The 115474-nt window shown below is 47.8% G+C and overlaps 6 protein-coding genes across 7 annotated transcripts in view; 4 read left to right on the top strand and 2 right to left on the bottom strand.

The window, feature by feature from the left end:
• Nucleotides 1-4968: 4968 nt before the first annotated feature.
• On the top strand, nucleotides 4969-31119 carry USP2 (ubiquitin specific peptidase 2). 2 transcript variants are annotated; one of them, XM_006895618.1, is made up of 13 exons: nucleotides 4969-5221; nucleotides 13742-14556; nucleotides 27371-27421; nucleotides 27909-28032; nucleotides 28615-28726; nucleotides 28819-28929; nucleotides 29088-29152; nucleotides 29344-29447; nucleotides 29532-29612; nucleotides 29765-29843; nucleotides 30350-30457; nucleotides 30642-30762; nucleotides 30976-31119. In XM_006895618.1, the coding sequence occupies exons 2-13, from the start codon at nucleotides 13783-13785 to the stop codon at nucleotides 31061-31063; spliced, it is 1818 nt and encodes a 605-aa protein (XP_006895680.1). In that variant the 5' UTR covers nucleotides 4969-5221; nucleotides 13742-13782; the 3' UTR covers nucleotides 31064-31119. The 2 variants fall into 2 exon arrangements, with proteins under 2 accessions (XP_006895680.1, XP_006895681.1); XM_006895619.1 differs by lacking the exons at nucleotides 4969-5221; nucleotides 13742-14556 and adding an exon at nucleotides 23766-24138 and having other exon boundaries at nucleotides 30976-31088.
• Nucleotides 31120-41165: 10046 nt separating this feature from the next.
• On the top strand, nucleotides 41166-46544 carry MFRP (membrane frizzled-related protein). The gene is made up of 13 exons (XM_006895620.1): nucleotides 41166-41219; nucleotides 41306-41408; nucleotides 41521-41634; nucleotides 41741-41902; nucleotides 42034-42247; nucleotides 42797-42927; nucleotides 43053-43178; nucleotides 43387-43451; nucleotides 44214-44374; nucleotides 44869-45002; nucleotides 45108-45236; nucleotides 46117-46244; nucleotides 46320-46544. Exons 1-13 carry the CDS (start codon nucleotides 41166-41168, stop codon nucleotides 46542-46544), a joined length of 1746 nt encoding a protein of 581 aa, XP_006895682.1.
• Nucleotides 46545-54100: 7556 nt separating this feature from the next.
• On the top strand, nucleotides 54101-55148 carry C1QTNF5 (C1q and tumor necrosis factor related protein 5). Its single transcript, XM_006895621.1, has 2 exons — nucleotides 54101-54314; nucleotides 54631-55148. The coding sequence occupies exons 1-2, from the start codon at nucleotides 54101-54103 to the stop codon at nucleotides 55146-55148; spliced, it is 732 nt and encodes a 243-aa protein (XP_006895683.1).
• A 3561-nt stretch (nucleotides 55149-58709) lies between these two features.
• RNF26 (ring finger protein 26) lies at nucleotides 58710-60005 on the bottom strand. Its single transcript, XM_006895622.1, has one exon. It carries the CDS (start codon nucleotides 60003-60005, stop codon nucleotides 58710-58712), a length of 1296 nt encoding a protein of 431 aa, XP_006895684.1.
• Nucleotides 60006-88026: 28021 nt separating this feature from the next.
• Nucleotides 88027-95054, top strand: MCAM (melanoma cell adhesion molecule). The gene is made up of 16 exons (XM_006895623.1): nucleotides 88027-88117; nucleotides 89848-89966; nucleotides 90050-90260; nucleotides 90345-90415; nucleotides 90501-90588; nucleotides 91943-92122; nucleotides 92229-92350; nucleotides 92446-92605; nucleotides 92717-92835; nucleotides 92942-93083; nucleotides 93262-93383; nucleotides 93492-93633; nucleotides 93726-93839; nucleotides 94036-94183; nucleotides 94456-94573; nucleotides 95025-95054. Exons 1-16 carry the CDS (start codon nucleotides 88051-88053, stop codon nucleotides 95052-95054), a joined length of 1953 nt encoding a protein of 650 aa, XP_006895685.1. The 5' UTR covers nucleotides 88027-88050.
• A 10203-nt stretch (nucleotides 95055-105257) lies between these two features.
• CBL (Cbl proto-oncogene, E3 ubiquitin protein ligase) overlaps nucleotides 105258-115474 on the bottom strand; it is a 152706-nt gene continuing 142489 nt past the window's right edge. The window contains exons 13-16 of the mRNA XM_006895624.1: nucleotides 109618-109758; nucleotides 109015-109112; nucleotides 107050-107229; nucleotides 105258-105553 (exon numbers count right to left, since the gene is read on the bottom strand). Of these exons, the coding sequence (XP_006895686.1) occupies nucleotides 105258-105553; nucleotides 107050-107229; nucleotides 109015-109112; nucleotides 109618-109758 (715 nt within the window). The remainder of the gene's footprint in view (nucleotides 105554-107049; nucleotides 107230-109014; nucleotides 109113-109617; nucleotides 109759-115474) is intronic.

The following is a 115474-nucleotide window of genomic DNA, read 5'->3' on the forward strand; positions in this document are numbered from 1 at the left end:
CATTAGCACGATTAAATGTTCTGGGATTCCCATTCTTCTCAGAGTCAGCCACAGTTTGTTATGATCCACGCAGTCAAATGCCTTTGCATAATTAATGAAACACAGATAGACACATCTTAGACTTCTCAAAAAATATTGATGGCAGTGTCCTTTTTAAAAAACTTTTTATTGCGGTTTGTAAGCTCCTTGGAAGCGAGGATAGCTAAACTTCATCTCCCATACTTTGGGCCTGTGGCCAAGAGGGGCCAATCTTTGGGAAAAATACAGTATGCTGGGGACAGCAGCAGGTCAGAGAAAGAGAGGCAGATCCTCAACAAGTTGGACTGGCCTAGGGGCTGTAGCAATGGGCATAAGCATGTTGCAGATCAGGAGGAAGGTGCAGGATAGGACTTGATACTGATCTGTTGTTCATAGGGTTGATATAAAACATAGTCAGCATGATGGCACCTGATGATAACAACAGCACTGTGATTAGAATAAATGCTTACAGAGAAGGCATTATTCCATCCAACCATTTTGTTTTATGACACTGATTGTAATCGTGGATTGTAACAGCATCCTTCTGCCCTCTTCCCTGTGATGTGTCACTGAGACACAGATATATCAAATGAATGTTGTTGTTGTTGTTGTTGTTGTTGTTGTGCACCATGGAGTCAGAACTGACCCATAGCTGACCTTCCAACGGGTTTTCAGAGGCAGTTAATCACATGAGAGAAGATTGTCCATCCTCCCACATCACACTAACAGTATGCAAGAACCTGAGCTCCCAATCTTCTCCCCAAAATCTATCCCTCCTAATCTTCCTCTCGAAGTTGATATGCAATGGAAAAAAGAAATTCTCTTTTCACACTCCACATGCAATATATGAAAATATCCTGGACATTCAAAATATGTCCAGAATCCAACCACTTCTCACCACCCCTCCTGCTACTATGCATTCTCTTACCAGATGATTTTGCAATGACCTGCTAAATGATCTGCATGTGCTCTGGCTCTGTTACAGCAGCCAAAGTAACTACAATTAAAGCAAAAAAACAGGCCCACACGCCTGACCTTCTCAAAGACTTCTTAGGTTTCCATCTTACTCAGAGTAAGGGCCAAAACCATGAGAACAACCTGAAGCACCTACACACTGTGGTCCCGTCACCTCCCTGGTCTCACCTCCTACTCTCTCTCCAGCTCTTTCTATACCACAGTCACACTGACCTTCAAAAGTGGCAAGGACATTTCCACCCCAGGACCTTTGCACTTACCCTTCATCTAAAATACTCTTATCCCAGATACCCATATGACCCCTGCCTTCTTCTGGTAAGTCAAACACTAGCTTCTCAGCGAAGCCTTCTATGACCAGATCTTATGAACTCTTCATTCACTTCCCTACTTTATTTTTCCCACGGCACTTACCACCACCAAATGTATTACATATTTTACTTGTTTGTTTTATTGTCATTTGCTTCTCCTAGAATGTAAGCCCCTTGAAATCAGGGATTTTGTCTATTTTGTTCACAAAACTCAGAGCCTAGAAGAATGCCTAATGCCTCCTTGTAATTTAAAAGCAAAATAAAACTCACTTTCCATGGTTCAACTTGCTGTGAAACAGTACACAGGCCTATAATGTAAAGAATAGTATCTAAAGAAGATGGGACCTAAAAAGATGGGATAATGGTGGGCATAGTTCAATGGTGACTAATTTTTCAAAACACAACGAATGAGAAGAATTGTAGGAAACACAATGTGAATCAAGGATAGTGTGCAACATAATGTATACAAACTTTGTATGCACACCAATACAAAAAAAAATGTTTAAAAACAAGAGACAGTGACTTTAAAAACACACACACACACACACACCAAGATAATATCAGGGAGGTACTCATTCTTTAGGACAATCAATCCTTTAAGACCATAAGGGCAGCATTTACCCAATGATAAAGTTCAGAAAGCTGGAAGGAAGAGGACAAATTGGTGAAGAGAAACAAGAATCACAGGAAGGGTTAGGGAAGAGTGCTGCTACAATGATGCAAGGATTACAATCAATATCATAAAAATAAAATTTATATGAATGATTGAAATAACCTGTTCTGTAAACTTTTACTCAAATAAAAATTAAAAGCTTAATTAAGATACAGCCATCAAGAATATTCTGACCCAGTAATCCAATAGATGGAATGTGGACCCTAAGCATAAAGTGTTGAGATCCAGAGGAATTGGTCTTGTCTCTGCCCAGAGCCTCTGGATCCTGGTGGGGCCTGGCCTGGCCTCCTCACTGCCTGTGGAACTCTGCTCCCATGCTCAGGACCCACTGTAGGGCCCAGCTAAAGTTGTCAGTGATTGCATCTTGCTTAGATCAATAATGAACACTCTTGGTACCAGCAGTCGGGAAATCAGGAAACATATTGCTTTGGGCAAGTCTACTGTGAGGGACTGCTCCAAAGTGCTGAAGAGAAATGATGTCAATTTAAAGATTAAAATGTCTCTGATTCAGGCCATGGTGTTCTCAATCACCTGCTACATGTCAGAGAGCAGGACAACGAATAAGAAGGACAGAAGAAGCACTGATGCCTCTGAGCTGTGGTGCTAGAGAAAAGTACTGAATATCACATGGATTGCCAAAAGAACAAACAGACATGCAGCCAGAGTGCTCCTTGAAGGCAAAGATGGACATGCAGCAAGACAAGGCTATTCTTTGAAAAGGGTACATGGTGAGATGGAGGGTCAGCAAAGGAGAGAAAGGCCTCCAACAAGATAGATTGATATGGTGACTTCAGCAATGGGCTCTCGTGTGTCAGAGCCGATAAGGATGGCACAGGATGGACAGGGATCAGGTCGGCTGTTCAGAGGGTTGCAATGAGTCATACTCAACTCACCAGCATACCTAACAACAGAGTAAAAATAAGAATAAGTGCAGATGCAGAACAAATAAACGGTGCCTGATTACCACTACTGAGCCTTCTAATCAGGGCCACAATAAATAGATTCTGATAGACCGGGTGAAGAGCACAGACTACAAACTTTAATTTCTCCAAAAGAAAAGAAAACAGACCTATTGGACAGTTGACACTGGAGGACTCTCTGAAACTGCCCTGAGATACCCTTCAAATCTTGAGGAAACTGAAATTGATCACTGGGATCACCTTGTAGCTAAACAACAAAATATAATGAGTACTCCACCTAAATACTGTACTCCTTAAAAAAAAAAATAATAACCTCAATGAAACCAAACAGTTAACAATTACTTTTAAAATAAATAGAATAGAAAGGGGCTGAGAAAATTAGGTTAATAGAAGCCTAACGAGGTCAAAACAATGAGAATATTCATGTCTGTGATGATTGTCACCAATATCACTGAGCAGCTTGTGTAGAAAATGGTGAATGGACATCTAAAAACCTTCACCAAAAAGAAATTTCTTTAAAAAATAAAAAAATTAATTAAATGCACATGCTTGCAGGCAGAAATATAAGGCTTTCTCTCCTGATTGACTATTTCCTCTGAGAAAATGAACAGAAATATCCATTGAGAGAAAAGGGCTATGTGCACACTGAAGGGCTGTGGATCCAAGGAAAGTTGGAAACTAGATTGGTCTTGACACCTGTCTACCTGGTTGTGTAATTTTCTGCAGGAGTATGAGGACAGATGGGTGTTACACACAAATGATAAGAGAGACAAAGTTGAAATTTTGTGTCTTTTTTTAATGGAAAGATCAATGAGAAATCCTTCCTTGGATTCAGTGCCTCCATTTTCCCACTAAAAAAGTCATCACTGGTCCCAAAGAAGTAAAATGAGACAAGAAAGACATGAAATGCTGAACAGCAGGATCTTCTAGACGAGTGGGATGGAGAGAGAACATTTGTACAGCCCTAAAACCTGAAACTGAAGAGGACCCTGAAGCGCCTGCTGCAGAGTGTCAAGGACTGCAGCCTACAATATGGATTGAGGCTCAATGTCAAGAAGACAAAGATTCTCACCACTGGACCAATTGGCAGCATCAGGATGGATGGTGAAGAGATTGAGATTGTACACAGCTTTAGTTTGCTTGGCTCCACAGTCAACACTCTTGGCACCAGCAGCCAGGAAATTAAAAGACATATTGCCATGAGAAAGTCTGCTGTTAGGGACCTCTCCAAAGTACTGAAGAGCAATGGTGTCTCTCTGGAGACTAAGGTGCGTCTGATACAGGCTATGGTCTTTGCAATCACTTGTTATGCATCAGAGAGTTGGACAATGACCAAGGAGGATAGAAGGAGAATTGATGCCTTTGAGCTGTGGTGCTGGAGAAGAGTATTGAGAATACCATGGACTGCTAGGAAAACAAACAGATTTGTCCTGGAAAGGGTTAAACCGGGTGGCTCCTTGGAGGCAAGGATTCTGAGGCTCCGTGTAACATACTTTGGACATGTTGTGAGGAGAGACCGGTCCTTGGAGAGGGACATCATGCTTGGGAGGGTGAAGGTACAGCCCAGGATGGGAAGGCCCTCTATGAGGTGGATTGATTCAGTGACTGGGATAATTGGGATGGGAGTGTCAGAGACAGTGCGATTGGCACAGGACAGAGCGGAGTTTAGGGCTGTTGTACATAGGGTCGCTATGAGTCGCAAGCGACTCGACGGCACATAACAACAACAACAACAAAACCTGAAATTGGCTCAGGACAGGGCAGGGTTCAGAGTTATTGTTCTTAGGGTCGCTATGAGTCATAGCCGACTGGACAGCCCATAACAGCAACAAAACCTGAAAGTTAACTCCCTGCGATTCAAATACTGGGTTTCTCCCAAGGTCCTATCCAGCACCTTCTGAGTGCCCGGTCGGGTTGTACTCCAGTCCGTTTCTTACCATGCGCCACCCAGTCCAAACCCGTCAGCGTTTTCTGCACATGGTTGTTTTGTATATATCGGTTGCTTAGGAGACCACATCCGGGCGGGCTCTCCTGACGCCACAATAGGAACAAGCCAATAGCGTCGACGCGTCTCAGTGACGCGAGGCGCGGGGTGTGGCTTTGCCGCCCGATCGCAATGAGGCTGCTGCCCGCTGGGTGGCGCCGATTTCCCGGGGAGGTTCTTTCTGGGCCCCCGGCGGAGGTGGAGGAGAGGCGGGCAAGAGCAGTGGCCAGAGAGCCCTCTGCGTCAGCTGCTGCTCACTTAGCCGCGCCAGTACCAGCCTGGACTCACCCTCAGCTCCATGCTTGTGCCCGGCTCGACTCGTCCATCCTCCTACAAGAGGCAGGTACGTGCCACCTGTCGGAGACCGGGGAATGGGGATGCGGAGGTCAGGTGCCGGTTGGAGCCTCTTGGAGAGTAAGCTGTCGACGACAGCCCGGCAGAAAGGGCACTGGAAATGTAGGGCGAGTGGCTGCTGTGCGGGGGAGCTCCAGCTGTGGGGGCTTGTGTGCCGGGGGCTGCCAGCTGCCAGCCCAGGGTGCCAGGAAGAGCCATCTGTGTGCGGATCAGGGTGTTCCAAAGAAATGCTACTTCGGGTCCAATTCAGTGTGGTATGTGGCCTCAGAGCGAAGCCTGGACGGTGACAACACCCTCCCACGTGTGTGTACTGCTCTTCACGCTCCCAGGGGCTGTCCTCAGTCAGTGTGTCCAGTTAGAGGGGAAGAGGCTAAGGAGGGCAAGCGCAGTTAAGCCACAAACGTGTTTTTCTCACTAATCCCAAACCAGAAAGAGGCATCTTTGAAATTCCCACCAGTCCCAAACCAGAATCAAGCATACTAGTGCTCCAAGACACACAATTTAAGTACAGCCCAGGGAAGCCCTGCCCCCCAACCCCATGCCAGCTCTCCTCGGGGACCACCCCAACTCCTGACCTGACCACTTTTCCAATGGGGCTGAGTCAGAAATTCTGGAAGGAGCCGCTCACCTGCCAAGCCTCAGGACACCTTCAGGTTTTAGTCAAACCCTGTGAAGCTGAGGCTGGGAGTGTTAGACCCAGCTTGGGTCATTTCCCACTCCTTTGATGCAGGTGCTGCATGCCAGCCCAGAGCCGGAATGAGGACTGGAATGAGGGCCAGGGTGAGGGCTTCCTCTGGAGTGCATCATCAGGACCTGTAGCTGAGTCAGTAACTTTGCAGGGACAGGGTGGAGACATCAGCCTTGGGTACTCCCAGACCTGGGGACAGCCGTCAAGAAACAGGAGGAACGTCCTGGGACCTGAGAGCCTAAGAGTCCTGCTCCTTCCTCTATGTCCCTAACCAGCCGGCTTTGTGGCCTTGGAATCTTGAACCTTCACCCAGGTAGAGTGGAACTAGCCCAGAGGGCTCTGGCATGCTCTTGCAACCTTGGGGGAATCCACACTTGCTGTATTTTTCTGGACAAAGAGGGAAGCAGCCTAAATGGGCTGGATGCTTCTCGGTGGTGGACTGGACATCCTGGGAATGTGGCAAGCCTAGTTTTCCCTTTGCAGTTAAGGGACACAAACCAGTTCTGAAAACCACGAGGCTGCAGAGCATTTCCCAAAGGGTAGTTAGAGGCCCTGTCTTCCTGGCAAGGTTCCTCAAATACAGTGCTAATACTACTAATACTATGGCATGTTAGAACAGCAAGACGTATGTTCAGTGTAATTATTATCATTTGATTATAATTTGATTATATGTAATAATTATTATTATATTGAACTCTGTGTGCCAGGAAATGTATCACTATAAATTTTTCTTTTTTTAAATATTTCTATATTTTTAATAACTATGAACTTGGAAAACAATAGTTATGGAAAGACATCAGGTCTTTTGTTCATAGGGTCGTTATGAGTCATGCTAGACTCGCAGGCAATCAACAACAATTATAAATGTATAAACATTCTCTCATCCTCACAATTCGGTGAGGCATCACATTTTCATTACTGTTATTATTCCTGTTTTACAGATTCAGTAACTGAAATTCAGAGACTTCATGTTGTCACAAAGTCAAAAAGAGAAAGAACTAGACTCCAAGCTCAGGTCTAGAAATGCACTGTACTTTAAGCGTATTGGACCGAAGCCCTGAGAGGAGGCTCCTTCTGCTTTTTATCAGCGCCAGATTGCTTTCTGTCTCCAGCACTATTCCAGCCCAAAATTTAAGGAATCAAACTAGCATTAAATCTTCTTCCTGTTCTCTAATTCTGCAACTAACACCTCTGGAGAATCCTTGTTCTCTATTTTTTTTTCCCCTGCTACTGTTACTCCTCTACCTTTCTGTCTCCCTTAAACCCTCTGCTTCCGTCCCACTTCAGAATGAATGCCCTTTTAGGGCTCCTACTAGGTCCTCCTTGCCTGGTACTGGCTTGTCCTGGCAGCTCTGAGGTGAGCATGCCACTGCCCCTTTAATTCTCCCCAGGCTTGGAATGTGAGTGAGTTGCACTAGCCATCTCTGTGAGGTCAGATAAGATACTATATATATCGGAGTCAGTAACCTGAGCTCCGGATTACCCAGCCCCGAGTCAGACTCCAGCCTCTGGGCTCTCTGCTGCGTCCCAGCCCTGCTGGGAAAGGAGAAGCCCCCAGTCCCACCGGCCACTGCCCTAGGACACAGGTCAGTAGCTTCCCCTTGATACCTGAGCTGCTTCTGGCATCTGGTGGACACATGTTAATGAATTTTGGGGACCATAGGAGAGGCTATCCCTGGGGCCTGGTTAGGGCTGTGAGTAAGGACAAGAATAGAAGAAACACCTGGGTGGAGGTAGTTAGAAAAGAGTTTAAGGGAATGAATATTGCCCGAAGGCCCATTACTTTGCCTTTTCTTGGAAGTATAGAGATTTCCAACATCTCCCAACCCCAAAGCAAGAAGCACCCTTTAGAAATAGAGACCTGGGCCCACCCATTTCTCTTCCGCCAGTCAGGATTCTTATTCTAATCTCCAATCTCTTTGCCTTACCTCTTCCCTCCTCCTCTGCTCTTTGGGAACTACTAGGAGCCAGCCAGATAGTGAAGAATCCAAATTTCCCTGAGAGACTCCTGTAAGGCAAGCAAGAGGTGCTCAAGTGGTGGGGTGCTGGAAGCTAGCCAAGTAGAGCTTTGAGGAATGCTTGGGGCAGGGGTCTGAGTCTTCTGAGCTGAGTACAGTGGACAGAACTTTTAAACTGTGTGAATCAACACATCCCCTTCCTCCACTCTGCAGTCCACCCACATCCTCCTAGGACAGCCCTCACCCACTTCTCCAGGACTTGACACTAGACTGTGTGCCAGGTGACCCAGCAGGTGACCTAGGCAGCCAGAGTGAGTGTAGGAAAGTGTAGATGGGAGGAAGCAGGGCCCCTCTGGGCCCACCCTACTCTTCAGCTCAGCATGTCAGCCCACAGCAGTGCTCATTCCAATGTCATTAGCAAGTGGCTTTAGGAAGCTCTGAGGTCACCACTGTGGAGGTTCCCAGGCACCTGGAGGGACTGGCGGAGACTCTCTACTCAACTGTCTCTGGCATCTGAGTAGGAGAGATGGGACTTAACCCTGTCTGGGCGTGTCTCTGATCTTGGCGTGAGCTTGAGGCTTGCCATCACTCCAGAAAGACCACTGAGGTGCTCTGTGAGGCGGAGCAGGTGGAGTGGAGAGGGACAGTCAGGGCTTCTGGGACATGGGGCATGACCTGCCCACTGCCCCTAGGGCCAGGAACACCTGAGATTCCTGGGGAGCAAGTCCCTCCCCCGGCTAGGCAGGTTGGAGAGCCCTTCACATGAGCAACAGGAAATGACAGTGGCTGATGCAAGGGAGTTGGCTGCCCCAGGGGGATGGGGCTTGTTTTAACCCCTGACTCACCTAGCATGGGTACCTTGGGGAGTGGGCCAAGCAGTGAGGCCTGGAGTCCAGGTGGACATGTCCAGATGCAGGCAGTGGACACAGGGCCTTGGGTGCAAGGAGCCACGCAGGAGTTTGGCACCATGGATGAAATAGAGGCCTGCTGGGCCATCTCGAGGGTGATTGGTATTGTTCTAGGGTTCATGTTGCACTTGGCTTCACTTTCATTCACCTGCAGTGGAAAATCTGGGAGGTTGCTCCTGCGAGAGTCTGGACCCCCTCAGTCCCTCTTGATACTTGGAGCCCTTAGCAGCAGATCCCCTAGACCAGCCCCAGCCGAAGCAGCAGCCAGGGAGGTAGGAAGTAGAGGAGACCAGGCACCAGCATCCCCACCCTGCCTTGAGGGTAGCTGAGGAAGAAAACACACAGCTCCCAGTGTGGCTGGGTCACTGCTGCCAGGTGACTTTAGACAGTCCACGCCATGTCCAGGAACCCTAGTTTTCTCGTCTGTAAATGTACCCCTTTATAATAGCACCACCACCTATGTGAGGGAGCTCTAAAGAGTGAGTTAATGTATAGCGCACCTTTTATGATATAAAGCTCTTTAGTGTGACTTTAAGCTTCAATAACTTCAGAAAAACATCCTGAGAAGTTTTAATTCTTTAAATGCCCTGCCAATTTCTTTAGTTTTGTATATTTTGGAGGATCTCTTCTTTTTATCTCTTCCATTTATAAAACCTAAGCTTAGTTTTTCATGATGAGCCTTCAAATAATAATTATAGATTTAAGGCATTTATCCTTCTGAAGTAATTAAGGCTTAAACCACACAATGACTTAGGGCACCGCAGATGACAGGCACCTGGAATAGGCCCAGGAGTCCTGGGTGCCACACGCAGTCACGTGCTATGCTGCTAACTGAGAAGCTGATGTTTTGAAACACCCCCACCCCCCAGGTACCTCAGAAGAAAAGCGTGGCACTCTGCTCCACAAAGATCACAACTTGGGAAAGATCACAGTTCTCCTCTGCAGCTCCTGCTGTTGTTTTCCATCTGACTCAGCTGACTGACCCTCCAGCAAGTTTTTAGAAGCAGTAAATCACAAAGGAGATTGCCTATCTTTCTCTCAGGGTTCAGCTGGTGAATTCAAACCACAAGCCTTTGGGTTGACAGCATAACTCCTTACCACTAAACCACCAGAGCTCCCTCTGCAAAGGGGGGTTACCAAGTGGTATCTAGGCAGCTGGTGGTTTGGGTTGGACTTTTTAAGCAAATGTCTGGCCATGGAAGGTTCTGAATGTGTGTATGAAGGCCACTGGGAAGACGAAATGAGCTTTTTTTTTTTTAAATGTAGAAGCACCCGGCACAGTGCCCGGTAGGTGTTCAGCACCTCCTGGACAGAGTGACAGGTGCTTGGCTCAGGTGTCCTGACAGGAAGCAGAGTGTTCCTGTGTTGCCCCTCCCAGGATGGGAAACTGAGCAATGCTGCAGGGACTTGTTAACAGAGCAGGGCAGAGCAGAGGGGCCCTGTGAAGACAGTGTGGGAGGAGCCTGGCAGGTGGACTGCCCCTGTTGTCCAAGGTGGCGGGCACCTAGGGAGGCGCTGCCTGGAGCTGCATGCCAGTACTTGTCGGCTGGGATAAACAGTGAAAGGAGCCGGGCAGCAGGGGCCCCACGCTGGACAGGGAGGGGGACAGGGATCCCAGCCAATCAGCTCCCCTCCCACTGCCCCATGAAAGGGCCATTCAGTCCAGCCTGTTCCTGTAGCAACGGGGAGACTCTCGGCCATGTGAGTGCCTGTCCTGTCCCAGTCTTGCGCAGCAAGGCTCCAGCCAGGGCCCCAGCCCGCTTTCCCGCCCATGGTTCTCTCTGCAGCCTCCAGAGATGGCCTGTGCCAGGTAATGCCAAGGAGTGCCAACAAACTGTCTTCTCCTGGAAGGTGTGGAATTGTTCTCAGGATGGAAGCTGTGGTTGAGGTAGAGATAGCTTTAGGCCTTAACCCCCATTGGGACCCTCTGCCCAGACAAGGAGACTGAGAGGCAGCTTCCAGGGGTGTTAATGATGGCATGACTGCCCCCCCCCACTTCTTCTGGGGGTGAGAGTGGTCTGCCTCCAGGAGAGTGGAATTTAGAGGTCCTCCTGGAATCTGGAGACCAGAAATGTGGCTCTGCCTCCAGCCTTGACGCTTCGCAGGGTGACTTCAGGTGATCCTAGTGTGGTCTGTCCCTCTTCTGTATACTTTGTTTGGCCCCAACCCTTTCATGCCATCAGCAGAGCCAGTGGAGGTCATCAGCTCAGCTGGGGGCAAAACAGGCTGAATACCAATTCCCTCAAAACCTTGATAGCGGTGAGGGAGGAGCCATGAGCTGGTGCCTGTGGGGAAGGTAGTATCTGATTGGGTGCCTGTTGTCCCAGAGCCCAGCTCCTGAGACCTGGAGTCTCTTTGACTTTGAATTATTGATGGAGTTGTCCATAATGAAACAGAGCAGGACTCAGATCTCTAGCCTCCACCCCTAAGTCTGTCTGGTCTCCCCACTCTCTACCCTCAAAAACTGAATAATATGGGAACTCACGGTGTCCCTCCCTTCCCTGATAGGGTCTGAAAGTTGTGCTGAAAATTGAAGTCTTGTGATCAAGGAGAATATATTTTGGAGGGCAGGGGTCCCTAGGCCAGACAGGAAAGTGGACATAGTGAGCCTGGGTGCTCCTGCTGTAGCCTGAACTGGAGAACACTGGGGTGATTCTGGCAGGGCCCACAAGTGCTATTATGGGGTCGATATGGAAATTGCCACCTGCTGGTCTCCCACCCCAACATATCCCAAGCACTGAGTGGACTGGGTTTCCAGAGCTCTCTGCCAAGCATTTGGAGCTTGGCACCAGCTCCTCTCTGCCCTAAAGGGATGGGCTGCCAGCGAGGGCAGGCCGTGGGCTGCCACAGCCAGTGTCTGCCCACTGTCCACTGACCTCAGTGGGGACTGCGGGGGGGTGGGGAGGCCTGGCGCCCGAGGCTGAGGTCAGAGGCTGGCCGGCCCTGACATTATTACAGACCTGCCAAGGGAGGAGCGGCTGCCTGGCGGGGGCACGAGGGAAAATAATAACCATTGTCATCGCAGAGTGCTTTCACGTGTTATTATCACGTTTATTTTTCACAACACCCCTGGGAGGCAGGAACCACGATGATGGTGATTATACTCACTTTACAGGTGAGGAGATAGAGGCTCTGAGAGGTGAAATGACTAGTGAGGAATCACTTGGCTAGTGGACCACAGGGCTGGGTCGAGACCATGCTTGTACCTAGAGTGCTGGGAATATGGGGGTCTCCCTGATAGCTCAGCCCCCCCCTCATTGCCCACCACAAGCCTTTTAAGGAGAGAGGCTGTCCTGCCTGTAACCCTCCCTGTGCTTCTGCATCCCAAGCCCCTCCATTTCCCTTGGGAGCTGCACTTTCTCTAGGGTTCTTGTTGTAATTGTTGTGTGCTGTCAAGTCAGAATCAATGCAGAGCTGACCCTCTGCAAGAGCAAACCGGAAGCCAGGCTTTACTACTGTGTGACGTTGAGCGAACAAAGTGACATCAGTTTTCCAGTCTGTACAACAAAGGTGAAAACGATGGCCTCATTAGGGCTCCCTATGGGCCATTGCTGTAAGGTGCAATCAATCACCAGGCCCCGCCAGCTCCAAGAATGAAGAGTCCGGGAGTGTGGCCTGCAATGCAGTATTTTGGCCTCTAGGGGGCGCCCTTTACACAAACCAAGTGCCTCGGGGATTGAAGGACTGGTGACCCTTGGGAGGCCATGGGATCCTAACTTTATTTAAAGCAGATGTCTTAGCTCCGAGGAAAGCACACTGCATCCCCCCACTTCAGGACCAAGCAGCAGGCGACTCACATCCAAAAAATAACCCTGGGATGGAATCTGGAGATGGTGTTCAAGTACCCTCTTTATAACACATTGCACTTCCCCCACTTTTTTTTTTTTAATTTTTGTGTAAATGTACTGTCAAATCAGATCTGACTGGTACAGAAGGAGATTGTCCCTCCTTTCCTGGCAGAGCATCTGGTGGATTCGAACCGTGTGCCTCTGGGATTGTAGTTGCAGCTCCTTGCCACTAGGCCACCAGAGCTCCCCTATTTCCCCCACTTTTATCCTCAAGAGAAATTATTCCAAAGCCACTCTAGCTCAATCTGTGATTCAAAAAAAACTCCTGCTAAAAAAAAAAAACTCCTGCTTTCCATTGACATGAATCAGAAGGGAAGGCCACAGAAGGGAGATTAGTCTTGACTCTTACAGTGTCCATTGTTTTCAATGCAGGGATAAGGGTGGTGGTAACTGAGGAGCCGCATTAGATGCAATTTGTATCTGAACATTATGGTGACTCTGAGGGCTACAGAGACGGGCAGGTTCCTGCTTGCAAGATGGGAAATATGAGGGCTGTATTTGGCTGAGGGAGCTCTAGTGGCTTAGTGGTTAGAAGTTGCACTGTCAATGCAAAGGTATGCAGTTCGAATCCACCAGCTGTTCTGAGAGACAAAGATGGACAGTCTCCTCCTGTGTGATTCACTGCTTCTGAAAAGCAACTGGAGGGTCAGCTATGGGTCAGTTCTGACTCTACAGTACACAACAACATTTGGTGGCAGCAGGGTGTACTGAGTGGTATGTTTATATGATCCAGATTCATCTCTTTTTTTAAAAAATTTATTTTAAGTGTGATTTTAATGAAAGTTTACAAGAGTTAGATTTTCATTCATTGATTGTTGCAGATTTTTACCCCCTCTCCCTCCCTTCCCCAGTTCACTTAAATTTTGGTTTTTCAAATATTAATTTATTGTTGCACAGATTCATCTCTTATGCATACCTGGGGGTGAGGACAAACTTGTTGGCATGGGCACACATGCCCACCTGAGTTTCTCAGCTGCATGCCACCCCCGCAGAACAGAAATGTGTGGTCCCTGGCTGAGATCTAAGGTTCCGGACCAGCTGGGAATGGAATGCAAACACAAGAGGAGTCGAGTGGACCCCTTTGACAACTGCTTTCTTGTCTTTCAGCCCATGAGGCTCCCGGTCCCCTCTGAGTGCAGTCCTAAAGGATGTCCCAGCTCTCCTCCACCCTGAAGCGCTACACAGAATCGGCCCGCTACACAGATGCCTCTTACGCCAAATCGGGCTATGGCACCTACACCCCGTCCTCATATGGGGCCAACCTCACTGCCTCCTTCCTGGAGAAGGAAAAACTTGGTTTCAAGCCAGTGCCCCCCTGTAATTTCCTCCCACGACCCCGGACCTATGGGCCCTCCTCCATCCCGGACTATGACAGGGGCCGCACCCTGCTGAGACCAGACATTGGGACTAGTAAGCGGTCGGAGAGCCAGGCCCGGGGCATGGACCGGCCTTCAGGGAGTGGACTGAGTGGGGGCAGTGGATTACCTTATGGAGTGACCAGCAGCTCTCTCAATTACCTGCCTATGAACACCCGAGACCAAGGGATGACCTTGACCCAGAAGAAATCCAACAGCCACTCAGACCTGGTCCGGGATTTCTCCAGCCTCCGGACCTCGGATAGCTACCGGATAGACCCAGGGAACTTGGGCCGGAGTCCCATGCTGGCCCGAACACGCAAGGAGCTGTGTGCCCTGCAGGGCTTGTACCAGGCGGCCAGCCGCCCTGAGTACCTGACTGACTACCTGGAGAGCTATGGCCGCAAGGGCAGCGCACCTCAGATGCCCACCCAGCCCCCTCCTACCCGAGTCCCTGAAGTCCTCAGCCCCACCTACCGACCCAGTGGCCGCTACACTTTGTGGGAAAAGGGCAAGAACCCGACCCCTGGACCCAGCCGTTCCAGTTCTCCAGGGCGAGATAACATGGTGAGTTTACCCCTGGGGAGCCCCGGCTCCAGAGGGAGCTACTGAGAGAGAATAGCCAGGATGAGGTGCCCAGGAGTAGGGCAGAGATTTACTTCCCAGAAAGTGGGCGGGAGTCCGCTCAGTAGATCTGGTACCCTCATGGGACAGTGCCTGGGGCAGGCTTCTAGGAAGCCAGCTTCAGGACCTGTGTGCTCAGTTAGCCCAGTAGTGTTGTCTGCAGTGCTGACTGCTCACCCACACTGCATCCTTCCTGTCGCCTTATCTACCTGGGTCCCCAGCCAGTGCAGCCAGCCCCCTCTTGGGTACAGATCATCACTCCTCCATGTGGCAAGAGGCACCTCTCTGCTTTGTCTCTCCCGACTCCACCTCATCTCTCTAGCTTGGAGACCAGCATTATCATTTGGGCAAAGGGATTTTTCCCTGGCCAATGCTACCTGGCTCAGGCCTCAGGTTTAGAGTGTCTAGACAGCAGTACTTAGCATGTGTCTTTGGAGAAAATAGTGGAGAGAGATTTTTTTTATTATTTAGATAAACCGATGTTTCTTTATTTCAGCCCTGTTGGGGCTAGAACAAGGGAATAGGTTTCAGTGGAGCCTGAGCAAGGGATGGCACAGCCTCATTGGCACATTGGCTTTTCTGTAGTTCTCATTGTGCCTTTTATGTGGAGCACTTGAGAGAATGAGACAAAACAGTATGTTACCTCTTGACCCCCTCACCTGGGCTTATGGCAGTACAGAGCTCCTCATATCTGCTGACTGTGTGAATGGAGGGAGAGAAGAATGGATGGGTGGATGGACAAGCACACAGGCAGAAGGGTTGGTTGGTGTGTCTGCCTCAACTTGCTGTACTCCCTCCTATTCCTAGGACATGTGCTTTTTGGAAATAGCCATTGTGCCACAGCGGGAAATGCTGCTTAGAGGGCTTGTCTAGACATACGGAGTAGGAGTTCAGGAACAAAAGGCGAAGTCACAGACCATGAAGCTTGTTATAATTAAAGGTCCTGGGAGGGCAACTTTGCTCGCCTTACTTGAGAGAGTCTTGTCCTTGCTGGGCCACTGGTGAATTGTCATGGGACGTACAAAGGCTGGGACCTCCCAGAGCTCTTAGACTCTGATAAGGCAGGGCTGGCTACACAGGAGCATGCATGCAGAAGAGGAGTAGGAGAGATGTGTCACGTCGTAGCTGGCATGGGAGAGGACTCCGCTCTTAGAGGGGCATGTGCTGCGCTCGGGTATGGGGATGATGTGTCTGGTGTTACTCATGCCTCGGGCAGTTAGAAAACAACCCTCAGTGGAGAGCCTTGGGTCCTAGGAGTTTCTGAGGGGCTTCCTGTCCCTCTCTTTGCCCAGAGGATAAGGCTGCAGATGGTAAGCAGTGTTTCTCAAAGTGGGGTCTGCAAACTACCTGCATCAGAATCACCTGCACAATTTAACACTCCAGCAGCTGTGGTCCCACAGACCCCTGAATGAGACTCCAGGGATAGAGCCTGCAAATCTGCTCTTTGAACAAGTTCTTCAGGTGATCTAAGGTTTGAGAATCTCTGCTCTATAGAATAAGCTGAAGACCTACCCTCAGTCTCAATTGTGGGGGCCAGGGTTGGGGGGCCTCCACCTTTAGTGCTGGTCAGATTCCACTGTGATGCCTTCCACTGCTCAAGCATATCCCACCCTCCTTAGAGTCTTACCCGGGGGTACCCCAGGTTCACCTCTACCTTGTTCTGGGTCAGATGAGGGCAGCTTTGCCATATTGAAAAAGCTCTAAGAGAAGTCTCAGCTTGCCCTAGAGCAAACTCAGCCACCTTCGCATCCAGTGGGAATGTGCAGCTCCCGTAAGTGGCCAGTCATGCCCTTACCGAGGAGCCCTGGTCACACAGGGCATAAAGCATCAGACCGCTCACTGAGGGTTTACTTGGAGGGAGTAGGATGGACAGTTTCCTCCCATGGAGGGTCAGGTTGAGTCAGGACTGACTCCACACAATGGTAACACCCCCACCATTGATCTGGCTTTTACTCTGAGCTCTTCAAGAAAAGGAGCAGTCCCTCTGGTCTCTCTGGGGTCAGCTTGAGAGGCCCTTCTCTAATCGCCTTGCCACTCTCACTCCATGAATTCATTTTGCCCAGGCACTGACAAGCCTTCCCAGAGGCCTGGGTCACTTCTTTCTAAAACAGGGTCCGCGTCTTTTCACAGCTCCATGTGCCATTTTCTTTCACATTAACTCATTTATATCCTGAGCTCACTAGAAGTGTGACCTCAGATACACTCCACAGCTTCTCAACATATTTCCTCCTCTGTCAGGAGAGCAAGTACTCCTGATGGCACATGGTTGAAGGGTTTAACTGTGAGCCAAAAGGTTACTGGTTCAAGCCCACCGGTAGCTCTGCAGAAGAAAGAAGTGCTAACCTGCTTCCACATAGAGTCCAGCCTTAGAAACTCTATGTGGCACTTCTACTCTGTCCTCCAAAGTCACCATCAGTCCCAATCAACTCTAAGCATCGAATTTGTTTGGTTATTTTTTTAATGAGAGCAATAACAGAGCCCACTTTATCATGAGAAAGCAAAAGACAATGTATGTAATGGTCAGCACACAGCCAGCACTCCATAAATATTAGCTCTTGAACCCTCCCAGGTACCGTGGGAGAGGCCAGCGATGTGAGAGGTATGCCCCAGCACTCCACTCTTGACATTCACTATCAATTTGGGGAAATAAGATGTTAAATAGCTGCAGGAGGCAGGCTGCTGTGTTGTTAAGTGTCCTGGGTGTAGGTGAGAGGAGAGGTCATCTAAGGCTGGGATTGGCCACCTGTGTTGGAACAGTTGGCCTCTTTAACCCTGCACGCCTATCATCTGAGCTGTACTTCCTCATCTATAAAAGGGAGTGGTAAAAAAAAACACCGCCCTTGGGGGCGCGGGGAATTATGGTGCAGTGATGTTGTGAGGCTCAAAGCAAGTAATAGATGTGGGTGAACAATAGAGGTGAAAACTATGGAAATGTTAATTTTGATGTAAGGGGCAAAAGAAAATGCTAGATAAGAGCATTTGGGGCACCCTATGAAAGGAAGAGAGGAGACTGAGCATGGTGGGGTCCAATGGCATCTGAAAGGGCGCTCTGGTGGCTTAGTGGTAAGGTATTGCACTGCCAAACCAAAATCCCATGGTTCAAATCTACCAGCTATTCCTTGGGAGAAAGATGGGCACTCTCCTCCTGTGTGCTTTACTGTCTCAGAAGACTTGTGCCCCTGAATGATCCGTTATGGGTCAGTTCCAGCTAAACAGTAACAGCCACAATAGGGTCTGATTCCTCTGTGGTTCCTTGGGGCTGCCTGGCTCGGAGGACTCTCTGGGTACTGACTTGAACGGCAGCTGACCTCTTCATGAAGGGAGGTCCAAAGTAGAAGCAGACTGACCAGGAACTAGAACAGTTTGAATCAGACTGTTCACCTCATTGTGTTCTTCCATTCCAACCCTACATACAATGAGTGAAGCACTGCTGAGTCCTGCACCATCCCTACAACCGTTGCTATGTTTAAGACCCACATTCATGCTAACAGCCAGCATGAGCTTGGAATAACGCAGACTCAGCAGAGCATGCACAGAGAACAGGAGAGGAATTCTGAATACTTCACCCCCTTCCCCATCCTAAATGCCCAAACCCACTTCTATGAGGTGGGTTCTGACTCAGGAACCCCCTAGGACAGAGGAAAACTGAATCTCCATGTCCACCGGTCATTAAGGACGTGGACTGCCACATCTTTCTCCTGAAGGTGGATTCGAAGAACACCAACCTTTGGGTTAGCAGCTAAGCCATTGTGCCACCAGGGCTCCTCCACACATGCATAAGCACCAAAAAATGGCTCATCTCTGAGAGCTGGGCTTGCCCTGAGCCCCCACCGCCCATTTACAGAGAAGAGGGATGAGATGATCCAGAACTGGCAGCAAATGCTTTCACTCCCCCCATGGACTCCAATCTAGCCCAGGTGGCTTGGCCCTGCCAAGAGCCAGCAGCCCGAGTACCCAGCCCCCGTCATCTATCTCACCCCCTCCACCCCACCTCCCCTGTTCCCGGGGCCTATGGAAGGACAAGCTGTTCCCTCTGAGCCCTGCCAGGCCTGTGCTTTAACCCCTGCAATCCTCCTAATCCTCCAGGGCTCCACCCCCTCCAGCTGCTCCCTTCAGGGCCCTGGCAGTCTGTCTGCAGACCTGAGCCCTGCCCCACTCACCCTGTCACTTCTCCTCTCCCCAGGAAGAGCCAGAGTTGACCCCAGGCCCTCCAGAGCATTGGCACCAGGCTGGGCACTTGCTCCCTGAATGAGAGGCTGTGGCTCAGCACTTGTCCCCGTCTCTTCTCCCCTACACCATCTCTTCCACTCCCCTGCCCTCTGCTGTGGGGTCTGTTTTCAGGACCAAAGTGTCTGGGAGCCCAGAGTACCTGAGTCCCATGTGTCACTGGGGCTGCTGACTCATCTCCCTCGGCCGTGGGTTCCAGCTGTTCAGTGACAGGAAAATTATATAATCTGAGGTCATGTGACATTTTTTGTGAGGTGGGACTTTGGACTTGAAAGCTGCCCTGCAGGGGGGCGGGGGGTAATATTCCAAAGGGCCTGAGCTGAGGACAGCAGAGGCAGCCTTAAAGCTCCTGGGTGAGAGTTGTGACATTCCTCTCTTGTCCTGGGCCTTCTCACTATTTGTACAACCTCATTGAATTGTATGTGTCTTCCTTATCCAGCCTGGCATTGTGAGACCCCTGGGGCCTGCCCTCCCTTCACTCAGATATCCTGAGAAAGCAGAGCTTCCTAAGGGTTTGAACCTGTGTTGACATCATGGGACGGTCCCTCAGAGGAGATCTCAGCCAGAAGGGTCCTGTGGCCTGGCCAGTTCCCACTGCTAAGAAGAAAAGAGTAGTCATTTGTGGTTTATGGTTAAAGCCAGGACAACGCTGATGCCTCTATTCCTTGAAGACCGGCTGTGGGCTGTGACCTGGCTGGCTGCCTTGGTGCTGCCTGATCCAGACTCAGTTTCTCAGTAGATATTCTGCTCCCTCCTCCCTGCTGACGCTCACCCAGGAAGTCTCAGTGAGTTAATGTGGCGGGATTCGGCAAGGCAGAAGTTAATCCAAGCCTAGCAGAATGTTCCCTGCCCCTGGGGGAGCCGCTCCACTGACCATAGGCTTCAGAAATGAACATCATGTTCGGAACTCACAGCCACACACGTGGCCCCTCATACTCTCTTACCTCAGTGGAGGCATAAAAGTGGCACCTCGGGAAGGAGGGAAGCATGTGGGCCTCTGAAGTCCAGCTGGTTCAGACCAGACTGCCCTGGGGCTCAAAGAAGTATGAGCTTTCCACCTCTTAGAGTCCAAGGAATAAGGAATGCATGGGAGCAGAGTTCCTGGCAGCAGCCAGGGCAGACTGACCCTCCTCAAGGTGTGCTTTGGCTGAAAACCAGGAACCCACAAACCTAGGCCCTGACAAGGACGCTGAACTCCTCCTATACTTTATTCCCAGAGTCCTGCCATCAGAATCAGTCCTCCAGTCTGTCCATTTGAAGTGGGAGCAGCATGCTGGGAGCAGGACTGCCGGCGTAGAGCCATCAACAAACCTCAGGCAAAACTGCCCACTGAAATCTGAGGAAAGTGGGATGCTCTCAGTTCCAGCCCTCATGGAGCCAAACCTGAGTTTAATTTATTTATGCTCCATCTTGTGAAGAAAATCACTTAACCAGCTGGGGAGACAGGCCAAGCCCAGGCTCTGAGAAATGACTGTTTCCAGCTGCAAGAATCAGCTCAGCTCAGATTTGCTCCATGTATTTGAAGCACTTAGTAGTAAGCAACTGTTACCAGTGCAAAGAAACATGGTTTGAATCCTGCAGCTGCTTTGCAAGAGAAAGATGGGCAATCCCTTCTTGTGTGATTAACTGCCTCGACTTGATGATAATTGTTGGTTTTGATTGCCATCGAGTTGAGCACGACTCATAGCAACCTACAAACAAAAAGACTGAAGCCTTTCTATAACTATCACCATATATCAAAGTTCATAGAGTTTCCAGAGGTATGTTGTTTAGGAAGTGGATGCCACTCCTGCTTCCAAGCCTGTCTTAAACTGGGAGCTCCACCAAACACTGTCCCCCATGGGTAACCGTTAAGGCATTTGACACCCAACAAGAACAAATTTGAGGCATAGTAGTTTCAGAGGCAGATTCAGATCAGAAGCCTCTGTCCACAGCCTGCAACTAGAAATGGCATTGAGTAAAACAGGGTTGTGAGGGGCTGTGTAGTGGAAAAAATGAGCCCTGGGTTCTTTGTTGGCATGTTTTGAAGCAGTCAGACCTGCCTGACCAGACTGGACCCTGTGTGATTTTTTTTTCCTTTTTTTTCTGTGTGATTTTTTTCCCCCTTTGCACCAGACTTCTCAAAGAACTACAGGGCAAGCCATTGTCCAGCTCGGCCTCCTTGCTTCCATCTATCCCCCTAACCTTCCGCATCCCCGGGAGGGCTAGAAAGTGCTGGTGCAATGTCAAGCTTTCCTAGTGTAGGTGTGCTTGGATCACTGGGCCACCAAATGCTACAGTGGGTGAGCGGCTGTCCCTGAAGTGTGCATGCTCACACCCCACCCTCTGAGATGCAGAGGGGCTGCCAAGAATCTGGCAGAACCTGGCCCTCTGAAGACCAGATTTAAAAAAAAAAACAACCAAACCCTCAAAATTCCCTGTGCATCAAGATGGAACCAATTCCTAGCTAACTCTCCACTGGGTTTCCGAGGCTGCACATCACACGGAAAACTGTCCCTCTCTCTCCCACAAAGCCATTAGTGGATTCAGACTTCCAGAGTGGCACTGCCTTTTGGTTAACAATGCAACTCTTTAAGGACGTGTTGTTGTATACCATTGAATCTGAAACAACTCATGACTGACCCTCCAGTGGGTTTTCAGAGTCAAGAAACCTTACAGAGGAGACTGCCCATCTTTCTTCCATGGAGCAGCTGGCAGATTGGAACCTCTGTACCTTCCACCAGAGCTCCCTGTAGGTAGAATCAGCATTATTGAATACACACTGAAGGAACTCACAACCCTGGCCCTGAGGAGGTTTCCATGCCATAGCACAATTAAGAGAAGCCACACACAATCTAAGAACATTTACAAATGTCTCAGAAACACTTATAAAACAAAGATAAACACATTACAATAAATTAACACAGTGTAAACTGAAAGCTCGCAGATCAAGACAGTGTCATCATGGGGTGGTTACAGCTGGGTGGGGTTAGTCAGGGAAGGCTTTGTGGTAGAGGTGAGTTCCAAGCAGAATTTACAAGGCCATTGGCAGAGAGCAGGATGAGCATTCCAGAATGTCCTAACAGTTACTGAAAGCATGAATTTTGTTATATGACAATGGTGGGTTCAAAGCTCCAGGTGATAATTTATTAGCTTTGCAGTCTTGGCAAGTTATTTGACCTCTCTTGAGCTTAAGGATCTTCATCTATAAAACAGAGGTAAGAGTACGTCATGGTATTATTAGGAAAATTAACCAAGATAATGCATATCAAGCACTTAGCCCAGTGCCCTGCATTTAATAAGTGGTTAATCACTAGTAGTTTCGTTTTTTATGTGAGCACTGTCATGCTGAAGTGGAGGGCAAGAAGAGGTTGGTTGGGAGCAGGGATTACTACTCCAGAAGAGTGAAGGTGGTGAGACTGAAGAAGCCTGTGAACAACCTCACAGGCAGGGCCACCTGCAGCTTTTGGACTCGATTCAAGAAGCATGTGTTCTAGTTGTTCCAGGGCAAAAGAGTGATGTGCTTAAAACAGCACAAAAGAGCAAATATTGCCACAGTGTAGAATGGGTGTGGCTGGTCAGAAGAAAACCTGGAGAAAAAGGCTGTTAGAGTTTAGCAAGGATCCAGGTTTGGAAGTCTGGGCACCAGGGCAGTGACTGTGAGATGACCCCTCCTAACACTGATGCCTAGCAGAACGCCCTGCACCTCCTACCCAAGTCCCTCCTCCCACTACCCTTGCTGCCACACTTAGGGCAAAAGCCAGGCTCCCCTCTTAGCAACACAGGCTGCTGTTCTGTGGGTGGCCCAGGATGCAGCCTCTCAGACCATTCCCACGTGGCTGTGGTCGTGTGTGCAGGGCGCGTGTGCCTGTGGGGATGAGCATGCCAGGAGGAACAGAAGGAGCCCACAGATGAGTAACAGCACACACTGCAGCCTCTCTGAGTATTTTTAAATGCTAAAAATACTGGCTAAAAATAGCCAGCAAGCTCCAAACAAGATACTTTCTCTAGGCAGATTCCTGCGAGCTGGGGGGGGGGGTTGGCGCGCGTGAGGGGGTGACATCAGAAATAAAGCTCTAAGACTACCCCCACCCCCACCTCTAATGTTGCCGAGTGAAGGCCAGAGTAGTACACGCACCCCTGGGGTACTGAGCACCTGTTTCCTCACCTTTCTGTTACTTTCTCCCACCTCTCAAAAGCAAGTCAAAATTTGAGATTCCATGAGAAATGGAGTTGCATAATTGGCTAGAAAAGTCCAGATCATTTTCTTTCCTATGGCCAAAAAGGACTAGTCCCTTATAAAATATGAGGGTTATAAAATAGATTAAGTACGTACGTTGGCCAAACGAGGCTAGAGAGAGGAGGCAGCTTAGTTACAGAGCCGTTCAAATGATCTTAAATCTGCGCAGGTCAAGCCCCTTGGACCTTATGGATACTTGCTTCAAAAGGGTCTGAGGATCCTCTGTTTCACAAAAGCTGCACATATATGCTTTTTAAATTTCCCTTAAGAGAGTACAGCAGTACTTTTTCACCTGGTTCTCTAAATTACCTGCAGCCCTCCAAAGTTAGGTGTGCCTGCTGCCCGCGAGAACGCTCACCCAGTTGACACTTGGTCTTAGGGGATGTGTCCTCTGGGGACCCCGAAAGGTAATTTCTCCAGCGTCCCAACCCCGGGTCGCTTCCGGTCCCCGCGCGCCCGCCTTGCGGTCCAAAGCCTTCGCCTTGGGCTGTTGGAGCCGAGCAGCAGGGCTGGGGTCCCGGGACAGGGGCCCCCGGGTATCGCTGGTGGGCGTTGGGGGCGGGACAGACCCGGCAGCCCGGTCGCCGTCCGCCAATCAGCGCTCTGGGTGGGCGGGGACTGAAGTGGGCCCCGCCCCCGGCGCTGACGTCTCGCGGCTGGATCCTCTCTCAGGACCGCCAGTCGGCTGGAGCGCGAGAGCCAGGTGCCGGGGCCGTTGGCGGCGTGCGTCCCAGAGGTTGAGGCGAGTGGGTCTCGCGAGCCTGGAGGAGCGCGCGCTCGGGCCCCTTGTAGCGGTTACCGTCGACCACCATAGACTATCCTGTGTGGGCTGGCTGGCCTTGGCGGCCGGGCTGTGGAACCGCACGGGGACACCCCCGTGCCCCTTTAGCCACCGTTAGGTGTGGGGCCGAGCCCGCCGCCCGCTCCCCAGCATGCGCACCTCGTACACCGTGACCCTGCCCGAGGAGCCCCCCGCCGCTCCCTTTCCCGCCCTCGCCAAGGAGCTGCGGCCGCGCTCCCCTCTCTCCCCCTCCCTGCTGCTTTCCACCTTCGTGGGGCTCCTGCTCAACAAAGCCAAGGTATGCGGGACCCTTTCCGGGACCCCCACGCCAGGGACCAGCCTCCTCCCTGGACGCTTCCCTACCCGCCCTCCACGCGCCTCTCGACTCGGGGACGGATCCTTCCCAGCCCCCACCCCTCCTTCCCCAGGGTCCCCCCCGGCAAGGAATGCCCCCTCCCCAGGTGATCCCACGCTTACGCGCGGCCCCCGCCCGGGTTGAGGTCCCAGCCCCTGAAGCCCTGGGGTACCCCTTCCCTCCGCCTCCCCCGTCCCCAGGTGGCTCTTAATTTCTGGCACCTATCAGGACAGGTGCGAGAAAGCGTAACCTTGGCTAGTTCGCGGTGTGTGAGAGGACAGGCGGCACGCTGGACTCTGCGAGTGTGACACCTTCAAGACCAAACCCAGCGAGAAAGGCTGGTCAGAAAGGGGCCGCCTTCCCTCTCACTCTCCCCAAAGGGCTCAGGGAGTAGGTACCCAGGGTCCCCTGACCCTGTGAAGGGCACGAGTTGCAGACAGGTGAAAGGGGGGAACTTCCTTTCTCTTTGCCCCCTCTGTGGTTCTGCTAAGTGGTCAGTGGATCCCTTAAATGAAGTAGCCACCCCTGAGTAATAGGGCTACAGCCTAGGCACTGCCCCCTTGGGGAAGGGAGAAGGGGCCAGAGCCTGACAGGTCTTATGTAACAGGCACCAGTCCCCGTGTTGGCAGTGCATGCACTGCCCCGTGCCAGGGCCACGCCAGGCTCATTGGCTGCAGCCAGAACTCATGGCTGACCCTCCTGGCTCAGGTGAAGTAAGCAAGGAAGCCCTTTCCTGGGGTCTTGAGCACAAAAATATATCCCTCAGCTGCCCAATTCTTAGAACCCCTATGCCCAGATGTTGCTTCCCAGTTAACCCGTAGAGGGCTCTTTGCACACCACTGCTCTTCGAATAAAAGGTGAATGCTGTCTGTTTACTGACAAGGAGGTGCCATCAAAGTCAAATTGGTTTGCTGGTAGCCAATTTGAAAGAAGTTCTTGGTCAAAACTTTCTCAGCTCTTTGCACAGGAGCTGCAGCCTGACAGCTTGAGTCCTTCCTGTCTCTCCCCTGGGAGCCTAGAGGAGTAGGGTCTCACTAGGCTTCTGCAGCTCAGGCCTTTCCCTGTCAGCCCTGAGGTAGGATTGTTTTCCCTGACTCTGTAAGAAAGGTCACTCCTGGGACATTTTGTTCCTCTCCGGAATGGAAAGTGCTGACTTTCCCTGGAGCTCCTGATTTCCTATTCATGGCAGGAGAATATCTGGCTGGGCAGAAAGCAGCCCTGCTCTCAGCCTTTTATACCGAGTGCTTTAAAACTGGCAAGTACTTTGGAGCTCAGGAAATTTGAGACCAAGGCAAAGACCCCCTTCCACACCCACCCTAAACAGAAACTGACAAAGAGTCCTAGCATCCACTATCCCCTAAAGGAGCTCCCACTCCCAAGCCAAGAGAAGGGTTAGATTTTTCAGAATAGTAGCCATGGGTGATGAGCACAAGTTCTTGCCCCTCACTCTGCTCATGTCGACATCTTTTATTAAAACACCCAAGAGTGCCTTAGTAGAACCCTGACACCAGCTTCTATTCCCCCACTTAGTGCTGTTATCTCAGCTGAGTGTCCACTTTGGTGTGCCCTGACCTGGTCATCAGTAGTAGAATGCTTTGCTTCTCCAGCCTGCTTAGACAAATGTTGTGTCAAGCACAGGGGATAAGAACTAATAAAAGAACTGCCTAAAATAGGTCTGAGTGGATATTCTTTGTGAGCAAGCTTTACTTAACCTTTGCCTTTGAATGGGCAGCATGGATGTATCTGCAGTGTTTAGCTGGACCTGATGAGGGTCCTTCACCAGCCAGGCCCACCTGGAAGTGCTCATGCGTCTTTGTACCATGGAATTTTCTCTGTTGTGCTTCTCTTACTGGAACATTGGGATTAGATGGTCAGGACTGGTTTCAGTTTGGTGTTTGGAACTGTGGATTGTAGCCCTGGCAGAACTCTTCATGGATGTGTGCACGCCATCTGCTGCTGATAGACTTTCTCTAAAGCTGCAGGTGTAAACCAGTGTTGAGTTCCGAGTCTGTTTTCTTCCCCACCTTTTAGTATTAGGCCTGGTAACTGGTCAGGAACCGCATCCTCTTACCTGTGGGGTCAGTGAGGGAATTCTCAAGGAAAACCCTCCATCAACCTGCTTCTCCCCCCTACCTTCCCTTGAGCTGACAACCTCATGGGCTCTGAGATGCTGACAGGCTCATAGGCTGTCAGCACACGGCATGAGTAATTTTAGCTGAGTTATTTCAGGCTCCTGTTCTGATCAGGGCTGAGCTGGCCCCACGCATGCCCCAGCCAGTGTTGCTCCAGAGTTGCCTACTCCCAGGTCCCCTCCCTGAGAGAGAGAGGGGGTGGCAGATTCATCTGCAAACTGCTTTTTTAACCCTTTAAATCCCAAGGTTATCTGACTCCTTGGAGGTATGCCCGGGATTAGCCAAGAGACCTTGACAAAGAGTGCTCAGAGTCCTCGAACTAGCACCTGCTCTCTTTCCAGCTCCCTCCTCAGCCTCCACAATAGAGTCAGGAGCAGAAGTGGCACCTTCGCCAGGCTCTTACCTCTGCCTGGCCACAGTCTGTCATCATGGGATTGCCAGCCAGTGGCCAGTCAGGATGTTGAAACTTGACCAGGCAGGGAGGATTCTCTTAGCCTATAATCAACCATTGAGCTGAGCTCAGCTGGAAGGAATTCCACCTGTTCCTGGCAGTTTGGAATGACAGACAGACATGGATTTTTCCCAGCTGAGCATCAACACTCAGTTAAAGGTGTTTGTCATTTAGCTTTTCACGAGAAGTTTGAGATGCCTTTCATGACAGATGCTGCTTATATTGGACACCTCAGGGTCATTGGAGCTAACACCTGAATTTGGCACTTGAAATTCCATATAACCCAGAGTCAGATATGTACCCATATATATGAATTCCTGATTGCCAAATTTAAGCCTCCACTATACAGAGAGTGAAGAGTTGTGGGAAATATATAGTTGATAAAAGGAAGTAACACCCTAAAGATTTCTGTTGAAAATGATAGGCATTTCTGACTTCTCTTTTTACAAGGTACATAGACTAAATTTGAAGAAAGAGTAATACTGTGGTTAGATGCTGATGTTTCCAGGAAAGTTGCATTAAGAGAGCCTAGCACTGGGCCAGTCTCTTTGGCTTCACTCAGCCTTATATGCTCTATGGTTTTTGCTTACAGAATTCTAAGAGTGCCCAGGGTCTGGCTGGTCTTCGTAACCTTGGGAACACGGTGAGTTCTTCCCAGCCCTCTTCTTTCCTGCAGCCACCTCCAGGAGGTCTAACCTGAGTCCCCTCCTGCTTCAGCTGAGTCCTCTACCCCACAGACAGTTGGTCCTGCAGTTCCTGTCTGATATTTCAGAGTTGCTGAGCTCTGTCTCATCTCTGCCCCCCAAAAGAAAATGCTTAGAGAGAGTCACCCCTTTAACTATCACCTATTTTTCTGAGCTCTCTCAAGGACATCTGTCCCGTCCCGCTTTTGTCCAACTCACACATGCCGTTTTGATTAGTAAATAAACAGCTTAGCCACCTGTGTAGTAGTGGGAATTTGCCTCACTGCACTCTTTTTACTTATGAAAAGAGGAACTTGAGGCTGTGGGAGGTCTTGGTTCTGATGCGCGAGCAAACTGGAGAGTCTCTGGTATCTCTGGTACTACAGAAGCAGAGATGCCAGGCAGGACTCTTTCCCCACCACTGATGGTCTGGGTGATCATTTGCAGTGCTTCATGAATTCGATTCTGCAGTGCCTGAGCAACACCCGGGAGTTGAGAGATTATTGCCTCCAGAGGCTCTACATGCGGGACCTCAGCCACAGCAGCAATGCACACACAGCCCTCATGGAAGGTGAGGCGGTCTTGGTCCTCTTTCCCCAGTGACATTTTTTCACTTGACCCTGGTACTGTCATTGATTGGTCCTGTTAAGTTGATTCCAACTCATAGTAACCCCATATGTCAGAGAAGAACTGGCCCCCCTCCATAGTTTTCTTGGCTGTAATCTTTGTGTTGTATCATTGCCGCATGCCACTGACTCAGAACCAATTCATAGCTGAGCCTCCAGCAGGTTTTCAGAGGGTGTAGATCACTCATTGGGGAAATTGCCCATATCTCTCCCACAGAGCAGAGTGAGTTCAAACTGCCTGCCTTTGGATTGGCAGCACAGCTTTTTACCACTGGGCCACCAGAGTTCCCCGTAATCTTTTTATTCAAGGTGATAAATGGGTCTTTCTTCCCTGGAACTGCTAGGTGGGTTCAAGCCACCAACCTTTCAGTTAGCCAAACGCTTGCCACCAGGGCTCTTCTGTTAGTCATCTTTCCAGGTTTTGTTTGTTTGCTATTTTGGGGTTCAAGTGCCAGTTTCCTATAGATAGAAATAACTTGCCTGTCCTCCATACTCTCACACCCTCCTCTGCCCTCTCTTCTTACTAGAGTTTGCAAAACTAATCCAGACCATCTGGACTTCATCCCCCAATGATGTGGTGAGCCCATCTGAGTTCAAGACCCAGATCCAGAGATATGCACCACGCTTCGTTGGGTATAAGTAAGGGCCTTGCAGACATGTCCTCCCTGGGGTGGGTGGCCCCAGCAGCATGTTTCGGGGATAGATTTCTCACCCTTTTCCTTTGGGCTCAGTCAGCAGGATGCTCAGGAGTTCCTTCGCTTCCTCCTGGACGGACTCCACAATGAGGTGAACAGAGTCACAGTGAGGCCCAAGTCCAACCCTGAAAACCTCGATCACCTTCCGTAAGTCGAGTGGGTTTCTTGCCTTCCTTTTATGGAGGTAATGATTTGGGGAAGAATCAGACCTCTTTTGAATGGTGGGGTTCTTGATTGATAAATCAAGGGTTCAATTGTCTTGATCTGTGCTCTGACCCAGCTATTTTCCTTTCTGTGGTCCCCAGTGATGACGAGAAAGGGAGACAAATGTGGAGAAAATACCTCGAGCGGGAAGACAGTCGGATTGGGGGTGAGTACACCAGTGAGGGCCTGTGTTCCCTGTTAGCTGTTTCTGCCTCAGAAAAACATGAGAAGCTCCACACATTTCTTCCCCAGGGAGCACTGTTTTTGCTCAGTGTCCAGCAGACCCAGAAAGAAGACATTGAAGAGGACCAGGGACTTGCCAGGTGCTTAAGTGCCTCTTGTTTCTCTCTCCCCCAGATCTCTTTGTTGGACAGCTGAAGAGCTCTCTGACATGCACTGATTGTGGTTACTGTTCAACAGTCTTTGATCCCTTCTGGGACCTCTCATTGCCCATTGCTAAGGTATGTGCCCCCATCACCTCTGAGACTCACACCCCTACCCTTTCAAGTGTGTGCCCTCTGACCCTGACTCTTTCCTCCCCACAGCGAGGTTACCCTGAGGTGACACTGATGGACTGCATGCGGCTCTTCACAAAGGAGGACATGCTTGATGGGGATGAAAAGCCAGTAAGTAGCCCTGCCCTGCTGTCACAGAGCAGGTTTCCTTGGGCCCTTCTGCAGAAAGAGCTGACAGTGCAGCTCAGGCCAGGTGTTGCTGCCATTGGGCACCTATCACCTCTGCCCAGGTCACTTCTAGCTCCATTTGTCTTGTCTTTCAGACATGCTGTCGCTGCCGAGCCAGAAAACGATGTATAAAGAAGTTCTCCATCCAGAGGTTCCCAAAGATCTTGGTGCTCCGTATCCTTATGCTGCACTGTGGTGGGGACCTTGACTTTAGAGAGTAACTAATGACAGAAGTGTTTATGGTGAGGATGGCACAGGATAGAGCAGAGTTCACGTCGGCTGTTCATAGAGTCGCTGAGTTGTACTCAATCTGGTGTCATCTAACAACACGACAAAGGGCACTGGAGCTCTAGTAGCCTGTGGTAAGGAGATGCACTGCCAAGCTAAAGGCATACAGTTCAAAACTGCCAGCTAATCCTCAGGAGAAAGACGGGCTGTCTCCTTCTATGTGACTTATTGCCTCTAAAAACCTCTACAGGATTAGCTGTGGGTTGATTCTGACTTGACACATAATAAAAATGACAAAAGGCATTAAAAGGTGAGCTTAGGGGAAATGGAACCCGATAGTCTCCTTTCTCATGTTTGCTTCTGCGCATTTGCCCATCTGGGACTCCCAGCTTACCTAGTTTGGTTGACTGTTCTTGATACCCTGTTTGGTCCTTACCTCATATCATTACCAGATCTGAAGCGGTTCTCTGAGTCCAGGATACGAACCAGCAAACTCACAACATTCGTGAATTTCCCACTAAGAGACCTGGACTTGAGAGAATTTGCCTCCGAAAATACCAGTGAGCATTTTCAGCAGAGTTGTGGGAGGGAAAGACACAAGGCACAGATGTCTGAGATAGAAGTAGGGGCCAAAGAGGTAGAGGGAGGCTGGGAAAGAGCAAGCTAGGAAAAGCCTGGGAATGAGGTCAGAGGGGGGTTAGAACATAGGGGAAAGGCACCTAAAACCTGCCGTTTGCTCCACAGACCACGCTGTTTACAACCTATATGCTGTGTCCAATCACTCCGGTACCACCATGGGTGGCCATTACACAGCCTACTGCCGGAGCCCTGTGACCGGCGAATGGCACACTTTCAATGACTCCAGGTGAGAAGTGTTGAGTCTCTGGGCTTCCACCTTGACCTTACCAGAAAGGCAGACCCCAAAAGGCTGTGTCACATCTGTGTCTACTTCCCACTTGAAGAATCTCTGAAAGAGAACCAGTGAGGTTGGCTTTGGGGGTGGAGTAGAGGTGTTAAAGGGCCTGGCCCAGCCCACCAGCCTGCCTCCTCAGGGTCTGACTGCCCTCTCTCTCCACAGCGTCACGCCTATGTCCTCTAGCCAAGTGCGCACCAGCGACGCCTATTTGCTCTTCTATGAACTGGCCAGTCCACCATCCCGTATGTAGCAGCAACGCCACTTTCTCCCTCCCCATGGTGACCCACACCCTAAGTTTTTTAAAAAGACCAAAAAAAAAAAAGTCTGGCAAATGAGAGAGAAATAAACTAAAATAAAGCTGCCGAGCCAGAGTGGATGCCGCCTGGTCTGGTTGGAGCCAGGGGCCAGGTGCCCCTGAGCAAGGCCTGGCAGGAAGATCGCCTGACATGGAGACAGAGTCAGCACAGGGCTCCCTCGGCTTCTCTTGTTGTCATTTCTTAAGCTTGTGGGGGTTTTTCCTGTGTGTAAAAACAACAGCAGCCTGTGGGGAGAAGATCCTTGACCACGCACTGTGGGCTCCAGGCCCTGCGCCACCTGAGAAGACAGCGCCCCCTGGAGCCCAATGCGAGGATTGCTGCAGGAACAGCCCAGCTCCCTTCCTCCTCCTGGTGGGTGCTCCCTGGCCCTGAAGCAAGAAGCACTTGAGCCAAGAGCCCTCTTAACGCTGCTAACTCCAGAGGGACAGACTAGGGGATATCGTTGAAACAAGCGCTTTTTGGTTTTTAAAAGTCCAACCTTTTTTATTATTATTGTTATTATCATCCTAACTTAAGTTCCCAGACTGGAGATGCTCTCCCTCACACCTCTGCACAGGTGGGACATTGTGCTGGTCTTTTTTTTTTTTTTTTTAATCTTCAGATCCAGTTTTTGTAACACTAGCCCCAGTCCCCACAGTGCTGGGTGAATGTCGGCCAGGCCCCAACACAGCCACAGTAGACCTGGGATCTTAAAGGTTTTTTGGTTTTGCTGTTTTTTGTTTTTTTTTAAAACCTGTTTTGGATGGAGTCTAGTTGCCTCCAAAGAATTGTGCCTTATAGTGTTTGGGGACCAGGGGGTAACTGCCCCCCCTGATATATCCCTCCACCTCCTGCCTTTGCCCCAGTGCCATGTTCAGACTGCTGGGTGAGATGCGGTCATGGCCCTTAGACCCCTGGCTTGGTCTGCATTGCAGTGAGGTAAAGAGGAGCATAGGTAAACGGAGATTTCTGTCAACAGTATATCAAGTTCTTCCAGCCCACTTTGTTTAACCCACCCCTGGTCTGCTCCCCAGCTGTTTGAAGGCTAGCACAACCCCTGTTCCTAGAACTACTCTCACCTTTAATTTATTCCCTTAATGTCCTTTCCCTCCCTGACCCTCCTGTACTTTGCCTTCCCTCACCTTCTCAGAGCCTCCTAGACATAGGCCCTTTGGACCGAGTTTCTCAGGGATGCCCTTGCCGCCCTCGCACTTCCTGGCATCGGTCTTCAGTCCAGCCCTGGGAATTGGAGCCTGGGTGTCTGGGGACATCTTGCCTCAGTCAGAACTCTCCCATGAGCTTGATTTCACTCTAAGTAGTTGGACAAAACTCTGCTGTCCCAAAGAATAAAGCTCTTCGGCTCTGGGCTTCTCTGCACACAGCTGGGCCTGGCTTGAGCCCCTCAGATTGAGAACATCCCAGGACTCTCAGCAGGAGGCATCAGAGAAAGACACCCCAATTTTAACTGGCCGGACACCCTTCTCCAGGGAAGACCTGTGGACCTGAGCCAAAGGGCTGGTGCACACTTGTTTACTGTGTAAGCAGGAGTAGAATGTCTGATGTACAGCAGAACTTTGTACAGAATAAATAATAGCTTTGAGAAATACATTAATGAGTGATGGAATCTTGACTGGGGGTGGGTTTGATTCCAGGAAAGGCTCCTACCATATTTTACTACATCAACCAAGCTAAATTCCCAGTTCTAGAAAAAGTCAACTACCCACTTTTTAACAAAAAACTAGTAGTGTACATTTTCAACTCTACTAATCTGGATTCTCCAGTTGTTGCTGTTCTGCTGCATTTGTTTACATGTCAACTTAATTCTTTTGGCCCAAACATTTAGAGGGTGTCACTATCTCCACTCTAACGTAACATGCATCTCCTTATAATAAGGGCATTCCATAAGACCGCAACACTTCTCATATCTAAGAGAATTAACATACCTAATATTTAAATCAACTGTCTGCTACCTGTCATTTTGTATAGTTTTTAAAATTGTGAATATGTATAATTAAAACTTTGGCATTTTAGCATTTCTCGACATGCACAATTCAGTGACATTACTTTCATCTGATCGTTCAACCATTACCATCCATTCCTGAATTTTCCATCAGTCACCAAAGCCCCCACACTATGATTGCCACCTTGCCTCCTATTGTTATGCATTTGCCCATTCTAGACGTGAAGGTAGGCTCATGCACTGATTGCCCTTTTGCAACTGATTTAACTCAGTATGTTCTCAAGGTATGTCATGTAGAATATACCAGAACACTCCATTGTGTGGATGTGTGTACAATTTATCTGTTAAGATATATAGTTTCCACATCTTGACTGCTTGTGCAGCAAATGAGCGTTGGTGTGCAAGTCTCTATTTCTAAAAGTGGTTTGGGGTCTCTACCTACGAGTGGAATTACTGGGTCATAGGATAGTTATGTTTAACTCTGAGGACCCTCACAAATGTTTTCCACATTGACCATACAAACCTACTTTTTAACCTCTGAGGTGAGGAAGCTTAAGGGTCTTTGTTAAAACACTTAGGCACTTAATCAGGCCTCTGATGAGCTAAAACAGGTCAACAAATTTTGAATACAACGGAACTTTGTAAAGACCTCGGTTTCCACACTACCTAGTAACAGCTACGTCTCTGTTAAATTTCTGTTCTCTAAGATACTTTTTTGAGGACTCAATGCCAATTTACTCCCTTAAGGAGTCTGCCTCTTTGGGGTACTCAGGGACATGATCTTCCTGGGGTTTAATCCTTGTGACTCCAGTTTCTCTGGAGAAATTGCCCTGATCTTAGATCTCAGAGAGCAGAAGTCTCCACCAGTTGGATGCCCCCTCACCTCCACTGTGGACCCTGAAAGGTTAAGGCCAATCTGTCCTATAAGTGTAAAGGCAAATGCAGCTGCCCCTGGACTGCTGTGCAGCCCACCTTGAGGGGAGCAATACAAGCATGCACATTTTTATGAGCATTTAAGAGTGAAGGAGGTTGAAAAAGAGCAACTCAAACCCTCAAGTCTCTCCTTGGGGACCTCAGAAGCTTCGCTGCCCTACCCTGATGGTGGCCCAGTCCAGGATAAGATTTCAATGCAGAGGATCTCCCCCAGTCTACCAGTGAACAAATCCCCTGCACGATGGAACCGACAAGTTGACATCAGTGCAGCCAGCCCAGCTGCAAATGTATGCTGTTCTACCTCAAACGAAACATTTGGTTAGTTGTTTTCACTGAAGGTACAGACCATCCCATACAATTTGGGCAACAGATAGCATATAGGTAAGTAACCTCCATGGCCAGACTCAAAGCCTCTCTCACCCCCAGCTCTCCCTTGACTATTCACCTGCCGTGCTTTCATCCCTGTGGCAACCAGTCCTAGTCCTCAGATCCTAAACAGGTCTGTCCCTGTGTTGTTGTGGCTATCAAGCTGTGCCTCCTAGCAACTTGGATTTCATCCCTGATTTGCTGCTGTTCCTGTCCCAAAAGGCCTTCCCTAGAGGAGACGCCCCCCCCCCAATCCCTACAACTGTTCTTCAGTGACCTTGAACAAGAGCCTCCTCCCTCCTCTCTGGGTGCCAGTACCTGTCTCTCTATCCAGGGCTGCTGTAGCAAAAACACCACAAGTGGATGGCTTTGCTTTTCTATTTAGGATGTTATAAGTCTGGACTCAAGGTGCTACCTCTACGGGAAGTATTTTTCTGTCTGTTGGCTCTGGAGGAAGGAAGGGCCTTATCTCTTTAAATTCTGCTTCTTGGCTCCTTAGAGATCTCCATGTGTCATGGATTTTATCCCATCTCTCTTGCCAGTTTTTTATCTCTTTTATATCTCAAAAGAGTTTGGCCCAAAGCACACCCTTCATTAATTCTGCTTTGTTAACAAAGACAACCCATTCCCAAATGGGTTTGTAATCACAGACAGAGGTTGGGACTTGCTACGCATATTTTCAGGGTCCATAATTAAATCCAAAAGAGTGCCTCATCTGTGAATTAAGGACATTTTGCTCATGAAACTCAAAGGTGTTATAATTCTCAATTACATTGTAATTCTGAGTCACTTTTCCTCAAAATACATACACCACGCTTCATGGGAGGGAATTTAGATATTTCTGGCTCTCTTGTTCCATTTTATAGACCTTTTTTTTTTAAGGTAACCAGTGCTTAAGAGGATTGACTACAACAATGGGCTTGAGTATATCAGAGATTGTGAGACTAGGACAGGGCAAGGTTCAGATCTATTGTTCAGAAGGTCACTATGAGTCGAAGCTGACTGGACAGCACCTAACAATAGTGCTGAGAGTCAGAATCGTCTTGATAATAAAGGGTTGAATTTTCATTGCTTCTTAAATAAAGGTTTTAAGTTGGAACCATATAGGTCACCTTACCCACACTCATTTTGTCAGTAGGGACGTTGAGGCCTGGAGAAGGCCTGCAAAGGACCATGTAGCTTGTCAACAGGAGAGCCAGGGTGGAACCCAGAAATCTCACATCCCCATCTGGTTCTCTTTCCACTTGAGTGCTCTTTCAGTGGAATGATTGATGGATTTCTTGCAAGACTCCGATGGTCAAGAACGGAGTTGAGCTGCAAAGTTCAAAGTTAAGGGCACCCTTGGGCTTACACACACATACAAAACCAAAGCCAGCACTATCCACTTTCCCTGGTCCTGACCTGGGCTGGCCCCTTGGGGACGCCATCCTGCTCCCATCATAGTACGGGCAGAAACAAGCCCCTGGGCAACGTGCGTGGCAGCAGAAAGAGACTAGCACTTGTCTCTCAACACAGCTCTGATAAACCCACAACCAAAGCCATTGTAATGAGTCAATCCCCACGTGCTATCAAGTAGAACTACTCCACTAGGTTTTGTTGGCAATAATTTTATAAAAGCAAGTTGTCAGGCCTTTCTTCCACAGAGCTGCTGAATGTGTTTAAATAGCCAAACAAGTTAACAGCCAACTGCAGAAGAGCCAAGCAAATGACTTCTCTCTGAGCCTCACTTCCTTGCCTGCACTGTGGGGAGTGCAACATCGACTCAGCGTCACGAGTGCCAATTAAGTAGAGTCTGGCACATATCAGATACTCAAGAAATGTCCATGCCTCCCCACACCCAGCCCACTTCCAGAACTGATCTTCTGCAGATACTGAATTCCTCTAGCCCCTCCAGAAGGCTCTGCCCAACAATGTATCTGAGAATGACTTAAGACTGATACCACATTTGTGAGGTAGACTAAAGGGATGTTCCAAAATCCAAGGACAAGCTTTTCTGACTCACGGATATTGGAGTGATCTGCCTCTTAGAGATGGTGGTGAGTTGCTGGAACTGAAGCTGCAGACTGTGGGAAAATCAAGGAGCCAGGAGATAAGGATCGGGGGGGGGGGGGAGCAGAGAAGAGTGCTTTAGAAGAATTCATCCAAAAGATAGTCTCCTCATGCCTTTAACGGTGGGCCTGGAAGGAAGGAAAGGAAGGACACTGGAAATAAGAGAAGACTGGCAGAAAGTGGTGGTGTACACAGCATGCTCCGGGAAAATGAAGAAGCTGGAATAGACGGTTTGAGATAGATAACCAGCAGGAGGGAAAGCAGGAACGGAATCCTAGAATATCACAGCTGGCCTCAAGCTGCCCTCTACCCGTCCTTAATCAGAAACTCATGCCTACGTGGCAGAAGGACTGCGAGGAGTGGGCCACTGTGGATGGAGTGAGCCCAACCAGGGTGGACAAGGACTTAAGAAAGAAAAGCCAGAGGAGCCTCCAGGTGGGTAGAGCACACCTGGGCAAGAGCTGAGTGAGCAGGAACTCCCCTCTGCTGGTGATCCACAATCTGCAGGATCGGTGGAAATGCTCTGCAGCAGCAAGGACACAGGAAGGGAGGGCTGGGGTGACCGTGTCCAGTGCCGAGCCACACCTACGGGAGAGATGCTGGGTCTCTGGCCTCATTATCCAGTAGTCCTCATGTCAGCCCGCCAAACCAGCAGTTCTTAAAGGACCCTGGACACTCATTGTGATTGAGATCTGCCCCAAAGAACATTTGTTTATCCAGTTATGCCTATTAGTATTCACATTAAAAATTAAAGAGGGGAAAATGTAAATGTTCATTTATTTTACAATAGCAATAATAAATCCTTTTGATGTTAACATCAATAATATTTGTTTTAAAAATTCTTACATAATCCAGAATAACAACAAAAGATAATAGATAAGGTAGCACTGTTTCCCATTTTTTTTAATTTCTTTACTGCTGTTATGTGAATTCTCTAGAAAAACAGAACCAATAAGTCCTGTGTGCACACAGAAGAGAGATTCATCCCAAGCAAATGGCTCAGGAGCTCGTAGAGGCTGGCAAGTCCCCAGTCTGTGGATCAGGTCTCAGGAGAAGGTCCCTATATCTTCCGCATAGGCCACAATCTGGCGAAACACCCTTTCAATTGCTCACAGAAGATTATGGAGGTGATTGTATTATGTGAGCTCTCAAGAAACCCCTACATTACATCAGTTCATCAAGTTAATGACATCAAACTACCAAATCAGAGAACCACAGGCAGCCAAGCTGGCACTCAACCTTAACCATCACCCACTGGTTTAATTGCAGACAGCTGCATCTCCATCTCCTGCATTCAATCTGCTTCAATATCATGCATCAAGGACTGTCTGAAAAAACACCGAATGCTCATAAACAAAAGCGAGAAAGGCAAATTAATGTATTAGTTATGAAAATGGAATTTTTCTAGGTTTTTTAACATTATTTTATTTTAGTTTGCATCCAAAATTTATATACATTGTGTTTCATTCAAATACATTGTGTTTCACACAATCATTCACAATATGTTTCATACATCTGCAGAGGTAATAGTAAGCATAGATCAATGGTGATCGGATTTCTAAAACACAATGTATGTAAATGATCATATGAAGATAATTTTGACCTCATCAACCAACCAATCAGTTCCTGCCAAATTGATTGTGATCCTAAACCTGAGAAATTATCTTTGCCCTAGTGCTCTACCCCGGAAGGTTTGTTACTTTTATCCAGGTAGATGTGTCCTAGGTAAATTGTAAACAACTTGGTTTTGATACACTTTATCTGATCAGTTTGCCTGGGATTGTTAATCACTTTGCAGGGGTTGGCCAATATATTATTCAAATTAGGTGAGTTGTAACCTACTATGCAAATTAAGTGTCTGACCTACCAAGAAAAGATTTGTCTTTTCAGTCCTGGTGGAAGTGCCAGTGCCTTGAAATTGATAAGGAGTTTTACATTTAAGCCACCAGCCCTACAATATGCCGTTTGGAGACCAAAATAAACAAGGAGAAAAGCAACGGGGTGGAGGGGGAAGTAAAATGAGCAATCTAAAGAGGAGCACCTGTTAAAAGAACTGTGAAATGGTTAAGTGCTGGAAAATGAAAGGACAACACTGGCCCTGGAGGGGCTCAGCAGCAGGGCTGGAGGTGGCAGACTACAGGGCTAAGGAGAGTCTGTCCCAGAGGAATCTGTCCTTGGCTGAGAGAAGGTCTGCACAGCAGAAAGAAGGTCCTTAATTCCATGATCAAGAGGTGGCCTGCCATCCAAGAGAAGCTAAGAGAGCTGTCCCACAGTGAAGGGACAGCTTTGCATCCTGATCCTGATCCCATTTGTAGCCTGTTGATCCAATCTCAAGTTATACCCTGCTATTTCCTTAACAACCCACTTAAATGGAAGTACTATCTCTAAGATCTGTGTGGCCTTTGCAACAAATTATTAAATGAAAAGTAGAGAGTGCCCAGAAAGGATGACTAAAAAATTGGTAAAAGTGGAGATAAATGTCTGACTTCCACCTTGTGGAGAGCAGCTATGCTACTCTGATGAGCCGTATATTTGAAGTTATTCATACAATGCTTTAGCATCATCATCTGTAAAATGGGTATTGGCTCCACAGTCAACACTCTTGGCACCAGTAGCCAGGAAATTAAAAGACATATTGCCATGGGAAAGTCTGCTGTTAGGGACCTCTCCAAAGTACTGAAGAGCAATGGTGTCTCTCTGGAGACTAAGGTGCGTCTGATACAGGCCATGGTCTTTGCAGTCACTTGTTATGCATCAGAGAGTTGGACAATGACCAGGGAGGATAGAAGGAGAATTTATGCCTTTGAGCTGTAGTGCTGGAGAAGAGTACTGAGGGAACCATGGACTGCTAGGAAAACAAATAGATTTGTCCTGGAAAGGATTAAACTGGGCGGCTCCTTGGAGGCAAGGATTCTGAGGCTCTTTATAACATACTTTGGACATGTTGTAAGGAGGGACAGGTCCTTGGAGAGGGACATCATGCTTAGTAGGGTGGAGGGACAGCGCAGGAGGGGAAGGCCTTCTATGAGGTGGATTGATTCAGTGACTAGGGTAATTGGGATGGGTGTATGGGAGACAGTGCAACTGATACAGGACAGAGTAGAGTTTAGGGCTGTTGTACATAGGGTCACTATGAGTCACAAGCGACTCGACGGCACATAACAACAACAACCCCACAGTCATTACAGAAGAGAATCTGCATATGAGGCCTCAAGCCCAGAGCCTAATACATAACAGATTTCCTACAAGTGACAGCCAGAAGCCCTGTGCTTACCACACCACTTACCCTGCCCACTCGTGAACCTGAGCATAGCTAACACGAAACAGATTAACATTCTCTTTCCTTCCTGCCTTCAGAAAGCTGGGCAAAGCTGGGTTTTCCAAGAGAACTTTGCTAACAGACCAAGAAAAGATTTGAAATTAGCTTTGCAGAGTTCAGGTTCTTCCTACAACAGTAAACCTCATCAACAACCAGACTCCTACCCAACAGAAAGGCCCTGCCGGGGGACCCTGTCTCAGTCGGAGACCTTCTCCCTATTTGTCCTCTCTCCAGTGGGCTTATAGTGTGCCATTGGGTCAATTCTCTCATAGTCACTACAGGTGACAGAGGGCTTCTCAGTAGGGTTTTCAAGGCAGTAATTGACCTGGTGGTAAAGAGCCACATTACAATCCCAAAAGCATGCAGTTCAAATCCAACAGCTACTCTGTGGGAAGAAGGATGGGCAAGCTCCTCCCATGCTATTAATTGTCTCTGAAAACTTGTTGGAGAGTCAGTCCCAACTCAACAGCAAATAACAAAAATCTTTACCAAAGCAAATAATCAACTCTCTTCTCCCATGGAGGAACTGGTGGGTTTGAACTGCCAACTTTTCAGTTAGCAGCCAAGTAAGTACTTAAACATTGTGCCAAGGTTCAGAAAGAAACAGGGCCTGCCTCTGTCAAGATCTGCAGTAATGAATGTCAGCATAGACACAAGCAGCCCATTCTCCCACCCTGCTGCCTTTAGTAGGGATTCTCCTTGTCCCGGGTACACACAGTGCCCTATCAGTGACCCTCCAAAGACAGTGCTCCACTCCCTCTGAGAGGTGTGGTGGGAGCTGGCCTTGTCCAAGGACTCTTGGGCCTCAGAAGTTCCAGTCCACATATGCTCAGCTTCTCTGCAAAGCAGCCTTGTGGTTCTCTCCACTCCTAGCACCCACCATCCCTCAGGTGCAGAAGGAAAAAGGCAGTGGTGAGCTCTGCAGGTGGGCCTCTGGGTGGCACAAATGGTTAAGCATGCTGGTTTGCACTCACCCAGAAGTGCCTCAGGTGCCTGGTGCTCTGATCCAAAAGGTCACAGTGTTGAAAACACTGAGGAGCACACGATTAATCCGAAATGTATGGGATCACCATGAGTGAGAAGCAAGTGGCAGCAACTGCTCTGGGTCTCCTCTGCTCCCAGCAACTGACTGTGCCTTTAAGAACTGCCACCCTGTGCCAGGGGCTTGACCTCAGCATCCTCAGCTGAGTTGGATTAAGAGACTCTAGTGCCTTTGCAAATTCCTTCTGGTTGCTGTGTCTTTCCCCCCACAACACCCCAGGAGCCTGGAGCCTGAACTGCGAGGGCAGCCACAGAGCTCATCTAGCCTGGAAGCCTTTCCCTCAAGGGTAGAAGCTGGGCCTTGGACAAGAGCTTGGGGTCAGGAAGGGAGCCCTAGGGGTCTTGGGCTGTCAAAGGATCTCTAGAGAGTTCTGTAGAGCCTTTGACCATGAAGGACTACTCAGAGGTCATCCTGTGTGTGGACGCGACAGAGCTGAGTAAGGTAAGGGGCACCCAGGGCTGCTTTCCCAAGGGCCCAGGTACCTGCCTGCTGCTGAGCGCACCATGGACAGTACCCTTCCCTTCCAGACAGAGTTCTGCAATCCTGCTTTCGAACCTGAATCAGGGCCACCATGTCCTCCACTAGCCTTCCAGAAAGATGCCAGCTGCAGCCTCCAAATCCCCTGGCATGGTAACCACCATGAGGTGACCTGGGCAGTAGGGTGGAGAGGCCCAGAGCTAAGGACAGGGTAAGGGCTGTCCACAGAAGGGGTTCTCACGGCCCCTACCCTGCCCGCATACAGGTCGGCGTCCCCAGAGGCTGCAGCCCGACTGCCGCTTCTCCTGGTTCTGCATCCTCCTGCTGGCCGGCCTGCTGCTACTGCTGCTCGGGCTGCTGGTGGCCATCATCCTGGCCCGTAAGTGCTCAGAGCTTGCTGCAAGGGTGAGGGGGAGGTTGCAAAACCCCTCTGTCCCAACCCCTGTCAGATGCCTCTCCACTCCTCTCCATCCTTCTGCCTTCAGAACTGCAGAAAACGCCGCCATCCAAGGCCATTCATAGTCCTCTGCCCACACAAGGCCTCAAGACCACCACTAGGACTCCCCTCACCACCACGACCACCTCTCATGCAACTGGGACCCCTCACCGGAAGCAGGAGGCAGACATGAGCCCTACCTCCCAATCCAGTGAGTACTGTAGGCAAACTATCCTGAGACGGCCCAAGATGGCAGGAGGGAAATGGGGTACCCGGGAAAAGACCCTTTAAAGAAAAGGAGCTCTTTCTGTGACTTCTGAACTCTAACTTCCATTCTTACAGCCTGCGGGGGATTCCTCCCTAGCCCCATGGGCTTCTTCAGCAGTCCTAACTACCCAGACCCTTACCCACCCAACATGCACTGCGTGTGGCACATCCAGGTAGAAGCAGGCCACACGGTACAGCTCAAGATCGACACTCTAAACATGGAGAGTGTGGCTTCCTGTTTTTTCGATCGCTTGGAGATCTCCCCTGAGTCCGAAGGGCCCCTCCTCAGGTGGGTCTCTGCTCCCAGGGCCTCCACCCTCAGCCTCTCTGAAGAGCCAGCATCCTGACGACAGGACCAGGGCAGGCTAGAGAGGAAACCAAAAGCCCCAGGCTCAGCTCTTCCACCACATTCCTGTGTGACCTTGGGAAGGTCATGTCCTCTCCCTGACCTCAGTTTCCTAGTGGCTTAGAGGTAAGGAGTTAGGCACTCACTCAAAGGCAAGCAGTTTGAATCTGCCAAATGCTCCTCAGGAGAAAGATATGCAATCTCCTCCTGAGTGATGTACTGCCTCTGAAAACCCACCGAAGGGTTATGGGTCCATTCTGACTCAATGATACATAACAATAATCTGTAAAATGGCCTTCTACCTGTCTTTCCCATGACTGAAATATAGCATGCACAGCTGTGCAGGGGTCAGAGGTCAATGCTGTCTAGAAAGTCAGTGAGGCCCTTTGATCACATGGTCCCCAGTTCAGGGCTTGAGGAGACAGCACCCAGTGTGCTGACAGGCTCCCCACGGCAGCCCACCCCCATCACACGAAGCCTGGCTTCCTGCAGGGTCTGTGGGAAGGTGCCTCCCCCGACATTCAACACCAATGCCAGCCGCCTGCGTATAGCCTTCGTCTCCGACAGCAGCGTGGAAGGACACGGTTTCCATGCCTGGTACCAGGCTGTGGCCCTGGGACAGTGTGAGTGCTCTCCCACTGCACTGTCACCTCGGTGGCACTATCTTCCCCAGCCCCGTTGGCCCCCACCCCCGGCAGTGGCAAAGGAGTGGAGAATTGGGGTTTCTGAATCCAAATGTCTACCCCAGGGAGCTGTGCCCCTGATGAGTTCACCTGCGACCAGCTCCTCTGCCTACTCCCCAGCTCAGTGTGCGATGGCTTTACCAACTGTGCCGACGGCAGCGACGAAGCCAACTGCAGCATCAGGCTCCCAGGTACGGGCCCTGTCACTAGCAGGCAGGCCGGCACTGCCCTCAGCGCCACATCTCCGCCCCCCAACCTGCATTCCCTGCCTGGTCATCCTCCTGTCCCAGAACCTGTTTCCCCAGGGGCACAGCCAACATTGTCACTCCACAGCCACAGCCAGCCCCAGAGGAGTGGAGGCACAGGCCCTGCAAACACGTGCCCCTCCTCCTCCCACAGGGTGTGGGGGGAATTTGACTGGGCTCTGGGGCACCTTCTCGACTCCCAGTCACCTGCAGCTGTACCTTCCTCCACAGGTAAGTGCAGCGCTCCACGGGGTGGGCTGAGGGCATATATGGCACCTGTCAGACGCCACAGGACAGGACAGGGTTCAGATCTGTTGTTCATAGGGTCGCTGTGAGTCGTACTCAACTCAATGGCACCTCACCACAACAGTGTGACCGGGGAACAGCATGGCAGACACTGCCTTGATCACGTGGATGGGAAGGAAAGATCACGGGTTCTGGTGGCTCAGTGATAAAACTCCCTCCCATGCAAAAGAGCTGGGTCCCGCCTCCAGGCAAAGCCCCTCGGGCACACCTGTCCCCACAGGCTCCAGTGTCACTACAATGCTAAACAGCTTTCAGCAGAGCTGTCACACTAACGTGCACTAGAGAGAAAAACCTGGATGTCTCATTGTGAAAATCAGCCAATGGCAGTAATGATCTGATCTGAAACCAATCCCGGGGCTGGCCTGGGACCCAGCAGCCTTTCATTCCACTGTGCGCAGGGCTGCCACGAGCCGGTGTGCCCACTGTGCTGAAGGCAGTGCCAAGGCGCCCTGCAATGCCAAGTCCCGAGGTGCACAGATGTCTGTGTGGAGCAGCCCTACCCCTGAGACTAGACAAGTTAAAAAAAAAGTCCTTCTGACCTTAAGAGGCACGGATGATGAGCTGGGTGGGCAGCATCCACCCACTCGCTGCCTGGTCTGCCGAGGGAGAGGGCCTCCTCTAGACCTCAGCCCAGGTGCACACCCAAGATTGTGCCCACAAATTCTTCCACCTGTGCCCCACCCCCAGCTTTGCACGTGGCATGTCTCTGTGCCTACTGGACACGGCATACAACTGCAGTTCCACAACTTCAGCCTAGAGGCGCAGGACGAGTGCAAGCTTGACTACGTGGAAGTGTACGAGGCCAGAAACTCCAGGACCCTCAGCCTCCTGGGCAGGTACAGACGGAGACAGGGAGAGGAGCCCACATGTCACAGGCTTGAGAGTGTGGCCCCAAGGCTCTGCATGCACGGACCCCAGCATCTTCATTTTCTTCTGTTGCTCCAAACCTGAAATGTGTCCACTGTTGCTCTCAAAAGGGCTTTCACTCTCCCACCTCAAAACTCTGGCTCTTGCAATTCCTCCATCCTCAGTCCTCCCCTAACCCAGTTCTTCCCACCCTGCAGGGTCCACTTTCACCTCCCTATGAACCCTCACTGACCGTTCCCATCTTCAAGTGGCCAAGTTCAAGTTGTTTAACACTTTGCTGACTATGTGTGTCTTCCTAACCAGACCCTAAGTTTCATGAATCAGCAACTGTTTCTCCACACAGCTGGCACCCCCAGAGCACTCAGCCCAGAACCTCACAGGAGGCATGGGCCTACAGTAGGCTCGAGTGTACCCTCATTGCCCAGGAGGCCCTGTACCCAGGACCATTCTCTGCTTTGCACAGGTTCTGTGGAGCAGAGACGCCCCCTCGTCTCATTTCCTCTCACCATGCACTGGCTGTGCTCTTCAGGACAGATCATGGTGGCATCAACAGCGGCAGCTTCTCAGCCACCTTCCAGGCTCTTAATACCACAGAGAGTAGGTGGCCCTGGGCAAGAGGGAGTGGACAGCACCAGGGGATTGGGAAGGACTCTGATGGGGGGGGGGGGCTGGGGGCTTACCTTCACACTCCCTGTACTGCAGACCACTGTGGGCCCAGAGAGTTCTCTTGCCAGGATGGAAGGTGTAAGGATCTACAGTGGCTGTGTGACATGTGGAGAGACTGTGCAGAGGGCAGCGACAACTGCAGTCACCCCTGGTTCCCACGCCTAGGTGAGAAATCTGCCCTGCGTACCCTGGGCAGGGCCTGGCTGGGCTGAGAATCCTGGTCTGCCTGTCTTATAGAAACTTGCTGGCACATATCATCCCATCCATCCACCCAGATTTCAGGGAAGTGGGTGGCTGGTTGGGCTCGCTACCCTGCTCCTGGGCCACACGACAGAATCCTAGAGGGACTCTCACCTGAGGCCTATGTGATAGTGGCAGTGGTCTTGGTGTCACTAAGGAATCTAGAAGTAGATGTTTAGGGATTAAAAATGCCACCCTGCTCAGTCACACCTCAATACTGCTGCTCCTACAATCCTCCATCCTCAATCCTCCCCTAACCCAGTTTTTCCCACCCCACAGGGCCCACTTCCACCTCCCCGTGAACCCTCACTGACCATTCCCATCTTCAAGTGGCCAAGTTCAAGTTGTTTAACACTTTGCTGACTATGTGTGCCTTCCTAACCAGACCTTGAGTTTCATAAATCAGCAACTGTGTCTCTCCACACAGCTGGCACCCCCAGAGCACTCAGCCCAGCACCTCACAGGAGGCATGGGCCTACAGTAGGCTCGAGTGCACCCTCGTTGCCCAGTTGTTGTTTTTTCTCATCTCAAAAGATGAAGGCAAGAGCTTACAGAAGGAATAGGGATGTTTCTTTCAGATGCTGGAGCAATCCCGGCAAATGATGATGCTCCAATACTAAGACCAAGGAGGTACCCTCACGATGCTCTGAGGTGAAGGACAGTAGGACTTTCCCTGTTGTCTCCTTTGATTCTCACAATTTCCTCCTGACCCCTACAGAAATGGCTCAGAAGGGTGAGGTGAGTTGCATTGCCTCACTCAGGTCAGAAAATGTGTATCCTCTAGTGACCCAATCCTCCCCCACAGAGCTGGCCTGCGAGCCTGTCCAGGTGGAAATGTGCATCGGCCTGAGCTACAACACCACGGCCTTCCCTAACATCTGGGTGGGCATGGCCACTCAGGAGGAGGTAGTGGAGGTCCTCAGAGGCTACAAGGTACTCTAGACAGAGGAGGGACCTGGGAGGGACAAGGAGCCCATGGAATAGGAACTGAGTGGTCTCCTTCCACAGAGCCTGACAAGCCTGCCCTGCTACCAGAACTTCCGGAGGCTCCTCTGTGGGCTCCTTGTGCCTCACTGCACCCCGCTGGGCAGTGTCCTTCTTCCCTGCCGCTCTGTCTGCCAGGAAGCAGAGCACCAATGCCAGTCTGGCCTGGCACTACTGGGCACCCCCTGGCCCTTCAACTGCAACAGACTGCCTGAAGCAGCTGGCCAGGAGGCATGTGTCCAGCCCTGACCCTGCAGTCAGGCCCTGCCCTCTGTCTGCCCTTCTTTGGATACGAAGGCAGGCCATCTGGACCAAAAATGGGGAACAACACAGGGCTCTCCCCACAAAGGAAAAGAGCCTTCAATTCCTCATATCCCACGTCCAGTCTCAGGCCCCTCCTTTGTTCCTCTTACTCTAGCTGCCCCTGGCAGCTGGCCTGGCTCCATTCTGCAAATAGTTAGCTCCATCCAGTCTCTGACCTATGATTTCTACCATTTGCCTTCTACCACCTCCCCACACTCCATCAATCCTTTTCTCTCCTGTATTCAACAAAAATGCACCCGGTGCCTTCTCTGTGGCAGACCTTGTCCTAGGCTGTGAGGATCCAGCTGTTTGCCTATAGCCCTTCCACTCTTAGTTCATTGCTATCTTTCTCCTCACTGGACCTCCTTGGTCCCTATTTCTGCAGGAAGATGAAAGATGAGGCCTGAAGGGGAAAAAGAATCTCTGAACACCAGTTGCGTTAGAGGAAGAGACTTTTATTGCCAGCGAACCTATGGCAGACTAATGTCTTAAAAACGAAGCAGCCTTTGTCTGTACTTTTTATAAGATTACATAGGACTGAATGGGGGGCAATCACCATGTCACCTTTCCATTGGTGGTCCCTGGTTGAACAGATTTTACAAAGGCAGGAAATGTTAGTTTGTGTAACCTGAGCCTCAAGATCTTATGGGCACAGGCACCCCTCCCTCATTCCCCCTTTGAGACTCCCTAACAATAGTTATGAGGAGTCTCACAATTTGCTTGCTTCTGCAAAAGCTGATAGTGCCTCACATAAAACATATGTGATACTCTTTTTTGGCTGAAAATTGTGTCGACGGTGGAAGGTGTAGCTCTGGCTGCTACCGGGAGAAGACGTGAAATAATTAAGCAAAACCTAAACATGAGTACAACTCCTATTGTCTTGAATCCCCCAAGGGTGAAAAATCATCCTATCCTCCCCACAGATTTTGGGGGCTCCACTCATTGCAGATTTGTACAGGGACAAGAACAATGTCCTGGATTTGTCTAGCAATTTCACTGATTACCTTCCCTGTATCATCTATTTCTAGGCCATAATTAGTTCGGTTGAATTTTCCACACACTTCAACTTTTCATGCCAATGTGTAATCTAAGGCAAACCTGTTTTGATAAATTGCATTTATTTTAGTCTCTGCCTGTCTCATCTGGGATGATCTCAATTGCTTGGAGCTGAATTAGGCAGCTCAGCATGTAAATGGTGGTTCAATATCCCCATAACACATTGTTCGCCCATGTGGCTGGCCCAGAATACGGAATTATTCTTTCTGGAGGCCACTCATTGTCTTTCCAATTCCTAATTTGTGTGGCTTGCTTACTGCTAGAATTGGAAGAATATACAGGTTTTCGCCTTGCTTGAGTGGCGATAGAAGGAGTTTTTTCCAGGAGAAACCAGCCCACTGGTCAAGTATCTGGGACTAGCCCTATTCCCACAGATCCAGTAAAGACCTAGATGGGCCTCTATATTATTCCAACTGTCATTTAAGGGGAGGCAAGTGTGAAGAGGATTCTTTTCAGATCAGGCATTTCCTCACCATTCACTGGTTTTTGACGTTTCATTATTTTTTTGTCCTAAAAAGTTAGATTGACCCAATGGGATGGTAAAGTTTGCTCCCCATCACTTCATACAGTGTCAACCAATAATACTGGTCTGCAGAATCCTGATACAGTGGGAGCTTGGGCTGGGGGAGACAGGGGGTGGGGCTTTTGCTCCTTATCCTCAAACATCTGGATCTATTTCTTGGGCTACCCAGGGCCACTGCTCCCCTATTTGAGTACATCCACACACAAAGCAAGGGGTTACATTTAGGGTCCTGGTGATACTTCCTGTCAGCCCTATGAAAAGGTTCTCAGTGGACCATGGAACTTCAGAAAACAATTGGAAAGCCTTATTTTGGGTGACACTAGATCTATGCCTTAATGATAATGGCAATGTCAGGGTCCATCCCTTTTCCATCAATCCCCAGAAATGCTTGCATCCCTTCCTGTCACTGTGGGGTTTGAGGCTGAGTGATGGTCAATTCTAAGGGATTGTACTAATAATGGGTTTGGCATTCAGACTTGGCTATCCATTTTTAAATGTTATTATTTGATTGTTTTTGCCAGGTGGCCCATCTGATACAGTTCCAATAGGCACAAGAGGCATCAATATTGGATTCCCACCCCTAGTTGTCAACAAAGTTCTCAGTCCTGCCCATATTGGCTTCCCCTCCCCCAAGGTCCCAACTCACATCAGTTCTCCAGTTCAGCCATAGGTGTTGCTGCTATAGATGTCGCTGGAGCAAGAAGGATGTCCTAAATTCTCTTCCTTCTCAATGGCACCAGAAGATGGGTCAGCCTCTTGCTACTGGCTTGCTCAATTCAATGGTGAGACTAGCCAATTCCCTTATGGAATGGTAGATAGCTAAGCCCCTTGTGGATAGGCTAACATTCCACATTCTCACATTCCCCACCCAGCTACATAGCAAAGTCAAATAATGACTAGAAAAAGTCATACTGAAAGACAAACTCCACACAGCCTCCACGAACTTCACAAAAGGTCTTTTTTCTTTAGCATGTGGCTTCTCTCCCAGTTGAGTGAGCTACATGTTAAGCGCTCCCGAGGTATAACTAACGGCTCAACAAGCATCAAGTTTTAATGTTGTCTGATTGGGGTTTCCTTTTATCTTGGTTTGAGCAATAAGGGGGAGGGAGGGAGTGCTGAAAGTTGTTGCTTTCCAAGCTCTAATTTAAAAAACAGTGAGGGTAGCAGGCTCAGTTGGGTCATAACAAATATGTGTTCCCTCTGGAGTGGTGCTTAAGAACTGGGCAGAGTTAAAAACATTTTCCTACATGGGTGCAATCACAACAGAAGTATCTATAAAACAGCATAGTTCTGGTGGTGGTGCAGCCAGCCTAAGTGGCCTGGATACACATACCACAGTCACCATCTTCTTTTTCTGCAGCAACTAGCTGGGCCATCAGGCTTCCACCTTGCGTGGACTAGCTAGCTGGAAGTCTGTAGCTGGCATGCTGGCTGTCTCCGCATCTCTTGCAGGGGTTGGCAGAATCTGTCTCAGCTATTCACTGAGGTGTGGCTCTCTTCAATCATTACCACTGGTGCAGTCAAAATGATGAAGGGACCATTCCACCTGAGTTAGGAGTGAAACTCCCTCAGGAGTCAGACTCCAGTCTTTAACCTAAACTTGGTCTCCTTGAAAAAAGGGTAAATAAGTACAAAAAGCCTAACTGAGGATCTATCAACTACCTATGTAGAAATTCCCTAGCTACCTTTCCTAGAACCTTCAATGGCATGTGCAGTTCTGTTTCTCCCAACTCTCTGCGAGTTCATGATAAATGGCAGAGAATAGGTGGGAGCCTAGTATACATAATTTCATAAGGGGAATAAGTTCCAGATCCTTTAAAGGGGGTGCACCTGACCTTGAACAAAACTAGTGACAGGACTTGGACCCAATTGAGCTTTGCCTTCTGACATAAATAGCTGATTCCTGTTTTTAAGAGTCCATTTAATGCACTCTACCCCATCTGAGCGGACTATAGGCCACATGCAGTTTCCAGGTTACACTTAAGACTTTGGCCATCATTTGCACTACTTCTACTATGAAGTCAGTCTGTTGTCCAACCCAATCTGAAGTGGTAGTCCAAACCTCAGGATAATTTCTCTGAGTAATCCTTCCTCCTGGTATATTCTTTACCCTTCTGCATTTTCTGCTTTTTTCTTGTGTCATCCATGTCTTTTCCTGCAGAGTAAACAGGGGTCAGGTAGGGAGCCAAGAAATTAAGGGGCTGTGACAGCTGCCTGATGGGGACTGCTCCTGTTCTTTTGGCTCCAACACCTGCTTTTATGTTTTCCTGTGTTTTTGAGGTATACATTATCTAATGCTCCTGGCAATGGATGACTACTACCCTTTTGGGCTTCCATACAGCCTCCAGAAGCTGTAGATTTCCTCTGGATATTTTAAATCTTTTCCACTTAGCGCTAAAAGTTGTCTTTCTTTATATATGGTACCATGAACATGCAGCATAAGAAATGCAAATTTGGAGTCTTGTGTAAATGTTCATGCATTTTCCTGTGCTGAATTCTAAGGAACAGGTTAGCACTACCAGGGTTGGGGTAAGCGTAAGTCCAAGTGACCCTCATTGAAACATGAGATGGTGTCCCACAGCTTTCCTAATAAGTTTCACCCCAGTAGCAGGACCAGGCAGTAGGGAACATACAGGATCTGGTGCAACAAGATGCTTCTGATAGAGCATTTTCTGGGCAGAGTCAGAGCCTCAGTTTATGTTCATTTGCAGGGAGGAGATGGGGACCATGGGGCAAGTGACAAAATGTTTGGTTCCAGTGTCAACAAGGAAATCTATCTTTTGTCCCTCTACTCAGACCATGGGGTCAGTGAGGGCCCTGATGCCCAGTCGGCTTCAGTCCTCAAAGAAAAAGTCCCATGCCAGGCTGATCACTGAGGCATATTTTTCGGGCCCTAATTTTTGTAGAGCTGTTGAGTCTGGCCACTTGAGGGGACACTCGTTTTTCCAGTGGCCCATTTCCCAACAGTTGGCACACTGGTTGCGCTGTAAGGAAGGTCGAGTTGATCTTGCCCTTCCCCCAGGTCGGTTGGGTGCAGGACTTCCACCCTGTCCCAAGGCTTGAGATATGGCAGCTATAATAAGGTCGACTTGCTCTTTCTTTTTTCTATATGCTTCCCTTTTCCCCTCTATTTCTCTATTTAAAAACACTTTGTTGGCTACCTCCAGAAGCGTGGAAACATTCAGGTCAGGAAAATCGTCTAGTTTCTGGAGTTTGTGTCTGATGTCACCTGTGCTCTGGTTTACAAAGGTAAGGTTCACCATCATTTGATTTTCCTGGCTCTCTGGATCGAAAGGAGTGTACATTCGGAACGCCTCACACAATCTTTCATAGAACTCTCCAGGGGTCTCATCTGCCTTCTGCAGAACCTGGGCGACCTTCCTCATGTTAGTAGCCTTTCGACCCCCTTTTCTGAGCCCTTGGAGAATGGCGTCTCTGTATACTCTTAGCTGTCTCATTTCATCCCTGTTATCTGGATCCCACTGTGGATCCTCCTTGGGCAAGGAGTTCTGGGCATAGGCTGTGGGGTCCACAGTAGTTAGGGGTGCATTTTCCTCCAGCCATGTGGTCGCAGCCTCAAACACTCGGCTTCTCTCTGTCTCACTGAATAATATGAGAAGAAGCAAGCGGCACTCGGCCCACGTGGGATTGTGGGTCTGAAATATGGACTCCATTAAGTCAGTGAGTGCTTGGGGCTTCTCCGTGTAGGAGGGAATACGGAGCTTCCAATTGATAAGGTCAACTGAGGTTATAGGTTGAAACACTATCATGCGGTGGCCCTTAGAGACTGGGCCCTCTAGGTCACCTGTTCCTACACCTCTGACCTCCCTCTGCATCATCTGAGGAGGGTTGGGGGTGTCCGGACTGGGTACCGCAGGCTCCCGAGGTGCAGGCTCCCGAGGTGCAGGCGGAGGGGTGCTGCTCGTGACCCTGGGCTGGGTGGTGGAGTCGGGGGTTGGTGGCCGCTCCCTAGGAACCGGTGCCCTTACTTGGGTGTAAGGTGAGATCTCTGGATCTTCCTGCTCAAATGGGAGAGTTGCTGGGGTCACAGGCAGTTGAGACTTGTCGGGCAGAGCAGAGCGTTTCCCTGATGTATTTCCTGCTTTCAATACTTGGCCCCTGAGCCAGGGAGGCGGGTGTTGGACTAACCGAAGCCAAGTATCTATGTAGGGGAACTGAAACGGGTGCCTTGCGTCTCCACCAAGAGCAAACCACACTTTCTGCACCACAGCCTCATCTAGACTGCCCTCTGGAGGCCATCCTACTCCAAAGGTGGGCCACACCAGTTCACACAAACGTCTCAGCTGCTTTGGGGACATAGTTATTCCATAACTCCCTGTGAACCCCTTTTTAAAATTCTTCAGCATAGTCCCTAGTGGGGTCGGTTTCCCCTGCTTATTTCCCATAATCCTCTCTCAGACAAAACGACGGGAGGGGGCAACAGGAAGTGGGGGAAGGGCAAAGGCAAAAGGGAGGTCGCCCAAGCGCTTCGTTTGTCACCAGCTGGTTTCCTCGTGGGGATCTTTCAGGCCCCTCTTTGCGCTGACGGGCCAGTGATCCTCTCTTATTCAGCAGTGCTCCGGGACTCCACACTCGCCGGGCGCCTGGGGGAGGGATCCTCTTAGTCTCCAGTCACTCTCACACCCTACTTCCCGCCCTAGGCAGCCTCGGCTTCCCACTTTCCAGGAGATTAGTCTCCCCTTCTGCCCCTTTTACTCCCCGGGAAGTCCTACCCTGATTCAGACGCCTTCACATGCCGCTTCTTCCCAGTGTTGGGGTCTTTCTCACGTCCACCCGAGGAGCCCACACAGGAGGGCGAACAGACTTATCGTCCCTGGGTCTCCGGAGGGTTGGTGGCAAACAGCAGGCGATCTGAATCTTGTTTTCTTACTGCAAGTGGTCTAGTTTCAGGCCAATGCACCAGAAAAGTTGCAGGAAGATGCCCAAATGGGGGGAAAACCCGCCACAAGACCAGTTGTGTTAGGGGAAAAGATCCTTGGAGGTAATGACTATTGTCTTAAGAACGGAACTCCCATCAGCCTTTACCTTTTAAAGGATTTACTCAGAATTGAATGGAGGGCACTCACGGAGTCACCTGCCCATTGGCGGTTTCTGGTTGAGCGGATCTTACAAAAACAGGAAATGTAAATTTCTTTGTGTAACTTGAGCTGCGAGTTCCAAAGGCGGGAATCCAGAAACCCTCCGATGCTTCTCAACTTTATCTGGACTCTAGGCCTCCAGGTCTCGTGGACTCCAGCATGCCTCCCTCGCCTTCTCTGCAGTCTCTCCCTGGTCTCTTGGGAGCAGTAGGGTGCCCTGAGTCTCACAGTCCTGCTTCTCTGTGCCGGGCTCAAATGACTCTCTCCCGCCCTTCTCATCCAAACTTTGGCCGGCCGCCGGGCGACACCACGAGTTATTTCCCTGCTATTTCCCCGGCCTGGAGTTTTTGGCCCTTGCACAATTGGTTTCCTCTTGGAGTCTGGGAGGAGCGGAGCGGAGCCGGCTGGGTACGAACCGGGACCAACGGGGCAGCGTGGGCTGGGGGTGCTTGCTGGGGAGAAGGTTAGGGGACAACTAGACGGTCCGGAGGGCGAGTGCCCCGAAGAAAGCTTGGACTGTGCAGCCCCGGAACCAGGAGGGGGTGAGTCTGTGAAGGAGGGAGAAAAAGAATGGGGAAAGGAGAGGACTGTGGGAAAGGCTGGGCACTCGCCGGGGTGATGGGGGAGGGGAGGCTGCGCATGCTGGGTTCCCGGGTCTGGGCTCACCCTCCCCGCGCCTCCTCTCCCCCTGCGGTCGCTCAATCTCAGGGGGAAGGGGGGGAGGGCGACGCAGCTGGTCCCGGGATTCTAGGTCCCGACTGCAGTCCTGCTTCGCCCACAGACTGCGAGAGAACCCCGGCGTCCGGGCTCCCCGTGGCGGTGTCATGAGGCTGCTCCTGGGCCTGCTGCTCCTGGGCCTAGCGGCCTGTTCCCCCCCGCTGGATGACAACAAGATCCCCAGCCTGTGCCCGGGTCACCCCGGCCTTCCAGGCACGCCAGGTCACCACGGCAGCCAGGGCCTGCCTGGCCGCGACGGTCGTGACGGCCGGGATGGCGCACCCGGAGCTCCTGGCGAGAAAGGCGAGGGCGGGATGCCAGGTGAGAAGGTGCCTTGGTTGCATTGCTGGGGGGTTCGATTCCGCCCCGCCACGGCTCGCGGGTGCTGTCCGCCCTGCGGGCTTCCGGGAGCCCGCCAGGGGGCGTTGCCGGGCTCTGTTCTGTGAGCCCACCCAACTCCCTGGACTTCCCTTGGCCGCCGATCAGCCCCAGCCCTGTGGGTGGGCGGGCGGGGAGGGGGCGAGGAGAGGGGTGGTGCACCCAAGCTCGGAGCTCAGAGGCGTCGGTCGGGGGAGCGGCCACTGCTGGCTGACTCGGCCGCTGCACTCACCTAATTCACCCTTTCCCACCCTCGCAGGACTGCCGGGGCCCCGCGGGGAACCCGGGCCTCGAGGCGAGGCGGGGCCAGTGGGGGCGGCAGGCCCGGCGGGGGAGTGCGCGGTACCTCCGCGTTCCGCCTTCAGCGCCAAGCGCTCCGAGAGCCGGATGCCCCCGATGTCCGACTCTCCCCTGCCCTTCGATCGCGTGCTGGTGAATGAGCAGGGCCATTACGACGCGACCACCGGCAAGTTCACCTGTCAAGTCCCAGGGGTTTACTACTTTGCGGTCCACGCCACTGTCTATCGGGCCAGCCTGCAGTTCGACTTGGTGAAGAATGGCGAATCCATTGCCTCTTTCTTCCAGTTTTTTGGAGGGTGGCCAAAGCCAGCCTCTCTCTCGGGGGGCGCCATGGTGAGGCTGGAGCCCGAGGACCAGGTGTGGGTGCAGGTGGGCGTGGGTGACTACATTGGCATCTATGCCAGCATCAAAACAGATAGTACTTTCTCTGGATTCCTGGTGTACTCTGACTGGCACAACTCCCCCGTCTTTGCCTGACGTCGACTAGACAGTAACCCCGGGGAAGAGAGGGTAACCCCGGGGAAGAGAGGGTGGCATTGACAACCACATCTTCCAGGCGGGCTGGCCCCCTGGAATATTGTGAATGAGAAAGGCAGTTGACTGGGGGCCTCTCAGGTCACCGAAAGGAATGGGAAAAGAGGCTGTATGGGATCTGGGCTGGCCGCATAGGGCAGCGGCTGGATTCCTGCCCTAGACCAAAGATTGTGCTGTGCCAGCAATTGTGGATGCCCAGCTAGCCCAGGAATACTGGACGGGGTGCTATCCTTCCAGTCCCCTGCTTCTCAGGTTCCTCTGCATCCCTCCAACTCCCAGGGCCGGTCTTTCCCCTCAAATTATTCAATAAATCTTCAAAATAGTCCTATTTGGCTTAAGACTCTTTTCTTTAGTGGTTCGGCAGGTCAGAGGGTGAGAGGGTGGATCTTGAGTGAAATGCAATTACTGGGCAGGAGCTAGGAGAACCAGGACCTGGTGGGTGCAAGAGTGCCTGGGTTTGCAGAGGGGAATGGGGATGCCCTCCTGGTGCTCCGTCCACAACAGAAAAAAGAGCATCCAACAAAGATGTGTGAACCTGATAGGACTGCCACCACCATGCATATTTCTGCCGCAGTCCAGCAAAAAACGCCCCGCGTTCTCATTCATGCTCGGTTGTTTGCGGTGCCTGATCTCTGAAAAGCGAGTCTAGAGACGAGCGGTATCGAGATTTCTGCAGAGTAGTTTCGCGACGGCCACCAGGGGGCGCGCCAGCTCCAGAATGCAGCCACGGCGCCGAGCAGCAGCTGCAGCGCTTGACAAATGGGGCGGTCTGTGGGAGGAAGGGTACTCTGTCGGCCGATGGAATTCCAGGTGGGGGTGGAAGAAAAGGGAGTCCTTTGCTCCCAGCTTCAGAAGTTTATCTTCTCTCATAAAATGTTTATCCCTACATTAAACACAGACTGGAAGGAGCCAAACACACACCACCACCCCCCCTTGCTAGGTTCCTCTTCACATAATTATTCCCATCTCAACAGAGACAAGAAATAGACCCACACCTTCCCTTGGGCCCCTCAGCTCAGAGGTGGATGTGGATCTCTGTCCCTGCTGTGCTGGGCATGGCAAGGCATCCCTCATGGTTAGAACTCACCCAGGCCCCACCCCCAGTTCAGTAACTAAAACCAGAGTTTACCAGTCCTTCAATCTGGTTAGCCTCTCAACCAAAAGAAAGTGGACAGGCTTAACGAAGTTTCTTCCTCATCTACTTTACCCCACTCAAGCCTCACACTCAACCGCAGATTCCAGAAAGCCATTCCAGGCTTTCTGTCGCAGGAGGCAACATGCACTTTTGAAGAGTACCCCTTCTCCCCCATCCCTCAGCCCCTACCCCAATTCTTATATGAGAACAAGATCGAATATCAGAAAAACTTGAATCGGGCCTCCAGAGCCTTAGGATTCAATCAATGCCTTGCTTTACACCAGGGAGTCCCACTTTCTCTGGCCCATCTCAGCCCCAAACTCCAGAGACACATAGACTACCTCCTGCTAATCCAGACTCAGAGAAAAATTGCAGGAAGCAGGATTCCTAAATTCATGAAAAGCTGAGAAGCCTGGCTCAGTCAAGTCCACCAAACTGAAAACCAAATCCATTGTTATGTGGATTCACAGCGACCCCATGTGTTACAGAACAGAACTGCTCCACAAGGTTTTCGTGTCTGATCCTCAGGGAGCTCTGGTGTCCTAGTGGCAAGGAGTGGTGCTGTCAACCCAAAGGAATGTGGTTGGCATCCACCAGTTCTTCGAGATCAAGCTCTTCGGTGTGGTTTACAGGCTCAGAAAACCCGCTGGTGTTTTGACCCTGGAGAGTCAGTTCCAACTCAATGGTACCTAACAATCTTCACAGAATCAGATTGCCAGCTCTAATTTCCAATAGCACTGCTGAGTAAATTCAAACTACCAACTTTTTTCTTCTCAAAGCACCAACTCTTGTATTAGTAATTGACCATGAACTATTTGCACCCATCAGGAGCCTGAGAAAACTCACATTCCATTACAAAAACAAACATCACCCCAAAACTCCCCTTGGAAGTCCAAATCATGGTGATCCTCTGGACAGAGTGAAACTGCATCCTTAGTATTAAGGCTGTGACTTTCCCAAAGCAGATCCCCAGGCCTTTATTCTGGAGTGTCATTTAGTGTCAAGTGATAAAGCACATGATCCTCCCAATCATGGCAAAAACGCAGGTAGAGAAGGCTTTCCAAGTCTCATGTGAAAGAACATGTACGTACAGGAGAGAGAAAATTAAGGCAGCCTCGCCTGGCAAGGGCTCTCCTCATGGTATGGCGACCAGAAAACCAGTTCTCCCTAAATCAACTCTGACTTAAGTCAGTCAGAGAACTGGGTTCCATGAGATTTTCTACAGCTGATTACTTTCCTTCAGAAGTGGACTGTCAGGCCTTTCTTAGGAGGTGCTTCTGGATGAACTCGAACTCCCCATCTTTCAGTTAATAAATGCACATGTCAGCTGTCCTTATCACAGCATGGTATCTCTTTATCCCTTCCCCAAGCCCCATTTTTAGCCCACTCCTCACCACGACCACACTTCTGCCTCCCACAAGACCCTGCTGCATCAGTCACTCTGGCCAACAGGCCACCCTTGAGGGACACACATAGGCTGTCAGAACTATCAACAGAACTTTATTCACTGAAAGTGGGTCAGATAAATACCTCAGGGAGTTGTGTGGCCCTGGGCTTGGGCTCCCTGTGTTTGGATCCTAGTGAAATGTGCCGTCTGCACTCTCCAGTGCGAGGCAGACAGACAAGGGGAATGTAATTTTTTTTCCTGTGTGTTGTAGGAGTTAAAAAGGTACAAGTAGAAATCTAGTTATCCCTTCTGGGGCTCCCGGTGGACCCAGGATAGAAGAAGGTCTGTGGTCCCAAAGCTAGGTGTAGATATAGCCTCCCACAACTCCAGAAATGAACTCCTGGTCCCACTCTTGGACCTAGTCAGGAGAGCCTCAGAAGACCATGACAGGCCTAACTGGTAGGTAGCTCTACGGGCACCTGAGACACTGTGCCCAAGCCTGCCAGACAAAAGGGCTTTGGCTGAAAGCAAAAGTTCAAGATCCCTCCAAGGCCTTTGAGTTGACAAAACAGCTGGACGACACTGATGTGGTTGCAAAGCTGGGGAGAAATTGAGGAGGGAACAGGAAAAGGCCTGCAAATCCCCAACAGAAAAATCAGGGAGGACAGCTCCAGTGGCTGGCATCTGAGTGGACCCTGGCCAGGATGGAGGACTGTCCACAGGACCCTTGCATAGTGACACACACCCACCAACCATCCTCAGCTTCACAGGGAATGGAGAAGCTGGTTGCCATGCCTCATGGCACACCCAGTCCACAGCCTTCCAGAATAGTCCATCATGAAGTCCCAGATGTATGGCCTGGAAGTTTGGTCCAATAGCCCAGGGAGCTAGGAGACCAGACAGGGACCAGAGATGAGGCAGTGCTGCCGCTAAGACACAGGTGCCTGCACAATGTGGAGGGAGGGAAAGTGGGCAGTGTGCTTCAGAGGTAGACATTGAGGGTCTGCAGGATGCCTCTGCGGCACAGCGGGCAGTTGCGGTGGTAGACAGGGTGGCGCATCAGGATTTCTGTACAGGCCTGGCATAGGCAGAGATGGCGGCAGGGCAGAAGCAATACAGTCTTGCTTTGGTCCTGGCAGATGACGCATTTCTTCCGCTCCTCCTGCTCCTTCAACAACTTCCACGGGTCCTGTCCAGCTGCAGGCTCCTCTTCCTCATTAAGCCTCTCCCGGCCTCGGGTAGATGGCACTCTGACCTCCTCTTCCTCTGGCCCTGATGCAGGCCTGGCTTCAGGTGTCATTTCCTGGCCCCAGGGTCTGGCCAAGGGCACCCTCCTAGGACCACCCTGGGGGCCTCCGGGGGCCCCTACACGGCTAGGCCAGCTCACCAGCTGCATGCTCCAGCTCCAGACTCGGCGCCAGTCCTCCAGGCCCATCACCAGGCGAGACAGGCGCACAACATCCTCTCGAAGCCGGTGGTAGGATGGCCAGGCCTGGAGCTGACTGAGAGCTCGGGTAGCCAGCCGCAGGATGAGGTCTGGGTGCATCACAGTCACAGTCACAGCCAGCACACAAGTCAGCAGCACCAGGCCAGTGAGGTTGACAAACACAAAGCTGGCCAGCAGGCGGACAGTTGAGGCCAGCAGCTCCAGCACTAGTTGGCAGGGGGTCCAGAGGAGAATAGCCATGGCCACAGCGCTGCTAGAGATGTGGGCAAAGAAGGCTGCCACCACATCCGTCAGCCTCCAGAGAGGCCCCATAACTGCATCCCACAGGGCCAGCACCAGGGAGAAGAGGTTCTGGGTGCCAATGAGACAGATGTTGACTAGGCTGTTGATCACATAAGCCACCAGGCTCATGGCAATAGTACAGATGTCACAGGCCTGGCGCAGCAGAGCATGGCCACTGGCGATCACATTGAGGACTCCTCGGTGCAGGATCTCCCGACTCCGCAGGGCCCCATGGGAGGCCAGGTGCCCAAGGAGCTTTAGGCTCTCCAGACCAGAGCAGCAGCTGTAGAGCAGGGTACACAAGGCCTGCAAGCCGCCGAAGGTGAACCGGACCAAGGCTTCGATCAAGGCCAGCAGGGAAAACAGAACTCCACGGCCCAAGTGCAGAAGACTGGTCAGCACGGTGTGTGGCAGGTTGTAGATGAAGGCCAGGAGCCAGGCCAGGGAAGCCAGAAGGGAGGACACCAGCAGGAAGTTGAGGTCCAACACCAAGGTCAGCACGTCCAGTACCAGGCCCACCCCGTGCACTACCAAGTGCACAGCCTCCATGACAGGGCCCTGCCGGTCAGTCCAGGAGGCAGGCCGGCTCTCAGTCGGGGGCGGGGCCGAGGCTGTCAATGTTTTGAGGAGGAGGGTTTAACTGGGGAGGGAAATGAGCACTTTCCAACCCAGAGAGAATTAAGAATCTGAGGACGAAATGAGTTAGAGAAAATGATGTCTTAGCAGCAGAGCGCAGGTGCCTGCCCAAGTGTCCTGGTTTAGAAGACGGGATGCTTGAAGAAGAGGCCAAACATCACTGGACGGAAAGCCCTGGCTGTAGAAGAGACCTCGGCGTTGGAGCCGCGGCGGCTTACCACGGCCAGACAACTGGTCACACCGGGAGACTGGGAACGGTAGGGAGCGTGCGGGGAAGGACAGGGCCGGGGCCGGGTGGGGCGGCGCGGGCTGGGCGCGGCTCGCGGTCCAGCTACACAGGTGCCCCTGTCCCCGCCCGGCCCCCGTCCTCGGGCTTCCGGAGCTCCGCGCCAAAAAGGAGCGGCGGGAAGAGACTCAGCCTCGGCAACGCTCAAGTGCAGCCGCTACTCCTCTGGGCGCCGCCATCTTGTGTGCGAGGGGGCGGCAAGAAGGGAGGGACGACGAATTCCGACCAATCGGTGCGGACCAGCGCCTGGGAACGTGGCGCACTCACTGGTCTGTTTAAACAGCGCCCAAACATATTTACTTTCCAGAGGAGCGGGTAGAGCGTATAGCGGAAAGGTCCGCCCCCTTCAGGCTGTGATTGGTCCTCTGGCGGACAGAGGCGGAAGATGTCCTCCTAGTCCCGCCCCCTGGGAGAGCTGAATTTTGTGGTGTAGATTTGAATTCATAACTAATCTGTATCATAGCATAATCTGCCTCACAGGGTTTTTTTAAATTGTAATCTTTGCAGAAGCAGTTTACTAAGTCTTTCTTTCACAGAGCAGCTGGGCGAGCATGAACCACTAACATTTGGATTGGCAATCTAGCGCCCCACCGTTACTCCATCACCATTTCTTTTTTTTTTTTCCTCCTGGTCCTAGGGTGACCCGATTTTTTGGTTTGTTTGGCTTTTTGGCTGTGTTTTCCATTACCAGGATTGGACTGGGCTCTGGGACTGCAACTCCCTCTGAAGCCACTTCAAACCCACTACCTGGTCTTTAGCTCTTTTTAATGCAGTCATTTATTCCATCATTTGTACGCTCTTGAGAATACGAAAATGTTTAACTGACTGATCTCAAACAGTTCACAAGGGAAACCCTTAAATAAACAGATGGTTAGAAAATATTCCTTAGCTGCTTTTTTCCCCTCAAGCTGCCTGCGTTGGGCTTTCTCAGCATCCTCAGCGGGTAACTTCATTGCTTTTGGTTAAAGAGATCCTCAGTCTGGACATAGCTCCCCTTTCTACCCAATTTTACCATGAATGCTATGGAGTTCTGGTGGCCTAATGGCAAGAAGCTGTGCTGCAATCCGGAATGCACACGGTTTGGAGCCACTAGCTCCTCTGCGGATGGACATTCTCCCCTGCAATTTAACTGCCTCTGAAAACCTGCTGGAGGGTCAACTAAGGGTCAGTTCTAACTCCATGGTAAACAACAGGAGCCTCCAGGTTACTTTGAAAGTCTAATTTTCTTTAATAATCAAAATATGTTTGAAACTCATCTCGCATAACATCAGGAAGTGTGGTGTTCTTTATGAAAGTCCCTGGGTAGTGCTGCAATTTTCTCAGATCAACTACTCTACCCACACGGTGCTACAAAAGAGTACCGTGATGGTGTGCCGCTTAAAGATTACAACCAAGAAAATTCTGTGGAGCAGTACTACTGCAGAGTCACAAAGATTCAGAATTGACTGGGGTGGTTCGGGAAGGAAGGGACTAAGATTTTTTGCTTTGGGTTTTTAGGGTTTGGGGGTTGGTTTTTGTTTTGTTTTGTTTGAGTTTTTGTTGTTTGGTTTGGTTTTGGTGGGGTTTTTTCTCTCTAAGGATACTGGAGGGACTTACCTTTTCCCACTATGCCTCTTGCTTCAATTTCCTATTTGCATTGAATTCTCCATTTCCTCAGTGGCCCTGATTCCTAAAACTGTCTGAACATGCTGCCTGCATCTTCCCTTCCCCAAAGTACCGGTAATACAAAGCTGAGATGCGCAGCAAGCCTTTACCGAGGTGGTGGGATCACAAGAGGAATTACATTATAGTGCAGAGCCAGGGACAACCTAAATATTTAGATTACAGTTTCTAAAAATGCACTTCTCACCCCCACCCCCACCACATCCCTGTCCGGCCATAATTTAACACTATATTCTCATGCTCATTCTCTTCCTTTTGAGATTTCCTCTTTCCATTCTGTAGCTGTCAGACTGCAGGTCTCCAATTTTTGTTACATGATTTTAGACATATATTTCCACCCTGGCCACGCTGTAGGTACAAAATGCTAATCTTTATAAGCAAAAGAAAGTGACATGAAGTTTTGACAATTCTCTGTCCAGACCATGGATTGTGGGGTGATTGTTGCTGATGTTTTTTTTTCTCACTGTCATCCTCTCTCTCATTTCAAATATTGGAGAATGCATCCCACCTTTTTCTTAAGATCCCTGACCTGACTACTCTTTCCTGTTTTCTTTAGCAACCTTACCTGTCCAGTGGTCATTAGCTTGTTCTTCATGGGTTTTCCTGCAGTGTTTGACATGTAGCTGACCACTTCCACTCTTGGCCTTGGGGAAATCTCTTGCGGTTGTTAGTTACTGTTGATTGAGTAGTTTCCACCTCAAGGCAACTCCATGTGTGCAGAGTGAAACTGCCCCTTGGCAGTTCCAAGGCTGTGTTGGGGAGTGTTGGGAAGGAGGAGGTAGCCCCTGTCTTGGGCAGATCGCCTAGCTCTGGAAAAGTGCAAGCCTATCTGGCCCATATCAACCCTTAATATGGAATAAAGCTCTCCTGTGTTTGGCTGTGCTGGCTGAGAAAGCTTACCACCCAGGAAGATGGCTGCCACGTCCTTTGAGCTGAGAGTGGTCTGTACTGGGCTGAGGCTCTCCTTTCCAATCCTCATACTCCACATCTACAAATCCACCCCATCCTGTCTTCCTGTCTACTCACCTGTATATAAGCACTGTAATCCCCAATAAAGTTGAGTAGGCTCTCTGCAGTGCTCCCAGAGTGGTGTGTCTCCGCCGTGCTTACCCCTGTCAGGGTGTTGCTGCTCCATCCAGCAAATGGACAGCAACAAGGCTGTATGATCTTTTTAAAGCAGATAGCTGAATCAGTCTTCCAAGATATGTGCCTCTTGTTGTTAGGAACCTTCAAGTTGCTTCTGATTCATAAGGACCCATAAACAACAGACTGAAACTTTTCTCAACTCTGCACCATCCTCGAAATCTCTGCTGTGCTCAAGCCCATTGTTACAGTCATTTTGTCAAATCATCTGGTTGAGGAGCTTCTCCTTCACTGACCCTTCACTTTTCCAAGCATGAAGTCTGCCTCCAAGGACTGACCCCTCCTAGCAACATATCCAGATTATGTGAGATGCAGTCTCACCAACCTTGCCTCAAAGCAGCACACTGGCTACACTTAGACAGATTTCTTTGTCTCCTTGACAGTCTAATTCAGTACTTTTCCCAGCACCACCATTCAAAGTAATCAAGTATTTGTCCTTCTTCATTAATCATTGTCCAATTTTCACATGCATATAAAGCAATTGAAAACATCATGGTTTTGGATTAGGTTAGATTAGGGGTTAGCCTTTAAATTGACACCTTTGCTCTTTGCGTGTCATCAAGTCAGAACTGACTCATAGCTGACCCTGCCTGGAGTGGGTTTTCAGAGGCAGTAAATCCAACAGTAGGAGATTGCCCATCCTTGTCCGGCAGAGCAACTAGTGGATTCAAACCTCGTGCTTTGAGGATTGCAGCATAACTTCTTACTTTTGCATTTTAAAAAAATAGCAGACTTGCACAACACAATGTATCTTTTGATTTCTTGACTTCTGGTTCCCTAGATATTGACTGTGAACCCGAATAAATTATTGGCAACATCAATCTGTTCCCCATTTGTCATGATCTTCGCTAAAAGCAGAGAATACCAGAAGGATATTTAGTTGTCTTTTATTGATTATGCAAAGGCACTCAACTGTGTAGATTATAATATATTATGGGTAACACTGACAGGAATGAGAATCCAAGATTATTTAATTATGCTCATACACAACCTGTATTGATGAAAGAAGCAGTTACTAAAACAAAGCAATATTGCATGGTTTTAAGTTATAAAGGGGATACATTCAGATTGTTTCCTTTCACCATCTCTATTTGGTTTCTATATTAAGCAAATAATTTGAGAAGCTGCACTATATGAAGAAGAATATGACATCAGGATTGGAGGAAGATTAATTAGCAACTGCATTATGAAGTTTGCTTTCAACACACACCCATGTTTATTGCTGCGTTATTCACTATTGTAAAAAGCAAAAAGATGGAAGCAACCCAAATGCCCAACAACAAACAAATAGAAAAACTATGGTGCGTTCACACTATTGAATATTATATAGCACTGAAAACCAACAAACTCATAAAGCATCACACAACATGGGGGAGACTGGAGAACATTATGCTGAGTGAAATATCTTAGTCACAAAAGGACAAATACTGTATAATACACTGTTATAAAAGAGAACAGACGGGAATGGGGTGAGCAGAGAATGGGAAAAGAGTGCATAGATAACCAAAAAAAAAGTGCATAGATAACAAACAATGTAGTAGAAAAGACAGGGAAGAAGAACTGTCTGAAAGGAATAAATTATTAGGCATTATTTGTATGACAACAATCTGGAACAAGGGATGCATTGCTGGGTGGGCTGAAGGAGAGGAGGAGGTAAGAAAATGTGGAAAAAAAATTTTCCAAAAGTTACCTGGGGGAGGTGGAGGAAAGAATGAATGAAAATTGAACTTTTCTGTAAACTTTTGTTAAAATTACAATAAAATAAAGTTTAAAAACAACAACTTTGCTTTCAGACAATGAAGAAAACATGAAGCACTTACTGAAGAAGATAGAAGACTACAGACTCTGGTATGGGTTATACCTCAACACAGATAACACAAATCCTCACAACTGGACTAATAATAAGGAACATCATGGTAAATGAAGCTGTCTCTAGAAGATTTCAAATTGCCAACATTTCAGGCAGAAGTTGAGAGCTTAACAATTTGCACCACTTTGAAATTCCTCTCTCATTTCCTGCTGTTTCTATAGTAACCTCCTCTCCCCTAAAGATGAGGATTCCTAAATCTATGTCTTCACTCTGAACCTCTCAGTAAAGGGTCAGGTTTGACTGCTACTTTGAAGTGAATAACTCCTGCCTGTCCCATTGGTACTTCAAACTCAACACACCCAAAGTCAAACTCTGCTAATTAACTGACAAGATTTTCACACCAAGAAACATACAAAAGCCTCTAAAATGATTCTTTATTCATTTGAGACTACAGTCTGCCTTTCAAGTGATCTGAGACTTACCTAGTCAACCACCCTTGCTGATGTTCAAAATTCTTGCAACATAGAACCAGGCTGTCATAATGCCAGAACTTTGATAAAAAAACATACTCTTCAGTTATACTAGAAATGTAATGACTGGGGCAGTGTGTGAACACTGAAAATGTGCGGAGATTAAGTCTGTCCCTGAGATGAGAACTGAGTGGTTCACAAAATAAATAATAGAGATAGGTTTAGAAGAGACCATGGCACTTGGGGTAACAATGCTAATATCAGATAAAAGCAAAGAATACCAGAAGAAATTCTATTTGTGCTTTATTGACTATGCAAAGACATTTGACTGATTTGATCTTAATGAATTATGGCTAACATTGAAAGGAATGGGAATCCCAGAATACTTAATTGTGCTCATGCAAAAGCTATACCTAGCCCAAGAAGGTGTTGTGCAAACAGAGCAAGCGAGCACGACATGGTTTAAAATTAAGAAAGATGTGCTTCAGGGCTGTAGCCTTTGTCCATACCTATTCAATCTGTATGCTGAGCAAGTTATTGGAGGAGCTGGACTCTATGAAGAAGAATGTAGCTCAGAATTGGAGTAAGACTCATTAATAACCTTCATTATACATAGGAAACAACCTTGTTTGCCAAAACTGAAGAGGACCTGAAGCACTTGCTGCAGCAGTTAAATACCGCAGCCTTTAATATGGATTGTGTCTTAATGTCGAAGAAACAAAAGTCCACACCACTGGACCAACAGGCAACATCATGATAAATGAAGAAAAGATTAAAACTGTCACTGACTTCATTTACTTGGATCCACAATCAACACACTTGGTACCAGCAGTAAGGAGATATACTGCTCTGGGAAAGTCTCCAGTCAGGGATCTCACCAAATTATTGAGAAGCAATGATGTCAGTTTGAAGACTAAGGTGTGTTTGATTAAGGTCATAGTCTTTTCAGTTACTTTATATGCATCTGAGAGCTGGACAATGAATGAAAAAGGATGACAGAAGAAGAATTGGTGCCTTTGAGTTGTGGTGTTGAGAAAGAGTACTAAATATCCTGTAGACTGCCAGAAGAACAAACAGGTATGTCTTGGAGAAGGTGCAGGCAGAATACTCCTTGAAGGTAAAGATATTAAAGCTTCGTCTCACATACGTTGGGCATATTCCTTGAAGAGGATATCATGCTTGGAAAGGCGGAGGGTTGGCGAAAGAGAGGAGGATCTTCAACCAGGTATATTGACACAGTGACTGCAGCAAAGAGCTTGACAGTGTCAGAGATTATAAGGCTGGCAAAGGCTATGATGGGGTTGAGATCTGTTGTTCACAGGATCATTATGAATCATGCTCAGTTCAACATGACAGAACCTAATACCATCACGCATAAGATTGGTGCCCCACTTCAAAACCATTAGCATGAGACCAGTAGGTCACTAATTACTCAAAAGGAAAGACGAAGGGGCAAGGAAACCAGACCGAACAGAACTCGGCCAATGAGAATAGTGACTCATTGTGATAAATGTCACTGAACAATTTTTGTGGAAACTGTCAAATGAGAACCTAAATTTCTCTGTAAACTTTCACTAAAAGCTTCACTTTCTTTTTAAGCTGAATAAGTAAATTTTTAAAATAAAAAAAAAGAACTATATAGTGTTCCCTTGCTCTGTTCTCACAACAGCCTCTTGGTTTAGGTATAGGTTTCTCATGAACACAATGAAATGCTAAGAGATTCCCCTTCTTCTCAATATTAGCCATAATTTGTTATGATCCACTCAGTTACATGTCTTTGCATAGTCAATAAAGCATAAATAGACATTCTTCTGATATTCTTTGATTTCAGCCAGGATCCATCTGACAACAGCAATGATATCTCTGGTGACACAGCTTGTTCTAAATCCTGCTTGAACTTCTAACAATTCCCTTTCTATATACTGTTCTAGCCATTTTTAAATTATTTTTAGCAGTATTTTGCTTCCATGTGATTTTAATGAAATTGTTCGATAGAATAGTTTCCACATTCTGTTGGATCACCTTTTTTGGGAATGGGAATAAATACAGACCCTCCCAATCTGTTGGCCAGACAGCTGTCCTCCAAATTTCCTGGAATAGACTGGTGAGCACATCCAGGGCTACATCTGTTAATTGAAACAAGTCAATTGGTATTCCATTGATTCCTGGGGCCATATTTTTTGCCAATGCCTTAAGTGCAACTTCAGCTTCTCCCTTCATCACCACTGGCTCCTGCTCATATGGTACTTCCTGAAATTTTTCAGTGTCACTCAGTTTTTTTGGTACAGTAACTCTGTGTATTCCCTCTATCTTCTTTTGATGCTTCCTGGATCATTCAATATATTGCCCATGCCATCTTTCAATATTGTAACTCAAGGCTTAAATTTGTTTTTTAGTTCTATCAGCTTGAGAAATGCAGAGCGAGTTCTCTTCCCTTTTTATTATCCAATTCCAACTCTGCACGTTCCATTATAATACTTTGCTTTGTCTTCTCAAATAGAAATCTTCTCTGAAATCTCTGTTCTTCTTTTTTACTTCAGCACATTTTCAATTTGTTTTGTCTTCTCAATGTGCTAGTGCAATTTTCAGAATATCTTCAGACATCATTTCAGTTTTTTTCTTTTTCCTCTGTCTTTGTAATGACCTTTTTGCTCTCTTTTCATGGATGATTCCCTTGACGTCATCCCACAATTCATCTGGTCTTTGATCTTTGGTGTTCAGTGCTTAAACCTATTTAAAAGATAATTTTGAAATTCAGGTGAGATGGATTCGAGATTATATTTTGTTTCTTGTAGACTTGTCATAATTTTCCTCGGCCTCAATTTGAACTTGCAATATTGATAATTGATGTTCTGACCCATATTCTACCCTGGCTTCATTTTGTTGGCCAATATTGAGCTTCTCCAATGATTCCTTCCACAGATGTAGTCAATCTGATTCCTATGCAGCCCATCAGGTGAGGTCTATGAGTAAAGTTGCCATTTGTTTGGGTTGTTGTCTTTTTATTTTGTTTTTTCTTGTTGTTGTTGCCATTTGTGTTTTTTAAAAAGGTATTTGCAATGAATAAATCATTGATTGTACAGAATTCTGTCGTATCTCCAGCCTCATTTCTGTCACTAAGACCATACTTTCCAACTACTATTCCTGCTCATTATTTCCATCTTCTGCATTCCAGTCACCAGTTATCATTAACTCATTATGACAGCATGTTTGGTCAATTTCAGACTGCAAGACTTGAAAAAAAGAAGGGAGTGCATCAGGGTTGTAGTCTCTCTCCATACCTAGTCAATCTGTATATTGTTGTTATGTACTGTCGAGTCGTCAGTGACTCACAGTGACCCTATGTAAACCCTAAACTCTCCTCTATCTTGTGCCAATCTTATTGTCTTTAATACACCCCATTACCCCTGTCACTGAATCAATCCATCTCATCAAAGGTCTTCCTCTCTTGTGCTGTCCCTCCACCTTCCCAAGCATGACATTCCTCTCCAAAGACTGGTCCCTCCTTGCAACATGTCCAAAGTATGTTAGATGAAGCTTCAGAATCCTTGCCTTCAAGGAGCAGCCTGGTTCAACCCTCTCTAGGACGAACCTGTTCGTTCTCTTAGCAGTTCATGGCATAGTTAATACTCTTCTCCAGAACCACAGCTCAAAGGCTTCAAATCTTCTATCATCCCTAGTCATTGTCCAGCTCTCTGAGGCATAGCAAATGGTTGCAAAGACCATGTCCTGTATCAGGTGCACCTTAGTCTCCAGACCAACATCATTGCTCTTCAGAATTCTGGAGAGGTCTCTGATAGTAGACTTTCCCAGTGCAAAACATCTTTTCATTTCCTGGCTGCTGGTGCCAAGAGTGTTGATTGTGGAACCATGCTGAGCAAATTATTCAAGAAGCAGAATTTTATGAAGATCAGAGGAAGACTCATAAATAACCTGCTGTCTAAAGAGCAGAAAACAGGAATAAAGGCACAGGACCATGAGCTCTGAAAGAGCCAGAGGGAGTGGGATAGTGCAGCCCCTCAACGCCACAGAGCAGAAATCAGATAAAGAGCCTGTAGCCCAGCCCCATGGACCCTCTAGAGCCACACCAACAGCAAAGGTTCATTTATTCATTGTTGACTCACAGACTTTACTCACAGTTGTGGAACCAAGAGTGGGATTTATTAGGGAAATATGTTGGGGTGTAGGAGAGGCAAAATATCTCACAATACAAGTCCAGGTTTTGACTAACAGTCTCAAAGCACAATTCCTCAATCAGTCCAGTCTCTGGGTTCAGTTCAGCAACAAAAACTCAAGAAGCCTCTGGTTTCCTCAATCATCCATCAAGATTTGCCTCAGAGCAGTTATAAATCAGCTTCCCCTTAATTATCTGGAAGCACAGCAAAAGATTTAACTGTGGCTCTGTGTGTGTGTGTGTGTGTGTGTGTGTGTGTGTGTGTGTGTACCGTCAAATCAGATCCAACTGGCACAAGAGGAGATTGCCCCTCCAGCAAAGCATCTAGTAGATTTGAACTGTGTTCCTTCAGGAACTGTAGCCTTTATTCAGGGATCTTCTGGTTATACCTTGTCACAGTTTCTTCACAATGCCACAGTCTCTCCACCACCAAGAGGGTCTCACCCTCACCAGGGTCTCGCCCTCACCAGGGTCTCACGTGGGTCTTGCTCCAGTCTCCCTCAAGTCTTGCTGCTCAGTTATCAGAAGCCCACTATTTCTTATCCTAGTCCCACAGCTGTTGATGATTTTCAAGAACGTTTGTTTGCAATTACGATAGCTGTAGACCAGAGGTGGCTAAGGTAATGACTAAACATTTTCAACTTTGGGCTAACACTGCACTTGCATTACACAAATGACACAGCCTTGCTTGCTGAAAGTGAGGAGGACTTGTTGCAGAAGATAAAAAAAAAATAGCCTTCAATATAGATTGCATCTCAGTGTCAAGAAAACAAAAATTCTTATCACTGGACCAATAGGAAACATCATGATAGATGGAGTAAAGATTAAAACTGTCAACAACTTCATCTTACTTCAATCCACAATCAACCCCTTTGGTACCAGCAGTCAGGAAAACAGGAGATGTATTGCACTGAGAAAGTTTGCAATCAAGGACTTCTCCAAATTAATGAAGAGTAATGATTTCAGTTTGAGGACTAAGTTGCGTCTGATTCAGCCCATTTTCTTTCTGATCATTTGCCATGCATCTGAGAGCTAAACAATGAATAAGGATGACAAGAGAATTCATGCCGTTGAGCTGTATTGGAGAAAAGTACTGAACATTCATCCCATGGTCTGTCAAAAGAGCAAACAAGTAGTTATTGGAGAAAGTGTAGCCAGAGTGCTCCTTGGAGGCAAAGATCATTATGCTCAACCTCACGTACTTTGGAAATGGTGCTAGAAGAGGCCATTCCTTGGAGAAGGACGTGATGTTTGGAAAGGCAGAGGACTGGTGAAGAAGACCCTCAGCTAGGTGGGTTGACACAGTGACTACTGCAATGGGCTCTAGTGTGTCAGGAAGTGTGAAGATGGCACAGGAGAGGACAGAGTTCAGATCTGCTGTGCATAGGGTTGCAATAGGTCATACTCAGTTTCACACAGGCTGAAGCAATGCTAACCCTGAACTGAAGGATTTAGGAGAGAGGGGTTGTAAAGAAATTTAAATGGAAAGGAGTTTTATGTTTATTCATAAAGGAAAATGGAGAATTCTGGAAAATGGCCTGTAAAAGTAGAAATTATGATAATTAAATGTGCACCCAGCTGGTTTTCCAAGATGGACACTCTTTCAGACTTCTTGTTGAGTTGTTGTTGTTGTTGTTGCTAGGTGCAATTGAGTCAGGTAGGACTCATAGCAACCCCATGAACAGATCTGAACCCTGTCCTATCTTACACCATCCTCATCATCTCTGATACACTTGAGCCCATTCCTGCAGTCAGAATCATCATTAATTAGATAGTGCACATATGCTGTATACGTATTGAGGTCCTCTGGTTTGATTCCCCTGTTCAGTAGGCAGTTTTACTTCTTGCTTGGGAAGATCACCTCTCTATCATGAGTGGTGCTTCTACACGTGCTCCAGGAACTGATTAGAACTGCCTTAAGCTTCAGATCAGGTTTTAAGGAAGTTAGTTTACAAAGAACAATGTCTTATCATAATAGAGAGTTAGCAATCATCAGATGTTAACAGGTAGCAGAATTTAAGGCAATAACAGGATATCAGAAGGGACTGAGGGGTGAAGTCCCAAGGTGAACCCTACTGTCCTGTCTCACTTCTACTAAGGTATGTATTGTAAAGAAATGAGCTTCCACATGAACTGATATATGCACACTCATGTTTTTTGAAGCCTTATTTACAATAGCAAAGTGATGAACACAACTCCAAGTGTCCATCAATAGACAAATGGTTAAAGAAACTACATTCTGGGAGCTCTGGTTGCCTAATGACAAGACGCTGCACTGCAGTCCCAAAGGCACATGGTTTGAATCCACCAGATGCTCCTCTGGAGAAGGAGGGGAAATCTTCTCCTGTGCCAGTTGGATCTGATTCAATGGTATACAACAAGGGGGGGGGGAATAAAACAAAAAAAAACATAAAAAAACTACATTTCAATACATATTGGAGTATTGTTGTTGTTATGTGCCATCAAGTCAACTCCAACTCATAGCAACCCTATGTATGGTCACTCTGAATCCTGCCCTGTCCTGAGCCAGTCTCATTAACTTTGACGTACCTACCCCTATTACCCCAATTACTGTGTCAATTCATCTCATTCGAGGTCTTCCACTCCTGCACTGTCCTTCCACTCTTACAAGCGTGAGATCCTTCTCCAAGGACTTGTCCTTCCTGGCCATATGCCCAAAGTATTTAAGACAGAGCTTCAAAATCCTTGCCTCCAAGTAGCAGCCTGGTCTCACTCTCTCCAAGAAAGACCTGTTTGCTCTCTTCAAAGTTCGTGGTATAGTCAATACTCTTCTCCAGTACCACAACTCAAACACATCAGTTCTTCTATTACTTGTAGTCACTGTCTAGCTCTCTGATGCATAGCAAGTAATAGCGAAGACCATGGCCTGGATCAGGTGCATCTTAGTCTCCAAACTGCTAAAAAGCAACAATGTCTATCTAGAGATGATGAGTCTTCCTCCAATCCTGATGCCACATTCCTCCTTATAAAGTCCAACCTCCAGAATGATCTGTTCTGCATGCAGATTGAAAAGATATGGAGAGAGGACACATCCCTGACTCACTCCTTTCCTGATTTTGAACCATGCAGTGTTTTCTTGCTCTGTTCTAAGGACTGCTTCCTGATCCAAGAATAGGTTTTGCATAAGCACAATCAAGTGTTTTGGGATTTCTAATAATCTCAAAGTTAGCTACAACGTATTGTGATTCACACAGTAAAATGCTTTTTCATAGTCAATGAAACACAGATAGATATTCCTCTGGGACTCTGCTTTCAGCCAGCAAAGATCTATGACATTGGCAATAATGTCTCTAGTGCCACAGCCTCTTCTAAACCAGGCTTGTATTTTTGGTGATTCTTTGTCAATGTACTGTTCAGTTGTTTGTGGATAATCTTCAGCAGGACTTTACTTGCATCTGATGTTGGTGATAATTGTTTGATAATTTCTACACTCAGTTGGGTCATTTTTTTTGGAATGGAAACAAATACAGATCTCTTCTAGTCAGCTGGCCAGGTAGTTGTCCTCCAGATTTCTTGGCACAACCTAGTGAGCATGTGTAGGGCAGCATCTGTTTGTGAAATATGTCAAGTGGTATTCCCTCTGTTCTTGTGGCCTTGTTTTTTGCTAGTTCCTTCAGAGTAGCTTCAACTACCTCCTTCGTCATCATTGCCTCTTAATCATATGTAGTTTCATTAAATTCTTCTGTGTTAGTCATTTCTTTTGGTATTATGATTCTGTATACTCCTTCCATCTTCTTTTAATGCTTCCAGGATCACTCAATATTCTGCCCATTGCACCCTTAAGTATTGTAACTTGAGGCTTGAGTTTGTTCTTCAGTTCATTCAGTTTAAGAAATGCAGAGAGAGTTGGGCCCTCTTGATTTTCTGACTCTAGCTCTTTGCACGTTTCATTATAATACTTTGCTTTGTTTCTCTAAGCTGCCATCTGAAATCTGTTCGGCTCCTTAATTTCCTACTTTCTTTCCTTTGCTTTGGCTTCTCAGTGTTCTAGTGCAATATTCAGAGTATCTCCATCTTGATCTTTCTCCTCTTTTTAATGGCCTTTTGCATTCTTTGTGGATAATATTCTTGATCTCCTCTCACAGATCATCTGGTCTTAATTCGTTAGTGTTCAAGGCCTAAAATCTCTTCCTGAGATAGTTTTTAAACTCAGATGGAATAAATTCAAAGTCAAATTTTGGTTCCTTTTTTGACTTCGCTGCCGCCATGGCACCTCTGGGGAGTTCCTCATATGAGGTTGCTGGAAATCAGAATCTAATGGACAACAACAACCAATGTTTGAAATGTTGACCCAATTGAAAGTTTTCCACAGAGTTCTTTTAAACAAAAAGTCTGTGGCGAAAGGGGGTGAAAAAAAGAAGCAGGTTCTGAAGTTTACCCTTGACTTTACCCATCCAGTAGAAGATGGAATCACGGATGCTGCTAATTTTGAGCAGTTTCTTCAAGAAAGAATCAAGGTTAATGGAAAAGCTGGTAATATCGGAGGAGGGGTTGTACATTGAAAGAAGCAAGAGCAAGATAACTGTAACCTCTGAGGTGTCTTTTTCCAAACGGTATTTGAAATATCTCACCAAAAAATATTTGAAGAAGAATAATCTACATGATTAGTTGTGCGTAGTTGCTAACAGCAAAGAAAGTTATGAATTATGTTACTTCCAGATTAACCAGGATGAAGAAGAGGAGGAAGATGAGGATTAAAACTCATTTCTCTTGAATATTTTGTATAAGTCCTTGAATAAAACATAGGAACAACAACAACAAAAAAATTTGGTTCCTATGGATTTGATTTAACCTTCTTTAGTTTTACATATGAATCCAATAATAGTTGGAACACAAAATGCAGTATGAATCTAGGAAAGTATGAATCTAGGAAAATTGGAAGTTGTGAAAAGTGAAATGGAATGCATAAAAAAATCAACATCCTAGACATTACTGAGCTGCTATTGGTACTTGCCACTTTGAATTAATTAAATGGTCTAGGATGCCAGAAAAAGAAGAGAAATGGTTTTACATTCAATTATCAAAAGAACATCTCAAGATCTATCCTAAAGTACAATGCTTTGAGTTACACTATCCAGATGTATACAAAGAAGATTTATTAATACAATTACTCAAATATACACACCCATCCACTAAATCCAAAGATGAATAAATTGAGGACTTTACCAACTTTTACAGTCTGAAGTTGATTGAACATAAAATAAAGATGCATTAATAATTATTGGTAGGTGGAATGCAAAAATTAGAAACAAGGACTGCTAACTAGAAAATAAGGCCTTGATGATGGGATTGAGAGTGCAAATGAAATGATAGAATTTTTTAGAGTGATTTATTTACTACAAATACCTTTTTTAAAAAACATAAAGTATGACTATATATAAGGACCTCATCTGATTAACTACACGGGACTCATAAAGAAAGAATCTATGGAAAGAAGAGACGAAGAAGCTAAATACCAACAGTCAAAATGAAATCTGGGGCTATCTGTGGATCAAATCATCAATTACTCACATACAAGTTCAAACTGAAGTTGAAGAAAATTAAAGCAAGTTCACAAGAATAAAATTTAACTTTGATTCTATCCTATCTGAGTTTAAAAGCCATCTCAAGAACAGATCTGATGCATTCAACACTAGTGATTGAAGACTGGATGAGTTGTGGGATACATCAAGGATATCATCCATGGAGAAATTAAAAGGTCATTACAAAGGCAGAGGAGAATGAAAAGACCAAAATAGATGTGAAAAGAGATTCTGAACAGCCAGAGTGAAAAGAAGGAAGGAAGGAAGGAAGGAAGGAAGGAAGGACGGAAGGAAGGAAGGAAGGAAGGAAGAAGGAAGGAACTGATCCTAAAACTTGCACTAGAATGTGTTGTTGTTGTTGTTGTTGTTATGTGCCATTGAGTCGTTTGTGACTCATAGCAACCCTATGTACAACAGCCCTAAACCTTGCTCTATCCTGTGCCAATCACACTCCCCCCTGACACACCCATCCCGAGTACCCCAGTCACTGAATCAATCTACCTCATAGAGGGTCTCCCCCTCCTGCGCTGTCCCTCCACCCTCGCAAGCATGATGTCCCTCTCCAAGGACCTCTCCCTCCTTACAACATGTCCAAAGTATGTCAGATGAAGCCTCAGAATCCTTGCCTCCAAGGAGCAGCCTGATTTAATCCTCTTCAGAATGAATCTGTTTGTTTTCTTAGCAGTCCATGGTATTCTCAATACTCTTCTCCAGCACCACAGCTCAAAGGCATTAATTTTCCTTCTAGCCTTCCTAGTCATTTTCCAACTCTCTGATACATATCAAGTGATAGCAAAGACCATGGCCTGTATCAGATGTACCTTAGTCTCAAGAGAGACACCATTGCTCTTCAGAACTTTGGAAAGGTCCCTAACAGCAGACTCTCCTAATGTAATACTTTTTTTATTTCCTGGCTGCTGGTGCCAAGAGTGTTGACTGTGGAGCCAAGCAGACTAAAGTTGTTAACAATCTCAATCTCTTCACCATCCATCCTGATGCTGCCAATTGGTCCAGTGGTGAGAATCTTTGTCTTCTTGACATTGAGCCTCAATCCATACTGAAGGCTGCAGTCCTTGTCCCTCTGCAGCAGCATTTCAGGTCCTCCTCAGTTTCAGCAAGCAGGGTTGTGTCATCTGCATAATGCAAATTGTTAATAGATCTTCCACCAATCCTGACACCACATTTCTCCTCATAGAGCCCAGCCTCTCGGATAATCTGTTCTGCATACAAGTTGAAAAGGTATGGAGATAGGACACATCCCTGGCGTACACCCTTCCCAATTTTGAATCATGCAGTGTTTCCCTCCTCTGTTCTGACAACTGCCTCTTGGTCCAAGTATAGGTTTCGCATTAGAACAATCAAGTGTTCTGGGGATTCCCATTCTTCTCAGAGTCAGCCACAGTTTGTTATGGTCCACACAGTCAAACACCTTTGCATAATCAATTAAATACAGATAGACATTCTTCTGGTATTCCCTGCTTTCAGCTAAGATCCATCTAACATCAGCTACAATATCCCTAGTACCATGACCCCTTCTAAACCCAGCTTGGACTTCTGGCAGTTCTCTGCTGATGTTCCACACTGGAACAGCACTAGAATGTAGAGGGACCAAGACAAAGGGAAGAAATGCTGAAGTAAGAGAACTGAACAGAAGATTGCAAAGGGCAGCTCAAGAAGACTAAAAATAATATAACAGACTGTGGAACTTGAATTAGAAAAGATATATAGGAAAGAACTGCTTAAAAGGAATATGTTATTAGGTATTATTTGCATGATAACAATCCAGAATAAGAGCTGCTTAGTAAAGTGGACTGGAGTGGTGATGGGAAATTAATACACCATGAAAGAATTTTTTTTCTCTCAAAGTAAACTAGGGGGTAGGGTGGACAGGGAGGAGAATGTGCAACAACGAATGAATGGAAATCCAAGTTCTCTATAAAAAAGAAAGAAAGAGAGGGAGGGAAGAAGGGAAGGAGAGAGAGAGCGAGAGAGTCTATAGGGAAGAACGTGCTCAGCATTTCTCAAGCCGAAAGAAATGAAGAATCAATTCAAGCCTCAAGTTGTAATATTGGAGGATTCTCAGGGAAAATCTTGAATGATGCATCAAAAGAAGGTGGAAGGAATACACAGAATCACTGTATTTTGACGCACAATCCCTGGAATTGATGAGATACCAATTGAAGTGTTTCAACAAACAGATTCAGTCCTGGATGTGCTCACCAGTCTCGAAGACAGCTACCTGGCCAACTGACTGGAAAAGATCCGTATTTGTTCCCATTATGAAAAAAATGTAACCCAACATAAAGTGGAAATTTTTGAACAATATCATTAATATCACATGCAAGTAAAATCTTGGTGAAGATCATCCAAAAATAGCTGGAACAGTGTATCAGCAGAGAATTGTCAGAAATTCAAGCTGCATTTAGAAGAGGCCATGGCATGAGAGATATCATTGCTGATGTAAAATAGATCTTGGCTAGAATAAGTGGAATAAGAAGAATGTTTATTTGTATTTTATTGACTATGCAAAAGCATTTTCCTGTTTGGATCATAATAAATGCTTACCATTGAGAAGAATGAGAATCCCAGAACACTTAATTATGCTAAAACTATACTTAGAACAAGAATCTATCATCTGAACAGAGCAAGGGAATGCTGCAAGGTTTAAAATCAAGAAAACTGTACAGCAGGGCTCTATCCTCTCTTCATACCTAGTCAGTCTTTATACTGAGCAAATAATTTGAAGGGCTGGATATTATGAAGATGAGTGTGGCATCAGGATTGGAGGGAGATTCATAAATAACCTCCATTATGCAGATGACAGATCCTTGCATGCTGAAATTGAAGAGAATTTGAAATGCTGCAGAAGATCAAAGACTACAGCCTACAATCTGGATTACATCTCAACATTGAGAAGACAAAAATTCTCACCACTGGCCATTATGATGGAGAGAAGATTAAAGCTATCAATTATTTAATCTTGCAGCCACAATCAACCCCCCCAGTCAAGAAATCAAAAGATAATTTGCATTGTAAAAATCTGCTATCAAGGACCTCTCTAAGGTGATAAGGAGTAATGATGTCAGTTTAAAGACTAAGGTGCATCCTATTCAAGCCATGTTACTGTTGTTGTGTACTGTCAAATTGGGGGTTTTGGGGTTTTTTTTATTTTATTATTTGTGTGTACCATCAAATCAGATCTGACCGGTACAGGAGGAGATTGTGCCTCCTTCCCCGGCATAGCATCTGGAGGATTCGAACTGTGTGCCTCTGGGATTGTAGTGCAGCTTCTTGCCACTAGGCCACCAGAGCTCCCCTTCAAATTGGGTTTTGAGAGGCAGAAAATTTCCCATCCTTTTTCTGCAGAGTAGCTGTGGAAATGAGCTGCGCACCTTTGGGATTGCAGCACAGCTTCTTACACTAGGGCATCAGAGCTCCTTGATTCAAGACAGTCTTTTCAATTACTTGTATGTAGCTGAAAGTTGGACAATGACTAAAGATAATAGAAGAAGAATCAATACCTTTGAGTGATTGTGTAGGAGAAAACTACCGAATGTGCCATGTTCTGTTAAAGAACAAAAAATATGTCTTGGAGAAAGTGCAACTACAGTGCTCTTTGGAGACAAAGATGATGAAGCTTTGTCTCACCTATTTTGGGTATGTTGTTAGGAGGGTCCTGTCCTTATCATGTTTGGAAAAAGGACATCATGCTTGAAAGGGCGAAAGGTCAGCAGAAGAGAGGAAAACCCTCAACGAGATGAATTGACACAGTGACTGTGACAATGTGCTCAAGTGTATCACAGATGACAAGGATAGCACACAATAGTACAAGGTTCTGATCACTATGAGTCATAGTTGACTTGATGCATCAAAAAGAATTGGCCAACATTGAACTATTGCAGGAAATAGCCTATGATCAAGAACCTATGGTAATGAAGGAAGAAGTTCAAGCTGTACTGAAGGTATTGGCAAAAAAATAAGACCTCAAGAATTGACTGACTCTGACATACCTACCCCCATAACTCCAGTTATAGTGTCAATCCATCTCATCCTGGATCTTCCTCTCCTGCACTTTCCCTCTAGTCTTCTGAGTATGTCCTCCTTCAAGAACTGGACCTTCCTGGTCACGAGACAAAAATATGTGAGATGGAGCTTCTAAATCCTAGTCTCCAAGGAGAAACTTTGTTTCACCTTCTCCAAAACAGACGTGTTTTTTTTTCTCTTGGTGGTTCATGGTATGTTCAAGACTTCTCCAGCACCACAACTCATAGGCATCAATTCTTCTTCTGTCATCCTTAGTCATTGTTCAGCTCTCTGACATATAACAAGTAATTGCGAAGACCAGGGCCTGCATCAGGTATAAATTTATCTCTGGACTGACGTCATTGCTCTTTAGCATTTTGGAAAAGTCCCTAACAGCAAACTTCCCCAATGCAATTTGTCTTTTGATTTCCAGACTACTGGTGCCAAGAGTGTTGATTGTGGAGCTGAGCAAGCTGAAATTGTTCACAGTTTCAATCTCTTCTTCATCTATTGTAGTGCTGCCAGTTGGCCCAGTGGTGAGAATCTTTATCTTCTTGATTTTGAGCTTCAATATTAAGTGCTTCAGGTCCTCCTCAGTTTCAGCATATATATGTGCACACAAACATGTGTACACACACACACACACATACATATGCATATATGTGGGGAGCTCTGGTGACTTAGTGGTAGGAATGGTGCACACAACCCAAATGAAGGAAATTTGAATCCACCAGTTGCTCCATGGAAGAAAGCTCACTGGAGGGTCAGCTATGAGTCAGATCTCATGGAACCTAACAAGATAACAGCAAAGCATATATGTGGCCTAGTGGCAAGAAGCTGTGATGAAATCCAAAGCCACGTGGTTCGAGGCCACCAGCTGCTCCATGGAAGAATGGGCAATCTCCTCTCATGCAATCAACTGCCTCTGAAAACCCACTGGAGGGTCAGCTATGGGTCGGTTCTGACTCTATGGTACACAACAATATATATAAAAATACAATATAGACTGTAGAATATAATATTACACATATATTCTATCCTGATAGCCTAGTGCATAACATGTTCAACTGCTAAACAAAAGATCAGGGTTCTAATCCATCTGTGACTGTGAGGGAGAAAGATGGGCAGTATCCTTCCATAGATTTACAGGCTTAGAAACCTGATGGAGCACCGATGTATGTCAAAGCTGACTTGAGGGTAGTGGGTTTGGTTTTTGGTAATAAATATATATAGGGGGCCCTGGTGGTACAATGGTTAGACAGTTACGGAATTGAGTGAAAGAAGCCATTACAATGCTCTTTTCCCTAATCTCAAACCCAGTCTGTCACATCACCGCTATTATTTTTTCTGCAGTGTTTTCATTGTGAGGGAAATAGAAATGAGACTCATGTGTTTGGCTTCTACATCACAACAATCTACTATTCAGTTCTCCACTCCCCAAACTGCCTACTTCCCAGAATGATGAAACAGTTCAAACAAGGAGCACCAGGGGGCGCGCTGGGGCCAAAAAGAAATAGAGAAAACCACTGTAACCCTAAATTCCAATTTCTGACGTCATTTTGATGTAGTTTAAGAGCCTGCTGTGGCTCCCTATTGCCTTCACCGTCTTAAGATCATGTTCCTCCTTAATTTAATCTTATTTAACCTTCCCAAATTTACCTGTCTCACGTGTGCCCTTTGGATTTCTAATTAGCTGTGTAACATTCTTCTTTACCAGCTTTTTACAAAAGGGTTTTGTCTAGGGTTGCGGATAATGACTAAGTCCTCCTCAAGGCATTCCAAGCAAAAAAGCATGAGCCTCTGCTTAGAACCATCTCTCCCTGTCAACCACCAGAAATCCATGCACAATGAACAAAATGTTACCTGATCCTGAACCATCACCCTGTGTAAAATCCACAGAATTCTCACTGGCTGATTTTTGGAAATAGATCATCAGCCCTTTCATCTCAGTCTAGAAGTTCTGCTGAAATTTTGGCATCATAAGTGCTCCCTGTACTGTACAGCTAGGTACTATTACAGTACCTATAATAGGGTGTATTGGCCAGAAATTGAACCTGACTTTCCTCTATGAGAGGTGAGAAGTCTACCACCAAACCATCACTACTCCTGTGAGCCCATCTCAAAAAACCCCAGCAAACCTCAAACTCATTGCCTTGTAGTAGGAACCAGCTCATAAGTGGCCCTCCAACCGATTTCCAAGGTTGAATACTACATAAGAGGAGACGATCCATCTTTCTCCCTTGTAGTTGGTGGTGGATTTGAACTGCCAGAAGAGCAGAAGCACAACCCCCTATAAACTACACCATCAGAACACTGAGCTCACCTCACTCCTCCCCTATCTAAACCTGACCTTTTATTGAAGCCCACATCAGTTCTAGTAAGACATTCCTAGCTAAGCTGGTCAAAGATCCACATTAACTCTTTATTTGGGGGGAGGGGGATATTGTTTAATGACTGAAATAGAAGATTTAAGATCTTAGCATTTGGAAGAACTACTTGCTTTTGTCTGTCTTATACCTCTCCTCAAACTTGACCTTGGCTTCCTGGTTTTGACTGAGGGGATATCCAGAGTACCTTGTGGGCATGAGGTGAGGTGACTGTAGTTAGAAACTTCCACAAAATATTTGGTCTTTGACTTCTTGGCAGTTTTGTTCTTGATGATGATGGCTTTGTGTGCGGAGTAGTGTGCAGCTAGGCCCAGCACCACCTTTCCCACTTTTGCTGAATTTCTTTTGAACGTCTTATTTATACTACACAATGCAGAAGTTAAAGTAGTTACAATTAAATTAAGTATAGCACACAAGTTTTGGAGTTAGATAATTCTTGGGAAAAATTTGTTTTAACACAGGCCTTGTTGATTGCCTTCGAGTTGAGCACAACTTAAAGCGACCCTATGAACAAAAGGCCTGAAGCCCCTTTACAACTATCGACATTTATAAAAGTTCATAGAGTTTCTGGAGACATGTTGCTTAGGAAGTGGATGCCACTTCTGCTTCCAAACATGTTACAGTATGTTATTGTGTGTTGTTACGTGCCATTGAGTAGCCTGCGATGTATGTATAGCAGAACGCTTCCCTGTCCTGAGACAGTCTCACTAATTCCAACACACCACCCCCCATTGCCGCTGTGCAATTCTCATTGCATCAGTTTTCTCATCGGTGAAGTGGGGGTAATGGCATCTATCTCTTGTAACAGGGACCTCTGGTGGTTTAGGGAGTTGGGCTGCCAACCCAAAGCCAGTGCCTCTCAGGAATTCACCAGCTGCTCTGTAGCAAAAAGATGGACAATCTCCTCTTTTACGATTTACAGCCCCCCAAAACCCACTGGGAGATCAGATATTAGTTAATTCCAACTTGACAGCAATGAACTGACTTGATCGCTATTGTAAAGTTTTAGATAAATAGTAGTCATGAAATGCTCATTACAAGAGACTTCTCATTGTAAATACTAGATACAAGTAGCTTCTTCCCTATTTTGAGTATTGTTGTAATCTCTTGAATAGTTCCCAATTAGGTAATTTACCCAAGATCAACCAATCAAGTGGCAGAGGCATCTCAAAACACCAGTTCCTTCACAGAGCTTACAGTTGAAAGAAACAAGTTAAACAAGTATTTTTTAGTATGGTGTGATGGGGATGCAAGGAGAAGGTACCACAGGACCTTATGTCTCAGTCTGAAATAGTTTGTGTAGATGCATCTTATCTCCCCAAGTCCTGCCATCTCCTTGTTTCTTGGGCCTCAGGCACTGGGGTGTGGCAGGCGGGCCAGCGTGAGCAGAAACTGTCTTCACCCCATCACCTCTTTCCTCCCACCTCAATTGCTTTCTTCAAGATCAGCTTCTTCCTCACTGAGGGTCACAGGCGTCACTTTGGGCTGGAGCGGGTCAAATCACCCGTCTTTTCCTCTTTCAAGGTCCCCCTGATCAAAGCTCAAAGTTGGATAAGATGGGAAAAGAAATGCGGAAGTGGCCTTTGGGAAGAAGGCCAGCTTGTGGACTAGCTTGCCTCTCTTGGGGGGTGACTCAAAGTCAGAAGCAGGCGCTCGGTGGCAGGGGGCGTTCCATTCCTCAGTGGCAGCGGATGTGAACTTCCCAGAGGGGGAGAGGCGTAAATCCCCAGTATCCTTCCCCGGAGCTTCCTTCAGCCTCCACTCTTCAAGTTTAGAATAGGGGGAGGGGGCCGGATTAGGCCCTCAGGCTGCGCAGCCACCAGAGACATGAACTTGAGGGGCGGCCTGTCACTGTCGCTGATAAGAAGGTCCGCAGAGAGACTGGGCTCCCCCGGCCGCGTGTGGACGCTTCAGTCCTGCCTGCAGGGCCCAGGCGCAGAACCTGGCTCTGCTCTTTGACCAGAGGTCAGTTCCGAGACGGCCACCGCCCCACTATCCACCTAGAAGGCAGCCCTGGAGAACCCTGACCCCGCCCGCCCCGGGAAGTGAGGGGGGCAGAACCCGCAGGCTGAATCACCGCCACAGGCCCTTTGGCTGGGAAAGGCCAGGAGGCCGGATTCAGGGCTTCAGAGGCCCCAGGGCCCCGGCCTTCCCCGCCGGCCGCCGCCGCCGCCAGGGCATTTATGGTAATGTTTGGGTTGGGGCGCACAGCCGGATGCCCCGCCTCCCTGGCGCCAGGCTGGACCTCGGGGCGCAGGCGAGGGGGCTTAGTGCTGCGGGGTCTGCGGGCGAAGCCAGGCTGAGACCAGGGTTCTGGAGGGCTGGGGGCCGGCAGGTGGGCTGCCCCGCGTGGAGAGGCCCCTGGGGCTGAAGGGGACCCAAGGAGATAGTTCCAAATCCGAGGGTCAATGGAGATTAGGAGAAGGATGCGACACCCCCCTCAATTCGCCTCACTAACTGCTGACCCCTCTTTGACGTAAGGGTCCTCAGTCCCCAGGGTGCGCCCCATGTATCCACATCCTTTCTTCCCCCACCCCTGCCTGACAGGGAGGGGGCCGAGAGGAGAGGCCAGCGGCTCCCAGGGGAGTCTCTGGAATGCTGGGAGCCTGGGAACAGACCCTACAGTCCCTGGGAAAGCCAGGCTGTGAGAATCCCACCCTCGGACCCCTCCCCACATGCGCTTTTGGATGGCTGCCAGAGACCCCAGCTCCCCTAGCAGGGGGCTTTGTGAGGGCGGGAGAGCCCCCAGTCCAAGACCCAGCCAGACTGGACCCCGGAGTTCACTAGGCCAGCTGTGACGAAGACACCCCTCCCCCGCCCGCCGCTCCATGCAGCATAATAACATAATCGTGAGCATTGTGCAGCCCTCCCCCTCCCCACTCCCCTCCTCTGGACCCCTGCACAATGAGGCCTTTGCCACTCCAGCACTCAGGGTGGAGATGAACTCATGGTTTTTCCAAGTTTAAAAATAGCCCCTCCCATCTTCCCAGAAAGCCATCCGCTTCCCCTTCGACGTGCTCCTGTGGGTTCTGGGGTCTGCAAGCCCTCCGCCTCCCTCCTGCCCTGGTCAGGTGCAAAGGACATGGGTGAGACCGCATCCGGCAGGGAAGGGGGCTGCTTCCCCCCATTCAATCTCTTCCCCCATATCTTCCACCCACCCCCCAGTATCCGGTTTCCTGGCCGGTGATGGCAACCACAGCAACTGCCCCCCACCTTCTTCCCACCCTGTTTTCCCTCCCTCAGCACAATCTCCACCCATCTCAGACCCTCATTCTGGAAATGCTCCAGCCTCCCCTCCAAAGATCCAGGTTGCATTCAATTTTCTGCCCTGGCTAGGGGGTTCCCCAGCGTCTGCATTTGCCAAGATTGGGTCTCCCACCACCCCTTTTGTCTTCTCATTGCAGCTGCAAACGTATCTTTATCAGCTTCCTTCCTCCGCCTCCTCCGCCTCCCTCCGCCCTGCTCACATCCTCCTGGTCACTGACCCTTGGCCAAAAGGGTGGGTGGGAATTCATTGTGCCCCTTGAGTCAATGGCAGAAGTGTCCTGATTCACATCTCCTTACAATGAGGCAGTAGGGGTTGGGGGGTGGAGCAGGCCCATCCTTGTCTCTCCACCTCCAAACTCCACTGAGACTGGGAACCCCCACTCCTCTCCACACCTCCTGGCAATGAATAGAGAAGTCCACCGGGAGGGGACCACTATTGACGGACCCAGACCCTATGCATCACTCCATCCAGGCACAGTTTTTCCATCTCTGCTTAGACCTAGTCAAAAAAGACACAGGGCATTCGCTGCCACATAACCCTCATCTCTGAGGAGCCTGGGGCTTTTCATGGAGTCAGGAAGAGCAGTGTGCCTATCCTTGCTGGCCTTGGCCTGTCTCTGGGCAAGGCTGCCTGCACCCCGGTCCCTGGTCCCTGTGCAAGAGCCCCTCCTGTTTCGAGACCATGATCACTTCTGCTGTATCTGGAACCTCTCAGCTACAGATCCTTTCTCTGCCACCTCCTCAGAAAAGCTGGACAGTTCATGCCCTCCAGCTTTCTTCCTCCTATTCTGGATGTTGTCCTTCACTCCCCGTTCTTCCTCTGTTTTCATTTTCCTCTGAATTCTCTCCAAGGTCCTGGCCTCTCTTCGGTTCGGAAGTCCAAAGTGCCCCCCTTATTCAACCACCCCAAAGCGGTCTGTCCCCTGACTGCCACCACCCACTCTCTCCCAATCAGACAGCCCCAGGCTACTGACTGTCTTGAAGAAGGTTCTTTGTGCTTTTCTATTGGGGCCACAGGAGCTGCCACCCTGAGCTCTAACCTCATTTCCCCAGCACTGCAGAGGCAGCTCCTCCACCCCCATCAGCCTCACTCTACTGAGGACGGAAGAAGAATTCAGAGCTGACTGTCCTTGGTGTGGTTGGCTGGCTTTACTCTCAGGCAAGAGAGGGAGAATGATTAGTTAATGGTGTTAAGTGAAGGGGAGGGGGTGGGGCAGGGAAGCAGAGCTCTAGGCTTGGCATGGGGCTTGCCAGGGCAAACAGCATCTTTCATCCATTCCTACTCCTGCCCCTGTGGACAAATGAGAGCATCTCCATCCTGCTCTGGGCCCTGGGCTAGTGCATACATCATCCCCTGGGGCGGGGCCCCTGGCTTCCTCTCACCCCAGCCTCCAGCACCGGGACTTGGCCTGGTGCAGCCTCTCCATGGTGAAAAATAATGGAGAGGGCAGAGGGGGTCAGCAAAGCTCAGAAAGTCAAAGCTGATGTGGTTTGCGAATCATTTCTGCGTCATCAAACGCTACCCTACAGCCATTCTCTCAAGTCACCTGCCCATCTCTGGTGTTTGCTGCCTCATGATGCTCCTCCCCCAGTTAGCAAGAAGGCTGTGCCAGGCACAGGCCTCCAGCCCAAATCCAGACCCATTGTCCTATTAGATCTTCCTTGGTGCAGGGGCCTCAGCTGGTGTGGACCCCTTTCCAGAGTCAAGTGATGGAGACATCCTCCTCCCTGAAGCTCTGGGGGAAAGCTAGGGTTTAGGGGGAAGGGTGACCAAAGGCCTCCCAGTACCTGCAAGGCTGAAACCAGATCCTTTCCTCTGAGTCCTCCTCACCCCAGCGGCTGAGCCACAATCGATATGATATGATACAGTGCGAGAGTGAGGGAGAGGGGCCAGGGAGCTGTGCTGCAGGAAGCATCCCAACCCTGGGAAGGGAAGCTGCAAACAAGTTTCCAACAGTTTCAGTGGTCAAACTCCAAGCTTGGGTCCTTAGAGCCATTAACTCTTTCTTTGCCCTGCTCTCCTCACTTGGGTGAGAAGAAAATTAGTTCAAGGCTATGTTCAATGAGTGAAGAGACAAGGGTTCATTCTCAAGACTTGGGTGTGGAGTGGTCTCTGGGTGGCGTAAACATTTGTGATCAACTAATAACCTTGAGCTCTGGTGGTGTCTGCATGTAACCTTACGGCTGTTTCACTCCTCTGGCGGTTCAAGTCTTCCAGCTTCTCCTCCTGTGCAATTTACAGCCTAGAAAACCCGCTGGAGGGTCAGCTATGAGTTAGTTAAAACTGAAGAGCTGTGAGTCGAGCCATCTTAAAAGTTGGCAGTTGGAATCTCCCAAGTAGCAATGCCACAGAAAAAAGGCCTGGTGACCTGCTTCCCTAAAGATCGCGGACAAAAACTCCCTAGGGAGCAGTTAAACTTGTTATGTAACCCAGGGATTGCCTCAAAATGGACTAGATTCAAGGGCAGTGGCTTTAGTATTTCGGTGTGTGAAGGGCTCGTCAAATGTGACAACCTGGGACCTGTGCACAGTTCACAAAGATGGAGCTGCAGGACCTGGGCGGTGAAGGGCCAGTCAGTCTCTAGGGCGCCAATTCTTTCCTCTCCTCAAATCAGGTACCTCTGGGTCTGGGGGCCTGAAGTAGCGCTCCTCTCCTGAGCTGCTAGAACTGCGTGGCTCCAGAGCAATGCCAGGCTGGGGTCCTCCCGTTCGTGCCACCATCTGGGGCCCATCCTGACTCATAAGTGGTAGGGGTACGATGGAGTGGAGGAGGCGACGGACAAAGACACCTGGATGGGAGGTCCCCCATTTCAAGGAGGACAGAGAGGCTGCTCCTTCATCAGGAGGCCCCCAGGGCTACACCAGCAAGTCTTCAGGAGTAAGCGCTAATTTCTGACCAGGGGTGACTCTGGCCCAGGTTCTGTTCCCCGAGCAGTTGGGTTCCAAACACCTGTCCTACCCTAGCCCCTGGTTGGGGGAGGTCCCACAGTCAGGCTCCATCTGTCTGCTGCTCCCCGCAGCTCGAAGGCTCCGGGCGCCGGGGACCCGCCCCCTAGGGCTGCAACAAGCAGGGCGGGGGCAGGGGGCGCGCGGCGCACGGGGCAGGGCGCCGCCCCCCTCCCCCGCCCCCCTGACGTCAGCCCCCGGCCTCAGCAGCCTCCCGCACTTGGTTCTTGCTACGCGGCCGAGAAACATGGGGCTACCCAGGCTCTTCTGCGCCTTCTTGCTTGCATTCTGCTGCTGCAGTCGCCGCGCCGCGGGTGAGTCAGCCAGGGGCTCGCCCCCTCTGAGCCCAGGCCCTTCAACGGAGCGTACCGGGGAGCGGAGCTTGCCAAGCCGTGGGGGCCGGAGCCGGGCGCCCCGCACGCGCCGCATCTCCAGGTCCGCGGCATCCAGCCTTGCGCCTTTGCGCGTGCAACTCTTCTTTGTGGGCAGTTTGCAGCCTCTGTTCTCGAGTATCCCGGGCGCAGGGTCTGAGAAACAGCAGGAGCGGGAAGGGGTGGAGCCGGGCTTTATGGGACGCTGGGGAGAGCTTTTCCTTCAGGTGATTCTTCTGGGGGGTCCACAGCTGAACCTCGGCAGGGGCGCAGCTGTAGCTCACCCCCAAATCGTGGATTCTGCGCCCGCCTGTTGCTGGAACAGGCAGCTCTCTTAGCTAGAGGGGTGCGCCCCTCCCTGGCCCTCTCGCCTGGGCACCGTGCCAGGCTGGAGGTGAGCAGCAGCGAGCGTCACCTCCGGAGCAGGGCGTTGGCAGGGGCTGGGTCGGAGGCGGGTGGACGGTGTGGGTCGCCGCGCGCCTCTATGCAGAACCGAATCGCAGGTGGAAGAGACAAGGAGTGGAGCATTCCCAGAGTGGGAGCGTCCCCAAGTTGTCTTGTTACACCTCCCGCTGAGAACCTTCCAGTGGGAAGAACGCCCCGGCACCTCCAAGTTTTCTCTGGAACCGATTAGTAGCTGGGCGCCCCGGGTCCGCGCTGCCCTTGAATGGCCCCCGGCGCTGTCGCGTGTTTCTCTTGGCGCCCTTTCCCTGGTCCCAGCCGCTCTCCGGATGGGGAAGGAGAGGGCTGGGCAGTACCCAGCTCTCTGGCTTCTTGCCCGGCACCGGCGCCGTCCCCGGGGCAGCCCCGGCTGCTGCCGCCCCAGCTGGTTTGCTTTCTGGGGAAAGGGCTAAATCGGATTCCACCGCTCCTTTCTTTCCAGACCTACGGGTCCTGCTCCTCTGTCTCTGAGGAGACAGTCAGGGGAGCTGCTTTGGGTTGACGACCATTTCTTATGCCCTCCTTTTCTGGGCTCTAGGGCAGCAACCCCGGAGCCCGAGTCCAGCCTGATGGAAAGGAGTGACATCAGCGCCTCCCAGGCTGACAGCATGCTGGCACCACTGATGTCACTCCTGCCCACTGACTGGACCTTGCCTTGACCCTTGGGCAGATGCTGACCCCTTCTGCCTCCCCAGCCCTTCAGGATGGGTCCCACCAGCTTGTGTGTGGATGCTCAGTGAGGGGAGAGCTTGTGGCCAGCATTATGCACGGGACTTGAGGGAGACTTGGGGAGGAGATTCTGGAGGGCAGAGGGCACAAAAGTGACGTCTTTCCCTAGGGGAGGGGACACAAAGGGGCTTGTGTGCCCCAGCCTGGCACATGCTTTGCATTCCCCCAGTCTGAGCTCATTAGGAGAGGAGGGGGCCTGGAAGGAAAGGGGCCTTCCTCTTGGCTCAGAGTCTGGATTGCCCCTTTGGCAGCCTCACTTGGGAAGGTGCCTGGTGCTTAGGGTTTCTGCAGCAAGGATCTGGGATGATATTCTCCAGCTTCCCTAGGCTGGGAGAGGGTGAGCTGAGGTTTAGGGGGGCAGGGAGTGGCTGAGGGTGAGGAGAGGACAAGGCCCTCTTCAGACCCTCCCAGAGGCAAGAACAGCTGCATGGAGCAAGGGGGATGGATGGCAGCTGGAGCTGACATAATTGCTGTGGGGCCTTCCTCCTCCTCCTCACCCCCAGGTGTTCCAGGAGAGGCGGAGCAGCCTGCCCCAGAGCTGCTAGAGGTGGAGGTGGGCAGCACCGCCCTCCTGAAGTGTCCAGTTCATTCTCAGGGCAACCTCAGCCTTGACTGGTTCTCTGTGAGTGCTGGGGCTCCCGGGGAAGGGGCAATGGGACCTCCTTTATCCTCAGGACCCTCACCTCCTTTTGCCCCTACCCTTAGGTTCACAAGGAGAAGCAAGCACTCATTTACCGCGTGCGCCAGGGCCAGGGCCAGAGCGAACCCGGGGAATACCAGGACCGGCTCAGCCTTCATGGCAGGGGTGCCACCCTGGCCCTGGCACATGTCACCCCACACGACGAACGCAGCGTTTTCCTGTGCAGGAGCAAACGTTCGCGTTCCCAGGAGCACCGCATCCAGCTCCAGGTCTACAGTGAGTGCCCCACCCTGTCCTTGGAGCCCTGTGGTTCCTAGGAAGCAGTACCCCATGCCTCTCCTCCCTTTGTCTCCCCTGTAGAAGCTCCGGAGGAGCCAAGCATCCAGGTCAATACAGTGGGCATCTCCGTGAACAGTGAGGAGCCTGAGGAGGTGAGAGGCCAGTGTGGCCAGGTGGGGAGCTGGAGGCAGGATGCAGCTTCAGAAGCAGAGGCACTTACAGCCTGTCCTCTTGCAGATTGCTACCTGTGTGGGGCGGAATGGGTACCCAATCCCACAAGTCACCTGGTACAAGAACCGGCAGCCCCTCAAGGAGGAGAAGAATCGTGAGTGCCTCCTCGCCACTTTGCACTTTACTTTCACTTCTTTTTCTTTTTCATTACACACGCCACACAGGAAAATATTTTTGGAAGAATTCACTGTACAAAAATGACAAAAGGAAAAAACCAATAATCTAGAATGAAAGTTCCTTCATTTCCCACAAGCCTTCCTAGAACCAATCTCTGCTATCATTTAGTGTCTGTTGCTTCAAGCCCTTCTCTGTATGTTTGTTCACATGCCCATCCTTCTTCCATGGAGCAGGTGGAGGATTGGAACCACATGCCTTTGGAATTGCAGCACACTTTCTTACCACTAGGCCCCCAGAGCGCCAAATATAGCTAGGAATATATAAATAGGATTTAAAAAAAAATCATCTAAATCAGCAATTCTCAGATGGAATGATTCGGCCCCCAGGGGACATTAGGCAATATCTGGAGACATTTTTGGCTGTCCAGAGATTGCTCCTGGCATTTAGTGGGTAGAAGGCAGGATGTTACTGAGTATTTGACAATGCACAAAACAGCTACCACCACAAAGAATTATCGGGCCAGGACATCGATAGTGCTGACCTAGGTTGAGAAACATTGATATGCCTGGTGTCCTGTATGTTGTTACATAGCTTGTGCACTTTTATTTTTCCCTATCAACATTGAGTTTTGGGAATACTTATGGGCCAGTCTCTGTATCTGCCTAATTCTTTTGCTTACAATGAATATAATGGACTTTAATTAACCATGTTACTATTGCTGTTATGTGCCATCAAGTTGGAACCAACCCATGGCTGACCCTCCAGGGGGTTTTCAAGAGGCAGTAAAGCACATGGGAGTTGATTGCCCATTTTTCTCCTGTGGAGCTGGTGGATTTGAACTGTGTGCATGTCCCTATCAGTAAAAGTATAGTGTTTTCAGGGCGCTCTGGCGGACCAGTCTCTAGGGAGTCATGCTGCTAACTCAAAGGCAGTGCTCCTCCCATGCTTTGAATCCACCAGTGGCTCCAAGGGAGAAAGATGGACTGTCTCCTCCCGGGTAATTTCCAGCTTCCCAAAACCTGCTGGAGGGTCAAGTCGGTTCCTACTTGCCAGCAGTGAGTTGAGATGATAGTGTTTTCCACTGTCCCCATCAATGCAGCATCATTTACACTCATCTCTGTACATATCTTTATACTTATCTATTTGATGTGTCAATGGTCTATTTAAAGCCCAAACAACTGGGTTGAAGGGTCTCCACTTGGATTTCTACCCGGGTCTGTCCCAGGGGCAGGAGTCCCTTAAGGTGCTCCCCAGCTTCCCCTAGAGACACCCCATGGGATAAGGCTGGCAGAGGGCTGAAGACGAGCCCTTCTGCCTTTTCCCCTGCCCAGGTGTCCACATCCAGTCGTCCCAGATTGTGGAGTCCAGCGGTTTATACACCCTGCATAGCATTCTGAAGGCACAGCTGGTTAAGGAAGACAAAGATTCCCAGTTTTACTGTGAGCTCAGCTACCGGCTGCCCAGTGGGAACCACATGAAGGAATCGAAGGATGTCACCGTCCCTGTTTTCTGTGAGTACTGGCTCATCCCTCTGTGTTCATCAGTGCCTGGCAGAAGCTCCCTCTTGCTCCTCCCAACTCAGCTCATGGCTGAAAGCCACCCTTTACCACACTGCAGACCCAGCAGAAAAAGTGTGGGTCGAAGTGACGCCCATGGGGATGCTGAAGGAAGGGGATCGTGTGGAAATCAGGTGTTTGGCAGATGGCAACCCTCCACCCCACTTCAGTATCAGCAAGCAGGTGCGGGGTCTCACGCTGGGTGCATGCAGGGATCAGGAGGGGTGGCTGGAAGAACACTGTGCTTACCCTCTGTCTTCACCCTCTGTACTCCTCAGAACCACAGCACCATGGAGATGGAGGAAGAGAAGAGTGACCAAGATGGCATCCTAGTCTTGGAGCCGGCCCGGAAGGAGCACAGTGGGCTGTATGAGTGCCAGGGCCTGGACTTTAATAACATGGGATCATTGAGTGACCAACAGGAGCTGCTGGTGAACTGTGAGGGGCTTGGGGGCCGTGGGCAGGGAGGCCATGCTAGAGGCAGAGGCTGGAGCCATGGGAATTTGCCTCGCTGTCCTGCCCCAGCTGACACTAAGGCTGTGCCCCTAGATGTGTCAGATGTCGATGTGAGTCCCGCCACCCCCGAGCTCCAAGAGGGCAGCGACCTCACCTTGACCTGTAAAGCAGAGAGCAACCAGGCCCTCGAGTATCACTGGCTGAGAGAAAAGGTTCCAGATGGGCTTGGGGCTGTGGGGCCGGGGCCAACTGGTAACCAGGGATGGGAGGGACAGGCTTTTGCCCCTTCCAGATCCTCTGACCTGTCTCTCCCTGCAGACAGAGAAGGTGCTGGAAAAGGGGCCTGTGTTACACCTTCGTGACCTGAAACGGGAGGCAGCAGGTGGCTACTTCTGTGTGGCATCTGTGCCCAGTGTCCCTGGCTTGAACCGCACACAGCTGGTCCATGTGGCCGTTTATGGTGAGGCCCCGTGTGATCCTGGGAAGCTGCTCAGGGTGGGACAGGCTCTATGGTGCACCAGCCTCTGTAGTCAGCTGGTCCTGTCCTGAGAGCAGGGCTTGCGTGGTGTTAGCTTGTGACCGGGGTGTTCTGCGGGGTGCCCATCAGAGTTTATTGCCTTTCTCTTCCTCCCCACTAGGGCCCCCATGGATGGCATTCAAGGAGAGGAAGCTGGGGGTGAAGGAGAACGAGGTGATGAACCTGACTTGTGAGGCATCAGGCCATCCTCAGCCCACCATCTCCTGGAACATCAATGGCACTGTGAGTCAGCACATCCCGTCCTGCCCTCAGCTCACCTGGCCCAACCCTGGCTTTTCCCCAGCGGCCAGACCAGAGATGCTGCCCACTCTGAGCAGGGCTTCCTTACAGGTGCACAAACAAGACAAAGATGCCCAGCATGTCCTGAGCACTCTGAATGTCCTTGTGACACCAGAGCTGGTGGAGAAAGGCGTGGAGTGTGTGGCCTCCAACTCCCTGGGCAGAAACACCACCCTCATTTTCCTGGAACTGGGTAAGGGCCTCAGCGCTGCAGCTGGCCAGGGGCATGCCCAGGCGCGGGCATTAACTTGTGCTTATCCTAACCAACCTCCCTCTGCCTCCCAGTCAATTTAACCACCCTCACTCCTGACTCCACCACCACCGCTGGCCTCAGCACCTCCACTCACCTCAGCACCTCCACTGCCAGTCCCCATGCCAGAGCCAACAGTACCTCCACAGGTAAGCCAGGCCTGGCAAGAGGACAGGGCCGGCCAGCTGGGACAGCCTCTTCCTGTCCTGCCTTTCCCCCAGGGAGTCCTGTCAGGGTGAGTGAGTGGCAGTGTGCTCCCTCAAGCTCTCGGCTGGGGGTGGGTGGTGGTGATGAAAGTGCAGCTGCTCTGAGCATCAGGTGACCAGATGTGTCTTTGTGGGACAGAGAAAAAGCTGAAAGAGCCTGAAAGCCAGGGTGTGGTCATCGTAGCCGTGATCGTGAGCATCCTGGTGCTGGCCGTGCTGGGCGCTGTCCTCTACTTCTTCTACAAGAAGGGCAAGCTACCTTGTGGGCGGTCAGGCAAACAAGAGATGTAAGCATGGCGCTTCTTTGGATCCTCATCCCCGCCCATCTCATGCTGCCCAGCTTGCTGCCTGCCCTAGTCCCCACCCCCCACAAGGAAGAATGGGGCTCTGAGTGTGGTACTGCCCACTCCCCAGCTGTCATCGACCATGCCATGTCCCCTCCATGACCTGACCCCCGATCATCAAACGTCCCTTAGTCCAAGTCCAGTGTCGTTCCCAGAGGCCCCTTCCCTTCCCTTGCCCTGAGTTGCCAACCTCTTGCCTCCCTCCCTCCTCCCAGCACACTGCCCCCATCGCGTAAGAGTGAAATTGTAGTTGAAGTTAAGTCAGATAAACTCCCTGAAGAGATGGGCCTCCTACAGGGCAGCGGCGCTGACAAGAGGGCTCCCGGAGACCAGGTAGGAGGCAGTTTGTGTAGTGAGTGCCTGACATCCCCAGGGATTGGGGGCAGCAAGGGCTAATTGTTCTGGTTCCTCCAACACTAACTTTCTCTCTCTCTTCCTTGTTGGAGATAGAGGTCACTTTCCCCTTATTCACAGATGGGGTGGGAAAGTTGTCTGAGGGACCCGGGAGAGGGAGTGGCTCTCAGGGCTGAGCAAAGACCCTGTCCCATAACTGTTCCCTTTGCCAGACTCAAATCACTAGGCTTGATGTGTGGCCTGAGTTTGCTGGTTGAGAGTCTGATCTGGGCGCTTGCCTCTGTTGCCCTGCTCACTCCTAGCTTCTTTCAAGTGTGCTATACTAAATTCATCAGCTTTTGCTTCAGTCTTCCCTTTCAAAGCTCACACCTTCATCTGTGGTCACTATCTCCAGGTTCTCATCTTCTATCTTCTCTCCACCCATTTTCAGGGAGAGAAATACATCGATCTGAGGCATTAGCCCGCTTAATCACACTGAGCTCCCCACCCTGCCTGGAAAAGCCCCTGCTCACCTGGCTCCTCACACTCAGGACGGCAGCCATGACTTCTCAAATGGACTGCAGAGAAGACCCCCTGCTCCCGCTCGCTCACCTGCAGACCTCATCTTAGAGGTCCAATGGGCTGGACCAGAGCCATCCTTAGAAGGTGCTCACTGGGCCTAAACCCTGAAGACCCCCTTTCTGGGATCAATCCACCAGAGTCTCAATTTGAGTGACATTCATCTCAAGGAGGGGGACTCAGAATCCAAGAGTGGGCCAGCAGTGTCTTGCAGAATGTTTTCTTGTTACACGTTACAGACCTAAATACCGGTCCTTCTACCAACAGTTGATTTAGGTAGTTATCTGTCTGAGCTGGTTTCCTACCCCAAAGCCTGGCTTTAGAAATTCAGAATCACTGAAGAGGCTGCACTTGATCTCAAGACCCTGAGCTCTGGTCCTCTTCACTGTTGAACTGTATTGTTCACAGGACTCAATGAGGGTTCCTCAGCATTGTCTAGAAGCAGGTGAAATGTTGCTGCTGCTGACTTTGTGCCTGCTTCCCTGGCGTCCCTTTTGTCATCCTCCTTTCCTTGGGCCAGAGCCATGAACCGGTGTCATTCCTGAAAGACATACTGGGTACGTCCCATTGCTCCTGCAGTGGTTACATTTCCCAGAGTGAAGGCACTGGAGCCTAATCCCCTGCATTCACCTGGTTCCCACTACCCTCTTAAGGGTTAAGCCTGTGAAAGGTGGGAGTGAGGGCCAGAGATGAGGTCTAGAGTATGCTTTATGGAGATGAAAGCTAGTAATATTAGCACCAAATGTCTACAATTTGAGCTAATGGACCTAGACCCAAGAAGAGGGCCCAGATTGGAGACTGCTTCTTAGGGATAAGTGACCAGGGCCTGGCCAGAGCTTTTGAGTATGTGTGTGTCTATGTTTGTATGTGTGTGTGTGTGTGTGTATATATATATATATATATATATATGGTTTTGTCAGGTGTAAATTTGCCAATTGTTTCTTTTTTTATATATATATATATATGTATGAAAAATAAAGCTTAATTATTCCAGAAGCTTTAAATTGCTTTTCCCTATTTTTTTGTGCTAAAAATGAAACACTGCCAATTCAAAACCCTTTTCAGGTACAGTTCTGTGACACTGATTACTTTCATCACATGCACCACTGTTCTAAGTTAGTCCACCATTAACAGAAGCTCCCTTCCTGGTCACCACTAAGAATCTTGTCTTTTCTTGCCTGTTTCATATAAATGAGACCACATAATATTTATCTTTGTGGTGGGCCCGTTTCACTCATGTTTTCAAGTTTCACTGATGTAGGAAGTGCCAGGATTTCAAGTCTCTAAGGCTGAGTAATCACAGTTCATTGTATGTTTTATATTTCATTGTATGTATATATTTTGTTTATCCATTTATTTGCTGGTGGACAGTTAAGCTGTTTCTACATTTTTGCTCTTATCAATAGTAGTTACTAGTATAAAGATTTTTGTTTTTAGTTCTTGGGGTTTGTTGTTGTTATGTGCCACTGAGTTAGTTGCTTGTGACTCTTGGTGACCTTATGTACAATAGCTCTGAACTCTGCTCTAATCTTGAGCCAAATCTCATTGTCTCTGACACACCTACCTACCCGTCACCCTAGTCATTGAGTCAATCTATCTCAACCAGGTCTTCTTTTCTTGCACTGTCCCTCCACCCTCCCAAGTATGATGTTCCTTTCTAAGGACTGGTCCCTTGCAACACACCCAAAGTATGTCAGATGGAGCTTCAGAATTCTTGCCTCCAAAGAGAAGACTGGGTCACCCTCTCTTCAGGACAGACCTGTTTGTCCTAGCAGTCCATGGTATATTCAATACTCTTCTCCAGCACCACAGCTCAAAGGAATGATTCTTATATCATCCTTAGTCACTGTCCAGCTTTCCAATGCATAGCAAGTAACTGCAGAGGCTATGGCCTGGATGAGGTGCACTTTAGTCTCTACACTGACATCATTACTCTTCAGTACTCTGGAGAGATCCCTGACAGCAGATTTTCCCAATGCATCTATTGATTTCCTGGCCGCGGGTACCATGAGTGTTGATATATACCTAGAATTAGGATTGGTCACTCTGCTTTTTATTCCTGAGTAACACAGGAACAAGGGCTCCAGGACTGAATTGTAATTAGTAGCAAGGATCTGTGGTGACTTCTACTTTCATAGTTCCAATTTATGGCAGGGTGGCTTGCAGGGCCTGGGCAACTCTTGGTTAGAACAGCGCCTTGACTATGCTTTGCTAACAGGTATAACCGCCCTCAAAGCAACAGCTCACACTGAGATGCAGCAATAGCATCTGGTGCTCCTGTTGCTTAGTGTGTGTGAATCCCCCACCCCTCCATAGTAAGTGCAAACAGTGAGTCTGCTACAACAAAAGAAACTTTATTTAAAAATATTTCTTTTCTTTCTTTTTTTTTAACAGACATGGGTTCTTGAAAAAGCTCTTTAGTTAACTGTATGGAAATGAAAAATTAATAAATAACATTAGTTCAACAGACCTCTAAACATTAATACATTGGCAAAACAAAATGGACTTAAATGAAAATGAATCTTAAAGCTCTGCTATTCTCTGTAAGAATATTTACCTTCTGTTTTTTCTTATTCTTTACAGGTGAGAATGATTAAATACTGCTAATATATTTTTTTTATATTAATGACACACTTAAAATAGTCCACAAAAAGCTCATCTAAGTTTTTGTTTTAACACTGATATACAAACTGGGACTCCTAACCCTGGAGAAAGCACTGCATTCTCCCCAGCCCCACCCAAGCCAAGAATTCCAAAATCCTGAATAAGGAAGACGCTAAAAAGAATAGTTTAAAAAAAAAAAAAGAAAAAGAGAATTGTTTCTATCTCCCAATTCTCCATGATAAGTAAAATGCCATGCCAGAGAAAGCAGTTTCCCTTCCTGAAACATTTAACTGTGGCCACAATACTGAGGACAGGCATCTATCTGGTCGTGCTCCTGGTTGCCTGATCCCAGGGAACCAGACCCTGCAGAGGGCACTAGCTGCTTAATGCTTTCGGCTGAAAATCTTCACAGGAAAGAAAGTCAAGTCTGGAGGGAGAGGCAGAAAGCCTAGGTTGTTCACAACTCAGTAAAAAGATCCACATAATAATAACCCTTCCCTTAAGAGAGTTCATCATATTGTTTTCCAAGATGTTTGGGTCACTAATATGATCAGGAGGCTGGGAAACTAGGAATAGTACAGAGCACACCTAGAAATCATGGAACAGTCTGTCTCTAGCAGAGGTAAAATTCATTCTCATTTGGACCGATCAAATGATCCCAGGGTAAAAAGCTGCTTTCTTCTAACTGACCATCAAGGAAGGGAGAGGGGACCACTGACAAACCCCAGTCACAGCAAGTACTCCTTCCTCGCCCCTGGATTCTAGGGACTAATGATCCTCAAGGTAGAGGAGCAAAGACTCTGGTATTTCCATATTAAGTCCTAAAATGCAGCCTGGGATACAGTGCTGCCTTAGAAAGGCACAAAACGTTTGGCTTCCCTCCGCCCCTCATCTTCTTCAGTGTGCTAAAAATTGTTTTGTTTTGAATAAAGGGAAAAGATATATAAGGTTAAAAATTCCAAGTCACCACAGTCAGAAAGCTGCTGGAGGAGGTTCCTCATAGCTGCCATGCCCTACTACACGCCTCAGCAGGACAGGAGGCCGGGCTTCTCCTTCAAGGCCAAGACACTACACCAGTGGGGAGAAGGGGAGGTAGGAGGCATCGAGCCTGCAGGCTTAGTCACTCAGAAAAAAGGCGCAGAAGGGAAAACAGACCCATTCTCTGCCTCTTCAATTCCAGGACAACTATAAACATGCCTACCCTCACCCCTAACAGGTGAGAAGTGACACAGGAAGAATGAGAATATGTATTTGGGAATATCAGACTTGGACACACAATAGCCCCGCTCAAACCTGAGCATGGAGTCAGTGCATGGTCTGAAGAATTGCTCAGAGTCCGTCTTGAGCAATATTCCTCTCTGGCTTCCCAATCTGGGTGGTGGGGGAGGGGGGAGAAGAACTTGTGAGAAGCAATGTAGAGGTCTGTTGACTTGTACAGCTGCCAAATCAGTAGGAGATCTGAGGCTGGCTTTCAGTGTTTGCTCTGTACAAATACTGGGAGTGGTCAGCCACATTTTTTCTCAAGTACATACAATGGGTGAGGCAGCAAGACCTCCAAACAGCTGTTAATCAACGGCTGGCCCTTTAGCATGGTGCCTTCATCTACTAATGAGCCTCTCCTTGAAGGGCTTGCCAGCCACCCCCCCCCACCCCCAATTTCCCCATCTCTTAACTCTTGTGCTACTTTCATTGAACTTCCCCTTGACATGAACCCAGATTTCCCAAGACAGTGTGAAGGCAGAGGGCACTGCTGTTCCTTAGCTCCTTCATTTTGGAGGCTGAGCTAGAATATCAAATGCAAAGTCTGAAGATTCACCCTTTCTCATGTGTATTGATGTGTATCTTTGGATTATTAGGGTACTTTAATGTATATCAAATGATTCTAGTAGTTAAAAAGTTGTAACTAATTAGATCCCTTACTAACTCAGGGCAGGTGCTAGGATGAAATAAAAAAGATCAAAAGATGCAGGTAAACAAAGGCATGGTTAAAAAAAATCCAAACATAGGCCTAAAGACAATCGTACAGGAAATAAACAGGTATTCTGTCTAAAGAGTTCTCAGTAAAAAGTCTATGTTAAATGGAATCTATAATTTATATCCTGTCAACTGTCCTAATTTATCTTCTTACTGGCAGTTTCTGAGGCCCTGAGGCCCACCGAAGAATATTCCTGAAGAGCTCACCTCATACATGGAGGAACAATGAACTGTCAAGGAGGTGGGAAGGGAGTGTCTAAAGGTGCCCAGAGAATAAATACATTTTCAGTGCTAAGGCTTGCAGAGCCCAGAAGTCCATGAGTAGTGGTTACAGTGGAGCCTGTGATCTCTCCTCGACGTATGGAAAGCTGAAAACCTGAGATTAAACGGAGACTAGAAACGACACCCAAGAACAGGAAGCCCTGTAAAAGAGGGTCCCAAAGAGGGAGGTAAGAAATCTCAGATGTCAAGACTAAAGGGAAGAAAAGGGGGAAGAAATGAAGATGGTAAAAAGAAGTGAAACTTAAGAATTTCTCTGATGTTAAAAGAAAAAAGCTTGCTTTCCCATCCTCAAAACAGCAATATGGTTACTACTAGAGTAGAATTATTTTTGGAGTATCTATCTATTCATTCATGGCCTCGTCTCTGAGACATGCGCCTACTCCGACAAGCAGTCTGCTGCTGCTGCCCCAAGAGTGTGTATGTTTCTCCTTGGCAAGGCTGACTGCTTAGGGGTAGACACCTGATCACTGCACTGGCATAACGGTATTCTTAACTGGTGAATCCAACAGTAATGTAGCGCCCCAGACCTGGAAGGCTGTGTGGACTCGAGGAGAGATGATTAATTCGGGGCCATGAAAGCTGATAAAAATGTTGAGAAGCAGGAGAATGGTGCAATAAGCACAAAGACTCACAGTTTGAGTTCCTTAAAATCATTGTACTTCCTACCTTGACATCTATGGCATTCCCTGCATCCTTTCCCCATCCAAATACTAAGCAAACCTGACCCTGCTTAGCTTCCGAAATTGGGCGCGTGAGGATTTCTGTTTCTTGCATCCAAAGGATCCCTAAGCAGGATAGATAGAAACAGAATATCCAGTTTTCACTAAAAGGACCTTATTTACCCTCCTCAATGCATTGAATGGCTAGATACTTTTTTTAAAATAAAGAAAACAGAAAAAAAGGCCTGCCAAAATGGACTGATATTATGCTTCTGATAGTAATGCTTTCAGCTAAGACTACATTAGGCTGTTTCTATAAAACCATAAGGTCTAGTAGAGCATGGAAGTGTGTTCATTTACACTAAACTCTGGGATCTCTTATCTCTCTCCCAACTTAAGGCTGGCTCCTCTTTATCTCCCCTAAAACTGACTGAATTTAATCTATTTTTCCCCCTTAGGCAAGCAAACAATCATTGAAGTGCCAACACCATTAGCCTTGTAAGGCATAGAATTAGCTGCAAAGGTTGTTGAAAGATTGGAAACAAGTTCCAAAGGTTCAGGAGACGGTGGCAGGTTCCAAAACAGTGGGAAGGAAACCTCAAGAAGGAGAAATAAGTACATAGCAGCTCGGTAAACAGATCAAGGAAGGCACTAGACTGAGAAGGGGATTGTGAGCCGAAACTTTGCTTAAATTGCCCTATTAAACAATTCTGAGCACAAGAATCCTCAATCTCTAGTTCCACTGGCCTCCCAAAGAGATTTCACTGAAATACATACGTGTACAGAGGAATCTCCCAAATGTTAATCAAAGCTATATAAAAACAACAGGGGATAATGAGAGAGCCTTAAGACTTCACCAGGTCAGCTCCACAAAGAAACAACTGTCTATGTAAAACAGCTATGAATAAAAATCACACAATCTTATTGGGAGAGGTTATTTTAGGGCCAAAGGCAAGTACTAGACAGCTCAAGTATAATCCCCCCATCAGTAAACCACCAGGTGGAGGCAGGGAAGAACATAAAGCTGACATTTTGGCACAGGGTAAACCTTTACAAATGTCCATTCAGTGAACAAACTTTTACAGTCATTTTTATGGTCATTCAAGAGTCAGAAAGGCCAATGGCAAAGACTTCCAGCTGGGGAAAAAGGTCTATAGCTTTCTAATTTTCATGACATGAGGTAGGAGAATATTCTGCATCCATACCATAGCTAATCACCTATAAGTCGAGATCTTATTAATGGTGCTATAGGTAGAATATATATTGTCCCTAGTATGTAAGCAAGTTACAATAAAAACAACTTATACTTCTTAATTTTGTGATTTGGACCATAAAACACATTTTACTCTTCTCCAGCGGCAATAAACCATCTTAAAAAACCAATTTAACCCTCCCCCCCCCAAAAAAAAAGCCAGCTAAATGATCAGAATAGTATTAACTCAAACTAGGATTCTGGGCTCTGGTATGAGTCTGTATGATAAAAGGAGAAAGAGACTGGAATGGCTGCCTATGTAGAGTGAGGACTAGAGAGCGAAGCGCTGGGAGAAGGGCACCCACAGGGATGGATGGATTTACAGTAGTCCCAGCAGAGACATGTCACAGAGGTAAACTGCTCAGCCGTCAGTTAACTCTAGGGAGGTCTATCACAGAGCCCACAGGTTTGGTCCACTTGCAGAGTCTTATTTTCACAGAAGTGTGGGAGGGACAGGTAGAGAAAGATGAGTGTTGGTGGCTGATGACATAATGCAGTAAAGCAGTGATCCAGCAATAAGGCAGACAGTATAAAGCAATCGAGTGAAGGCTCAGGGAAATCAGAAAATGGAGCCAAAAAAAATCATCTAATGTGCTCATGAAGAACACATTAAATGAAAGTGTCAAAGTAGTATTTTTAAATTTATTGACTTGATAGGGAAGAACCCTTTCTAATCAGGAGAGAAAGAAGATGAATTTAAAAAAAAATAAAATAAAAACAGCTCTGTTTATGAAAGGAGAATTTTGGTTAAGGTCCTAGCAGAACCAAATAATTCTAAATTGCCATAGTGAAAAAGGAAAAAAAACCTCCCCATAGAAATGGTGAACGGAAAAGGGCTTTTGGTGCCTTATAAGAAATTCAAGTTCTGGAAATAGCCATCGGACAAGAGCTATGTGAAAACTTTATGATTTACATAGAAATCTTATGTATGGACTCAGGCAGGTCCTCAGAGCAACCAGCCAAAGAGAAAACTCTCCTAAAATGGTTCAAACTTTAAATTCTTAGAGAAGCACATCTGATAAATGAAGATCTGCTCATTTCAAGTCATGCTCACACAGGTGTCTGGCACTTACAGAACCTCCTCAAGACAGGAAAGGATTAAATAACTTTTAGCCTTGATAAGAAGAACTCTTCTCCAGAGAAGACAATTTTAGATGTGCTGACTGAAAAGGTAAAACCAGAAACAGCTATGCAGCCATGTTTTGATCTCTTCACAGACCTCCAGACTCTGAGCAAGACTATTGTGCAATGATCAAAAATCCTAATATGGACAGGCACAGATACTATGGAAATGTTGTCTATTCTTTTTCTAAGTCTTCAACATCTAAATAAAAGGTAAAGCCAACAGTACCTTACATGAAGCACTAAGCTGGTTCTTAGAAGGTAGTTTACTGCTTCTGGCCACTCTCCCCTGCCTGTCTCTCCTGATCTCAGACCCCTGCATCACCGGTAGGCTGTGCTTTGGTGCTACATGGAGACATGAAGTAACCACAGCAAATCAACAAACACAAGGATCGGTGCCATCTGCTGTGGCAAGAGGATAAAACCAACAGACCAAGAGTAGCTGAGAGCCAGGGAAGAGTTAGAAGAAACCTTCTGTTCCAATAGCAACAACACTGGAAAGACAAGAGACCAAAGAAAGGTCATTTCCACTTGGACCTAGAAACACAAGCATGCTTCGACTGTGGGGAGGTGGGAGACTGATCAAAGAGAGTAGCTGTAGTTCTGACAAGGGGGGAAGATTACACACGCCTGGGGAAGCGAGCAAAACTTGGACACAAGTCTCCAGAAATCATCTGCCAGTGAACAAAGACACCAACAACTTATTAAACTGGACTCTGAATTACAGAAACCCCCAGTCTTCTCACAAACCATCACGGACTATATAGTTAGATATGACAATAAATGATGGCTAATCACTGTGGGAAACATAGTAATTAAAGAGAATACACAAGACCTAAGATGACGAGGAAAAGGAGATGTTACATTCCTGAAGCCATAGGCACAAGAGAAAACCAAGTCACTGTGTGGCACCAATGCAAGAAAGATACAAATTATCAGCAAGATAATGCATTATCATGAGTGGTATCCCCATTCCTCACAGGGAAAATAAAGAGTCATTTCTGAAAATGTAACCTGGTTCATGGTCAAATGGAGATACCCAGAGAAGCAGAAAATAATTCAGGAAAGGAAGGACATCTGGACAGACACATCCTTATAGTCTATTTTGTGCATTTCATGTATAAGGTAAATAGCAGATGACTGAAGCTTCCGAAGAGCTTCCATGGGATCTGGACCAGAAAGCCATCGTGGAAGCAAGTTCGCTTCCCTTCCTGTTGAGTAGAAAACCTCATGACCTACATTACAGGACATATCTGGACCAAGGCAACTGACTCCCACAGACTGTTTTCTGGGGAGAGCATGGAATGTGTTTGAAGGCCTCTATCACAATCAGTCATTATGCAATTAGAATAATTAAAATATCTTATTTTTAAAATTCAGTGTTCCTATAAAGAGAGCTTTGGAGTGGCCAGTGTTAGAAGGCCAATACTCAAGCAACATTTCCCTCCCCCATCTACCCACCAAACTGCCCACCACTGCCACCACCACCACCACACACACACAATAAAGAACATCCTACAGGCTGCTTGGCTGTAGTAAGCCCGTCACAGCAAGCCCACTGCCAATGAGAGAACTTGACGGAGAGGAGGAGGAAGCAGGAGGTAGGGACAAGGACAGTCTTCCATAAACACAAGACTTCAGCTATGCACATGATAATCCAAGTCAAGGGGAGTGTTGAAGATGTAACACACACACGGGGGCTGGTACTACTAATACCACAGTAGATGGAAGTTGTTTAAAGATCCCTTCCTAAACCTCTTGTGCTAATTCCCTGCCTAGGATTAACACAAACAGCAGGTTACTTTTATAATCTCAGAACACACAGAACACAGACAGACACACAGCTACATTCTTACCCCAGGAAAGTCCTCATTTAAGGATATACAACACAAGACTTGTCCTGCTGCTTTTTGGCCTGTTTCTCAAGTAGTTTGAACTATACTGTCATGTAATAAAAAAGCCACATCCATTCTAAATGGAGACTGAGGACAGCTTCCAATGCACTCTTGAAACAAATAAAATAACAAAATATACTAGCTGCTCCATTTTCATTCCACTGCCTTGAAATCTTGGAACCACAGATGTGATGTCCCACAGACAGGGCGATGCTTCAAGGCGAAGCCGCCAAGGGACCCTCCGCCCCCTCAGGTGCGACCTGAGCAAGAGCACCCAGCTCACTGGTCCTCTGCAGCTGAAGCAAGGAGGTAAAATGCTAGGTGGCTACATGGGCAGGAGAAGAAATTGAAACAAACTCCCGGAGGATGTTTTTGGCCATTTCAATGTTGTTGTGGGCAATGACCAGTGCTTTCTGAATGTCCTGGTAGGAGTATCCCTGACTCATGAGGCTCTCGATCTCACTGGAGAGCTGCGGTGAGGTGGTGGAGGTGGTGGTGGCGGCGGCAGCAGCACCACCACTCTGACGACAGCTGCCTGATTTTCGCTCAGAGTTGATTCTCCGAGGGAATGGTTTGGGAGGCCGCTCAGGAACTTGAGAACCCTCAGTGAGGTCTAGAAAAACATAGGAAAGAAAACATATACAAATCTTGGGAGAGGTATCATTTAATGGCAGTTTATAATGACAATAGGCCAGCATAAAAATGCAGGGAGCTCTGGTGATTTGGTAGTAAGGAGCTGCATGGCCAACCCAAAGTCACACGGCTCAAATTCACCAGCTGCTCTGCAAGAGAAAGACGTGCAATCAACTGCCCTCTGGAAACTCCCCTGAGAGTCAGCTGTGAGTGGTTTTCTACTCCATGGTACAGAACAACAATAATCAAGATAGTACTAATACAGTAATAATAGCAATATAATAGTACTGCTATAATAACAACAATAGGCTAATGGACTAGTGAATTCTCCTGTGCGATTCACTGCCTCTGAAAACCTGCTGGAGGGTGAGCTATGGACCAGTTCTGACTTGACAGTATTCAATGACAACAATATAAAAATAGTCTGGTGATGTAGGGCATAATGTGTCAGATGGCTAACCAAAAGCTTGGAGATTCAAATCCACCTATTGCTCCAATGTAGAAGGAGAGGCAGTCTCCTCTCACAAAGATTTACAGCCTTGGAAAGCCAATGGAGGGTCGCAGAGTCAGAACTATCTAGATTACAATGGGGCTTGTGGGTCACCCGGGCATATGTGTGCTTTAGAAAGACTAGATTTTACAGAGTCAAGGGCTTGAGTAGTAAGCTTATCTTTTTCATAGCAGGAACAATCTCCTAAATATAGGATGCACCTGTTCCACCAACAAGAACCAGTGCAACCAGAGGCATAACAACATCTGTATTTGTATCATGCTTTAGATTTAGCAACAAGTTTTCATATATATTACTGCCTTGATTTAAAAAAAAATAATTCTCTGAGGTGCCAGAGAAGACAATAAATGTTCCTTTTAGTATCTAGATACTTTAGAAGATACTAAGGAAAACAGAAGCAAGCTCAAGTTGCAGTGAAGAAGAATTTAGCAGGGTTGGGTGGGTGCAGATCACCGGCTATTTAGGCAACTGGACGCTACATATCCTTGTCACCAGCTGTCCCAGAAGCTCTCAAATTTCTGAAGTGACAGCAACTCCGTACACTGTCCTACCAAGCAGCCACAGGTGCAAGAGCAGCAATCCTTGTGTGCTGGCTCCAGGGCTATTAGTGTACTGTCCAGAGCAATACAATTTCTTTCCAACGGGCAGCAGCCAGAAGTCAGGAACACGTGCTCTAAATGTCTTATCATGTACTGAGAAGAGCCAGAAATCCTACCTACCTTCATCACAGGAAGAGCTATGGTTTAAGAAGAACCACGTACCTTAGTCAGGCAAAATTCTAAAACCTTCAGTTTAATTTTCCAATTTGGGACCTACAGCCAGCTTTCTTCTATACAGAGTATTTTGCCTGCTCCATCTACCTACCGTATTATTGCCACCAAGGGAGTCTCTCTATTTCAGCATAAATTAGGAGCCAGACAGTAATTCAGTATAACCCAACAGAACGCAAAGACATGGTAACTCACTTGTATGATCACCATCCAAAGAGAGCCAGCCAAAGGCAGAGCTGGCATTAGAGATATCGGACAGAGTTCGGCGGGCCAGCACTGCTGGCACAGGTGGCTTAGGGACATCATACCCATCATCTTCATTTTCTGATTCTTCAGGGCCAGTGTTGGCATGAGCTGTAGCCAAATTCCCTTCACCTAAGGAAAAGTTTGTGAAGTTATTCCCAACTTCATCTTCTAACATATTTCAATACAGAAACATCTGTTTGTTCATGCATGTAGAGAGTCACTTATTCTCATACAACAAATAGTTTCCAAATATTTACTGTGGGCCAAGACCCACGTAAAGCCCTGTGGGTGGATATAAAAGACATGGGGGAAATAAAATGTGTACCAGTCCTGAGCTCTTTTTCTTGACTATGTCAAAGGCTACCCTTGCCAAGGTTAACAGTCATTGATGTCAAAGATCAAGTGTCGCTTAACAGCATTCATTCAACATTTCACCTCAGAAGATCAGCCAAAGAGCCTGATGTGAACTTTCAACTTGATTTGCTAGCTAACATGGGAACTGAGTATTCACCACCCACACACAAAAGAATTTCATCAATGTTAAAAAGCAATGGGACTAAAAAGGAGCTGTAGTATTACAGGTCCAAGCCATAAAACACAAATATCTACAGGTCCTGGAAGGAAATCAAAGTACAAAAGGGGCTAGCTATTAGAACAGGAAGTAAGAGTGGAAAAGAGCTTTAACAAATGGTTAAAAAGTATTTCCTATTGGAAAAAAGTTATTTTTGTTATTCAGAAATTTCAGGTTCACACCTACTTCACTTCAACTTTTTTTTCCCTGGTGCCAATGACCTCTTTGTGTGTGTGTGTGTGTGTGTGTGTGTGTGTGTGTGTGTATTTTATTGATTGATGCACATTTTCCTCTACCCTCCCCCAGTTTACTCCACAATGCACTCTTTGCTTCAGATTGTTGTCATACATATACCTAATCACATATTCTCTATTGCAGTATTCATTCTCTATCTACTCTTTCCCCATTCTCTTCCCAAACGCCTATGAATGCCCTCCCTATTTTATAACAGTAGTGTTATACAGCCTATGATCTTTTGTAACTGAGACATTTCACTCAACATAATGCCCTCCGGGCTCCCCCATGTTGTAAAAGGTTTTATGAGTTTACTGTTTTTCAATGCTGCATAGTATTCCATCGTGTAAATGTACCATAGTTTTTCTATCCATTTGTTGATGGGCACTGTGTTGCTTCTATCTCTTTGCTCTTGCAAATAACGCAGCAATAAACATGGGTACATCTAACTGTTTAGGTGGCAGCTCTGGTTTCTTTAGGGTATATTTACAGTAGTGGAAATACAAGGTCAAATAGTATTTCTATTTCCAAGTTTCTTTTTTTTTAATATATATATATATTTTTTTTTAAATTTTATTATTTTGTGCGTGTGTACTGTCAAATTGGATCAGACTGGTACAGGAGGAGATTGTCCCTCCTTTTCCAGCAGAACATCTGGTGGATTTGAACTGCATGCCTCTGGGATTGCAGTGCAGCTTCTTGCCACTAGGCCACCAGAGCTCCCTTTATTTCCAACTTTCTAAGAAAGGGCCAGACCGCCTTCCATCGTAGCTAGATCATTTTACATTCTCATCAGCAGTAAGAGTTCCAGTCTCTCCACAATCTTGCCAGCATTTGTTGTTTGCTGTCCAATGAACTTTACTATTGTTGCTGGCACACCAACTATTTTTAAAGCAGAAACTCTGCTGGTCAGGGAGTTGCACTAGTAACCCTAAGATGGGGTGTCTCTGGCAGTTTAAATCCATCAGCTGCTTCAAGGAACAAAGATAGGAAATCTCTTCCCACACAATTTATAGCCTTTGGAAACCTGCCACAGGGTCAACTACAAGTCTGTTCCAGCTTGAAGACAATGAGTGAGTGATATTCAAAGTAGCAGAATGATTACTCACCAAAGGCACTGCTTTCTGTGACAGATGTTGTCTGGGACTGAATATTATACATGGCTTCATATGTACAGCTGTCAATCTGAGGGTCACCTTCACTCACACTGGATCAGAAAGAAAGGGGCATAAGGATCTTCAGAAACAGAACACTATTATCTGCAAACTTCCAAAAAAACTAACCTATGCATGAGTGCTCCAGACCTGATTCTAATTCAACATCTTGTTTTGCCAGTGTCACTAATAAAGATCCCAAGATTCACTCTTATGAGGTACAACAGATGTGTGCTTTTGAGGTTACTATGATGTTTACCAAAAAACAGGCAGAATGATTTACACTTACATGAGACTAAATAAAACATTAAGGCCTGTAATACATGACATTTTTATCTGTATAACATCAACTGTAACTAATGTTATACAGTATGCATCTTACTAATTGAAAAACAAAAAAATAGGGCTAGATAAAACTTTTTGAAGGGACATAATAAACAACATAAAGAGAAACAAAATTGGTTCTGAGAGTGTTAATCTGTAGTGTGCATAGAATGGTATCAATTCAATTAATCACATAAAGGCAACAATATTAAAATAATACTGCTAGGAACCTACCGCAAACTCTGGGATGTCTCCAGCGGCCTTTTCGGCTCTGGCTTTTGAAATCCCAGAGGCCTAGAGGAGGGCGTCATATACTCTGCGTCCTCTTCACTTTCACACTGCTCTCCAGGAGGCAGTTTTGGCACAGGAAGAGGTCTGTGGATGAAGGGTAAGAAAATAGAAAAAGAAAACAAGTTTTTTAAAAATAAATAAGCTGGAAAACTTTCAAGTATGCAATGTTGTTGTTGCTGTTATGTACCATCGAGTTGCTTGTGACTCATAGAGACCCTATGTACAACAGCCCTAAACTCTGCTCTGTCCTGTGCCAATCACACTGTCTCTGACACTCCCATCCCGATTATCCCAGTCACTGAATCAATCCACCTCATAGAGGGCCTTCCCCTCCTGCGCTGTCCCTACACCCTCCCAAACATGATGTCCTTCTCCAAGGACCAGTCTCTCCTTACAGGGAGCCTCAGAATCCTTGCCTCCAAGAAGCCATCCAGTTTAACCCTTTGCAGGATGAATCTGTTTGTTTTACTAGCAGTCCATGGTATTCTCAATACTCTTCTCCAGCACCACAGCTCAAAGACATCAATTCTCCTTCTATCCTCCCTGGTCATTGTCCAATTCTCTGATGCATAACAAGTGATTGCAAAGACCATGTTCTGTCCAGATGCACCTTAGTCTCCAGAGAGATACCATTGCTCTTCAGTATTTTGGAGAGACTTTCCCATTGCAATACATCTTTTAATTTCCTGGCTACTGGTGCCAGTAGTGTTGACTGTGGAGCCAAGCAAACTAAAGCTGTGAACAATCTCAATCTTGTCTCCATTCATCCTGATGCTGCCAATTGGTCCAGTGGTGAGAATCTTTATCTTCTTGACATTGAGCCTCAATCCATATTGTAGGCTGCAGTCCTTGACCCTCTGCAGCAGGTGCTCCAGGTCCTCCTCAGTTTCAGCAAACAGGGTTGTATCATCTGCATAATGCAGACTGTTGATAGACCATCCACCAATCTTGACTCCACATTTCTCCTCATAGAGCCCAGCCTCCCAGATAATCTGTTCTGCATACAGGTTGAAAAGGTATGGAGATAGGACGCATCCCTGGCATACGCCCTTCCCAATTCTGAACCATGCAGTGTTCCCCTAAAAATGGACCACAACTCAAATGTGGTATCTGACATAGCAAATTAAAGGCACCCTACCTACTGCTTTTAACTTGATTGTGCCTCAGAGGGACCCTCTATCAAGTCCCTCAGGCTATAAATCCTTAGGGGAGAAGACTGTCCATTTTTCTTCTGAGGAGCAACTGGTGGACTCAAACTGCCAACTCATTCGTCAGCAACCCAATACATTATGCGCTATGCCACCAGGGCTCCTAACATGTCACCCAGGCAACTGTTATTTCTACTGAAGGAGGCAATTCGTGAAAGGCACATTAACTCGAAACCTTCATTTTTCAGGTGATCAGAGGGGAATTCACTGTACTTATGATGTATTACCCTGTCAAAGATATTTTATATTAAGATTATAAATCTTAATCCCAAATAAGTTCTATTACAGAGTGCCAGTCTTAGAACTAGTATCTCATTTTTTTACTTTTATAGTAAAAAATGTCAGGTGGCTTTCTAACAATATGTTAGCAAAGTGTATCAATCCTAGAATCTATTTATTATTTAAAAATTTAAAAACAATCCACTGCCATCGAGTCAATCCCAATTCCCTGTGACTCTGTAGGGCAGAGGAGAACTGCCCACACAGTTTTTGAGGCTGTGAACCTTTACAGAAGCAGACTGTCTCATCTTCCCATTGCAGAGTGGCTGGTGGGTTCAAACCACCAAACTTCTGAGTTGCAGGCTGAATGGTTTTACCCACCAGCATTCCTAAAAATTTTTTTTTCAGTTTATCAAAAGCTTTCTCATAAAAAATGGTATAGAAAGGAAGTGACTATATTCTGAAACATCTAACCAGTACTTTGGGCTTCTTGCTACTGTATGTCTACACATTCTCCCAGAAGCTTAGGAACCAAAACCTGTCATACTGCCATCCCACACCCTGAAATGAAAGATCCCCCCCCCAAAAAAAAATCCAATCAGCTGAAAGGGAAAAAAAACCCAAAAAAAAACAACCCCACCACAGAGAGAAACAAAATTGTTTCTGGGAGTGTATTTATTATCCTGAAAAGGAGTAACATTCATAAACATCTAACAATATGAAGATCTGTTAAAGCGACATTATATGACTTATAAAGTGAGAATCTGTGAAGAACTTCTTAAACGACAGGTAAAAATACTCATGGCATAATTGTTGTTGTTGCTGTTCAGTCACCTGCAACTCATAGAGACCCTAAGTACAACTGCCCTAAATTCTGCTCTATCCTGTGTCTATCTCACTGTCTCAGACACACTTACTGCCATTACCCCACCAACCTCCTGTCCCTCCAACCTCCCAAGCATTACATCCTTCTCCAAGGACTGGTCCCTCTTTGCAACATGTCCAAAGTATGTCAAACAAAGCTTCAGAATCTTTGCCTCCAAGGAGCAGCCTGGTTTAACCCTCTCCAGGATGAATCTGTTTTCTTAGCAGTCTATGGTATATTCAATACTCTTCTCCAACACCACAGCTCAAAGACATCAATTCTTCTCCTATCCTCCCTAGTCACTGCCCAACTCTCTGATACACAGCAAGTGATTGCAAAAACCATGGCTTGTATCAGGAGCACCTTAGCCTCCAGAGTGACACCACTGCTTTCTAGTACTATGGAGAGGTCCCTAACAGCAGACTTTCCCATCGTAGTATGTCTTTTAATTTCCTGGCTGTTGGTGCCATATCATTTCTAGATATGTCTTGAAATACAATATTGTGAGTGACAGGATAATATCCATACGCATACAAGGAAGTCTGGTGAATACCACTATCATTCAGATATATGCACTAACAACCAGAGCCAAAAAAGAGGTATTAGAAAAATTTCTACCAACTTTTACAGTCAGAGATCATGTGAATATGTAATCCAAGATGAATTACTAATAATGGATGACCGGAATGCAAAAGTTGGGAACAGAGAAGGATCAGTAGTTGGAAAACATGGACTCAGTGACAGAAATGAAGTTGGAGACAGAATAACTGAATTTTGCACAATCAACAACTTATTCACTGCAAATACATTTTATAAGTAACATAAATGCAGGTTATACACATGGATTTCACCTGATGGTATGCATAGGAATCATGGCATAATGAAAAAAAAAAGGGGGGGAGGACTCAGAATCCTAATGACTCAATTTCATGACAAACATTTTTATCTATAAACCTACACATCTAACACATGTTTATGGCTATGGCAGGGTACTCTGATGGCTAGTGATAAAGAGTTGTGTTGCATTAATCCACAGGGGCAAATGGTTTGGATCTACCAGCTGCTCCAAGGGAGAAATAGGGACCATTTCCTCCCACACAACTTACACAGTCTCTGAAAACCCACTGGAGGGTTAGCTAAGAGTCAGCTCCAACTCAATGGCACATAACAAGAACACAGCTATGGTCAAGTAGCAAGTATTACCTAATTCTACCTCAAACAGCTATTAAAGCTTCACAGAACAGTTCCTGAAGGGCAATCATGCCGCCAGGATTTGAGAGACCAAGATTTCAGAAAGAAATTGCACCAAAATAAACCTTCAATTAAACTGAGCAACCGCAAACCTCCCACATCTGTAGAATCAATTTCGACTAGACTCTTAGTGACCCCTCCACTGGGTTTCCAAAGCTGTAAATCTTTATGGTCTCTCCCCTACTGTTCTCACATTGCAGTTTCTGAATCTGGGGTCTGAGACAGTCTCAGTAGGCTAAGGACAGACTAGCATTTGGCAGTATCATGGCTGTCAAGATGTGAGGAGCCAAAAATCCTGCCAGGAACATCAGAGGGGTGAGCCTGACATTCTCCCTGCAATTCCCCGAGGAACTGCTAATTCCTGAGCTGTACAAAAACTGGACTAGATTCTGAGAAACCAAGCAAAAAGCAGCAACCTGAGAGCTGAGTAGTATTCTGGCCATCTTGCCAAGTTGGAAAGACAGAATTAGAGTTATTATGAGTTATTATATAGGGGCTTTAAAAGAACTTTTACTGTATGTTCAATAAAGAGGATGGAAAATATTATTAGAGGACTGGAATCATATACCTTAAAAAAAAATCAAACCCAAAATTCATGGGAATTCTAGAACCTAAAAACTCAACATCTACATGAGGACTAGGCATCAGTTTTGACATCTAGGGATATCTCGGTCAAATGGCATAGAACACAATCCATACAGACAATTTTTTACATTCTACTGTAGTGAGTAGCAACCAGGGTTTTGTTTTGTTTTGTTTGTTTGTTTTTTAATTTTTGTGTGAGTGTACCGTCAAATCAGATGTGACTGTTACAGGAGGAGACTATTTCTCCTTTTCCCGGCAGAGCATCTGGTGGATTCGAACCGTGTGCCTCTGGGATTGTAGTTGCAGCTCCTTGCCACTAGGCCACCAGAGCTTCCCGCAACCAGGGTTTTTAACGTTTGGGAGCTGCCATCCAGGATACAACCAGGGTCTCACCTGGAGCAGTAAAGAGTGAAGAAAATCAGACCCAAGGAAATATGTGATCCAAGAGCTAACAGCTCAAATCATAGCATCTGCGAACCTCAGGCAAGAACTAGGTGGTGTCTGGCTACCACTACTGTTTAGACCAAGGACCAACAGAAGGTTAGGGTCAGAGTGGGACGAAAAAAGTACAAAACTCAAAATCATATAAAACAGACCCGCCTGACTAGTCCAACAGAGACTCGAGAAATCCCTTCAGGTCTGGAACTGAACCTATCCCTTAGAGATCACCTGTCAGCCAAATGATAAACGGGTTTACAAAGTGAACAGTAATACATATGATAAATGTGCTCCTCAGAACAATAACCCACATAAGCCCACAGGGGCAGTGAAACACATGATACACTGCCAGGGAGTGGGAGATGACTCATAGCTGTCCCTCCACTGAGTTTTTGGAGGCAGTGAACTGCATGAAAGAATGTCCTTCTTTCTCCTGCAGTCACTGGTGGTTTCAGTTCCTTATAGACGAGGCTACCAGTGCTCTCTATACCAGCAATATTTACCCAAAAGCACGGTTTAAAAGTCAGGGAAGGGCAGAGAAGAAGGACAAATAAGAACCCAAGTGTTGCTACATTAACAATAAATAAATAAAAACCACATTATCTACAACTGAAAATTCAAAAAATAAGTTTATAGGTAGATTAGAAATAGATATGTGGGGCATGGGGAAAAGATCTGACATTTATGTACCTGGGGTCGCAGAAGAGACTATAATATGTGCTATTTTAGGGAATACTGACTGAAAACTTCCTAAAAGGGATTCAGAATATCAACTCACACATTCTACAAAGCTTAAAAAGGATACATATAAAGAACACTAACCAAGAACATGTTAGTAGAACTTGTTGTTATGTGCCATTAAGTCGCCTTCGACTCATAGTGACCCTACATACAACAGCCCTAAACTCTGCTCTGTCCTGTGCCAATCACACTGTCTCCGATACACCCATCCCAATTACCCCAGCCACTGAATCAATTTACCTCATAGAGGGCCTTCCCATTCTGCACCTGCCTTCCACCCTCCCAAGCATGATGTCCCTCTCCAAGGACCGGTCCCTTCTTACAACATGTCCAAAGTATGTTAGACGGAGCCTCAGAATCCTTGCCTCCAGGGAGCCGCCTGGTTTAACCCTTTCCAGGATGAATCTGTTTGTTTTCTTAGCAGTCCATGGTACCCTCAATACTCTTCTCCAGCACCACAGCTCAAAAGGGATCAATTCTCCTTCTATCCTTC

Source organism: Elephantulus edwardii, unplaced genomic scaffold (genome assembly GCF_000299155.1).
Source record: "Elephantulus edwardii isolate Elephantulus edwardi_28Jun2011 unplaced genomic scaffold, EleEdw1.0 scaffold00171, whole genome shotgun sequence".
In the NCBI taxonomy this organism is placed as follows: Eukaryota; Metazoa; Chordata; class Mammalia; order Macroscelidea; family Macroscelididae; genus Elephantulus; species Elephantulus edwardii.

Excerpts from the sequence above, each read along its gene's own strand:
- USP2 (XM_006895618.1), top strand. The coding sequence starts at position 13,783 with ATGTCCCAGCTCTCCTCCACCCTGAAGCGCTACACAGAATCGGCCCGC. Across the intron at positions 28,727-28,818 it reads CCACGCTTCGTTGGGTATAA|TCAGCAGGATGCTCAGGAGT; the intron begins GTAAGGGCCTTG and ends CTTTGGGCTCAG. Across the intron at positions 30,458-30,641 it reads ATTTGCCTCCGAAAATACCA|ACCACGCTGTTTACAACCTA; the intron begins GTGAGCATTTTC and ends TTTGCTCCACAG.
- MFRP (XM_006895620.1), top strand. The coding sequence starts at position 41,166 with ATGAAGGACTACTCAGAGGTCATCCTGTGTGTGGACGCGACAGAGCTG. Across the intron at positions 41,220-41,305 it reads ACGCGACAGAGCTGAGTAAG|ACAGAGTTCTGCAATCCTGC; the intron begins GTAAGGGGCACC and ends CTTCCCTTCCAG. Across the intron at positions 43,179-43,386 it reads CTGCAGCATCAGGCTCCCAG|GGTGTGGGGGGAATTTGACT; the intron begins GTACGGGCCCTG and ends CTCCTCCCACAG.
- C1QTNF5 (XM_006895621.1), top strand. The coding sequence starts at position 54,101 with ATGAGGCTGCTCCTGGGCCTGCTGCTCCTGGGCCTAGCGGCCTGTTCC. Across the intron at positions 54,315-54,630 it reads AGGCGAGGGCGGGATGCCAG|GACTGCCGGGGCCCCGCGGG; the intron begins GTGAGAAGGTGC and ends CCACCCTCGCAG.
- RNF26 (XM_006895622.1), bottom strand. The coding sequence starts at position 60,005 with ATGGAGGCTGTGCACTTGGTAGTGCACGGGGTGGGCCTGGTACTGGAC.
- MCAM (XM_006895623.1), top strand. The coding sequence starts at position 88,051 with ATGGGGCTACCCAGGCTCTTCTGCGCCTTCTTGCTTGCATTCTGCTGC. Across the intron at positions 90,416-90,500 it reads ACAGTGAGGAGCCTGAGGAG|ATTGCTACCTGTGTGGGGCG; the intron begins GTGAGAGGCCAG and ends GTCCTCTTGCAG. Across the intron at positions 93,084-93,261 it reads GGTCCATGTGGCCGTTTATG|GGCCCCCATGGATGGCATTC; the intron begins GTGAGGCCCCGT and ends CCTCCCCACTAG.